Source organism: Lactuca sativa, chromosome 7 (genome assembly GCF_002870075.4).
Source record: "Lactuca sativa cultivar Salinas chromosome 7, Lsat_Salinas_v11, whole genome shotgun sequence".
Classification (NCBI taxonomy): domain Eukaryota; kingdom Viridiplantae; phylum Streptophyta; class Magnoliopsida; order Asterales; family Asteraceae; genus Lactuca; species Lactuca sativa.
Genome location: NC_056629.2, coordinates 18,871,078 through 19,015,256, shown reverse-complemented (window position 1 = coordinate 19,015,256; position 144,179 = coordinate 18,871,078). Strand labels below are relative to the sequence as shown.

Genomic DNA, 144,179 nt, shown 5'->3' with positions numbered 1-144,179 from the left:
GTCTTCCTCTTTAATTGATTGTTTGGATTCGATTTATAAATCGATTTCATGAAATTGTGATAAAGCACAGGGCTTCCAACCAGGTGACTAGACATGCACACAAAAACCGGTTTGGGCTATAGGATCCGATCCGATCCGAAAACCGGTTTTGACCGAACCGGATCGGATTGAACCGGCCACCGGATTGAAACCGGATCGAGACTTCGGATAGCGAATCGGATTAGACCCCCGGATCGAGAACCGGATTTTGACCGAACCGGATCCAAAATCGGTTTGAAACCAGATTTTTTTGTTACCGTTAAAAAACGGGAAAATTTGAATTTTTTTTTTAAACTAGCCGTTAGAACTTAAAAAAAAACGGCTACTTTGACTTTTTTGACTTTTTGGCACTTCTAAACACCTATATATACCTTTCATTTGCTACATTTCAATTTTACACAAAAAATTTACTACTTATTTTCATAATACTCAAAAAAATGAGCTCGAGAAATTCAACCGCGGGTCAAGATTCGGATGCAACGGTGGTTAAAATCATACCAACCACTCGGAGTAAAGAAGTGTGGGAACATTACGATTTGTGTTTGTTGTCGAACGGGAAGGAAAAAGCGAGATGCAAGAAGTGCGGAATGTTTTTGGGAAAAGATGGCAATAGCACGTTAAGGAGTCATACAACAAAAACTTGTCCAACTGTAAAAGGTCAAAGCGATCCAAGTCAACCAAATATTACTCCCGACGGGTCGATCTTCATTTACAACAATGATGACCTTCGTGAAAGCTTTTGCAAGTTCGTGATTCAAGAGGGCTATCCTTTTAACCACTTCGACAACCCACGATTAACAAGGATTTTGTGGGAAAAAATGCAACCGCAATACCGGCAAGTAAGTCGCACTTCTCTTAGACGTGATGCTTTAAAGTATTGGGATATAGCCAAAAAAGATATGCACTTGGGATTTTTAAATATAAAAACCGGTGTTTCTTTAACCTGTGACGTTTGGTCCTCCGCCGGTAGTTGTCCCAAAAGCTATCTTTGTGTCACGGCACATTGGATAGATCCCTCTACTTGGGTAATGAACAAACGAGTTATTGTTTTTGAACTTTTTGCGCATCCTTACACGGGGGCAAGATTATTTGCAATTTTAGTAAGCGTTATAGAGACTTATAATTTACGCGACAAAATCTTCTCTATTTCGTTTGACAATGCAAGTAACAATACCACCGCGGCAAAAAGATTAATTGCAAAATATAAACCTATTTTGGATGGCTCGTTTTTTCGTACTAGATGTGTTTGTCACATTATCAATCTTGCGGTACAAGATGGTTTAAAAATTATAGATTCGACGATTGAAAAATTCAAAACTGTGTTAACTAGAGTTTTTGGAAAAAAATAAAGCTACAATGGAAAAATATTGAAAGTTTGCCATTTCCATTAACGTAACTCCATATAGTCCTCATTGGGATTGTGACACTAGATGGAGTTCAACATGCATGATGTTTGAAAGTTTGACACGTCAAAGAATCGCTTTGCAATTATTTTACGACACAATTTCAAAAGGAAAAAACCCGGTTTTGGATTATGATTGGGATTTGATGGAAGAGTTTGTGGAAATGTTAAAAGTTTTTAAACAATCAACCACTTTTCTATCGGGTGTGTATTACCCTACAAGTCCGTTGTTACTAAATGAATTATGGTTGATGTCCGCACAATTGGAACGTTTTGAACAAAGAAGTGAAATATTTGTTTTGGTTACGAGACCAATGAGACAAAAACTAGTCAAATATTTCAAAGAAATGTCACCACTTTTTACTTGCGCCGCGGCATTAAACCCATGTATCAATGTTACGGGTGTAGAGGCTTTGATTACCAAAATTGCTATGTCTTTAAATTTGCACAAAGATAACTCAAACTACATCCGTAACCAAATAAACATTTTTAATGATACTTTTACTAATTTGTTTGACATTTACGCTACAAAATATGGCAATATGTCAAACACTTTTGCAAGTGTAACCGACTCTACTAGCGGTGCATCGGGTAGTGGTGGGGGTCGAACGGATTTTCATATCGACCTCTATAACTACCTTTTGGAGGAGCAAAACAAAAGAGCACGCACATTAACGCCTAGTAGCGAACTTGAAATTTATATGGGTTCAAACTTTTTAAAATTCATGAGTGCACGACAATTTAAAATTTTGGATCTTTTGGCTTGGTGGAGAGAAAAGGAAGCACAATTTCCTATTCTCTCCGTCATGGCCCGTGATTTATTAACCGTCCAAGCTTTCACGGTAGCTTCGGAATCCGCTTTTTCTTTTAGTGGAAGAGTTTTATCAAAGTTGAGGACGAATCTTACCCCGGTTGCGGTAGAGGTTTGCGTTTGCTTGAAGGATTACTTGGATTCTGTGGAGCGTATACAACACTTGGCATCACTAGAAGGCCCATTATCATAAAATGTTGAACCGGAGATCATGGATGAAGAATATGCACAAGGCTTATCAACACCTCCGGAAGACGAAGACGATGACGATGAAGTCGAAGATGAAGACGGGGATGAAGAATATGGCATTGATGAGACCCCTAGTTACTTGCGTGGCGGTTGAAGAATAATTAAATGAAGGCGACACGAAGTGGAAGACCACAAAAACTATTTCCATTTGGCTAAATGTTATAACGCCACTTTATTATTATTATTATTTAACTAGTTTAAAAACTCTTTCTAATTCGACGTTTGATGTATGTTTTAACTATTTTAATGTACCCATGTTGCATTTTGTGTTATATTTGAGGTCCAAAAAATGTGTATTTAAAAAAAAATAGAGAAAATCGGATCGGATCCGGATCGGATTAAACCGAATCGGATGCGGGGCTCGGAAAACCGGTCAAATCCGGTTTGAAACCGGTTCGGATTAATGGTTGAATCGGATTGGGCGTGACATAATCAAACCGGATCGGATCCGGATCGGATCGGATCGGATCGGATCGGGTCTTTGTGCATGTCTACAAGTGACTATCTTTTCCTGTTTGCTCTATTTTTTATGAGATTGCAACTTCTTGTTCCTTTTTTGGTTTTGCTGGGAATTGTGTTGTTCCTTTTCGATTTTGCTATAAATTGTTGTTCCTTTTGGATTTTGCTGTGAGTTTTTCGATTTTGTATTTGGCTAAGATTTTTTTGGTTGTTGTTGTTGTGCTCGTTGCTAATGATGTTATGTAGTTTTTTTTACCTAACTGAATGGTCCAAATGGTGCTGCTGTTCTTTTTAAAACAAGTTGGATGGCAAGATAGTTGTCAAGAACTGAAAGGAAAGTCTTTGAAATTATGTTTTATGAATCTGCTACATGTTTTTTAATCAATATGTGAAGCCATTAAGAAGAATTTTACTGTGTTCTTTTCCCGTGTTGGAGTTTAAACTTGGAGCAATCACTATGCACTTATTATATGTTTCTGTGTGTTTTATGCACTTATTATATGTTTCTGTGTGTTTTCCTTTTTGGGGTTTGAACTTGGTGTAATTATTGCTAATATGTTTCAACACTATTAGATTATTTAGAATAAAAAGTTGTGCATAATTGATTATATTTTTTAAATTTTGAACAAGTTTCTATCTCTTTTTTGCAGAAATCTTGAATTTTGTTATGGGTTTGTCATTGTCACCATTTTCATCCATCTGGGAAGAAATCTTGCATCATAGTTTCATAATCTTGCCTTGAACTTGATATTGGATTACAAACTGATGGCTTCTAAAAATGTGAATCCAATTTGAAATATCTACATCAAGAGAAAATTGTTCAATCAATGGTCTTGGATTGCTAATCGGTGTATTGTTGATTTGTTTTGCTTTTTATGGCATTTAATGAGCAGGGGTATTTTGGGTACAAAAATATTATATGTATGTTTGTTCTAATTGTTGAATCAATTTTGTGCTTAAACATGTATGTTTTTATAGTTCTTCAACAACTTTATCCATCACTGTATAAAGACCAATAGGGTAAAATGGTCATTTTTCATCGGTCATGGTATTCAGTCAGATGGACAATCAAACAACATGATTTCTTACTCAATCAGGATTACTAACCCAGACAGATCTTTCCCAGTCAACACTTTCTGAGTCAGAAACTATCAAACGGCCCTAAGTTTTTTTTTTTTTTTTACCAATAAGCTATGTCATCTTCTCCATGCTCCACACTCCATGGGCAATGGCTTAAGATATCATTTCAAGTAAATATCATATATTATACAAAATTGTTATATCAGTCTTTGATTAGAAATTAATTAGAAGAAGGGCAAAAGAAAAAGATGCGTTTTTATTTGTTATTCCTGTACTTAATCAAATATTTTTTTTAAAATGCAATTGTAGAAAGCATACGACATTATGCGAAACTAAAAAGAAAAGGCTACACAATTGAAGGAAAGGTATATCTATTTTGCAAGAAAACTTTCACAAAATTTGGTACCATTCAAACCTCAAAATGCAAACCATCTTCGGACAAATGTTCGCATATTTATTCAACAAGATCGAGTCTTTGAATTGCAATTCAACAAAGTGTTTCGAACTCAATCTTGACATCCTAAAGCTAATCGAAGATGGAAGCCAAGGGAATAACTACACCTGCAGCTCGAGTTTATCAAGATTTCGAACCTTCAATGGAGTGGGTGCCCGAAGATGATTCCGATACTCTTCTCGTATATCTCCCTGGTACGTTTTCTTTATATTTCCTTTGGGTTTTTTTTTTTTTTTTTTTTTTTTTTTTTTTTGATGTTTTGTTTCAAATTTTTGGAAATATTTGCAGGTTTTGCTAAGGAACAATTGAGGGTTCAACTCCGATCAAGGAATTTGATCATTAGCGGTGAACGAAAGCTCCAGCAAGACACATGGAGCCGATTTCGTGTAGAGTTTCCAGTTTCTGCAAACTGCGATCTCAACAAAATCAGTGCAAAATTCGAAGGAAACATTCTGTTCGTTAGGCAACCCAAATTGATCACTCCAGAACCAAAACCAGTTGAAGAAACCCCGCCGGTAGTTGCAGCGGCGCCGTTGCCGACGCCTCAAAAGCCTGTTGCTGTACCAAATGTGGGTCAGAAAATTACCGACGAAAAACCCACCCCAGCAACACAAACAAATACGGAGAACAGTTTGAGGAAAGATCAAGAGGTTCCTAAGATGGGAGTAGAGGAATCGAGCAAAAAACCCGATGAGAAATCTTCTGAACCAAAGAAAGCGAAAGGTGTTCGTGAGAATGCCTCGGAGAAGAAACCAAGTGATTCAGACAGGAAGAAGAAGACGAAGGTGGCGTTGGGTGAACTCGATAAAACGACTAAAACTGCAATAGAAAACTATAAACGGGCTGTTGGTGTGTTTGCTACGAAGCTAAAAACGTCAAGGAATGCTGTGAATACGATTGTGATTCTACTTGTTGGTCTTGTGATTGGTGTCTATGTCTCGGGTTCAATCAAATCTTGGACAAAACCTTGAATACTACGGGTAAAGATTGGTCCCATGTAATAAACTAATGAAATCTTATTTGTTGTGTATTTACAAGTGATCTGTAATTAATAAATTATAATACATGTCTAGTAACACATTAATTTGTTACCATAACGGGTCTTTAATGTTTTCAATGCTAATTATTATGGCTAGTACAATAAAAAAGAAATTTATGTAGGGTTAGGTGTATATGACTTAACAACTATTATAAAACAAATATAGTTTAGTTCAATCTAGTCAAATACTATGTAACAAACAATATTTTAAACTACATTTACACATTAGGTTTTATGTGAATTTATTTGAATGAAAATATATAGTGATCAGTATATATGTAATCAAGAATAAACATTTGTAGGGATTAGGCATGTAAACTGCTTTGGAACTGGGCCGAATCGGACCGCAACCAAAAAACCGTAAACCGGATTAGCCATAAACTAAGAACCAAAAAGCGGACCGAATACCACTAATCCGCTAATCGGTTCCGGTTCGGTTCTACTAAGAAGTATGCTTTTTAAGAAGATGTTCGGAATCGTGACAAATCTGAGACAGACTGGAATCGAAAAACTAAAAACCAAACGAACTATAAACTAAGAATAAAAAACATGACCAAATACCAATAATCACTTCTAACCGATTTCAATTCCGTTTAAAAATCTCACATCCAATTGGAGTGAAACATTAAACACATAAATAACCATTTGTTTATTAAAATAAATAAATAAACCTTTTCTTTCTTTCTTTATTTTTCTTTTCTTTTGACTTTGGTAAACTTTGGTTATGTAACAAGACCAAGCGCGCCATATGGCAAAAAGAACTTCGTTTTCCGTTCTCCACTTAGTTATGGGAGGCAACTAACTTTTGTACAATTGTACATTTGTACTCTCACTCCACCACTAAATTATATACGAGTCCCTAATTTACAAGATTAATACTAATTGACCCCCTTTAACACTTTTAAGCAACATATTAACCCTTAATTACTGCTTTTAATCATGATTTACAAAAAAGAAAAAAAAAGATGCATTTGTACACGCATCCTCGTTTCTCTGAGGTGTTGTTCTCATATTGGGCTCAAAAGATAATGAGAAGAAGATTTTAAATGTCAAAGGGCCTTTATGGATGAATGAAAACTCAAGGGCTATAATGTATTTACCTAAAATTTTACACAGAAACCCATACACTTTACACAAATTCTTCTTTTATCATCCGTTTTGTAGTTGGTCTTGATTCATCTCCCATAACTTTTCATTGTGAAATCGTTTAAAATGCAATCAATGGAGCTGTCAATGATCTCACAATCGGCCCCACTTCTTTCCTTTTCTCCTTACCTTCTTTTGACTTCCTTCTTCCCCCATTTATAATCCCTCTTTACATTTGAATCACACCGGTGACTACCTGCCGGCGATGATGGTGGCTTGCTAGTCCCGTTGTCAATTGGCTTTGCAGTTGCTGATGAAATTCAAGTGATTTCACTTTGTTGTACAGGTATCTAGTTTAACTTCTAATTCGTCGTTCTCTTTGTGTTTGTTTTTGAATTTTTTAGCTGAATTTATACGATTTCAAGAATTCGATTGCGTTTTTTTGTGGGTAATGAATCAACTTGCGTTTGATTTTATGGGTAATGGAGAAACGAACTAACTACTGTGTTTTTACAGAAAAAAAGGGGGAAAAAGAATGGATGGCGTTGATCGGTTCCGGCGACGGAGGACACTCCAAGAGCGGCTAGGAGTAGGACTAGTTTGTTGTGGGTCCACTTGGGACATCGAACCCTCCACCATGGGCGTCAGAGACGGCGACGACGATGACGAAGACGACGAGGCCAGCGTCGGCGATGATCCAGTTGACCTACCAAATCAGCTAACAGATGAAATTCAAACCCCACTGGAGTCGAATTCAAATCCTGACTGCGTTCTACCGTCGCCACGTATGAGTCTCGCCGACGTGTTGGAAGCCGAACGGCAGTCTCGACCTACCACCGTGGCAGCTGATGGTGGCGACTCGTTGACTTCTGGCAACGATAACGACGTTAGGCTGACAACAACCATACCGGTGACGCCGGCGAGGGTGTCGTTGATGAGATTACTTGAGGAAACGGACGATCACGATGAAAAGGAAGGAGGGGGGATGGATCCTGTGTGTTGCGTGTGTATGAGAAGGAAGAAGGGTGCAGCATTCATACCGTGTGGACACACATTCTGTAGGGTGTGTTCGAGGGAGTTATGGTTGAATCGAGGTTCGTGTCCACTTTGTAACCGTTCGATTCTCGAAATCCTTGACATATATTAAACTCAAATTTCAATATTATGCTCGGATATTATCGATGGTTTGTATCATATTCATGGTTTATTACAAAATTGGTGGATATAACACTAATACGAATTTCTAAAGGTCCTCTACGAAATAATCAAAATGATACAAAATGTATCGTTTTGTCATTTTGCAGTGGTCCTACGAAATAAGAAATTTCAGGTTAATGTTATTGGCCAAAAATGTTGTTAGAATGTTAGAATGGTAATTGTTTTCATTGACTAACGTCTAACTAAACACCAATCGAGTATTTATAGAATAACTTAACAATATAACTATAAGAAGACACAACGGTAACAAAAATAATTGAATCATATAACTTTATGTATCTTGAATGTATATCCACCCTCCCTTTAAGTTGGATACTTAGGTCACGTCTACCCAATTTATCATATGTAGAAATTGAAAAAAAAATTGAAAATGTTCAACCTAAGAGCTTTGGTAAAAATATTTGATGGTTGATACTCGGAACAAAAGCACACGGTTTACTTCTCCACTACTATCACATTCACGAACAAAATAACAATATATTTTCACATGTTTGGTATACTTGTGGTGTACCCGGTTAACCCAGATATGTCGTACAGCTTTGTTGTCGCACATTAACAACTTTGCTTTCACTTGTATGGCATCTAAATCCTAGTGAAGTCATCACAACCACAATATTTCACATACAATACTTGTCATCACCCTATACTTTAGTTCTGTCGGGGAACAAGACATAATGTTTTGTTTCTTCATCGATCTTCCAACAAATTTGTTACCCACCGAAGTTGATTATGTATCATATATAAGAGCATTTAGTGGACAACAGGGGTGGAACACAACCCTTACTATAAGGTGGGCCGAAACCAAAACCCCCAAAACAAAATTATATACGTAAGTCTGAAATAAAGTTATAACATATAAAAACTTTATACTTTTTGTACATAAATCGGTCTCTTAATGTTATCAACTAGGTTTGATCTAATTCTTTTAGCCCATTTTCTTTTTGAAAATCATCCTTATTTTTTGTGATTTTCTTTTACCCAAAAATATGTTATTAATAATTATTTATTTATGTCTCATAAAACTTATAGCTAGAAAACAAAACATTAAAACAAAGTACATATACAAATATAAAGAATAATAAAAACATTGCATTATGTAAAAAGTAAAAATCTATAGTTAGTATCTAAAGAAAAGTCCAAAGCAATATAGAAAAGAAATCTAGCATAGAAAGACTCAAGAGACCACAATTATTACAGGATACCCTAATTCCCTAAAGGTCTTTAACAAGAAAAGAAACGAGACCAAGAAAAAAGGGAAAACCTGGTGTGGAGGTGAACCGGATCCCGTAGGTTCTCAGGCAAACAGAGTGGCTGAGATCATAAGCAGGACATGATTCAACGATTAATGAAGATGTTGAGACTGGAGAAAACCCACAGGAAAGGATATGAAGTGAGAAGCTTGGCGCCAACATATGATGTCGAGGATTAAGGTTTTCAGTTTTTATTAAAGTTATTAAATAGCTAATAATTGAAACTTTTTATTTTTGGTAGTTGCGTTTTCCTACAAATTAGGAATTATACGTATTTTGAAAAATTCTAGTTTTTTTTTTTAATGTTTGTGGTGGCTTGTTCTTTCTGGTTTCTCCATAGATTTCTTTCTTTTTAGTAACTTATGAACAATTCCAGCATATAAATAGATATTAACAACTTAAAAAACCAGGGGGGCCATGGCTTCCCCTGGCACCTAAAGGCATCCGCCACTGGTGGACAGGCAACTCAAACAACTTGAACCAAAATAGGATTGAAGTTCCAATCCTCCATTTATGAGTAAGAACAAACATTGTCTTGGGGTGATTTTCAAATATTTAAGGGCACAGAAAGTTGCATCTATTTGTGTTCACATCGGATTACTTAAAATTGATTAAGTTAGCTCACTAAGGTCTTATTTGATATTTATTGACTGAGAAAGTACTAAATGGGAAGTGTCTGTTTGAGTAATAAATTTTACTAAGTAAGAAATCATGTTATTTGATTGTAAATGTGACCGAATATGTTGACTGATGCAAAATGATCAGTTTACCATGATGCTTTATACAGTGATGGATGAATTTGTTGAATAATTATAAAAACATACAGATTGACATAGTAGTATTTTTTATAAAAATAATTATAAAAGCATACAGATTCTCACACTTAAGATATTTTTTTATTAAATATACTATTAATCAAAAATTTATGAAACTGGAGATGTTGCATGAAAATTTATTGGAATGCAATGATAGAATATAAATTTCAGAGAAAATTACAGATTTTGCCAATTACCTTAATGACTTTACAGAAAATAGCCAAAAAAATCCAAATTACAAAATTGCCCACCAAAATCGCAGATGGATTAAGCTAATCTGCAGTCTTTTCGTTGACCTGGGAACGTACAACATACTAAGGCACGACCATGCTTAAAGGTCTTGTACGTTCGCAAATGGACTAACTCCATTTGCGAGCACCTTCAATTTTGCCTTTTTAAGGGTATAAATACCTTTTTTAGCTTTCATTTTGCAAGGTTTTGTTGGGAGAACTCTTTCTGGAGGCGAAAATCGGTAGTCATAGACAATTTCATGTATAATCCCGACAATATGGTAAGATCTTTACTCATTTTGTGTTTTAATCATCATTTATAAAATTTAGGCTTTGTTTATTTACGATTTATCCGGAAAAAGATTGAAAACAATGAAAATCAAAGGTGTTGCCCCTCTGCTTTCTTAGATCTATGTGTTATATTTGATATTTAGAGAATTTCATAAGTAGTCTTGAGGTTTTGATAACATTGCATACTTGGATCTATGATTGTACAAGTGCATGATGTGTAAATCGTGCATTATAAGGTTGTGCATTTTGGTATTTTTGTGTTAATATGTTATATAAATGTGTTAATATGTTGTAATAATATGATTTTTTGATATAAAAATGATTTTTGTTGTTTCTTGATGTTGTACATTTGTATTTGTGAAGTTGTACATTTGTATTTGTGAGGTTGTACATTTGTGTTTTTCAAATATTATATAAAAAGTATTATGAAATTTTGACAAATATAGTTTATATAGATATAGTTTATGTTGTAAATACGCATTTTTATGCTATTATTATGTCGTAATAAATATTTAGTTTTTGATGTTGTTATAAATATGCATATATTTGTATTATAGAAATAAGGTTTATATACATGTTGTTATAAATATTCACTTTGGTATTGGCTTTGTGCCTTTAGCCATGTAGAGAATGACTCGTATCACTTTGGTATTGGCAGTGGGCGAGGTAGGGCTGAAAGTCTGTATATGCTTGCAAAATGACAATCAAAAATTGTTTATTTTCTATGTCTCTTGGGTTGGAGTTTTTATGATGTATATCATGTTGAAATCATTGTGTCTCATTGATTGTAAATCTTTGAATTAAATCATTGGTTGATATTGAAAGCCTGTCATATGATATACTTATGCCTTTTCTGTTCTTTGTTCCTCTTTGCTTCTGTCATATTGTTATATATAAGGGATAGCGTATATTGTAACTGTTGTTGAACTCAATAAGTGTCACCGCTTATCCCTCTCAGTGTTTAACTATTGCAGGTGATAAGCATCCAATATAGACATGTACTGTTGGAAGATTTAGAATAGTTAATACTATTACTTTTGTACTTATTGCTTATGTATTTTTACGAGTTATAAAATTCTGGGTAGTTATGTAATATATATATATATATATATATATATATATATATATATATATATATATATATATATATATATATATATATATATATACATAACTTTGTAAAAACCTCGTTTTTCGGTTTGTATCCAGTCTATTGTAACAAGACCATATATGTTTATGAATATGCATGTAGCTTGTTTGGAGTAATAATGTTAAGTATGAAAGGGGTCTTTCATTTTTTCTAGAGTTTTCTTCTAAGCAGGCTCAGATGACACGTTATCTAAGCATGCTCAAGACTAAAATCCGTCAGTTTGTTGCTACCCAGCGATGTAATACACTGCTGGAGTTAAAGGAGGCCGCTAGGTGGTGTGAGCTAGAGATTAAGTTATATTTACGGGAGCAGAGGCAGGCCCCGATGCAGTCACAAGGTCTGGAGGTCAGCCAGGCCGTACTTGTGGGAAGTGCACGAAGGCTCATTCGGGGTTTTACCGATCAGGGAGCAGGTGCCACAAGTGTGGCAAGTAGGGCCACCTTGCCCGGGATTACAGGCAGCGGATTCCAGCCTCTTGAGTCAGACTTTGTTACCATTTTGAGAAGGTGGGCCGTATGAAATCCCAGTGTCCCCTACTAGCCACCAAGCCGGTGTAGGCTCCCGCGCCGACTACACTAAGGATTAATGACGGGAGTCAGGTAGAGCAATGCCCCTAGGGCTCAGGGATGCGCCTTCTAGCTTACGACAGAGGAGGCCAGGGCAGCACCAGACATGGTTGCTGGTATGTTTCTATCCCTTATCTTACTGATTATATTTGTTTCATGCTTATGTGTGTTTTACCGTGTTAGGTACATTCTTAGTGAACTCATTACCTGCTTTGGAATTATTCTACTTGGGGGCAAGTTGATGGTTGTCTCTTAGTCATTCAGTAGGGAGTTCGGTTTGCCAATTGGAGAGCTAGAGTGTCCGTTGTGAGTCTCTATCGCCAACGAACACGGGGTTTCCGCTTCTTCAGTCTATTGGGGTTGCGTGTTGGAGAGCTTCGGGGTGTCTTTCCTAATAGAATTGATTTTGATTCCTATGATAGATGTGTGTGTGTGTGTGTGTGATCGTGGGTATGGACCGACTTAGCCGCTTTGGTGCCATGATTGACTGCGAGGGTCAGCGGGTGGTAGTTCGAACCCCAAGTGGGGGAGAGCTGATTATCTTCAGCGAGGGTACCAGATTGGGATCAGGATTTTGTTCAGCTGCCAGAGCTCGGCAGTACATTCAGCACGGGTGTGCGAGTTATCTAGCGTATGTGGTGGATACACAGGTTAGGGATCAGGTCTCGGTTTCAGAGGTTTCGGTGCTCAGGGGGTTCGCTGACGTGTTTCCGTAGTTACCCGGAGAGGCAGGTCGAGTTTAGGGAACTACCCCAACACCCGAATCAAGCCCCGGCACACCGAAGACCCTGAAAAAATAATATTTTCAGTCGAAACTCTGCCCACAAAGCTCGGTTTTCAACTAAAATCCCCGGTTTCGTTAAAGAAAGTCATTTTTTTAAACGAAGTGCTGCCCAAATTATCATTTTATCATTCAGTTATTTCACGGTGAGTTCAATATAGGGACAATTGTATGTTATGTGTTATATGTGCAATGTGCTTTTCTGTGTTATTATAGTAATAGTTTTAATACCTTTGGCCATGTAGAGCATGTCTTGTATCACTTTAGTATTGGCTTGGTGCCTTTGGCCATGTAGAGAATGACTCGTATCACTTTGGTATTAGTATTATGACTTTAGCCATGTAGAACATGTCTTGTATCACTTTGGTATTGGCTTTGTGCCTTTGGCCATGTAGAGAATGACTCGTATCACTTTGGTATTGGCAGTGAGCTAGGTAGGGCTGAAAGCCTGTATATGCTAGCAAAATGACAATCAGAAATCGATTATTTTCTGTGTCTCTTGGGTTGGAGTTTTTATGATGTATATCATGTTGAAATCATTGTGTCTCGTTGATCGTAAATATTTGAATCAAATCATTGGTTGACATGGAAAGTCCGTCATATGATACACTTATGCATTTGTTTTTTATTGTTCCTCTTTTCTATAATATTGTTATATATAAGGCATAGAGTATATTGTTACTAATGTTGAACTCACTAAGCGTCACCACTTATCCCTCTCAGTGTTTAACTATTGTTGGTGATAAGCATCCAGTATAGACATATACTGTTGGAAGATTTAGAATAGTTAATATTATTACTTTTTTACTTATTGCTTATGTATGTTTACGAGTTATAAGTTTCTGGATAGTTATGTAATATATATATATATATATATATATATATATATATATATATATATGTGTGTGTGTGTGTGTATATATATATATATATATATATATATATATATATATAACTTTGTAAAAACCTCGTTAGTCGGTGTGTATCCAGTCTTTTGTAATAAGACCATATATGTAAAATATGTTTATGAATATGCATGTAGCATGTTTGGAGTAATAATGTGAAGTATGAAAGGGGTCTTTCAATCATGGTATCAGAGCAGTGGTTTAAGTGAACTAAATACCACAGACTGGTATTTAAACTTAAACCGTCGGAAGTTCAATATATGAACGGATTCATTGTGAGTATATGGATACAAACCATCGGAAAGACTTAAGTAGGGTATATGCCTTAATTAATATTGTGTTCCAATTGAATTGTTTATAGCATGCCTTAGATTGAATACCTCACTTGCTATAGTGTGCGTTAGCATACTTTAAGGGAAATGCCTTATATGCTAATATGTGCTAAAAGATAAATAATATGCCCGAAAGCGCGAGCACAATTTGGAGATACGTGGTGCCACTCTATCTCTTCTAAAGCATCCATGTGTTGATAGAGCTATTTCTGTTTCTTCTATTCCATCGGCTCGATTTGATCCTAGCACACAAGTACAATCTCATAATACCTTTCGTGGCCGTGGTAGGTCACAATCTTTTTCTCTTCAGTCACAATCGTTTCGAAAATGTGGAAAGAATCACCATGGTCAATGTAGAACAGAAAAGGACCGGTGATTTGCTATGGATGCAGAGAAAAGGGTCACACAAAGCCCTTTTGCCCGATGAAAAATGTTACATGCTATGATTGTGGTGTTACTGTCCACAAAAAGTGTTTCTGCCCTACTCTTATTAGCCAAATGATGGGAATTCAAGCTTGTGTTCAACAACTGGTGGGTACTTCAACTAAAAAGGTGGAGGTGCCAAAAGCTAAAGACCGGGCATTCCAGATTACCTCAGAGGAGGCACACGAGGACCCAAATATTGTGACTGGTACATTTCTCGTTAATTCTAGACCTGATCACATCTTATTTGATATTTATGCCTCAGATTCTTTTGTGTCTCATGAATATGCACATTCTATTCAAATTGCTTACTTTGCACTCACCCAACCGTTTCATATAAATACCATGGAACATGTGTCATTACTTGTTGGTAAAGTCTATAGAGATTGTGACATAGAGATAGAAGGATATAATTTTCTTCTTAACCTGATTCCTATATCCTTCTCCAATTTTGATATTATTTTCGGCATGAAACTTTTCGAGGTGATAAGGAGACTTACGATAGTTGACATCGATAACTTCATAAATAAACAGTTAAGGGATATCGTAAAATAAAATCTATCAAGTGATACCGTAAATAGTTTATTAATACATATAGAGTGGTGTTGTACATTCAAACTACCTTTGATGAAATAATAACACCTTTGGAGGAATGTTGAGTGTTGAAAGTACATTCAGACGAGATGAATGTTTTGGCGTAATCCATGAAGTTGTTCCACCGCTGACCAGGTTGAAGCAGTGATGCTTACAGAGTTAGAATAGCTAAAGATGGTGACAAATACTTCGACAATAGAAATTGATGTTGTGCAAGATTTAGAATAATTCAATGAAGATCAAAGGAAAGGCTAACAAAGTTTTCAGACTCAATAGGCCAAGACCTTGCCTAACATTGTGATGTAGTATGCAGTTTGAGTGGTATGGTAAGAGCTGATATGTAAGCCTATACAAGATGCTCAGACTTAGTATTTACTGGAGATACCTTAGTCAGATGAGTACGCTGATAGAGGAGAGTATCATTGGAGAGCGATCATGTGTGATGGTATTGGTGATCGAGAAGGTTGAGAAGCTACTTAGGAAATCTGGGACGATCCGTGTGGAAAGTATAAGTAGATGTGGCAGGTAGCATGGGCCCGTACTACTAAAAGTAGAGGACCCATACTCGAAAAGGGGAGGATTCCAGAGGTTCTATATAGCGGGTAGTAGGGAGATAACATGGTTCGTATGCGGAAGTTACGAATTTTTGAAGTTTGAAAAATTGGAGTACGCCCAACATACTCGTGTACATGGTCCAACATTAGCCACGTCGCCTACTCCCTCGCATGCAACATGTATCTCGCACACTTGACATGTCCGAAGCCACGTATCACGGTACGCCCCACGTACATGAAGTTACGCCCAACGTAATCAGGTGCTTCGGATACTATAAATAGAAGTGTGAGGTTGCCATACTTATGGTTAGAAATTTCACACTTTTACACTCTCTACTTCCTTTCAAGCTACCCTAACACCCCTGAAGCCTAGGGAACTACCTCAACACCCGAAGGAATACCCGACGCACCAAAGACCCTGAGAAAATAATATTTTCAGTCGAAACTCTGCCCACACAAAGCCCGGTTTTCAACTAAAATCCCTGGTTTTGTCAAAGAAAGTCATTTTTTAAACGAAGTGCTGCCCAAATTATCATTTTATCATTCAGTTATTTCACCGTGAGTTCAATATATGGACAATTGTATGTTATGTGTTATATGTGCAATGTGTTTTCCTATGTTATTTAAGTAATAGTTTTAATACCTTTCGCCATGTAGAGTATGTCTCGTATCACTTTGGTATTGGCTTGGTGCCTTTGGCCATGTAGAGAATGACTCGTATCACTTTGGTATTGGTATTATGCCTTTGGCCATGTAGAGCATGTCTCGTATCACTTTGGTATTGGCTTTGTGCCTTTGGCCATGTAGAGAATGACTCGTATCACTTTGGTATTGGTAGTGGGCTAGGTAGGGCTGAAAGCCTGTATATGCTAGCAAAATGACAATCAGAAATCGTTATGTGCCTCTTGGATTGCAGTTTTTATGATGTATATCATGTTGAAATCATTGTGTCTTATTGATTGTAAATCTTTGAATCAAATCATTGGTTGATAAGGAAAGTATGTCATATGATACACTTATGCATTTGTTGTTCTTTGTTCATCTTTGCTTCTTTCATATTGTTATATATAAGGCATAGCGTATATTGTAACTATTGTTGAACTCACTAAGCGTCACCGCTTATCCCTCTCGGTGTTTAACTATTGCAGGTGATAAGCATCCAGTATAGATATGTACTGTTGGAAGATTTAGAATAATTAATACTATTAGTTTTGTACTTATTGCTTATGTATGTTTACGAGTTATAAATTCCAGGGTAGTTATGTATTATATATATATACATATATATATATATATATATATATATATATATATATATATATATATATATAACTTTATAAAAACCTCGTTAGTCGGTGTGTATCCAGTCTTTTGTAATAAGACCATATATGTAAAATATGTTTATGAATATGCATGTAGCATGTTTGGAGTAATAATTTTAAGTATGAAAGAGGTCTTTCATTTTTCCTGGAGTTTGCTTATGAGCAAGCTTAGATGACACGTTATCTGAGCATGCTCAAGACTGATATACGTCAGTTTGTTGCTACCCAGCGATGTGATACATTGTTGGAGTTACAGGAGGCCGCTAGGCGGCATGAGCTAAAGATTGAGTTATAGTTACGGAAGCAGAGGCATGCCCCGATGCAGTCATAACCGGCGTCAAAGTGGTCCAAGACTGCTGATACTAGTTCTGGAGGTAAGTCCGGCCGCACTTGTGGGAAGTGCGGGAAGGCTCATTTGGGGCTTTGCCGATCCGGGAGCAGGTGCCACAAGTGTAGGCGGCAGACTCCAGCTTCAGGAGTCAAAATTTGTTACCATTGTGAGGAGGTGGGCCATATGAAGGCCTAGTGTCCTCTACTAGCCACCAAGCCGACGCAGGCTCCCATGCCGGCTACACTAAGGATTAACGACAAGAGTCGGGTTAGAGTAGCTCCCCCGAGGGCTCAGGGATGCGCCTTCCATCTTACGGCAGAGGAGGCCAAGGCAGCACCTGACGTGGTTGCTGTTATGTTTATGTCCCTTATCTTACTGATTATATTTATTTCATGCTTATGTATGTTGTACCATGTTAGGTATATTCTTAGTGAACTCCTTACTTGCTTTGGTATTACTCAACTCGGGGGCGAGTTGTTCATTGTCTCACAGTCATTCAGTGGGGAGTTCGGTTTTCTAGTTGTAGAGCTATAGTGTCTGTTGCGAGTCTCTATCGCCAACGAACATGGGGTTTCCGCTTCTTCAGTCTATCGGGGTTGCGTGTTGGAGATCTTCGGGGTGTCTTTCCTGATACACTTGATTCTGATTCCATTGGTAGATGTGTGTGTGATCGTGTGTATGGACTGGCTTATTCACTTCGGTGCCATGATTGACTGCGAGGGTCAGCGAGTGGTGGTTTGAACCCCAAGTGGGCGAGAGCTGATTATTTTCGGCGAGGGTACCAGATTGGGATCAGGATTTTGTTCAGCTGCCAGGGCTTGGCAGTACATACAGAACGGGTGTGCAGGTTATCTAGTGCATGTGGTGGATACTCAGGTTAGGGATCAAGTCTCGGTTTCAGAGGTTCCATTGGTCAGGGGGTTTGCTAGCGTGTTTTTGGTGGAGTTACCCAGAGTGCCTCCGGAGAGGCAAGTCGACTTTAGGATCGACCTAGTGTCAGGTGTGGTCCCTATCTCCAAGGCGTCATACCGGTTGGCACCACCTAAGATGCAGGAGCTGTCATCACTACTGCGGGAACTATTGGGCAAGCAGTTCATTCGTCCGAGCAGTTCTCCATGGCGAGCACTGATTCTATTCATCAGAAGAAGAACGGTTCACATCGGATGTGCATCGACTACCAGGAGTTGAACCAGCTGACAGTGAAGAATCGTTATACACTCCCTAGGATAGATGATCTTTTCGATTAGTTGCAGGGGGCATCTTGGTTCTCCAAGATAGACCTGAGGTCCAGGTACCATCAGGTCAGGGTTAGGGAGGAGGATGTTGAGAAGACCGTGTTTTGGACTCGTTATGGACAATAAGAGTTCGTGGTAAAGTAGTTTGGGCTCACCAATGCGCCGATGGTATTTATGGACCTAATGAATCGGGTGTATAGACCAATGCTCGATCGCTCGGTCGTCGTATTCATAGATGATATCTTGGTGTACTCCAAGTCCCGAGAGCAGCATGAGGAGCATCTTTGGGAGCCATTGGGAGTCTTGAGGTGAGAACAGTTGTATGCCAAGTTCTAAAAGTGCGAGTTTTGGTTACAGGAGGTTCAGTTCCTTGGACATCTTGTTAACCAGGAGGGTATTTTGGTCGATCCGGCCAAAATCGAGGGGGTTATGCAGTGGGAGGTTCCGAAATCTCCCTCGGATATCAGGAGCTTTTTGGGATTGGCAGGGTACTACCGTAGATTCATACAAAATTTCTCCAAGATTGTAGTAGCCCTCACTTGTCTGACGAGGAAGGGGGTGGATTTATGGTGGGGCCCTGAGCAGTAGAGGGCATTTGAGACCCTCAGACAATGACTTTGCGAGGCTCCATTCTTGACTCTCCCGGAGGGAGTTGAGGATTTTTTAGTGTTCTATGATGAATCCATCACGGAACCGGGAACGGTCCTCATGCAGAGAGGACGGGTGATAGCCTACGCGTCGTGGTAGTTGAAGTCGCATGAGACGAGATACCCTACTCATGATCTGGAGTTGGGAGCGGTAGTATTCGCTCTCAAGATTTGGAGACATTACCTCAATGGGGTCCGTTGTACCGTATACACGGACCACAAGAGCTTGAGACACATCATGGATAAGCCGAACATGAACATGAGGTAGCGCAGGTGGCTTGACGTGGTCAAGGATTATGATTGCGAGATCCTTTACCATCCTGGTAAAGTGAACGTGGTTGCGGATGCTCTGAGCTGCAAGTCAGCTGGATCTTCTACTCCAGTGACATGTATGAGGATATCAGTGGATTCTCCACTTGTGAGCTTGATCAGGGAAGCTCAGGCTGAGGGTATGCGAGAACAAAATTGGAAGATTAAGAGGATTAAGGGTGAGAACACTCGGTTTGTGCAGGATAGTCGGGGATTATTGACCCGTTGCGGTCGGGTTTGGGTTCCGATGTTTGGTGGAGTCAGACAGATTGTCCTGGAAGAGGCTCATATGTCTCGTTTCTGTATTCACCTAGGGGCCACCAAGATGTACCGGGATTTGGGATTTAGTTATTGGTGGCCATGCATGAAGAGGGAGATTGTGTGGTATGTGGAGAGGTGCTTGACCTGTCGGATGGTCAAGGCTGAGCATCAGTGGCTGCATGGTCAGCTGTAGCCTCTGGAGATTCCCCTATGGAAATGGGAGCATATCATAATGGATTTTATCACCAAGTTTTCGAGGACAGCGAAAGGATATGGTGTTATATGGGTCATCATGTATCGATTGACCAAGAGCGCCCACTTCTTAGCGATACATGAGAGTTCATCGGCCGAGAAGTTGGCCGGCTTGTATATCCACAAGATCATTGCTCGCCATGGGGTGCCAGTCTCTATTGTCTCAGACCGCGATTTTTGGTTCACATCCCGTTTCTGGCGGAAGTTCCATGAGGAACTAGGCACGCGGCTGCACTTCAGTACAACCTATCATCCGCAGAGAGACGGCCAGAGTGAGCGGACCATACAAACTCTTGAGGATATGCTAAGAGCCTGTGTTATTGACTTCAGTGGGAGATGGGACTCCTACCTACCCCTTGCAGAGTTCTCCTACAACAATAGCTTTCATTCCAGTATTGGTGCTCCACCATATGAGTTGTTGTATGGACAGAGATGTCGCACCCCAGTCTGTTGGGGTGAGATTATGTGACATCCCCATTTTTCACGTCCAGAAAAGACCGATTTTGTTTATGCTTTATAAAAATCAGAGTATCTCTTTTAATAAAAAAATGTTGCGGAATTTGTTCCCAGAAAAACACGATAAATACGTTATCAAAACATTTTCGAAGAAACGTATTTTATTTATGTTAAAACGTTTGGGATGTCATCGTCAATACAGAAACATAAGCATAAATAGAACTTACAATTATTTACACTAGTGATCTACTTCTCTTTAAATCTCTCAGTGTAATGTCACTTCATATCGACACCTGTGATATAAATAAACTGAGTGGGTCAGGTTAGGAAACCTGGTGAGCACATAGGGTTTTCAACCCACAATAATATAATTATTATTTTTAAACATCAAACAATCAACCCAATTACCCATTCCCGTTATCCTCACATTACGTCCCTAAAACATCTAACACAAGGGACCTAGTCTAAGGACTATCATTGGGATGGACACTACTGCTAAGGGGATTCCTTGGCAATGAAAGTCCTAAAGGCAACCATGTGGAGGATGGATTACATCTGGTGAGCACACAGTTCACACAGTTTGAATAAACACACAGTTCGAATAAACACACAATTCGAATAAACACCTACAGGTTGCGAGCCTGCTAGTGTTCCACTGGACTGTCTAGAATAGTCCGTGGTCGTCATCTATACTCCGCTAGATGACTAGATCATCAAGAACAGCTATAACGAGGCCTCTCATTATTTTATTTTGTTACACAACAACTATTACATCTACCCATGTTTTACCCAACACATTTTGTAGATATAAAATATATATACAGTCTAAATCATTGAAAACATGTATAAAATGTTCATCCAGCATAGATAGCAAGTATACAGATAATATACACACACAGCACGTAATTTAATAAAATACTTCATATATATGTGTAAGCTGAAAGTAACTATGCACTCACTTGAAAGGTGATGACTCAGCACTCGGACAATGCTTCGATACTCTCAAAATGATCTTCCTTCGATAAAACAGCGAATTTTATCAAAAACCGGAACTTAATTGGAGCAGCGTTTCGAAACCGAAAGACTCCTTTTTCTCAGGACTCCGGGAGCCTCGGGGCTTCCTTAGGGTGCTAGGGGATCACCTAGGCTTAGGGGAGGGTTAAAAACCTTAGAGAGAGAAAGAATTTTTGTGAGAGAAATAAGTTGGTGTGAAAAACTCGGAATTGCTCGCATGCTATTTATAGCCCCAGCAGCCTCGGACTACGTTGCGCGTCCAGCAGCTACGTTGGGCGTAGTCTCGGATAAGAAGGCCAGCCTCGGTTCAGCTGTCTCACATCTTCGTCGGATGGATAAGGCACGAGGGTACGCGGGGCGTACTCACCTCGGACGTTGGGCATAAAGCGAAGGCTACGTGGCATGATCCGAAGCGCGTTTCTTCATCAGCGATGGGTGGCCCAGATGTTTCCACGTCACCAGCTCCTCACCAGGCTTCGCAAATTCGACTAAAATCTTTAAAAATTTGTAACTTTCTCATATGAACTCCATTTTTGAGGTTCTTTATATCCACGCGAAGGTGGAAACGTACTCTACAACTTTCGTTTAGACTCCGTCGGCTAATTTTGACTCGATTTTAAATTTTATATTATTAACAGGCCGGGACAGGATTGGTCCGTTAAATCCTCATAACTTCTTCATCCGACGTCTGTTTTCGTCCATCTTTTTCTCTTTACGCTACTCTTAATGAGATCTTCAATTCCCATTTAGGCCGTGTCGGCCAAAAACCGCTCGATCTAATATTCGAATTTCGGGTTGTATACCGCTAGTCCGAAACTTCGAAATATCATAACTTCTTCATACGATGTCAGATTTGGGCATTCTTTTTATCGATGTTCCTATCTTAACATATTCTACGACTTTCGTTTAGATCGCTAAGGCTAAATCTCTCCATATCGTAAATTTACTTTTACGCTTCCCGGTGCCGTGCCGGTTCCGACGCGAAACTTCGACGGGTCATAACTTCTTCATTATAACTAGGATTTCGGCGTTCTTTATATGTACGAAAACCTTGTGACATATTCTAAAACTTGGTTAAGATTATTTATTCTAAATAATCTTTTGTCGAAAAGTCGTTTTCGACCCCTATTGCCTCTAAATTGACGAGCCCGGATCTACGGGCGTTACAATTATCTCCCCCTTAGGATGATTACGTCCCGGAATCATCAACGAAACAGGGCTCGTATAATGACTCAATACGTCATCTTTTCATCCTCGGTTTTAATTATAACTTTTATATTCCTTTAAGTCTATCTCTTAGACTTATTGACTGTAAGCAGTGCTTAATCGTGCACCTGCTCTTTACCTCAGGTTAGACTCCAAATTATGACCTACCATCATGCGATGCACGTTTAGACTCAGGTCTCTTAGTGTCAAATTCTAAAACAAGCTATGCATTCCTTCATGTTCTAATGTGATATAATCACACTACCAACTTCTTTAACAACGAGCGCGATACTTCTATTGATCGCTTTGATTTTAATCGTTTGGTTTAAATCGGACGCTACATTAAACTTGGTTCTCTGAACCACGTAACCTACTCATCGTAGTCGGACTCAATGTGATATGACTACTAGGGTCGGGATAACAACAATTTTCTTAGTCATTACCGAAACAATGGTAACGACATACTAGAATAAAACGAAATCAATCACTAGCTTCTTGGTAACCTTGTGACTTTCCCTGATCCAAGTGTGAGTCCTATGCTTCCGGTAGTATAGGCCTCTACTACCATTGACACCTACTCATACTCGTCCCAAGTATTGTCCCGTAGTTTTTCCAAGTCACCATACAAGAAAATCACATAACAACTTAACACATCAAATATCAAAACGAAGGTTTTTATTATTCCTTGAAACTATTACATAGGTGTTCAAGTTCACCCTAGACTATGCCTATAATAGGCTACATCATATGATTCTATGGCTACTTCATAACTCGACCTTCGGATGTCAAGCCCTCACTCCTGAATCCTCGCATTGTCATCTGCTTCGTCAAGGATCATTTGAAATGCTCTTGTCTTTGGTTTCGGCAACACATTTGGCTTTGTAGCCCCTTCTCTCTTTGGGCAATCTTGCTTGAAGTACCCTTCCTCGTTACATTCGTAACACACCCTTTTGTTGAATTTACACTCGTTGGCATAATGCCCATGCTTCCCACACTTGAAACAAGTCACCTCCTCACCGCATTTTCCAGAGTGTTTCTTTTTGCACTTCTCGCACCACCTTTCTTCACTCCCTCCTCTAAACTTCCTGGTACTGGTCTTGCTTCTCTCATCGGGCTTTGCAGACCCCTCAAACTTCCTCTTTTTGCCAACCTCGGTCTTGTTGGCGGCTCTTCCCTTGATCATATCCTCAACCGACTTGGCAGCCCAGATAGCTGCCTCCAAGGTAGGTGCCTGACGCACTGGCACCGTGTACTCCTATGGAAGTCCTTTTGCATACTTGTCAACTTTCGTCAGCTCATCCGGAACAAGACATAAGGCGAACTCCATCTTCTCTGTGAAGTTGTTGGTGTATTCATCCACAGACATGCTTCCTTTCTTCAAGGTAAGGAATTGGTTTTCTAGCTCGAGCAGATTTTGGGCTGAGCAGTACCTACGTTTGAATTGCACCAGAAATTCTGCCCATGTCAGTTGCAGGGGCTCATTGGGGCTCAGAGTCTTCCCCAAGGTATTCCACCAACGTACAGCGCCTCCTCAAAACTGACGTACTGCAAATGTGGTCTATTGTTTTCCCTTGCAACCGCACGTCATGAAAGCTAATTCCATCTCCGAGATCCAATCCATGACCCAGATCGGATCCTCCTTTCCAGTGAAAGTCGATGGCTTGCAAGTCAGAAAATCCTTGTACTTGCATCCATTCCTCTCGACTTCGTCATCTTGGTTGTTTTGTCGAATTATTGGTGGGTTGACTTGACTAACAGTCCCACTGTAGTTTCCTTCCTCAGTCTGCCCTTCGTTCAACTCGGGCTGTTCAATATGAATGGTCGCTTCCTCTCGATTTTGCTGGAGCAAACGCCTGGTTTCCTCCATTTGACGATCCAACATTGCCTGGATCATCGCTTGCACTCCGACCATTGTTATTGGCTCAGCAGCGGCTACCACAACCTGTATTTGCTCAATCACTGGGGGTTGATCTCGGTTCCCATTTGCATTCGCGTTTCCACTACGGGTCCTTACCATCTTGATCTATACACCGAAATAGGTGAATCTAGATCTTTACTTAGGATTGACGGTTAAATCATCCTTATCACTCCGAAACGTTTATATGCTAGTTCTAATATCGTAGTTAAACGCTTAGAATCCTAAACACATAAGGTTTCCAGATCCGGTCAGCAACAGACCATAGATCCGAACAACTAACAACATATCAGGCACAAGTATTTAGCAAATAAAAGCATTTTAGGCATAATTCCTAAAATAATCTAGTGCTCACACCTCACAATCATCACTTAGCATTCTAAGTTTAAGTCTAGAAATAAATTCATATTCCTAGTTCGCTTAAACTAATGCTCTGATACCAACTGTGACATCCCCATTTTTCACGGCCAGAAAAGACCGATTTTGTTATGCTTTATAAAAATCAGAGTATCTCTAATTAAAAATATTGCGGAATTTGTTCCCAGAAAAACACGATAAATACGTTATCAAAACATTTTCGAAGAAACGTATTTTATTTATGTTAAAACGTTGGGGATGTCATCGTCAATACAGAAACATAAGCATAAACAGAACTTACAATTATTTACACTAGTGATCTACATCTCTTTAAATCTCTCAGTGTAATGTCACTTCATATCGACACCTGTGATATAAATAAACTGAGTGGGTCAGGTTAGGAAACCTGGTGAGCACATAGGGTTTTCAACCCACAATAATATAATTATTATTTTTAAACATCAAACAATCAACCCAATTACCCATTCCCGTTATCCTCACATTACGTCCCTAAAACATCTAACACAAGGGACCTAGTCTAAGGACTATCATTGGGATGGACACTACTGCTAAGGGGATTCCTTGGCAATGAAAGTCCTAAAGGCAACCATGTGGAGGATGGAGTACATCTGGTGAGCACACAGTTTACACAGTTTGAATAAACACACATTTCGAATAAACACACAGTTCGAATAAACACCTACAGGTTGCGAGCCTGCTAGTGTTCCACTGGACTGTCTAGAATAGTCCGTGGTCATCATCTATAGTCCGCTAGATGACTAGATCATCAAGAACAGCTATAACGAGGCCTCTCATTATTTTATTTTGTCACACAGCAACTATTACATCTACCCATGTTTTACCCAACACATTTTGTAGATATAAAATACATATACAATCTAAATCATTGAAAACATGTATAAAACGTTCATCTAGCATAGATAGCAAGTATACAGATAATATACACACACAACACGTAATTTATATAAAATACTTCATATCTATGTGTAAGCTGAAAGTAACTATGCATTCACTTGAAAGGTGATGACTCAGCACTCGGACAATGCTTCGATGCTCTCAAAATGATCTTCCTTCGATAAAACAGCGAATTTTCTCAAAAACCGGAACTTAATTGGAGCAGCGTTTCGAAACCGAAAGTCTCCTTTTTCTCGGGACTCCGGGAGCCTCGGGGCTTTCTTAGGGTGCTAGGGGATCACCTAGGCTTAGGGGAGGGTTAAAACCCTTAGAGAGAGAAATAATTTTAGTGAGAGAAAGAAATTGGTGTGAAAAACTCGGAATGGCTCGCATGCTATTTATAGAATCAGCAGCCTCGGACTACGCTGCATGTTCAGCAGCTACGCTGGGCGTAGTCTCGGATAAGAAGGCCAGCCTCGGTCTAGCTGTCTCGCATCTTCGTCGGATGGATAAGGCACGAGGGTACGCAGGGCGTACTCACCTCGGACGTTGGGCGTAAACCGAAGGCTACGTGGCATGATCCGAAGCGCGTTTTTTCATTAGCGATGGGCGGCCCAGATGTTTCCACGTCACCAGCTCCTCACCAGGCTTCGCAAATTCGACTAAAATCTTTAAAAATTTGTAACTTTCTCATACGAACTCCGTTTTTGACGTTCTTTATATCCACGTGAAGGTGGGAACGTACTCTACAACTTTTTTTTAGACTCCGTCGGCTAATTTTGACTCGATTTTTAAAGTTTATATTATTAACAGGCCAGGACAGGATTGGTCCGTTAAATCCCCATAACTTCTTCATCCGACGTCCGTTTTCGTCCATCTTTTTCTCGTTATGCTACTCTTAACGAGATCTTCGATTCCCATTTAGGTCGTGTCGGCTAAAAACCGCTCGATCTAATATTCGAATTTTGGGCTGTACACTGCTAGTCCGAAACTTCGAAAAATCATAACTTCTTCATACGAAGTCAGATTTGGGCGTTCTTTTTATCGATGTTCCTACTTTAACATATTCTACGACTTTCGTTTAGATCGCTAAAGCTAAATCTCGCCCTATCGTAAATTTACTATTTACGCTTCTCGGTGCCGTGCCGGTTCCGACGCGAAACTTCGACGGGTCATAACTTCTTCGTTATAACTCGGATTTCGGCGTTCTTTATATGTACAAAAACCTTGTGACATATTCTACAAATTGGTTAAGATTATGTATTCTAAATAATCTTTTGTCGAAAAGTCGTTTTCGACCCCTATTGCCTCTAAATTGACGAGCCCGGATCTACGGGCATTAAAGATTAGTCACTGGGTGATGGGATGGATAGAGGTTGTTCTACAGACTACCGAGAGGATTCATTAGATTAGACAACGGCTGAAGACCACTCAGAGTCAGCAAAAGAGTTACGCTGACAGACGCCGATCTGAGCTAGAGTTCCAAGTGGGTGACATGGTACTCCTTAAGGTCTCACCCTTAAAGGGTGTGATTCTCTTCAGGAAGAGGGGGAAATTGGCATGGTGGCATATAGACTGGACCTCCCAGAGGAGCACAGTTAGATTTACAACACTTTTCACATTTCGCAGTTGCAAAAGGGCATACTGGATGAGGAGGCGACAGTGTCGTTAGATGATATTCAGCTCGATGAGCACCTGAATTACGTGGAGAGGCCAGTGGCCATTCTTGAGAGGAAGGTAAAGGTTCTATGGAAAAAGGAAGTACCTTTGGTAAAGGTACAATGGCAGCATCGGAGGGGATCTGAGTGGATATGGGAGCCAGAGGCAAAGATGCAGGAGCATTACCCCAAGTTGTTTATCGCAGCAGACTTCGAGGACGAAGTCTAGTTCAAGTGGGAGAGAGTTGTAACACCCCAAATCTCAAGTATAAAAATTTAAATCTTATAGTCATATTCTTAGACATACTCGACGAGTTGGATACCCCCAACTCGTCGTGTAGAAACGATTCAAGCCTCGTGAATTTAAGGGGTCTACTCGAAGAGTTGGAGGACCCCAACACGACGAGTAGGAGCTGGAAAATGAAACCCTAAATTCTAGGGTTTTGCACCCTATTTAAAGGGTCATTAGCCTCCCTCAGTCTCCCTTACCATCCCTCTTCAGCTCAGAAAACCCTAATCTCGCCTACTCTCCATTTATGTGTGTTAAGAAGCTTGATTGGTGGATTTTGTGAAGAAGGATTGAAGTCTAAGGAGCTTCGAACAAAGAGAATCTTGTGGATCTGACTCTACTTCCTCTTGGCATCATCTTGAAGGTAACAAGTTGTTACCTTGACTTATCTTTAGCTAGATCTCTTCATGCAAAGGTTTAGTGCCATTTTCTAGTTGGTTGTGGGTTATTTCGGGTATTAGGCATGATCTGAAGTTGTAACTTCAGATTTGGACATCTCTAAGCTCTTATAGTCATAAAGTTTCAGTATTTTACAAGTTATGGCCTTCACCTTACCTAAAACTTCTCATTTTGCTTGGTTTTGGCATTTAGAACCTTTCATGTATGTAAAGTTTGCAACTTTACGTGGAAACCATGCCCTAGGAGGTTATATGTACAATTTGGAGCTTTGGGGTAGCTAAAAAACGTCTGAATGAGAAATGAACTGAAGGGACTCGACGAGTTTCATGGTCAACTCGACGATTCAGATTAAGATTGGTCGTTGTTGGTTTATGGATGGACTCAGCGAGTCAGTGAGACGACTCGACGAGTCAGTTAGGGTTTTCCTGACATTTGGACACGCATGGACTCGACGAGTTGTTTGGAAACTCGTCGAGTCAACTAGGGTTTTCATGATTTCTCGAGTTTTGGAAGGACTCGACGAGTCGGTAAGCTACACTCGACAATTTGGGTCAACATAGATTGTTGACCTTGACCGTTGACTTTGACTTTGACCAAGGGTTGACCAGTTTAACTTCTGGGGGTATTTTAGTAAATTGGAAACTTATGGAAGTGGCCCTATGGTGGATATAGGTGGTGGATTTTGTCGCTATGATTCAGGATTTTGATCTTATCACTACAGTTCGACATTATGAGGTAGGCATGAGATATAGAACCGGAAAACCGGACCGGAACCAGAATCGGAACCGGAACCAGAACCATTAGAACCGGAATACATAGAACCGGTTCTGGATCCAGGTTTAAAAATTGGATTTATCCGGGTTCTGAGTAATCTGGGTTTAGGTCCATCGGGTCCGGGTAAAACGGGTCTAAAGACCGGAACCAATGTTAGGAACCGGAACCACTTTTAGGGTTGGAACCGATTTTTGTGAAACGTTTAAAAGATGCATATCTCGTTCGTTATAACTCCTATTGACATGTGTTTTTTTCTAACATGTAGTTTAGAGTTTTTACATGATTTTAGACTATAAATTTGTCATTTTTAGTTTTATATTCATTGACTTACAGTCCCCCAAAGTCGAGATATCAAAGCTGAAACTTCTTAGTTTTTCAGTTTTTTTTGTATTCTGTTAAAGTTTTAAAACATGCATAACTAATTCGTTTGAAGTCGGATTGACATGTGGTTTTTTCCAAATTGTAGTTAAGAGTTTGTACATGAGTTTAGACTATAATATGTCATTTTTGGTTTTATATTCAGTGATTTACAGTCCCCCAACTCGGGATATCAAAACTAAAAAATTTCAACTTTTCAGCTATTTGTTTTTGTACTTTGTATTCAGTAAAAATGTTAACACATGCATATCTCATTTGTTTAAAGTTAGAGTGACATGCGGTTTTTTCCAGAGTGTAGTTTAGAGTTTGTACATGATTTTAGACTATTATTGTGCCAATTTTGGTTTCATATTCAATGGGTTACAGTCCCCCAAAGTCGGGATATCAATATGAAAATTTTCAAAGTTCAACCCACTAAGTAGTAAGTAATTACCAAAAAAATTCGGTTTTTCCGGGTGTTCCGGTTCTAAACCCACTTTATCTGGTTCCAACCTACCCATTTTTATGTTTCTGGGTTTTCCGATTCTAGACCCACTTTACCCGGTACTGTACCCGTAATCGAACCGGAACCGCTTCCTATATACCGGTCCAGTTTCCGGTTCTATAAAATCCCGTTAACCGGTTCCGAGTTTTTCGGGTGCGGGTCCATCCCGTCAGGGTTTAGACCCACTTTCATCCTTAGGTGAGTTTTTCTCACTATACTCAAGGGTCTAAGGCACCAAGGCTGACCCTTTTTGGATTTTTATCCTGATATGTTATATGCTCAAGCAACATATGATATGTTAGATCGGTATCCTGGTAGATAGGATGTTGTTATACTATTATGGTCTGTTAGATCGGTATCCTGGTAGATAGGATGTTGTTATGCTATTATGATCTGTTAGATCGGTATCCTGGTAGATAGGATGTTGTTATGCTATTATGATATGTTATATCGGTATCCTAATACATAGTATGTATTATGCTGTTATGATCTGTTAGATCGGTTTTTCTGTCTGTAGATTATTATGTGATTATCTTATATATGTGCACATGTTTGATTGATGGTTGAGGCTTATCTTCTTTGTGCGAGAGCCAACATACCTATGCATTGCAACCCGATGGTTGTAGGTCGTGAGTTTTCCATCCCGAGGATGATTAGACTCCTAGTATGTGGGCATTCCAACCCGATGGTTGTGGGCCGAGGGTATACCATCTCGAGGACAACTGGACCCATAGTATGTTGGCATTCCAACCCGATGGTTGAGGGTCTGGGGCATTATAACCCGATGGTTGATTGGGCCCGTAGTATGTTGTTATTATATGTGTGTTACTTGTTGCGCATGTATTTTGGGGGGGAACTCACTAAGCTTCGGGCTTACATTTTTGGATTTTGTTTTAGGTACTTCAGATGATCATGGGAAGGCGAAGGCATGATTGTGCACCTTCTCACATTTTTATTATCTTGATTTCTGGGATACTCTGATGTCAAAACTATTTGGAAAACACTGTGTAATAACTTAATGGTTTTGAATAGTTAAAAAAGTTTTAAATTTGATTGATTTTTATGAATGTTATAGCTCAAATCCTAAAAATTAGGGTTTTTTCATTTGCTATGTATGCCTTGGGTACTCGTGAGTACACCCAACGTGCTCACATGAAGGTGCGACATTTATTTACGAGCCATAGGGACCAATTTGCAACAAATTTTCACTTTGGGTCGAAAATAGAAATTTACCTCAACAATGAGTGTTACAATTATCCCCCACTTAGATTAGATTCATCATTGAAATCACTCCTTACTACTCCCTAGACATAGCCGACAACTTGGACAATACTTCTACAACCCCGAACCGAACTAAGAAGTCGATTCATACAGGCGACAACCTTGCCATACTACAATCAAGACTCAATCTTAGTGAGACTTGCGTACTCTGAATAATAATGATACCTTAACTCACTAAATTTAACCAATGAAGAATAACCATCACTACTTTGCCTAAATTGCAAAAATACAATACCTTGTCTAACTCCCAAATAGGCAAAACCATCATGGAACATAGTTAATATGACTTTTTTCGCAACCTGAACCATACGGAACTCATTTGAACCTGAATTATTCACTTCTGTTGACTTCTGTTGAACCCTGCACTCAAAAACAAGGTGACTCCCAACACGAGCCTCAGCTAAATAATTATTGTAGTGAAACACAAACAATGTCAACATATCGCACAAACTCCCTTTAACCACTTCAAAATCAAGGAATCTTATAAAGAAAAATTGAGAGACCACATAGAACCCACAACTGCCAACAAACAATCTAATAACTTGAGAATACTCAATCACAACGACTATCTTTCCTTCCCTATCTGTAAGACCCAACTTCCAATGAGAACCACACAGTCGGGGACTCTCTCAAAACTACAACCACAAAACAAATCCATCAATATACTTACCCATCAGTTCTACACTTCAGTCCATACTTTAAGACTGACGATCATCCATTCATCGAACCTACCCCTAGTCCCTGACTATGAACACTACTAAAACATGCGTAAAGAATACATAAAACATACCGATCAAGGATTTGCCAAATCCAAAATCCGAAAATTGTGCCCAAAAACCTTAAATACACACGTGACTTCTTAACAAGTCATCACCAACCTACTGCTCCCAAGAGCATAATGATGGTCCATCCAAGAACTTCATGTTGCATCCAAAACCCTAATCAACTCAAGTGTATCTCCACATAACGAATCAATTGAGTCATTCACAACGAACTTCATGATTTGATATTCCATAAACGATACCCAACATTGGTAACCAAACTCCTAATAAACAACCCGCAAGCAACAGGGTTCATAATACGAACATTCCTCAAAAAGACTTCTAATGCATAAATATTACTCTCAATAACCTTTAACTGCCCACATGATCTAAGCCAGCTGGTCACTGAGTCTCCCGACTCCTACGATGCACTAAGACCCAAACATGCCAAGAAATCTAATGATCCGGGACCTAAGAGTCTCAATCAAAAGACTATTGAGTCCCACCCATATGAATCATATAGCCATTGGTTCACAATACATCGTGACACCTACTAACCACTAAACGATAAGCTCATGGTACTATACCGATCTTTTTGCCATCCTATCAATGGCCTGAATACTCATGACCAGAACTAAAGGGCCTAAAGATACCCAACCATCAATCCACCAGATTTTAGGAACCCAATCAACATCCCTCTCAATGCTAACTGAACACAAATACTACCATAACCTTCTATCAAACACAATTCCTTTCACAGCACGGGCAACTAACAATGCAAAACCAAGCGAAAACATGGTCACACACAACCAAAGAATGAGATATGCGGTTGCACTACTGTTCCAATTTAAGGGCTACAACCAATTAAGAACCATGCCAACAACTTGAGCTAAGGGTTCTCATGCTATCTTATTTAAACCGCACAAATCCCTAAGGGAAAACACATAACCAACCCTAGATTTATTGCACTCCTTTTTCCTCACAACCCTTACTCATCAGGTGTGGTACCAGTAGATCTATTCGAAATGACAAACCTCAACCGCTAAAAAAACTTCCTCATGGCCTAAACTAAGATCCCACACCTTGATTGAAACCTAACAGATCATATCAATACGCAACTAGCTCGATAAAACTTCCAAAGAACCTCTACTATTGGCGATGAATGAAAGGACCAAAGATCGAGAGTGCATTGACAACTAATATATCAATCCAATACACTACTAAACAAATCCCATGAGGAACTTAATATACCAAACTCTGAAAATAATCGACCGATCATCAACTGCCCATCCTAGACTATAAATATCAATCTATACAACAAGCTGACAAATCCCCCAACAATCAATACTCAACCTGAGCGAACTAAAATGCCTGTTAACCTATTCCTCAATGCTTCCAAAAGGAACTACTGGCTACAATGATCTCCTTGCCCAATAACTTCTTCCCACGAAGACAACTCTTAGATTCCTTAACACATGCATCATATGGCAACTTGCTCTGTACCCCCGTCTTAACCAAATCCTGAACCATAGTTTCGCATACTCGAACCGCAAATCCCTATGACCCAGTCTTCTAAAACCATAAATCAAATGGATTGATGATTCTTCAATCAGAATATCCAACTCTCCCCCACTTAGGGTTCGAACTACCACCAACTGACATTGCAAAAAGACCAAAACCCAAACCGAATCACCCAGATACATAGCATCTCTGACCCTTGGGATGTATAACACAATGCAAGATGGACTTCCAAATAAAGACTAAGAAAACTCAAAGAGATTCCAAATCTCAGATGGAAACCTCGGGAACTGCCCAATCATGGTCGTCTCTAACATTGAGAATTCCATGTAGATGCACCAGAAAAAACACCAACTTCCTATCTAGAAACAAATGGACTACTACACTCCTCTCCTGCAAATCCCAACTATCAATTCATTGTGAGAATCATTCATAAATACAAAAGGCTCTCATATTCAGGACACATCAGAGACAACAAAAGTTGTTGCTCCCGATTCACTTCCCTGATCGCTTAAAATCATCAGCTAGCACCTGACCTGCCTATATCCCAACAAAGCAGACCCTTGATCTCATATAAAGGAAACCATACCTCAAGAATCCTCTTGTGCATTCCCTCACTGTCATACTGACCCCAAAAACTGTAGTCATATAGCCCTATGATAAGTCTTCATCCCACTCTGAAATCACATGTCTTCTCTTTCTATCCTCTGAACACGTAAATTTGGAAGAACATAGCCTCTGCCAAAGTTAGTGACATTCAAATCCATCTGCCAATCACTCAACCTCCGGCATCAATTCTCTAGCCGATCATAACAATTTCTTCTTTCTTGAGTCTCACGAATCAAATGCCACTACCATCGAGCAAGGCCCTCAAGACCTCAAAATCTACTAACTCACCTAGGTTTGCACCATTCAAACCCAAACTGACATATTCACTATGCCTAAGCAATCACCAAACTCATCCTCAGCCTGAACAACCATAACCAAAAGATCGACAAATACAAAAACACTGTCATGAAACATGGTATCAACCATGCCATCTACCCTAAACCAACTCCTTAGAATCCTAGTGACTTCTCTCGATTCGATTATGGATCATGTGCTTCCAGTGGTACGGGTCCAATACTACCTACCATATCTTTCCATACTTTCCACAATAATCATCCTGAATGTTATAAGTTACCCCCTTTTAATGATACTACTAAAATCCGCTAAACAACGTACTATGTGTACAACAACACTTCCTAGGCTATCCTGGGATCCCCACCTCACCCTTCCATCAGCTGATGAAAAACCCTACTAACGTAAGCTAACTACTTCATGAATATAGTTACATGAAACAAAACTTAAATAATCCTTCGACTAAAATATCCAACCTACAACGGTTAGACTCAAACAGGAGCTGCACATTAGGGCCGAATCAATCATTCAAAAATTATTTAACTTTTGCACATGTAACTTAACATATTCATTTTACAGTTAACTCACATTAATAAGAGTCCTACAAAGCACAAAGCCATCAACATTCGAGCACTAAAACCGACTGGCACTAAGACACCATAAAAATTAGGCAGATTCTTACCTACAAATTCCGAGCCACTAGGCTCAAGCATCAAGGATATATATATATATATATATATATATATATATATATATATATATATATATATATATATATATATATATATATATATATATATATATATATATATATATATATATATATATATATATATATATATATATATATATATATATATATCCTATATCTACTCTCTCAAGAGTGGCTTCTTATTCCTTATGCTGACCTACAATAAACTGTACTCACATGAAACTTCCACCAACCATGCATCTGCTCGTGCATGCTAATCATACATAACGTTGGGTTCCATAAACAGTCAAATACTTGATTCTACCCTAACACCACAACCAGACAAGGAACAGGAAATAAGGCTTAACCAAATATTATCAGGCTATAGAATCTTAGTTATGTACAACTATGGTGCACACACTAAGCAATTACAGTAATGATTTCAATTTCATCTAACATACAAGAAGTTCTCCTAGGCTATCATGCGTCATACATCAGACAATTCTATCATGCAATTCCTGAAGATCCCTAGGCTACCACTAGCATGTAGTTCTATCATAAAAATCATAAAAAAATAATAGTGTGGGTATCTCGAGGTTTACTTTATTGCTTCGGCTGATCGTACACATCTCATCCGTCTCTGGTTGCTTTTGAAAACAATTTGGAAATCAATTTTTGAAAACCTTGCAGATCCATAATATGAGTCTGGATTCACACGAAGCTTATCCAATTTGCTCAAACTAGGGCTCTAGAACCAACTTGTAACATCCCAAAAATCAAGGTAAATTTTTTCCTTATTTAAACATGTTTAATAACTCATAAGTCTTACAAAACTGAGTTTCCAAAAGTCAAAAACAGGAATCCTAGTATCCCAAAATTATAATCCCATAAAATCCAGGATGATGTGCACGATCAAGCCTTTGCCTTACCCCGATCATCTGAACTACTCGAAACATTAAACTTCAACTGTAAGCCAAAGCTTAGAGAGTTCCCCCAAAATACCCACACAATAAAACATATACAATCAAGCATGTTGGGTCCAATCAGTCATCAGACTGAAATACCCTCGGGTCCATATCCATCAGGCTGGATTACTCCTGGCCTAATCAGTCATTAGACTAGAATGCCAATATGCAACGGGTCCAATCAGTTATCAGACTAAAATACCCTCAGGTCCATTGCCATCCGGTTAGATTACTCCTTAGCCCAATCAGTCATCAGACTAGAATGCCCCAGTTTGTTTGCTTACACACATAGAAGTAAAGCCTCAAACCAAAACCACATAATGTTGAAATATATAATAGATAAACATATAACATTAATTAGATAATCATGTAGATCTTAACAGATCACTACATCATAGAAACATCCTAAACCAGGATAACAATCTACTAGGTTGGCATTGGTGCCTTCGACCCACAAGTACAGTGAGGAAAACTCACCTCACAGTCTGAAAATATAGCAGAAATAAATATTTCTCTAAATGCCAACTCTACAGGTTACCTATACGACAACCGTTGACCTAAACTCAAACTACAAGACAAAATACCCAAAATGCTTCTAGGTCGAAGTCAAAAAGTCATGGAAGGTCAATTTGGCTGAGTACATCCTGTATACTCAGTTACTACGCTAAGTGTAGTAGATATCTAAGAAAATATCTAGACTTCAACTAGGTACACGTAATGTACCACTTGGTACGCCCATCGTACTCGCTTGTTTTCCTCTTTTTCAATGAATGCTTATTCCATTAAGGTACCACGTCTAAAGCTCAGATCTAGTCCCAAATAACATCCTAAGCCATAAAGTTTCCAATTTTATGACTTTCCAAGTCTAGAATGAGTCCAACAACCAAACCCTAACCTAATATACAACCCAACTCCTCAAATCTCATGCATGAAGAAAGGAAAGGGACCAAGATCACATTTTATGGTTCTAAGCACCAAAAAACTTCTAAAATGATAGCTCTTCTGGTTAGAGTAATCCATACTCATGAACACCAAGCTTATGGGACCAAAAATGAACACAAACTCAATGATAAAAAGATCTAAGAAAATAACTGATCAAATTTTAAACTTTATACCTCCAAAGGATACTTAAGGGATAAACACTTCTAGATCCATGATGCCTTGAGCTTCCAAAATGATTTCCCTTCCTTCTTCTTCCTTCAAGAACACCAAAAATGCACTATTAAGATCAAAAAAGCTCACACAAAGGATTAGGGTTTGATAGGGAAGATTTGGGAGCTTGAGGTTGATGAGGTAAAAGGTCTTGAGGTGATAAGGATGTTTAAATAGGGCTTATGTAACACCCCAACTCCCAGGTATAAAAATTTAAAGCTTATAGTCATATTCTTAGACCTACTCGATGAGTTAGATACCCCCAATTCGTCTTGTAGAAAAGATTCATGCCGCATGAATTTAAGGGATCTACTCAACAAGTTGGAGGACCCCAACTCGACGAGTAGGAGTTGGAAAATGAAGTAAACTGAAACATTAAAAATACCCAAATCCAATGACAATGGTCATCGACTATAGACAAACAATGGTGAGTACCATTAAGTGAATCATGTTGATAATTACCCCAAATATAGACATGAAGTAAATTGAAACATTCATAGGTCTTTAAGAATGGAAATAAAGTTTTGGATTATATTTAATGGAACATTATGTTTGAAGGGAAAATTTAAGAATGGAAATAAAGTTTTGGATTATATTTTGTGTGATTAGGACATTATTGAGATGGAGAGTGTCGAATGGGTTTTAAATATGAAAGGTTGTATGTTTGTTCATACTTATAGGCCTTTTAGACTCGTTACCAACATAAACAAAATGAAGATGATGATTATTTAAAATGGTTTCGAATATACCTTCATTAGAATATACATGATCAGCAGCACTGGTATCCATTATCCAACCCACATTTACAGGATCGTGTAACGAGAAGGTAGTGGAGATTTGAGGAAGAGATGTGGGTTAGTCATCAAGATTTTTTTTGTCGTTTTGTTATGTAGGGGAATACGAGAGCTGGACATTTTGGTGACTACTCATTTGCAAGAAAATGGGCATGATTTGGAGCAGAACTGGGCCAAAAATGGTGTTGGTTTGGCTATTGTTGTTGACAACCAGGAGAAATGCCTAGGAGACCTAGCGAGGTGGCCCAATATGGTGGGCTTGTCCACTGGTGTGGACTAAAAGTTGGCTACCACTATGAAGATTGAGAATGAGGCCCACTATATGAAAAAACATCCCTCTATGAAGATTGAAGACCCGGTGGTGGAGGGATGCACACCCAACCATACAGCTGATGAGATTGTTGTTTGTCCGACTTGTAGCGGTGCTGCTTGTTGGACTCTCGTCACTCATTTTGATGGTGTAGGTTGTGGTTGTCCCCCCCCCCCACCACTATGCATGTTTCCGACAACTTGAAGAATGGTATGAGAAGACGCATGGTCTTGACGAGATGCATGGGAGATGACACAATTTTTAAGAAGTGTTTATTCTTCAAAAGTAATCATATCATGAATATCCATAAATGAGGTAAACGGAGACCAGTAACGACCTGCAACAACTACGTGGAAACAACCGTCTTATAGATGTAACATCCCAAAAATCAAGGTATATTTTTGTACTTTTTAAAACCATTTAATAACCCATAAGTATTACAAAAATTAGTTTCCAAAAGTTACAAACATGAATCAGAGTATTCCAAAATTATAATCCCATAAAATCCAGGATGATGTGCATGATCAAGACTACGTCTTGCTCTGATCATCTAAAGTACATGAAACAAAACACTTAAATTGTAAGCCAAAGCATAGTGAGTTCCACCAAAATACCCCACACAATAGAAATATACAATCATGTATGTTAGGTCCAATCAGTCTTCGGACTGGGATACCCTCGGGTCGACAGCCATCAGGCTAGATTACCCCCGACCCAATCAGCCATCAAACTAGAATGCCAATATGCAACAGGTCCAATCAATCATCAGAATGGAATACTCTCAAGTCCACAACCATCGAGCCAGATTACCCCCGGCCCAATCGGTCATCGTACTAGAATTCCCTGGTTTGTTGGATTACAGACATATCAGTAAAGCGTCAACCCAAAACCGTACTATGTATACTTATGCAACAGATAAACATATAATAGTAAATAGATAATCATGCCAATCTTAATAGATCAATACAACATAGAAACATCCTAAACCAGGATAATAATCTACTGGGCCAGCATTGTTCCTTCGAACCACAACTATAGTAAGGAAAACTCATCTCACAGTCTGAAAAGATAGCAGAAAAGAACATTGCTCCAAATGCCAACTCTATAGGTCACTTATACAACAACCAGTGAAAAATGCCCCTAGGTCAAACTTGGTAAAAGTCAGAAAGTCAAAAAAGTCAAGGAAGGTTAAGATGACTGAGTACACCTCTCGTAATCAGTTACTAAGTTGGGCATAGATGAGTTCTAAGGAAATATTGAGGCTTCAACAAGGTACACGCAACGTACCACTTGGTACGCCCTGCATACTCGACTGTTTTCCTTTTTTTCAATTAGGTGCTTATTCCATTAAGGTAGCACGTCCAAAGCTTCAATCTAGTTCCAAATAACATCCTAATTCATAAAGTTTCCAGCTTTATTACTTTCCAAGTCTAGAATGAGTCCAACAACCAAACTCTAACCTAATATACAAACCACCACCTTAAATCTCATGCATGAAGAAAGGAAAGGGACCAATATCACATTTTTATGGTTCTATGCACCTAAAATTTTCTGAAGGGACAATTATTCGGGTTAGATTAATCTCTACTCGTGAACACCAAGCTTATGGGACCAAAAATGAAAACAAACTCAAGGCTAACAAGATCTAAGCAAATAACTCATCAAGTTTAAAACTTTATACCTCTAAAGGATGATTAAGGGTGAAACACTTCTATATCCAAGATAACTTGAGCTTCCAAAATGATCTCCATTCCTTCTTCTTCCTTCAAGAAAACCAAAAATGCACTATTAAGCTCAGAAAGGCTCACACAAAGGATTAGGGTTTGAAAGGGAAGATTTAGGAGATTTAGATAGATGAGGGAAAAGGTCTTGAGGAGATAAGGATGTTTAAATAGGGATCAAACCCTAAAAATTAAGGTATGTTCATTTGCTACGTATGCCCTGTGTACTCGTGAGTTGCAACGCCCGTGTTTCCAGGCTAAGCATTATTATAACAATGTAATAGTTAGGGTCAAAAGTTGTAACACATTTTGAAGTAATGAAGAGGAATTATTTGAGTATTATGTGAATTATGTGATTTTACGTGCATTATACTTGCTATTAACGATGTAATAAAATAATAAAAAAAATAGGCGTGAAAAATAAAATAATAGATAGACCCAATATCTATGAAGAAATTTGAAGTAGTCGTAATAAGGATTTCAGGGATATAAGGAAAGCTGAAATCTGACTTATAATGAAAAAGTTATGGCATGTCGAAGTTTTGCGGCAAAACCGGTACGACACCGGAATCATAAAAAATGAGTTTGCGATAAAATACTTTTTATCCTTAGCATTCTAAATGAAGGTTGTAGTATACGTTAAACCAAGAGCGTGCAAAAAAAGAACATCCAAATCTAACTTCGTATGAGGAAGTCACGATTTTTTATAAGATTTAGCATAGCAGTGCACAACCCGGAATTCGAATTTTAGATCGACCGACTTTTAGCTGACACAATCTAAACGAGAATATAAGATCTTGTTAATAAGAGCTTGACAATAAAAATACAGACCAAAACGGATGTCGGATGACAAAGTTATGAATTATTAACGGACTTTACCTATCCACGCTTGTTAGAATATATCTTTAAAAAAGTGAAAATTAGCCAACAGAGTCTAAAAAAAGTTGTAGAGTACGTCGCCACCTACACGTGGATATAAAGAACGTCAAAAATGGAGCTCGTATGCCAAAGTTATGAAATTTAGAAGTCGGGAGTGTGCTGATGCGAAGAGGGTGACATTGCTGAATCTCAGCCCTTGCTTGCTCCCTACGGTCTTCGCTTTGGATCGCAACACATGGTCCTCGTACGTGTAGTGTACGCTTTTACACCCTGCATATCGAAGTACGCCCAACATAACCCAAGATCAGACCGTATATATACCATACGAGGCTCACTCTAATTCCTTACACCTTAACCCTTCTTACTCTTTAACATATCTCTAAACCTCTCCGAAACCTTAGTACTTCCCAAGTACTAAGAGGCGAGTCCCGGTGCGCCATAAGGCTCTAAGAAGAAGAGCTTTTCAACATGGAAGTTCTGCCCCCGTAGAGCTCGGTTCCTAGCGAAACCCTCTTATAAGTAAGTTATGCTTACCCAACTTTAAGTATAGCTTATGTTTAAGTTTATTATCGTTACTATGAACTTATAAACAATGTATATATTATAAAATATAATAAATAAAGTGTTATTATAATATCTTTTAACTACTCGCGGTATAGGGAATCTGGTTTGAATGGCCGCATAGGGTTGTTGGATTTCAGAAGTGTTATAATGTCAAAATGGTCGTGCCCTCCGGTGTTTCATGTCTGGCCCCTGTTTGTACATAGTGGTTGAAAATTATTTTTTAACACTTATAAAACAATATCACTAGTAAATAGTCACAATCAATATTAGACTAAAATCCAGCGGTAATGATACTAGGTTTCGTCCAACGAAAATAGAATTATTAGAAGCGAAACATTGCTCGAGTTTGGAATCAACACTTTAACAAGTGAGTGCATAGTTACTTTCATCTTACACATAGATATGAAGTATTTAATATAAATTATGTGTTATGTGTGCATATTATCTGTGTACTTGATATGTACGCTGGATGAACAAAATATACATGTTTTACTTGATTTAAACTGTATATGTGTTTTATAGCTATGATTATGATGTGTAAAGCTGGGTAGATGAAATAGATGATGAAAGAGGAAATAAAATTGATAAGAGTCCTCGATGTTTAAGATGATTCAGTCATCTAGCAAAGTATAGATGACGACCATAGACTATTCTAGACAATCTAGTAAAACGCTAGCAAGCTCGCAACCTATAGGTGTTTTTGAACTAAGTGTTCACCAGGTGTAATCCATCCCCTTCATGGTTGCCTTATTTGACATGTATTGCTGAGGAATCCCCTAAGCAGTGTTGTCATCCCAATAAAAATCCTTAGGTTAGGTCCCTTACTTTAGATGCTTTAGGGACAGAAAGTGAGGATATCATGAATGGGTAATCAGGTTGTTTGATGTGATGAAATTAATAAACTTCATTATTGTGGGTTGAAAACCCTATGTGCTCACCAGGCTCCCAAGCCTGACCCACTTAGTTTCTTGTATACAGGTAGTGGCAAGAGAGCACATGAGTGATGATTTGATGAGAGATCAATGGATATAGGCCACTAGAATAAATAGATGTTGTAAGGCCTATGTTGAGTCTATTTATGCTTTTGATCTGTATTGACAATGACATCCCAAGGTTTTAACATAATGAAAATACATTTCTTCATAAATTCTTTGATAAATTCTTTATCATATTTTTTGGAACAAATTCCGCAACATATTTCTTCAAAAGTATACTCTGATTTTCAAATGAAACATACACAAATCAGTCTTTTCTGGCCGTAAAAGTGGGGATGTCACAGTTGGTATTAGAGCATTAGTTTAAGCGAACTAGGAATTTGTAGGATTTCTAGACTTAAACTTAGAATGCTAAGTAATGATTGTGAGATGAGTGTCTACTATATGTTAGACATAAGTACTAGCTTATTTTAGGAAAGATGCCTAAATTGCTATTATGTGGTAAATGATTTATGTTATAGCTATAAAGATGCCTTATTTGATCGGATCTATGATCTCTTGCCGACCGGATCTTGAAACTTTATGTGTTCAGGATTCTAAACGTATAAATTACAATATTATAACTAGCATGTAACTTTTCGGAGTGACAAGGAGGATTAAACGTCTATCATAAATAAAGATCTAAATTCACCTAATTTGGTGGATTAATAAACATGGAAAGAACCCGAAGCGGATTCGGAAACGCTAATGGAAATGCTAATCAATGGCCTATGTTTAAGCGTGCACCCAGGTAGCGGTTGCACCCGAACTAATCACAATGGCAGGAGTCCAAGCAATGATTCAAATTTTGTTGGACCGTCAGATGATAGAGAAAAGGTGTTTGCTTCCACATAATTAGGATGAACCTACTGTGCCTGTTGAACAACCTGAACTGAATGAAGGTCAGTCAGAAGAAGGGAACTATAGTAGAACTGTTGGCCAAGATGAACCACCAGTGGTTAAAGGAAATAACCAAGATGAAGGGATCGAAAGGGACAGATGCAAGTACGAAGACTTTACGACTTGCAAGCCATCAACTTTTATTGGGAAAGAAGATCCAATTGGAGTTATGGACTGTATCTCTGAAATGTAGCCAGTTTTCATAACATGTGATTGCACAGGTATGCTACAAACCCCTTTTGCAGTACATCAATTTAGGGGTGGCGTTGTTCGCTGGTGGAACACCTTGGGGAAGACCATAAGCCCCAATGAGCCATTACAACTGACATGGGTAGAGTTATTGGTCCATTTTAAATGCAAGTTTTGCTCAGCCCAAAACATGATGGAACTAGTAAACCAGTTTCTGAAACTGATGAAGGGCATCATGTCCATTGACGAGTATACCAATGCCTTCACAGACAAAATGGAGTTTTCTTTATGCATTGTTCCTGACATGCTAACGAAAATCGATAAGTATACGAAGGGACTGCCATGGGAGTACGCCATGCCAGTATGCAAGACAACTACTCTTGAGGCAGCTATTTGGGCTGCCAAGTCTGTTGACGATATTATCGAGGGAAGAGCTGCCAATAAGGTTGAAGTGGGCGAGAAAAGGAAGTTTGAAGGATCTTCAAGGTCCAACAAGAAGTTTAGAAACTCTGACGGGGATGTGACCTGTTACAAATGTGGAAAGACTGGGCATTGCGCCAATTAGTACACATCCAACAAGAGGGTGTGTTATGGATGTAACGAAGAAGTGCATATTGCAAAGGACTACCCCAAGAAGAAAGAGGCAGCAAGGCCCAATGTTCTATCGAGGCCAAGTACAAGAGCATTCTAGATGACACTGGAAGCCACAAAGGATGAAGCTAATGTCGCTTCAGGTACCTTTCTTGTAAATGGATTTCCCACCAATAAATTGTTTGATTCGGGAGTGAATTACTCCTCTATATCACATAAATTTTGTGAAAGACTGGCATTACATGTAGACAAACTTGATAGTGTTCTAGTTGTAGAAGTTGCCAGTGGAAAATTCATAACTATTAGCGATTGCATTAAAAACATCGTCATCGACTTGAACGGGAATAATTTCCATGAGGAGTTGTCGCCCATTGAGTTGAATGGTTTCGACATCGTGTTCAGAATGGATTGGCTTAGTGCAAATGATGTTGAGATACTATGCAATAGGAAGATGGTGAGAGTAAACCCACCTGGAAGTGAGTCATTTATGGTGTACGGGGACAAACATAGAGTGAATTCTGGAATCATTTCCTTAATGAAAGCCATAAACTCATTGTCCAAAGGATGCTCATCATACTTGGCATTTTTGATCGATGCAAAGAAGGAGATACAAAGAATACCAGTGGTGTGTAACTATCAGAAGTCTTTCGTGAAGATCTTCCTGGATTACCCCCTGATAGACAAGTAGACTTTCGAATAGATTTGTTGCCAGGATCAACACTGTGACATCCCCATTTTCGAGGCCAGAAAAGACCGATTTTTTTATGCTTTGTTATAAAATCAGAGTAATCGTTTACAGAAAACAATTTTGGAATTTGTTCCCAAAACAAAATGTGATAAGAATTTATCAAAGCATTTCATTAAAGAAATGTATTTTCATTAAATAACAAAATCTCGGGATGTCATGTTCCGATACAGACCAAAAGCATAAACAATATAAAATAGACCTTACAACAGTTATTTATAACTACTGATCTATAATCCAAAATCTCTCGTGAAGTCCACCAACTTATACTCTTGTGTCATTACCTGTAATGAAAAGAAAACTGAGTAGGTCAGGCTTGGGAGCCTGGTGAACATATAGGGTTTTCGACCCACAATAATATAATTATTACATTTAATCATCAAACAATCAGCCCAACTACCCATCCCCATTATCTTCCTTACTCTTGAGGGTCTACCCTAAGAGTCATCTATTCGTTCACTCCATATTAGGCACTAAGACAATAGCCGTCAGGATTCTTTATTTGGCACTAAGACAATAGCTTCCAGGATTCTTTATTTGGTACTAAGACAATAGCTGCCAAGGTTCTTTCGTAAAGCACTAATTCCATAACTGCTATGGTTCTTTCATGGGGTACTAAATCCATAGCTACCACTGTAGGTACTAAGTCCATAACTATCATCATCTATCTAACAGTACTAAATCCATAGCTACCAGCATTCGTCTATACGGTACTAAATCCATAGCTACCAAGGTTTATCTATACAGTACTAAATCCATAGCTACCGAGGTTTATCTTTACAGTACTAAATCCATAACTACCGAGGTTTATCTTTCGTCTCATCCTCAAACTCACCCTTCATCACACACCAACTATTTCGTCTACCCATGTTCTACCCAACATATTTGTAGATATAAAATACATATACAGTTTAACTCATTTAAAACCTATATAAAACATCCATTCCACACCCATCTCAAATAATCAACAATATATAAACACAAAGCACGTATTTCATAGCAAATACTTCATATTTATGTGTTAGAAGAAAGTGACTACACACTCATCCAAAACATATACTTAATACATTCAAACAATACTTGTATTAAAATCGTGTTTATGAAAGTGACTATACACTCACTTGATCAGAAGATGATCGGACATCACTACGGCATGTAGAAGTAGTATTCTTCGGTGAAACCGGGGTCACTTCGCACACCGGGCTACTCGTAAGCAGAGCTTCGGCTCGGAAACTCATTTCTTCTCGGGATCTTTGGTGCTTCGGGACTCGCTTCGGGTCTCGGGATGATACTGGGGCTTCGAGGGGTTAAAATAAGGCTTAGAGAGACTATCGAGAGTGAGAGAGAAGAGACGGAGCAACCAAAATCAGTTGACCCTTGATTTCTATTTATAGGGTGAAATTTCTGCACTCACGCCGTGAGTTTTAAGTGTTCACGTCGTGAGCACAGTAGGTCACTGCGTTCGTCACTCGTCCACTTGCTCACGAGGCTCCAGAAGGCGTCAGAAGTTAGTTCACGTCGTGAACCCTGACAGTTTTGGGGTTTCGCGCCCGAACTTCAGAAATTCATAACTTTCGCATATGAACTCTGTTTTCGACGTTCTTTATATCGACACGAAGGTGAGATTATGATCTACAACTCTCGTTTAGACTCCATTTGCTAATTTTGACTTTAATTTTAATATATTATTTTTAGTAGGCCTGGACAGGAAAGCTCCGTTCGAAATTCATAACTCCTTCACCTGAACTCCGTTTCATCGCTCTTTTAATCGTTGGACTACTATTGATGAGATCTTCAATTCTCATTTAGAAAGTTTTGGCTAAATATCACTCGACCTCAATCTTGAGTTTCGGGTTGCATATTGCTAATGCTGAAACTTCGAAAAATCATAACTTCCTCATACGAAGTCAGATTTAGACGTTTTTTTATGCATGCTCTCGGTTTAACGTATTCAACGAATTTCATTTAGATCGCTAAGGCCAAATAGCGCTCTAACGTAAATTCACTATTTACGTCGCGCTGTGTCATGTCGGTTCTGTTGCGAAACTTCGACAAGTCATAACTTCTTCGTTATAACTCGGATTTCGGCGTTCTTTATATGTACGGAATCCTTGTAACATATACTACAACTTAGTTAAGATTACTCATTCTGAATAATATTCCATCAAAAAGTCATTTTTGATGCTTATCATCTGTAAATTGACTAGCCCGGATCTACGGGCGTTACAAACACCAATAGCGAAAACACCATATCGATTAGCACCGACAGAGATGAAGGAGCTTATGATGCAGCTTTAGGAGTTGTTGGACAACGGTTTCATTAGACCTACTTCAATACCCTGGGGAGCTCTAGTGTTATTTGTAAGGAAGAATGATGGAAGCATAAGGATGTGTATAGACTATAGAGAGCGGAACAAGGAAACTGTAAAGAATATATATCCATTGATGACCTGTTCGATAAACTGCAATGTTCGAGCTACTTCTCAAAGATTGATCTCAGGTTAGGATATCATCAGCTAAAGTTGAGAGAACAAGATATTGAGAAGACCGCATTTAGAATGAGGTACAGACACTATGAGTTCTTGGTTATGTCATTTAGACTAACCAATGCTCCAACAACATTTATGGATTTGATGAACAAGGCTTGTTGTTGGGTCGTGTTTTGTATAATATGTTGAATCTATTGGGCTCGTTAGCTAGTCCATTTTTGTATCTCCGGTATGGGCCTGTCCATCCGTGAGTTTAGTAGGGTTGAATATAAATATAGGTGCTTGCATGCATCTTAGAAAAACGATAGAATAGAACGATCAGAGCATTATTCAGAAGTTTATTATTATCGTTCTTATAACCCTAAATCCTCTACAGCGGAAGTTCTTAGTCGAGCTCTGCTGAGGATTGTTTGATCTAATCATTCGACATATTTTGATCCACTCTTGTCTTATTTATTGTTTTGTGTTCATCACAATACCTGTTACAAAGATCTAATCGATCTTCATGTTTGTTATTATAACTTATCAATTGGTATCAGAGCAGGAGGCTGTGTAATTCATACACATCTTTTCTGTGAAAAAGGTTGCGATTAGGGTTATTCCGCATTAACTAATATTTATTGAGCCGTCATCCCATAATTGACGTAACTCAGCATTTATTCGTTTTGCCCTAATTTAATATATTACAAGTCTGATCTTTTAAACAGGTTATTCAATCTAGCATGGACGAGTCACAATCAAATCCCATTAACATCTCAAACAGCATTGGATCAACGACGAAGATTCCCATCCTTTACACCCAGGATTACGAAGTCTGGGCACATCACTTTGAAGATTATGTCATTGGATCTGAGGACAACGGATATCTTATTTGGGAAGCAATCGTGTCTGGACCATTCGCTCATTCAGCAACATCAAGAATCATTAAAACTCAGAAAGAGTATAATGATCTGTTGAAAGATGTAAAAGATATTGCCCAAGACGAAAAAGATAAATTTCAGTGCAATATTAAAGCATTGAGACTAATCAGATTCGCTCTTCAATCTGATACTTTCAGGCTAGTGAGTTCGTGCAACATTGCTAAAGAAATATGGGATAGGCTGCGAGAGTTATATTCCACAGACGAAGATCTCGAGCATTCCATTCAAACCTTACTTTTTTCCGAGTTTGGTGAATTCAAGCAGAGTCCTGAAGAAACTGTAACTCAGACGTTCGATCGCTTCAATCATCTTCTTAGTAAGATGATTAAACATGATATTGAAAGGAAGTTGATTGAACAAAAGGTTACGTTTTTAAACGGTCTTAGATCTGAGTGGAGAGCGGTTGTGTCCACTGTTAAAGCACATGAGCAATTCAAATCTTACTCATTGGCAAAGCTGGTAGGGATTTTGAAATCCCAAGAAAAGATTGTCTTGCAGGAGAAAAATGTAGTTTCAAGCTTGGGTTCCTTGGCTCTTCTTTCAAAAAGCAAAACTGTGATGGAAGATGAAGACCTTAACTTAGGAGACTATGACCTTACCTCTGAAGACTATGCAATGATGGTGTCAAATCCAAAGAGGTTTATTAAGAAAAGGTTTCCTACCAATAAGAACCAAAATTGGCAAGGAAGCTATAGTTCTGAAAAGGTGAGGGAGGAACCGAAGGCAGAAGAAGCAAAGACAGAGCCGAAAGCTGAAGGGGATTCTGGGGTGAACTGCTATTACTGTGGAGGAAAGAACCACTATGCCAAAGACTGTGTCCTAAAGAAAATGGCAGAAAAGGATGAAGAAAAAGATGAAGAAGCTGTGTTGATGAAAAAGCTGGAAGAGATCAAGAGAAAGAAAACTGCTGCTAACCCTTCTATGAATGCTTTAATTGTGCAGGGTTCGGTAGCAGATGATGAGTTCGGTGGCGTGGAGTTCTGGTCAACCGACTCTGAGGATGATGAAGTCAGAAAGCCATCTCATGGAAAGGCTTATGTTGTGAAAGGTGAAGGAAGCGGTGGAAGGTGTTTGATGGTGACGGATGTATCTCAAATGAGGGGATACAACACAGATGGTGGGAATGAAGACATGAAGGAGCAAAAGCACTTGTGCTTCACAGCAAAACCTCTCAGCGTGCAGTTGAATGAACTTGATGAATTAATCAAGAAGGTACAATCCATTTATGTTTCATTCAAAGTCCCACAAAGTTCATATGAAAAAGAATTAAAAAATGTAAATTCAAGAATCTCACATCTAGACAACAGTTTAACTCAAACACGGGTCACCAATTCTAACCTAACTGACGAATTAAGCAGGGTGTCTTCAAAGAGTGAGGAACGGAGGATGTGGATCAAGCTGAAGGAGTCCGAGTTAATCAAATCCAAGGACGAAAACATTTATTTACAAAGAGACAATTTGAAACTTTTAAAACAGAGAAATGTCTTTTGTTTAATTGCTAAGCGTCTTTACACTAATATCACTCAACTTCATTTGAACTGTGAAATAGGGCAGGAAATTCATCGCATGATTTTGCCCTTCCTTGAGTTTAAGGAGGATGAAATCGACGCTGAAGCATATAATTGTGAAAGTGTAGTTTCGTCTGAGAATGTAAATCCGACTTATATGTATGGTCTAGACAAAATCGAATCTTTCATAAAGTCCAAGGACCATAAGGACATGCTGAAAAATCTTTTGGATGAAAATGATAAACTAAAACTAAGGACCAAAGCCATACAAAAGTTTGACTCCTTGAGTGCCAACTTGAGCTCAGAAAATAAAATTGATGTTGAAAATGCATCTGAGCTTAATGAGGACGATGATATGAGTGAAATTTCTGTAGAGGATGAAGTTGATTGTTCTGAGTTTGTCAAGAGCGAACCCGAAAACCACAAAAATCTTATTTCAGAAAATTCTGTAGAGTTTGCTCGTCTGTCCCAACAAAAGTCCCCGATCCTTGAAGAAAAGGCTGTTGTATACCAAAAGGTAAGAACGACTCCAAATCAGGTGTATAAGGTCACAGGTGTAACCGAACATCAGACAGCCGAACTCACAGCCATTGTAAATGAAGATAATGCTAATGGGTGTGATGAGTTCTTCTGGTCCGCCCCTATCGACAATGCTGACGAAACCGTTGGTCTTTCTGAACGGACGTCCTAGAAAACCAAAGGCATATATGTACCAGAGCCTCTGAACAAGCCCGATAACTTTGACATGCCAAGTACTAGTGGTACAAAAGATGTTCCTGAAGAAAAAGGAGATCCTGCAAAAGAAGTCACTCCTTCAAGCGAAACTTCATCAGTTCAGAGTGAACCGGCTGACAAAAAGCAAAAGCAAAAAGCAAATATCCATCGACAGCCGAATTAAGTGAAGAATCAGAAGCAGCAAAGAAATATGAGATACAAGAAGAATCTATCAGAACGAAAACAGTTTTGGCAATCTCAAAACGCCCATTTCTCTTATCATGACAGAAATTCAAAGTCAGAGAAAAGTACTGTTAGATCGCAAGAAAGTCATAACAACCGAAAGTATACGTTCGGTTCTGAAAATTATGATAACCGAAGGCAAAGGTTCGGTTCAGAAAACACAAGCTACCGAAAGCATAGGTTCGGTTCTGAGGATCACAATAACCGAAAGGAAAGGTTCGGTTCAGAGAACACAAGCTACCGAAAGCATAAGTTCGATTCTGAAAGCAAAAGCAACCAAAGTTCTAGGTTCGGTCCCACTAATGATCAAAAACAAAAGGGTCACTTAGAACCTCAAGTCAAGAAACTATCTCAGTCTAAATTCTCTCGTTCTACTTCTTCTAATTCTTCTAATTCTTCTCAACCCCTCTATAAATCCAATTCTGTTAATACTCAAAATCCAAAATCTTCAACAGATTTGAAAGGAAAATCGAAGGTTTCCTCAGTCAAAACCGATCAAAAGCATTCCAATGTCCCAGTGCCTAAACCTGAATCCAAACCGACTGTAACAAATCCCAATAAAATTAAGGTTTTCATCATTAAAAAGAAAGATGAAACAACGTTAATAAAAAGAACATATCTTGTTGACATCTCTCTTACTATTCATGTTCCTGTGAAAGGCTCACGTGGACCCAAGAAACTTTGGGTTCCTAAATCTGCTTAATTTTTGCAGGTTATCCGTGACGAGCAGTTTGACGAAGAATGGTATATTGACAGTGGCTGCTCGCGTCACATGACAGGAAGGAAGGAAGAGCTGAGGGAATTTCGGTCTCTTTCAAACGGTGGAAATGTCAAGTTCGGGAACAACTCATTCGGCACAATAAAAGGCTATGGAATGATAACAAATGGTGATTTTACGATTAGGAAGGTCGCATATGTTGAAGGACTACAGCACAACCTCATCAATGTATCTCAGCTTGTTGGAGGTACCGGTCTCAAGGTCTCATTCGATGATGAGGGTTCGGAAATAATTGAAAAGAAAACGAAAAGAGTAATTCTCAAATCGGAGTGCAAAGGCGAAATGTTTCCCCTGAACCTCAAACCCATCAAAGGGAATCCAACTATCTGCCTGTTATCCAAAGCACAATCTGACAAAAGCTGGCTGTGGCACCGAAGGCTCTCTCATCTCAACTTTAAGGATATCAACAAACTTGTCACTGGAGGTCACGTTCGAGGTCTTCCATTGCTCAAATACAATCGAGAACATTTATGTGTTGCATGTGAAATGGGGAAGCAGAGTCGTCAAAGTCACCCATCAATTGTACACACTAAAGTTGTTGAACCGCTAGAGTTAATTCACGTTGATTTGTGTGGTCCATCATCTATCGAAAGCATTGGCGGTAGCAAGTATATTCTTGTCATTGTTGATGACTTTTCGCGTTTTACATGGGTGTTCTTTCTTAAACACAAATCTGAAGCGACTCTCAAGCTAAAGATGTTTATCAAGCAGGTTGAAGTACAGCTGAAGAAAGTCGTTCGCAACATCAGGAGCGACAATGGTCTGGAGTTCAAAAATAAAGAATTCGAAGAATTCTTGGCCGAAAAAGGAACCAGTCACAACTTCTCAGCTCCCTACACCCCTCAACAAAACGGGATTATTGAAAGACGAAACCGATCTTTGTGTGAGGCGGCTAGAACCATGATAAGTTTTGCTTCTTTACCTTTATATTTTTGGGCTGATGGTATTGTTGCAGCATGTTTTACGCAGAACATATCATATCTCAATAAGCGATTCACTCTCACTCCTTATGAGATCATCAACAACAGGAAGCCAAATGTCAAAATTTTCCATGTATTCGGCTCACGATGTTTCATCTTCAATTCTAAAGAACATCGTAACAAGTTCGATGTCAAAGCTGATGAAGGGATATTTCTGGGCTATTCTCTCACTTCTAAAGCCTACAGGGTATTAAACAAGCGCTCGAGGAAAATAGAAGAAACTTATTATGTGACTTTTGATGATAGCTATGTCAAAAAGCTAAAGGCCAACGAAGACACAATTGGAGAAATCTTTTCTCAAACAGGCCAAGTCACAGCCTCGATCGCAAACCTATTTGAGAAGTTTGTCGAGTTATTCAATGAACCAGAGAGAGCTACTCTCTCGGAAGCCGGTGCAGCAGACAACAAAGTAGATCATCTGAAGCAACTCATCGAAGATGCTGCCAAGCAAATGAATGAAGGAGGATCAAGTTCTAACGAACCTCCACAGCACGATGCTTCAGTTGAGGGGGAGGACCAATCTTCTTCATCACAGCCGAGCTCACATGTTGAGGGGGAGAACAGTTCTCAAGCTGCTCCCGAACGCACAGCAGTACCCGAAAGTGCTACAACACCCGAAGGTGCGTCAACACCTGAAAGCTGGACACCACCCGAAACCCCTGTAGCTCCGGAAACTCAAGACACACCTGAAACCTTATCTGTCGAGGGGGAGAATGCCGATATGCTTTATGACGATGACAGTCAATCTGAACTAGAAGAGATGGTAAACGCTGAATTGGATCCATCTTATGATCCAAATTACCCTCCTCTTGTCAAATGGACCAGAGATCATCCTGTTTCCCAGGTTGTCGGTAATGTCTCTAAAAAGGTCCTGACCCGATCACAACTAAAGGCAAAACAAACTTCCTGATTTTCAAAAGTAGAATTCTGTATGTTTAACTCCTTCGTCTCAAAAGTTGAACCAAAGACAGTTAACACTGCTCTTGATCACTCCGATTGGGTTCAAGCTATGCAAGACGAACTGAATGAATTCGAAAGGAATAAAGTTTGGCGCCTCATTCGAACTCCTCAAGATGCCTCAGTTGTTGGTCTCAAATGGGTCTTCAGAAATAAGGTGGACAAGGAAGGCAACGTGATACGAAACAAAGCCCGTCTGGTGGTGAAAGGATACTGTCAGGAGGAAGGAATCGACTATGAAGAAACTTTTGCTCCTGTAGCTAGGCTAGAATCCATTAGAATATTTCTTTCCTATGCTGCACACAAAAACTTTGAGGTCTACCAAATGGATGTCAAGTGCGTATTTCTAAATGGAGAACTTGAAGAAACAGTGTACGTGGAGCAACCTCCTGGATTCGTCAATGAAAGGTACCACAATCACTGTTACATTTTGGACAAAGCCGTATATGGACTGAAACAAGCTCCGAGGGCCTGGTATGAAACGCTAACCAAGTTTTTAAAGATGTCCAAATTCAAACAAGGTTCAGTTGACCCTACCTTCTTTCGTAAGAAGGAAGGTAACCACCTTATGATTGTTCAAATTTATGTCGATGATATCATCTTTGGCTCAACGAATCCTAGCTTAACGGCTGAATTCAGAAAGCTGATGGAGACTAAATTTGAAATGAGCTCAATGGGTCCAATTAACTTTTTCCTTGGTTTAAATATTAGACAGGGACCCGAAGGCATCTTTATTAATCAGGAAGCTTACACGAAGACTCTCCTTGCAAAATTTGGCATGATGGGAGATTCAAAGGTTAAAGTTCTAATGGCGTTCGGCACCAAGCTCACTCCATCATTGGATAAGCCAGCAGTTGATATTACGCTATATCGCCAGATGATCGGTTCTCTGATGTATCTTACTGCTAGTAGGCCTGATATAATGTTCTCTGTTTGTTACTGTGCTAGTGTTGGGGTTGCAAAGTTATTCATTCATGACTTTGTAAATGTTTGACTTTTGTAAAACCCACTTGCATGTGGTGCTTTAGCCTTTAGACCCATTTACATGTTAGAGTGAGAGAGAGACATGTAAACACCTCTATAAATAGTGGGTTCATACCACTTGTAGAGGTGTGCTTGAGAGATGTAGAAGTGAGTGTGTAAGTGTGTGTTAATTATGTAGTCTAGATCTAGATCCTTTTTTTTGTAACACCATATACATTCAATATATCTCTTAAACACCCAAATCACCATGTTCAATTGTGCAAGCTTTAATTCCGCATGCTAAACCATGTTCTTTGTCACTACAATTGGTATCAGAGCTTGGTTTTCACGATCAACGTGACTTTTGAAGAACGATTCTCGGTTTGGCAATTTTTGTCGCAACTTGAACAATTTTTGGTGAGTCTCTCTCTATGATCTCTCGTAATATTTGATTCGTGCGCTACGTTTTTGATTTGTGATCATTTGACTCGTTGGATCTAAATTTTTGTTGAAAAACCCATTTGTTGTGATCCAATAAATTTTTGTTGATCAAGTACCGATCCAATTTTATATTCGTTTATTCGATTCGATTTTCAAATTGCATGTATTCGTTTGAATCAAGAACTTGTCCAAAATTCATTGTGAATCATTTCAGATTTTGAGATCCCGACACTGTTCATCTAGTAGCCCAAATCATTAATCAATTCATGAAGAGCCCAATCTCACTGTTACTGTTCATAGATCCGATTCATTTGAGCCCAATCTTATAATCCAATTGATATATTCGTGGTATCTGATTCTTTTCAAATGTCCGATATCTATCTTCTCGTAATCTCGTTCTAAGCAAATCAATAACCAAGATCTTGTATGTTGAATCGAACGTCGGTAGCATCAAATCAGTTTCTTTAATGAATATTAATCATTGTTCTTCTATTGATTCATCTAGTCTTGAATCGATCAGCTTGCAATTGCGTTTTATCGATCTTTCAAAATCAATTGTTCTTCAGTTCTTAATCTCGATTTCTCATTATTTTTCCTTTTCTCGATCGATGTTGAATGAATATCTAAAAATGAGTGTCGATTGCTTCTGATTTGGAAGATGATAAATTCGATCTTAAACAAATTCCAGTGAAGAAGTCGGAGATTGATTTTTTTTGATTTTGATGAAATTCTTGACCAATAACATTTGATGGTGATGAAGAACAGTGAAATATTCATGTTTTGATCGGAAATTTGGTATTAGATTCATCAATTTCGTGTTTTTCTGCATTTGATTTCGAAAAAGTCAAAGAAAAGAAAAGTCAAACTCACTATGATATTGAAGATTCAATGAAATGACTGACGATTTTACTTGATACGAGTCATTTTTGGTTTGTGAATGTTGAAATCAAGGTTGATTTGATTTTCAAAATCGAGTTGGTCTGTGTTCTTGATGCCGAACACAGTTTATGTTTGGGTATCGATATCATAGATCTAAGTGGATATTGGAATCGATTGATTATTTTGAAACAAAAGTAGATGATTGAGGGACGATTCGTGAATGAAGAATGCGAAGTCAAGAAAGAACTGCAAAATCGAGTATTGAGGATCGATTGGGGTTCCTGTAATGAAATGGATGAAGAACGAACAGATGAAGAGAATTGATTGTTGAATTCAATCTTTGTCGATTTTGGAATACGTCTTGCTCATGAAAAACGAAGGGAAAAGGATTGATTTTGGAGTCGATTTTGAGACTTGATGAGTACTGTTCGCAAATTTGGTGTTGTTCTTGACTGAAACGCGAAGCTTGATCGATTTTGTGTGTGTTTATGTTCGCAAGGAGTAAGGAAGCTTGATTTTGGGTTGTTGATTGTAACAATTTTGGATTCGCATACAAAATTTTGGTTCGCATTTTGGTATCAAAGTCGCATTTGTGTAACTGCATACGCAAGGAAGGTTTAGTTTGCAGTTGGAGCAGATTACATATAAAAGAAAAATTATTCGCATTTGGTGTTTTGTTTTGCAGTCAAAATGCGAATTCATCTCATTATGATTCGCATTTTTGGTAATTGAAACATGCGAAGGGATGCGAAGTGTATAAGAATGAAAATGCGAAGTCAAAATGTGCGAAGTCTGTGATTTGGGAAAGCTCTTACAGTAAAATGCGAATTGGGGAAGAAACACACGTATTTCGCATTTGGTCCCTGCTCTTTTCAAGAAATAACAAAAGCTGACCAACTTCGCAAGTTTGAACATTATGCAGAAATTATCAAAACGAATGCCTGTGGTTTCGCATTTTTGACAGTTTGTACCCAACTTCGCAAATGGGGTCATAAAATGCTGAAATTGCAGAATTTTCAAATCTGGTCCCTGCAGTTTGTGCAAATTAACGCTTTTTACCCAGCTTTGGAAAAGGGGGAGAGTTTTGCATATTTGGTTGTTTTTGGCGCAACGGGTCACTGCAGAATTTTGAAATTGACGATTTCTACCCATTTTTGAGAAATTTTGTCAAAGGCAATCCGTGGACGAAGCTAAAAATTCAATATTTTTTGGATTTTTCGGATTGAAGCACAATGTTTATGCCACATGTTAAGGGGGAGTTTTGACATGAAAAATTCCGAATAGAGCACGTTCTTTTTCCTTGGAGTTTTATAATCAAATTTCGATTATAAAAAGGGGGAGAAGTTTTATATGGAAATTCGAACTTGAATTTTTCATATTACGCGGATTTGAAGACCGAACTGATCTTGAAGTTTTGAAGATTACGAGATGATGCAATTGGAAGTTCGGAAGTGATGTATTCGAAATGGGTTTGGTATTATTGAAGATTTTTGGGGTGTGTTTTTATGCGCAACTTTGGGGTGATTATTTGAAGTTAATCATTCGTTGCTGCTCGGATTATATGGTCTCACATCCTAGAGCCCAAATTGAAGAGTAATGGAAGAATTGAAGATTGAAGTTCGTTTCGACATGTGTCACCTTTGAGGCTCGAACCGCATAGTGCTTGATTTTGGAAGATTTGAAGTGGGTCATTCATTCCTAACTTTGAGGGGGAGAATGTTGGGGTTGCAAAGTTATTCATTCATGACTTTGTAATGTTTGACTTTTGTAAAACCCACTTGCATGTGGTGCTTTAGCCTTTAGACCCATTTACATGTTAGAGTGAGAGAGAGATATGTAAACACCTCTATAAATAGTGGGTTCATACCACTTGTAGAGCTGTGCTTGAGAGATGTAGAAGTGAGTGTGTAAGTGTGTGTTAATTATGTAGTCTAGATCTAGATCCTTTTTTTGTAACACCATATACATTCAATATATCTCTTAAACACCCAAATCACCATGTTCAATTGTGCAAGCTTTAATTCCGCATGCTAAACCATGTTCTTTGTCACTACAGCTATTTTTCAGGCGAATCCACGTGAACCTCATATGCTTGCAGTAAAGAACATACTCCGTTATCTCAAGCGAACTACCTTTTTAGGCCTATGGTATCCATCCAACTCAGGCTTCTTCGTTCAAGCCTACTCAGATGCAGACCTTGGAGGTTGTGGACTAGACAGGAAAAGCACCACGGGAGGCTGCCAATTCCTTGACGGGAAGTTAGTTAGCTGGCAATCAAAGAAACAAACTTGTGTGTCTTTGTCTACAGCTGAAGCAGGATACATTGCAGCTGCCTCCTGCACTTCTCAAGTGATTTGGATCCAAAGTCAACTCCGGGACTATGGACTCAATATGAAAAAGATCCCACTATATTGTGACTCTGAGAGTGCAATTAGGATCTGTCATAACCCAGTACAACACTCCAAGACTAAGCACATAGCACTGAGGTATCACTTCATTAAGGATCATGTGGAAGATGGGAACGTCGAAATTCATTTTGTTCGAACCACTGATCAACTGGCTGACATCTTCACCAAAGCTCTTCCTGAAGCGTCGTTCAAAAAAATTCTACAAGGGCTAGGTATGATGGAATCGGAGTCAGTACCAAACATTACCTCTCAAACTCAAAAGTAAGAAGCAAAATAGACCAAACGTTCGGGTTCGGGTCTTGTACTAATGTACCGAAATGAACCGAACGCTCGGGTTCGGTTGAATAATCTGTTTTTCGCTCATCAATCAAAGGTAGTTTTCTTGGTTGTAGATCTTATGTATAATTGTTCCAAATGCATTTATCTTATTGTCAAAGTTATTCTCTTTTTAAAACCTATTTTCTTTGGCAACCGAAATATACCAAACGTTCGGGTTCGGTTCCAAAAATTTTCTCACCCGAAATAGACCGAACGCTCGGGTTCGGTTCCAAAGTTTTTCACAACCGAATTAAACCGAACGCTCGGGTTCTGTTTTTTTTCTTTTGTCTTATTTTTTATTTCATTTTATTTTTATTATTATCAAAAATTCCAAAAAATATTTTTTTGTGTGTTCGTTTGTGGGGAAATTGTTGAATTAGCTAAGTGTCCCTAGAAGCATGCTGCTGTATGTGTCCAAAGCCTCACCTGATTCTGAATAATAGCCTTAATGACTTGGTATACACAAACCTTGTCTTCCTAATTAGGCTATCATATTTATTCTAATCATGAGCTACCTAACTCTCTTCTCACATGCGATAAGAGTTTTCTGTTTGGTCCTATTTTTCACAGCAGAGGTACTTTGATTTCTTACACCATCTATGTTGCATTTCTCCATCACATTCGCTTCACAAACGTAACCCCTGAGACTCTCAGAAATTACCACTGAGGTTTATGGTTACACAATTATTGTGTTCATGATCTTAGTTTTGTGCCACTACGATCTAAGTGAAACCCAAAATTCAATACCCAATACGAATTGACGGTGAACAATTAATTTGCTCTAGTTTTCACTAATGCATTGTCGGACGTACTTCCATGAAATCTCACATTTTTCTTTTGTGTGATTCCTATGAAATTGTTAACACCAATAACATTTCTTCCCTTGGGATCCAGTTTTAAATTTTTGTTGAGATTTTATATACATATTTCCTAGCCAAATTAAATTATCTCCAACCTACTTGTTCAATAGACTACACCGGTCTCACAAGTACTTCGTTCGCTATCTATCTTATATCAAGATTAGGAAGTTTGAATCGAAGCGAAAGCCACCCTAATAAGCCTAGTTAAAAGAAGCCTTTCAACACTTCTTAATAAGTGTTTGATCGTTACTCAACGGGAAACCACACAAACACTTTAAGGTCTCTCTTGACTTTGAAGGAAGAGATTCGTGCCCGGGATCATTTGTTTCGCGTCTTTATTGACATCACATATTTTCCCAAAAATATTGCTTTATTTCTTTTCTTTTACACCCTAAGCACGAAAATCTTTGATTTTCCTAAATTCAGGTTCTATTAATTACAAGGAATTTTACTTGGATTGGCGGTTGATTAAAGGCTGTGGTTGATTTTAATCCACGTGGGAGCATTTTTCAAAAGATGCCGTTACAATTTAAAGGGATAAGATTATGACATGCTGACTCAGGCGGGAGTCTAATCAATTTGATTTCAAACGGAGCTAAAAGGGAAAGCGTGTGAATTGGAACTGTTTCATCTCCAAACGGCGCAAGAGGGGCGCGTGTGAATCTGAACCGTCTCGTCTCCAAACGGCGCCTGATGGGAAGGCGTGTTATTAGGGACCTGACATTCTCTCTCATGCATGATAATCGGCAACCCCAACTTTCACGCATCAGTCAACTCCGAAAAACCCTTCGTTTTTCAATAGAAGATTTGGGAAGATCTTTCTCTCTCCTTAAACCACAGTATAAAAGGCAACATCCTCCACCGTTTACCTCTTTACTGCAATTATAATTCCCAGAGCGCAAGAAATCCCTAAACCTTCACTGTTCATCATCTCCTTCACTTTCTTCAAGCAATGGCAGATTCATCTTCCGTTCATGCAACATCCCACATTTTGCCCATTCGCCCACAACAAAGCCTAATCATCAATTTAACCCCTCATGCTTACGACGCCTTCATGTTCCCCATCATCGAATGTATGAAGTTTTCTCCGATCGCTCCTGCACTTACCAGAGCTGAGACTGTTCTGATGGAGTTCCTCTCGCAGATCTTTGCAACTGCTCACTACGACAAAGTCGTTGACAGAATCTTCTTTGATGTCTTTGAGCACAAGGCGTCAATTTCAAAGCAAAGGTTTTGCTCGCTGTTAGGGTTTGAACCTGATTCTTCGAGGGTTAACCCTGAAACGATTCCAATGGGTCACTTGTTCAACATGTTCTATAACATGGGTTACACGGAGGTGCTTACTACGGTGACGAAATTCAAGAAGTCGTGCCTACCTCCACAATGGAATGGGCTATTTACTGTTTTGTTCAAGGGCTTATCTGAACGAAGCGCCGGGTCTGATGGTGCCAACCGTTTATTTATCTCCATAATGTATGGTATCTACAATGGTATCAACATGGATTATGGGTCTGTTCTATGGCAACAACTCATCCAGAGTCTCTCCTCTACCTCCAGACATTCAGAGATTTCGTATGCTAGGTTCTGGACTCTTATCACGAAATGGGTGATGGACAAGTACCACGTCCCCATTGTCGCTGGTGCTCCAATGTCTTCAATTGGTACCTTCCATACCACGAAGATCATTGTGTCGGGCGCTTCAAAGTTTCCATTCAACGGGTCTATTCCGGAAACCATGTATGGGGATGTTCCTGCTGACAGTCGGATTATCCAGACGTACAAAGGGTTCAAGTGTTCTGGTCCGAGGGATCTTACTCCAGAGATGTTGAAGTCAATACATGACGCCGACAAGCCTGCTCCAAGAGGCAAAAAGGCTGATAAGGGGAAACAGGTGGCAAAAGGAGCGAAAGGCCCGTCTCCAAAGAAGAGGAAACCCACCAGAGTTGCTCAGTCTCCATAGCAAAAGAGGAGAAAAACCCAACCGCGACGAAAGCTGATTATCGCTTCCTCCTCAAGCGAGTCTGAGGGTGAGAGTTCAGATTCTGATGACTCTCCACGTGGCAACACTCCACCCAGATCTCCTACCCCAGAAGTTCATACATCTACTTCTCCAATTTCCTCTCCACCTAAAACCATTCCTATTTCTATTCCCCCCATAACTTCCACTACTTCAATACCACCCACTTCCATCCCAATACCAACACCAATATTCACCGACGCAACCACAACATCCACTGCAGATGTTAGATCCAACGTATCTGATACGGGGGTTCATACTGATGCACCCGAAACCACTCCAGCACCCGAAACCACAAAAGCACCCGAACCTACACCAACACCCGAAACAACCCAACCCGAACCTACCCATACTACTACACCACCAGCTTCACCACCACCACCTTCTCCTGGTCATGCCTCAGAGGGAGAAGAACCATTCCTTGGCGGGGAAGATATGACGTTTGACTCGGTCTACTATAGTCCGTTTCAAGTACAGAGTGATGACAATGACGATGCTCCTGCCACAAAAAGACATCTCAAGGAGCTCCATGACAAGATTGACTTGCTCATCGCCTCCTCTTCCACTTCTCAATCATCCCTTTCTGAAGATGCAGTTCAGAAGATTGTTGACGCCTTCTCTAAAGCTCAGCAAGATTCCATTGCTTCTGCAACCTCCGCCATAGATGCCTCCACAAAAGCCTGTCAGGCTGCGACCAAAAAAGTCGATAAACTATTTTCTGATGCCTCTTCCCTGTTAAAGTCTTTACAGGAGAGTGCAAATGCCGCCAAGACTACGCTGGAACCAATTGTCCACCAGCTGGCAACGTCAGTCTCCACTGAGTTGAAGTCCTTCGCTTCTTTTCGTCAAATACTTTCAGACGACAACTCAGCCTTTCGCACAACCATTGACGAGCGTCTCTCGAAGCTACAAGAAGATTTGGCTGCCGAGAACTCTCTTATGGATGTTCTTGCCAATAAGACCACTGCTCTGAAGGTCAAGAGCATTCAACTCTCCAATTCTCAATAGGAGATTGACTCTCCTCGGTCCGAAAGGGAGGTGATAAATTCGTGTGTTTCGGATGTCCACTCTGCCATCTCCAACATCCTCGAAGCACATGATCCTATTCTTAACTATACTGTGAGGCGTGACCTTGCAGAAAAGCTCGCTCCTGCCCTTGCTCTGCTCAACAAACTCGAAAGGGCTCCTTGATTTCGTGTCCATTCTGAAACAAGGGGGAGAGAAGGAAACAATGTCTCAACCATATCCTACCTCAAAGGCAACTCACACAACCGAACCTCCTCTAGTAGGCCAAGCCTCCGGTTCTGGTGTGAAAGACAAAGGCAAAAAGATTGCTGAGGAAGAGGAAGAAGAAGAAGACAAAGAAACAATCGCCGACTTGTTGAAGCGTAGAAGTCGACGCAATGAGGCTGATATCAGTGCTCGTGTGGCAAGAGAGGCTGAAGAAGCCGAACGTAAACAGAAGGAAGCCCACGACCTTCTTAAGAGTAGGAAATCTCTTTTTCCTGCCTGGACTCTCGAGAGGATGATAAAAGAAGCCATTGACACACAGAGTATCTTGTGGCTGGAACCTGTAATCTCTCTAGATTGTTCCAACACTGTCGACTCATAGTTCGACATGTCATTGACCCGAAAGGCTTTCATCTTTCATGCCTTTTCCAACGTTGTAGAATTCCCTCATCCTCATCCACAGGTTGATCGGGACTTAATCAATTTTTATCTGAAGGCTGCTCAACCTCAATATCAGACTTGGAGCGCTCAGAAAATTGTCAACGTTCGGGTCTTGAAGTCGTATAGTGAAGGGAACTTCATCAACATTCGGTTCAAGGTACTTCGGGGATCTGCCAAAACCGAACATGCTATTTCCCTTGCAGATCTTCCCAACCTTAATCCCCATGATTGGATTATCTTGCACAACATCCTACTCACCAACGAAGCTGAATACGGTCCGATCATCGACCATTTCAAGAGGATGCTCGTGTGCTACATCATGGAAGTTGCACTGATGGATCAGGGGATTGCAAGCGTATTTAAGAAGAAACCAACAATATTTCCTATTGGCTCTGCCAGTGATCTCAACCAAATGCAGATGGGTAAAATTGACTCAAGAAGGAATTCGGTCATGTTCACCAGGAACGAAGGACAGAAATGTCTTTTCGCCTTGGCTGACAAACACCTCTACACCACTGCTTGTTTAGAGCACGTTTTGGGGATCATCCACATATGCAAGCAGAACACAGCGGATGATGTCAAGTACTTCGATGACATGATTCAATGGTACATTCGGTTCAGACAGACTATTCGCGCTCTTATCACACGTCTATTTGATACTGTAAAGAAGGCTCCCGCTGCTGGCCCGAAGAAGAAGTAGTCTCGCTCCAATTTGACGCAAAGGGGGAGATTGTTGGGTCGTGTTTTGTATAATATGTTGCGTCTATTGGGCTCGTTAGCTAGTCCATTTTTGTATCTCCGGTATGGGCCTATCCATCCGTGAGTTTAGTAGGGTTGAATATAAATATAGGTGCTTGCATGCATCTTAGAAAAACGATAGAATAGAACGATCAGAGCATTATTCAGAAGTTTATTATTATCGTTCTTGTAACCCTAAATCCTCTACAGCGGAAGTTATTAGTTGAGCTCTGCTGAGGATTGTTTGATCTAATCATTCGACATATTTTGGTCCACTATTGTCTTATTTATTGTTTTGTGTTCATCGCAATACCTATTACAAAGATCTAATCGATCTTCACGTTTGTTATTATAATTTATCACTTGTTAACCATTCCTCGATAAATCCATGATAGTGTTCATAGATGACATTTTGATTTACTAAAAGAACCAACAGGAGCATTGCAAGCACCTGCGAGAAGTATTAGAAGTTCTGAAGAAGGAGAAGTTATATGCAAAGTTCTCGAAATGTGATTTTTGGATTCGAGAAGTCCAATTCTTGGGTCATGTGGTTAAACAAGAAGGAATAATGGTTGACCCAATAAAGATTGAAGCTGTGAAGAAATGGGAACAAACAAAAAGTCCCACGGAGATTCAAAACTTTCTAGGATTAGCTGGATATTACCAAAGATTTATCCAAGGCTTTTCTTCGGTAGCTGATCCATTGACAGCTTTGACCCATAAAGGAACTACATATACATGGAGTGAGAAGCATGAAGAAGCATTCGAGAAATTAAAGAAGAAGTTGTGTGAAGCACCAATTCTTTCTTTACCTCACGGAGTTGAAGACTTCGTAGTCTATAGAGATGTATGGAGTTGGGTTAGGTTGTGTTCTGACCCAAAGAGATAAAGTGACAGCATATGCATCTCTACAATTGAAAGAGAATGAGAAGAACTATCCCACTCACGATCTAGAATTAGCAGCGGTAGTCTTTTCATTAAAGATATGGAGGCATTATCTTTATGGAACAAAGTACAAGCTCTTCACTGATCATAAAATTCTCCAATATATCTTTGATCAAAAGGAATTGAATATGAGGCAACGACGCTGGCTAGAGTTACTCAAGGATTATGACTGCGAGATACTTTACCACCCAGGAAAAGCAAATGTCGTAGTTGATGCTCTAAGTTGAAAGGTAAACCTGGAAAGAAAGAGGAAAAGATCATTAAGAATAGAAGTTGTCTCAACAATTGTGGAAAGCATTAAGAAAGCTTAAGAAGAATCTTTGGAGAAAAATGATCGAAAGGAAGAACGTTTAGGCAAAACATTGGTGTTAGGTACAAATAATCAAGGATTGAAGGTATTCCAAGATCGGATTAGGGTACCTAATATGGGAGGAATGCGAGATCTTCTGATGGAAGAAGCTCACAAGACCATGTAATCGATTCATCCCGGCAACAATAAGATGTATAGGGATCTGAAAACCTACTACTGGTGGCTGATGATGAAGCTCGATGTTGCAAAGTATGTGGCTGAGTGTGTAACATGTGCGAGAGTTGAGGCGCAACCTCAAAAACCGTATGCGAGTTTAGAACTGTTACATGTACCCATGGGTAAATGGGAAAACATCACCATGGATTTTGTGAATAAACTACCTAGGATGAAGAACGGTCACGACATGATTTGGGTAGTCGTGGATCATTTCACAAAGAATGGACACTTCATAGCAGCCAATGAGTGATGGTCTATGGACAAGCTTGCAAATGCTTACGTGAAGGAGGTAGTAAGACTTCATGGTGTACCGTTAATGATTGTATCATATTATAATAGTCATTTCACATCAAGGTTTTGGAGGAGTCTATAAGAGGAAATGGGTACGAAGTTGTGTCTAAGTACATCCTACCATCCGCAGACTAATGGTCAAAGCGAAAGAACCATTCAACACTGGAAGATATGCTAAGAGCATGTATCCTAGAATTACAAGGTAACTGAGATGAGCATTTACCCCTGGTAGAGTTTTCCTACAACAATAGTTACCATTCGAGTATTAAGATGGCACCTTATCAAGATTTGTATGTTCAGAAGTTTCGTATGCCGTCTTGTTGGCTTGAGGCTGGAGAAAAGCAGTTTATGGGCCCCTAAATACTCCATCAGACTGCTGAAAAGTTAAAAGTGATTAGAGAAAGGATATTGGCAGCACAAGATTGCCAAAAGAGCTATGCTGACAAGAAGAAACGACCGATGACATTCGAAGTTGGAGATTTGGTATTGCTCAAAGTCTCATCGTGGAAAGGACTTATAAGGTTTGGAAAGAGAGGAAAGCACGACACCGGGAATCGTAAAAAGTGAGTTAGTGATCAAATACTTTTTAGCCTTAGTGATCTAAACGAAAGCCGTAATATACGTTACACCGAGAGCGTGCATAAAAAGAACGTCCAAATCTGACTTCGTGTGATGAAGTCATGATTTTTCTAAGAATTAGCATAGCAGTGCATAACCTGTAATTCGAATTTTAGATTGACCGACTTTTAGCTGACACAATCTAAACAAGAATCGAAGATCTCATTAATAAGAGCTTGATGATAAAAAGACAGACGAAAACAACGTCGGATGACAAAGTTATGAATTGTTAACGGACTTTACTTGTCCAGACCTATTAAAATATAACTTTATAAATAAAGTCAAAATTATCCGACGGAGTCTAAACAAAATTTGTAGAGTACATCGCCACCTATGTATGGATATAAATAACGTCAAAAATGGAGCTCGTATGCAAAAGTTATGGAATTTAGTAGTTGGGAGGGTGTTGATGCGAAGAGGGTGACGTGGCCGAATATCGGCCCTTGCTTCCTCCCTACGGTCTTCGATTCGGATCACAACATGTGGTCCTCATACGCGCAACGTATGCTCATACACCGTGCATACCAAAGTACGCCCAGTGTAACTGAAGATCAAGCCTTATAAATACCATGCGAGGCTCACTTCAATTCCCCACACCTTAATCCTTCTCTCTCTATCTCTATCTCTCTCTAACTTCTTTCTAAACCTCTCCCAACCCTTGGTACTTCTCAAGTGCTAAGAGGCGAGTCCCGGAGCACCAGAAGGCTCCGAGAAGAAGAACTTTTTGGCTTGGAAGTTTTGCCTCCGCAGAGCCCGGTTCCTAACCAAACCCTCTTATAACTAAATTATGCTTACCCTACTTTAAGTATAGTTTATGTTTAAGTTTATTATCGTTACTACGAACTTATAAACAATATATATATATATATATATATATATATATATATATATATAAAGTGTTATTATAATATCATTTAACTACTCGCGGTACAGGGAATCTGGTTTGAAGGGACACATAGGGTTGTTGGATTTCAGAAGTGTTATAATGCCAAAATGGTCTTGCACTTCGGTGTTTCATGTCTCGCACCTGTCTGTACATAGTGGTTGAAGAGTATTGTGTAACACTTATAAAACAATATCACTCATAAATAGTCGAAATAAATATTAGACTAAAATCTAGAGGTAATGATACTAGGTTTCGTCGAAGGAAAATAGAATTATTTGAAGCGAAACGTTGCCCGAGTTTGGAATCATTACTTTAACAAGTGAGTGTGTAGTTACTTTCATCTTACACATAAATATGATGTATTTTATATAATTTATGCGCTATGTGTGCATATTATCTGTGTAGTTGATATTTATGTTGGATGAAAAAAATATACTTGTTTTACATGATTTAAACTGTGTATGTGTTTTATAGAATGATTATGATGGGTAAAGATGGGTAGGTGAAATAGATGATGAAAGAGGAAATAAAATTGATGAGAGGCCTCAATGTTTAAGATTATCCAGTCATCTAGCGGAGTATAGATGAAGACACGGACTATTCTACACAGTCTAGTAGAACGCAAGCAGGCTCTTAGCCTATAGGTGTTTTTAAACTAAGTGTTCATCCCCCTCATGGTTGCCTTATTTGACATGTATTGCTGAGGAATCCCCTAAGCAGTGTTGTCATCCCAATAAAAATCCTTAGGTTAGGTCCCTTACTTTAGATGCTTTAGGGACAGAAAGTGAGGATATCATGAAGGGGTAATCAGGTTGTTTGATGTGATGAAATTAATGAGATTAATTATTGTGGGTTGAAAACCATATGTGCTCACTAGGCTCTCAAGCCTGACCCACTTACTTTCTTGTATACAGTTAGTGGCAAGAGATCACAAGAGTGATGATTTGATGAGAGAACAATGGATTATAGGCCACTAGAATAAATAGATGTTGTAAGGCCTATGTTGTTTATGTGTATGCTTTTGATCTGTATTGAAAATGACATCCCGAGGTTTTAATATAATGAAAATACATTTCTTCGGAAATACTTTGATAAATTCTTTATCATATTTTTTGGAACAAATTCTACAACATATTTCTTCAAAAGTATACTCTGATTTTCAAATGAAGCATAAACAAATCGGTCTTTTCTGAACGTAAAAATGGGTATGTCACATGAGTACACCCGACGTACTCACATGAAGGCGCGACATTCATTAACGAGCCATGGGGACCAATTTGCAAAATTTTTTGACTTCAGGTCAAAAATAGAAATTTACCTGAAAAATGAGTGTTACAATTCTCCTCCACTTAGATTAGATTCATCCTTGATATCACTCCTTACTACTCCCCAAACATACTTGACAACTTGGACAATACTTCTAGAACCCTGACCCAAACTAAGAAGTCGACTAATACAGGCGACAGCCTTCCCATACTACAATCAAGACTCGATATTAGTGAGACTTGCGTACTTTGACTAATAATGAATCCTAAAATCACTAACTTTAACCAATGAAAAATAACCATCACTACTTTGCCTAAAATCCGAAAATCCAATACCTTGTTAGACTCCCAAACAAGCAAGACCATCATGGAACATAGTCAATATTATTTCACTTCGCAACCCGAACCAAACGGAACTCATCTGACTCCGAATTATCTAAGAAAATAACTCATCAAGTTTCAAACTTTATACCTCCAAAGGATGATTGAGGGTGAAACACTTGTTGATCCAAGATTACTTGAGCTACCAAGATGATTTCCATTCCTTCTTCTTCCTTCAATAACACCAAAAATGCACTCTCAAGCTCAAAAAGGCTCACACAAAGGACTGGGGTTTGCTGGGGATGATTTAGGAGATGGAGGATGGTAAGGGAAAAGGTCTTGAGTAGATATAGATGTTTAAATAGGGCTCAAACCCTAAAAATTAGGTTCTGTTAATTTTCTACGTATGCCCAACGTACTCACATGAAGGCGCAACATTCATTAACGAGCCATGGGACCAATTTGCTATAAATTTTCACTTTGGGTCAAAAATAGAAATATACCTGAGCATTGAGTGTTACAATAGACATCATGACAAAACTATTCAAAACTTTAAGTTAAACTGAGCACTCAAAATCCCAACAAGGAAAATGATAGAAGTCAGAATAGTAAAATAGATGACAATTAGCATACCTATTATTTCCAAATGGATTATACTATCGTGGGGTGTTAAGGGTACGAACATCGAAAGATAGCCATCAAAATCAAATCCCCATCTATGTGTGATCGTTGTCAACGAAGGAAACTACACATCTATATTCACCAAATAAGAGTATGATATATCATGCATAGTAACGAGTGGTTAAAACCAACTAGAGATTGCAAAGATAGTCCCTTTATGACAATACACAATGCACATTCGGCTATGGGTAAGGATGTGGGAAACATCCATTTACTGGATGGGTTCAATTTGAAAAATGTGTTGAATGTCCTAAAATTTAAATGGAATTTATTATATGCTAGAAAATTAACTCATGAATTCAAATTTTCACTACCTTTCTTCCTAGACACATGTTTCAAACAATATTTATATTTGAGGAACTTTATTTTGATTGCTAAATAGTGAAATGGTCTATACTATTTGGAGTCTTTCAAGCATAGAAGAGTGTCAATGTCAGTATGAGTAAGAATGAATTTTAACATAAATACTTGAGTAAACGGCTGCACAAACACCAAGGCGCGTGTAATAACAATCATATGTTTCATGGAACAATGGATTTAATGGCACATTTAATCCAAAGTATTAAAAGTTTCTTGTCAACCGCCTTTAACAACTAGGTTGGGGACTTAATAGTGTATGGGGGAACGACCCACACACTAGGATGGACCAACACAACAAGAAATAAACTAAACAACGTTAGTAAGACCAAACATATATACAGGCCGACATGACAAGCGATGAAAGCATAAAGCCCAAATGGGCTAGTAGTCAGTTCAACAAATCACGTTGAACAACGATAAATCTACAAACCAAATCTTCCATATATAATATCTAGAGCAACATCCCAGGAAACACGGAAAAGGTGGTATTATTTTATTAAAGTGTTATACCCTTGCAACTCTTGGACAAAAGCAAGGCCCGGGTAGAAAAACCAGAAACCAGATTGAACCTCACCTATAAAAGAGGTAGCTCCATCTTTCTATGTTAATCAACCTTAAGCAATTTGTTCTTGAAATCTCAATCAACATCCAATTTATGCATTAAAAAGCAATACCATGGTCTAACCATCGATATAGCTTTCTAACCTAGCTCTTGTCTATCTTATGCAGCGTGATTTCCCGATTGCTCATTAGAAGTGGTCCTCGAGGACTAGCTAACAAAGCATCAGGAATTCCACGTAGCAACATTGGCGCCATCCATATAAAAAATGTAAGATAAGCAAAATACCTCGCATCCTCAATCGAACTTACTTCTTAGTCCTATAAATTTGATTCCAACATTCACACCAATAACTGTAACAACACCACCCACTGGCCTAGTGATAGCCTCGTCATCGCATCCACCAGTACTCCTTCCTACCCAACCAATTGTCTAGTCAAAAGAAAATAGTCAATAAACTTCCTTACCATCTCTTGATCAATATTTAGGTCCCTCTAGGGCCAGGAGATTGTCTCGTATGCCTATTAAATTCAATGATTATGTTGTTGAAGGGAAGCATATGTATGGTATACAAAACACTATTAATACTCCTTTTTAAACCTTGAGAGTAAGTTTTTTGTTGCAAATCTGAATACAACTATTGAACCAAAAAATTTTAAATAAACTTTTCTTTATCCTAATTAGGTGAATGCCATGAATGATGATATTTAAGCACTCTATCGAAATAATACATGGATTATCACATAGTTACCTAAGAATAGGAAGTTTATAGGATACAAATGGGTCTATACGATTAAGTATACTTCTAACGGAGAAGTTGAGAGCTATAAAGCTAGATTAGAGGCAAAGGTTTACAATCAAAGGGAAGGCATAAATTACCAAGAAACTTTTTCTCCAGTTACAAAGATTGTAACTATTTATATTATTATCGTTATTTCTGTTAATAATTCTTGGCCTATTTTTTAATTGGGTATTAATAATGCTTTCTTATATGATGATCTTTATGAAGATGTTTATATGACCCTCCGTCAGGTTTATCAAACTAAAGGTGATTCTAGGGTTTAAATCTTTATATGGTTTAAAACAAACTCCAAGAAAATGGAATGGAAAGCCTTTAGTGTCTTGGAAGAGTAAGAAACAACCAGCTGTTTCTCATTCTTCTACGGAATCAGAATACAGAGCTTTAGGTTCAATTTCTTGTGAAATTTTGTGGATTTTAAAAGTATTGTTTGATCTTGGAGTTAAAGATTTAACTCCAAGTAATGTCTATTTGTATAATAACTACCGTATTCCATGAAAAAGCCAAACATTCCGAAATTGATCTCTATTTTATTAAAGAAAAGGTTATGAATGGAATTTTAAAAATTATCAAGATTGGTTCTTCCAATGAAAATGCTGACATTTTAACTAAGTCATTGTTGAGCTTTCAACATGATTATCTTTCAAAAAGAATCGTGTTGACTGAACCTTTAAAAAAGGATTAGTTTTTTTTTTTGTTAAAAGTTAAGTTTGAGTGGGGGTGTTAAAAGAATTAAAGTGTTTATTATTTTAAAACATAACTTTGGGGTTATTTTTGTATTGTTTTAAACCTGTTTTGTCAAGGGTTATTGTTACAGGGGTATTTTGTGTATCTTCTTTAAACTTGTGGGTTGCGACTCACTATTTGCAAAGATTTCCGGGTTTGTGGGCGAATCTTACAACTCGTTTCCTCGGGATATTTACGTGCTAATGTTGGTTTGCGGTTGATTCATTCTCTAATTTTCCTTCATTGCTTCACACTCTCAAACTCTCTATAATATTCACAGTTTTTTTAATAGGGTTTCTTACCAGAACCTATCTAGGGTTTCTAGATTTGTTTCAGTTGTTCTAGTTTATAATTCAACATAGATTTAGATTAGGTTGAGTGTATTGGTCTGAAAATAGTGTATGTATTTTGTAATGATGTTTCATTTTGTAAGTACATGAAAAACCTTCTGATTCTTTGTACCAAATTGATATAAGAATCATTGATGTTGGGAATATCTGGTTTATTTATGTTTTTACAGTAACCAACACAATTCAAAATTCAAAATAATAATTTGGCTTTGTTAATATCAATCCAAAAATTTGAATATCCATATTATATAATACAATTCAAATTGTACAATTTGACAATTCAATTTTATTTGAATAATCAATGACCATATTTGCCCATTTTTACATCAACATAATGTATATCTTGAGAATATGGATGGTTACTTAACGGGATAATGCTCTAAAATGGTAACATAGTTAAAATTGTGTATATATTTAATCATTTATATTTATTTTTATACATATTTCGTCATTTATGTTTTTTTTGTACAAGTTTTGTCACTTATGTTTTTTACTTTGTTCACATGTGATTATTAAACGTAATGGTCATATGTATACAAAATAAAAAACATAAGTTAATAAATATGTAAAAAAACATAAGTGATTAAATATATACAACAATAAACATAAATGACTAAATATATATACAATCTAAGCTATATTACATTTTTAAGTCATTATTCCTTACTTAATTGAAAAAATAAATGATTATAGGAACTTGTTTTTTAATTTTTAATGATGAAAAGCTATTAGTAGTTAAATATACCCAATGAAGCCCAGCCCAGCCCAACTGGAAAAGAGGTGTTGGGTTTATAACCATTGAGGGGCAACGTAGGCTTGCACAAAAAAACCGATTCAGGATCCAAATTGGTCACTGAACCGGTAAACCGGTCCACTATGAACCGAACCGCTGGTTTGAACCCTTTCGAGATTTTAGACATTGAAACCGGTTTAGAACCGATTCAATAATCGTGAACCGGTAGTCAAACCGATCAAACCGGTTTAGAACCGGTGTAACCGGTTTAGATAGGTTCGAGTTTAATAATAAACGAAACCGGTTTGAACTGAACCGGTTTAAGGTTGAACCGGTTTTACTATTCACGAATCGGAACCGAACCGGTTTTCTGAAACGGTTCGGGTTGAAAAAAAATCCGGTTTGCTCACCCCTAGGGCAAGGTGGGGAGTTCGACTCCCATTGGTGGCCACTCATGGAGAATTTTCCTTAGGAATCCCATTAAAAATGGTGAGGGTTTGCCCTGTAAAGGAGCTCGAACCCGGGCTTCCACTGTAAAAGGTGGAAGAGGTATTTGTCGTTCCAAATATATATATATATATATATATATATATATATATATATATATATATATATATATATATATATATATATATATATATATATATATAAGGAGTGGTTCAAATGAGAACCAAAAACGGTTAAGAACCTCTAACTTTAGATGTTTATAAAGGGTTTAGGGTAACCCTACACCCTAAACCTTAAACCTTTTATAAACATTTAAAATTTAAGGTTCTTACGGTTCTTAACCTTTTTTGGTTCTCATTTGAACATTTACCTATATATATATATATATATATATATATATATATATATATATATATATATATATATATATATATATATATATATATATATATATATATATATATATATATATATATATATAAAATAGGAAAAAACCATGCAAAATAAAATAAAGATTTCATTAAAAAATCATACACCTTCATATAAAATGTAAAAAGGCAACACTTTATAGTTTATAGTATGTTGTCTTATAGATCTGTAGCACTTTCTTGGAAATATATCTTACACTTATCTATTTGCTTATGAACACTTGTCAATTATTGCCAAGCAATTTTGTATTTTGGTATCAAGATCTTAAATTTCTTAATCAACAATATCTAGAGAACCAAAACAATGAACACGAAGGTTTTGAATTTAAAGTCAAATCAGATATTGAAATTATTCGGAGCAATGAAACACATATAATCGTCTCTGGGTCGTAAAAAGAGATGATGGTTCGTTTAACCCATTAATTGATAATTATTTGAGTAGCCCAATATGTGGTCCAACACTCAACCCATACCATAAATCCCATATATCTTTTAAACAACTTCGAATAAATTTGTTCCAACGTAAATAACAAATTGATGAGAAAAGACAACATTTGATCACACACACAAACAAATATATATATATATATATATATATATATATATATATATATATATATATATATATATATATATATATATATATATATATATATATATATATATATATATATATATATACACACACACACACAGAGGAATATCAATTGATAAATCATAGTTTCCCGAGAACCTGAAAACTAAAAGTGCAACGTTAAATCAAAAGTTTTAATAGCCTCGATCAAAGATGGCATATTTGTAATTATCAACAATCTTAATAATATTTGAGACTTTTTAAAAATAATCAAAGGGGTATATTGAGAATAAAATTTATCATTTCCTAACGATTAATAATTATTTTAATTAATATAAGAAACACACACACTTTCTCTCTCTCTCTCTCTCTCTCTCTCTCTCTCTCTCTCTCGTCCGTTTTCCTGAACACCATCATTGTTGACCTCATCTTGGCCTTCTATGTTAATTGAAGATGTAGCATCCGAATCCTTGAGGTACTTAATTTATTAAATTATTGCATTTTAGGAGGATGTCTCACGATGTGAGCCATGGTGATCACGACGTGAGCGACCAATGACCATTTGACCCACATTCTTGAACCTCACGGCATGAGCTTGAGGCCTCACAACATTAGCAAGGCCTGATGATCCAAAACCCTAATTTTCGAGTATTTAATGGAATGAAAGAGCTAGGGTTTCCCATCCTCAGCCTCTTTCACTCTCTAGCCTCCTAAAAACCCTAGATTCGACCTCCTTGAGACTTTTGGCCATTGTTGGTGACCTTGAAGAGCTTATTTGGTGGTTTTTGGTCCATTGAAGCGGAAGAGGACTCTTGTGGTACCTTATTATGGCAATCTAGCTTCTACCTCTTGGTCTTGTTGAGCTTTTGGACCTCTATAAGTCATAAAGATCTTACCTTTTTGACTCTTGCATGCTAGATCTAGGTTTCAAGATCTTTCTTTGAATTGTTGGGTTGTGTAACATGCATGGGATCCATAAAGTTGGCAACTTATGGACGATTGAGACATCTTTTGTATATGAGGCTTTGGATCTGAGTTTTGGTGTTGGTTTTAGACTCCAAGCATGAGTCTTGATCATATTACCTTTCTTGTAACCTAATTAGTATCTAAATCATGCATTGGACATGCATGAATGAAAAACTACGATCTTTATAGTCCTTAGGGTCAAGGAAGGTCCTCTGGAAGGTCCCAATGAATGTCTTAAAGGATTAAAGCTTAATTCTCATAGTTGGTCAGAACAGATCTCACGACGTGAGAAATAGGAATCTCATGACATGAGAAATGTGAATTTCATGACGTGAGAAGTGAGGTTGTCCCAATCTGATGAATCGGGTTAGAGGAGTTGTGACTGAGTCGACTCGTTGAGCGGGGTCGGGTCGAGTCCATTCTCACGACATGACCAGAGAACAGGTTACGATGTGAGGGTGAACTTATGGGAATATGGACCGTTGACCTTAGGCGTTGACTTTTGATCAGAGTTGACTTTTGGTCAACACTTGGTTTTGAAGGGTAGACTGAAGGTTTTCCTTGTATGATTATCTAGGTGTGGTGTAGCACTGGTGTAGCTGACTGTAAGAGTAATAATAGTTGATTATTGATCAAGAGGTGAGTTCCCTTCAATGTACTCGCGGATTGAAGGTATCAATGTCGTCCTACTTGATTATGTTTGTAGGATGATGATTGTCTTCGTGTAAATTACCTGTTATGCATGTATAGCCTTTATGTCTCTGTGGATCTTACTGTTATGATTATATGTTAGTTGTAGGGGTGAAATAGACCTGATACCAGTTGAAAGGGACCAAAGGGGTTGAAATATACCCCTTACCGGTTGAAAGAGACCGAATGGGTTGAAATATACCCTGTACCGGTTGAAAGAGGCGGAAGGGGTTGAAATATACCTAGTACCGGTTGAAAGAGACTGAAAGGGTTGAAATAGACCCAGTACCGGTTGAAAGAGGCCGATGGGGTTGAAATAACCCAGTTATGCTTGACTGTTAAATATATGTATGGTATGCGGTATTTTGGGGGAGCTCACTAAGCTTTGTGCTTATAGTTTTCAGTTTATGTTTCAGGTACTTCCTACTCGAAATGGAAGGATCCGGCTTGATTGCACTGCATCTACCCATGTTTTCCGTATTATGTGATCTTTGGATTTGTACTCTGATATTATTCCTCTATGACATATTTTTGGTTGTTTTGACATCAGGGGCGGAACACAAGCAATAGTAGAGGAGGGGCCGAATCGTTATATATATATATATATATATATATATATATATATATATATATATATATATATATATATATATATATATATATATATATATATATATATATATATATATATATATATATATATATATATATACCTATTTGTTTTAAAACAAATATTCTAAATACAAAACTAAACATATATCTATATATCTAGTATCTAATAACAAACCTGGTTATATAATAATAGGAATTAATACATATAACTTTAGTAATATAAATTATAAAAAGAAGACAACTAAATTACAATTAAATAAAGTATTACATTTATAACAAAAGTTTTTATTAAAAACTAATTAAATGAAAGACAAATAACATACAAAATAATTCTGAGTGAAAATGTATAACAAGAAACAAATGAAATCAATTTACTTTAGTTGTACGCTCCAAAAGAGCCGAACTATTTTACTATTATTACAAAAACCATTATGATATATATATATATATATATATATATATATATATATATATATATATATATATATATATATATATATATATATATATATATATATATGTGGGTATAAGACAAGACAAGTCATAATAGGTCCTAATGCCTAAGCTCACACACTCACAGTAACTCTAATCTAGTCACTTTAATCTCATATTGGGTATTCTAAAATGAAAATAAATATAAATAACACAAAAGTCTAATCCTCAAAAGCAATAGAAATATTATAGCAAATGAAGAAGAGCAAGAATACATGCCTGTCACAGCGGCGATGGATGGTTGAGTCAAGGCGACAAGAAGGGTGAGATAGACAAGCATCGTTGCTCTCTCGCTGCTATCATTGTTTCACCGGTGGAAAGGATCCTTTCTTATTGTATCTCATTTAGTTTTGTTTTAACTTTTGAAGATTATCTCTTTACTTTGTGAGCTTTTGGAAATATAATATTTTCTCTTTTCTATAACTTCTCTTCTCCTACTTTTCTTCCTATTTTATCTCGTTAACTATAACCGGTTGTAGTTTACTATTATATTTTATTTTTCAAATTTATGAGGGCAAATATATCTAATTCTTAGTTTAATAATTTTAATTTTTGATAAACGTACTGTTATAAAATACTTGATCTTTTCTACTTATCATTTTCAAAATGATAAGGGGGCCAACATTAGTATTTACCTAAATTAATAAGTTAATTTGTATTTTTTTAGTATTAAAAGGCAAAAAAAAAAAAACAAGGAGGCCATGGCCCCTCCTGGCTCCTAAAGGGATCCGCCTCTGTTTGACATGATTGCTAAACGATCTGAAATGAATTAAAAATGAAAATTTTGTCTGGAATTTTTCGAATGTTACAAGTTGGTATCAGAGCCTTGGTTTGAGGGATTTGGGAATACTCTCGGGTGTTCCTGAACTTAAATCGAGGGTTTGGTAGATTTTTCCATAAAAAATAAATATTTTTATTAAGGGATGCAATGTGTGAAATCACCCGAGCTAAAGTAAGTCTTCCCAAAATACCCATACATGTTATATGTTTTACGCTATGATATGAGAATTACATGCTAAATTAGGGCCAAGGATCTGCTCAGAATTACATGATAGAATGTTAGGAGAAATGCCCTTATGTGCCTATTGTATAAGATTAAATATTTGCATGCTAGTATGAGATCAGTTATCTAGTAGGATGACTTGTTTAGGTTGTGTTCTGATTTGAATTGCTTGTTTCTCGAATGTTGCGTGCTTTGTGATTTTAGGAATTTTATTAGTACCAGCTGACTAGTGGACGAATGTGTTTGGTTACATATTATTTGATGGGTTTTAGCCATAAGAATTTTCCTATGTGCGCATGCAAAACCCTAACGCTTGGATCTAGGCTTTCTAATTAAACATGCTTTGAATCCAAGACTTCTAATGACTAATTAGGTATAAGAACAATACAAAATCAGATCTAGAAGTTTACCTTTGAATCTCTTGTTTGATCTTGTTGTCTTGGAGCTCTAGAGTCACAATTGTCACTCCTCTAATGGCTTACAAACAGCAACTAGCAAGGAGGATGATTTGAGAGAGAGGTTGGGAGGAAATCGGCCAGGGGTACTCTACTTTAGATGAGATGTTGATTTCCCTTGCTCAAGGGATCTATTTATACTTGTAGACTCCTTAGGGTTTCACCTTTAAACCCTAGTTGGATAATCTTTCCTTAAAGCAATCCAAATCCTTACCTTAGATAAGCCTTGGACGATTTTGAGCTATCCTAAGCCCTAGAATCCGTCCATCCCTTATGCCTTAAGGATTTACAGTCTAAAGTGTAACTATCAAACAATTGACAGTTTATACCCTCTTATTTAATTAATCTCTTTAAGTCACCAAATTAATACTAATTAATTTATGACTTATATTAATCAAATAACAATATTATTATTCTTTATATTATTCTCATAATATATTAATAATATTTATTCTCTCATAATAAATCATCCTATCAAGTTGCTATGGTGAAGGCAACCCAAAAGGACCATGCACAATTGGGTCAAATACTTGCCTAATATAGTTGTAGCCTTAGACACTATTCCAACAGTCTCCCACTTGGATAAGTCTAGTAACTATATGCACAAGTACAATTCGATTTGCAATCGTAGCTCTCAAAGACGCTGTCAAACTCTGATCTAATCAATCTTGTCCTTTAGATAAGGGATCGTACAGTCCTCTGTTAGATATCATGCTGACAATTCTATGGAATGATTAGTCAAGCATTTAGGTTTCTCGATCTCTGATTTATTTGACATAGAACTTAATCGAACACATCAATTCAGTTCTGACCGGGCCCGACACATAAGTCAAATCAAATCATCGAGCAGCCGAGATATCGCTTTTTCCTTCTTAGGATAAAAGTCACAAATAAACTTTGACTTATATGCATTTACTTATTCATTAACCAACTATACACAACAATGCGTTTTATAACACCGAGTTACTGATGCGTTTTCGTATTATCAATGTACAATCAATTAACAAATAACAAACCATATATCTAGGTTTTAAGACTATATGATATTATCGTCTTGCGATCACCCTTTTATATCATATTCCATAAGGTGATTCCAGCAGGCACGGGTTTGTTCCAATGCTCAAAACCAGTTCATAAGCACTAATGAACGTTGTAGCAACCTTTGCTATGTCTAATACCATTTAGACAATCTACGCACCAATTCATGACAAACTTCATTCATATCTACTTCCAACATATGAACGATTGTGGACAATTTGAATAATTCGATTATTCTTAATAAACTCAATTATTCTGGAAGTCAAAACATGCAAAATGAAACAATAGTTAAACAATTAACATAAGACAGTAACATTACTCATAAATAAAACTCCTTTATTTAATCATCAAATGTTAATTACATTTATCTATTACATGTTTCTAATACTATCTAATCTATGCTAATATCATCCTTCAGCCCAATACTCCTAGCATGCTGCAAGTGCTTAACCCTACTCAGTCCCTTCGTAAGCGGATCTGCTGGGTTGTCTTCTGATGATATCTTCTTCACTACGAGTTGTCCTTCTTCTACACGATGTCTAATAAAGTGATATTTTCTGTCGATATGTCTAGATCTACCATGATCCCTCGGTTCCTTGGTCAAGGCAACCGCTCCTTCATTATCACAGAAAATCTCCATGGGCTCCTTCATGGAAGGTACAACTCCAAGATCACCGATGAAGTTCTTCAGCCATATTGCCTCCTTCGACGCTTCGATCGCTGCAATGTACTCTGATTCGCACGTTGAATCAGATACGGTTTCTTGTTTGGAACTTTTCCAAGTCACTGCTGCGAACGGTAGTTGTCCCTGTCGGTCTGAAAGCTGGCGTCACTATACCCTCTCACCTTCAATTCATCACTCCCTCCAAGGACTATGAACCATTCCTTCGTCCTCCGAAGGTACTTAAGGATATTCTTCACCGCAATCCAATGGGCTCTGCCAGGATTCCCTTGATATCTGCTAACCATGCTCAAAGCAAAGGCTACATCAGGGCGAGTACAAGTCATAGCGTACAAGATTGAGCCAACTGCGGAAGCGTATGGTACTCGGCTCATTTCTGCTATTTCAGCTTTGGTACTCGGACATTGAGTCTTACTCAACTTGGCATTACTTTGTATCGGTAATTCTCCCTTCTTCGAGTTTTCCATACTAAAACATTTTAGTACCTTCTCTAAGTAAGTATTCTGACTATGTCCTATTAGTCTCTTACTTCTTTCTCTCACTATCCTTATTCCCAAAATATAGGAAGCCTCTCCTAGGTCCTTCATAGCGAAGCACTTCCCGAGCCAGGACTTAACTTCATGCAGAGTCGGGATGTCGTTTCCTATGAGTAATATGTCATCGACATATAAAATGAGAAAGCTAACTATGCTCCCACTTGCTTTGACATATACACACGATTCATCTTCGCTTCGTACAAATCCAAACTCTTTGACTTTCTCATCGAAGCTAAGATTCCATCTGCGAGACGCTTGCTTAAGTCCATAAATGGACTTCTCAAGCTTACACACTCTATTCGGATGCTTCGGATCCACAAACCCCTCTGGCTGAGCCATGTAAACATCCTCAGCCAACTTCCCGTTAAGGAAAGCGGTCTTGACATCCATTTGCCAAATCTCATAATCATGAAATGCGGCAATCGCTAGCATCACTCTAATAGATTTTATCTTCGCAACTGGTGAGAAGGTCTCATCATAGTCAACTCCGGGAGTTTGAGTATAGCCCTTCGCCACCAATCGCGCTTTATATGTGTGTACATTTCCATGCACGTCGGTCTTCTTCTTGAAGATCCATTTGCACCCAACGGTCTTACGTCCGGGCACATTATCAACCAAATTCCAAACTTGGTTATCATACATGGATTGGATCTCGCTATCCATTGCCTCTTTCCATTTCGCAGACTCCGGGCCTGCCATGGCTTCCTTATAGCTATTAGGTTCATCAAGGTTTATTAGTGTACCATCACTAATATACGTGTCCCCTTCGGTAGTAATATGAAAACTATAAAACTGGGGTTGAACTCTAACTCTATCGGAACGTCTAAGAGGTAAGGACTCGTCAATCGGTTCAACCGGAGTTTCCTCCTCGGGTTGAGTGCCAGCGGTAGAGGTTCCTTCATTTATCGACTCTTGATTCTCTTCAACTTCGATTTGCCTCCCACTGTCTCCTTGGCCTATGAGTTCTCGCTCTCGGAAAACCCCTCTCCTCGCAACAAAGACAACATTGTCCTTCGGTCTATAGAAGAGGTATCCAAAGGATTTCTGCGGGTAGCCGATGAAAATACATCGCTCACTACGAGGTTCGAGCTTGTCGTGACTATCTCGTCTTACGAAAGCCTCGCAACCTCAAACCTTGATATGTGCCAACGAGGGAGCTTTCCCTGTCCATATCTCGTGAGGTGTTTTGGCAACCTTCTTAGTAGGGACTCGGTTAAGGATATAGGCGGCAGTCTCTAAGGCATACCCCCAAAAAGAGATAGGTAGTGAAGCACGACTCATCATAGAGCGAACCATATCCAATAAGTTTCGATTACGCCTTTCTGCCACACCATTCAATTGTGGTGTCCTAGGTGGCGTCAATTGTGAAACTATTCCACACTCCTTGAGATAATCGTGGAATTCAAGACTTAGGTACTCTCCTCCTCGATCGGATCGAAGCATCTTGATTTTCCTGCCCAATTGATTCTCCACTTCATTCTTGAACTCTCTGAACTTTTCAAAAGTTTCTGACTTTTGCTTGATCAAATAGATATACCCATATCTACTATAGTCATCGGTAAAAGTCACGTAGAAGTGGTTCCCATCCTTCGTGATTGATCTAAACGGTCCACATACATCGGTATGTATTAGGTCCAATAGACCCTCACCCCTTTCACACGTACTCGTGAAGGGTGACTTAGTCATCTTTCCAAGTAAACAAGACTCGCACGTGTCATCTTCCCTAAGGTCGAATGACTCCAACACTCCATCCTTTTGGAGTTGGGCTATACGTTTCTTGTTGACATGTCCAAGACGACAATGCCACAAGGATGCTCTATCCATACTATTGGAAGAATCTATGTTCAAAACATCATTTCCTAAGTTATCAACAATCATAACAGTTTCATATATTCCATTACATGGTATAGCTTCAAAATAAAAGACACCATTTAGATAAGCTAAAATAGAACCATTCTCATTATTAAAAGAAAATCTAAAACCTTGTCTAAACAAACCATGAAATGAAATGATGTTTATAACCATTTCTAGCGAATAGCAACAATTGTTCAAATCTAAACTTAAACCATTCCTAAGCACTAAAGAATACACTCCAATCTTGGTCACAGGCGACGATCTTCTGTTCCCCATGATTAGATTTATTCTTCCATCCTCCACATCCCTATTTCTTCTTAGTCCCTGCACATTAGAACAAATGTGGTAACCACAACCGGTATCAAGAACCCAAGAAATAGCATGAGATGAATCGTTAGATTTGATTGTGTATATACCTACGAAAGATGGCTTGATCTTTCCTTCCTTGATGACTTGCAGGTACTCTGGGCAGCTTCTCTTCCAATGTCCTATCTTGTGGCAGTGGTGGCACTCTGCCTCCTTTGGGTTAGGGCAGGGTTTAGCAGGATCAACTTTGGTCCCACTAGGAGAGGCACCATCTCGGGCTTTAACCTTGCGATAGTTCTTATACGAAGCCTTCCTCTTCTTTCCCTTTCCTTGTCCAATAGCCAAGACAGGAGCAGCGGGTGGATTGGGAGTTGGTGCAACAGACTTGTCCTTGAAGTTGCTCTCAGCGACCCTCAAGAGACCTTGGAGTTTGCTTAGGGTGACCTCCTCTTTGTTCATTTGGTAGGTCATCCTAAATTGATTGTAGCTTGGAGGCAAAGAGTGAAGCACCATGTCGATCACCAAGTCTTCCCCAAAGTCAACATTTAACTTGCGAAGGCGGTCGACATACCTTTGCATCTTTTGCAGGTGCACGGTAAGAGACTCTCCATGACCCATCTTAGCAAAAATCATGTTAGTGAAAATCTCATAACGCTCTTGTCTCGCGTTTTGGTGGTATCTCTCCAATAAGTCTTGATGCATATCGTACGGGTACATGTCCTCATAGGACTTTTGGAATTCGGAGTTCATGGTGGCTATCATGATGCAATGTACCTTCGTTGCATCGCGCTCATTAGTTTCAAAAGCGGTCATTTCAGCCGGAGTAGCGATTTCAGGGTTTATTTTCTCGAGCTTCTCATCGAGGACATACTCCTTATCCTCATAGCGAGCAATGGTGCGAATGTATCTTATCCATTCGCTAAAGTTCGTCCCATCGAAAGTGACCTTTTGACAAAGGCTCATCAATGTGAAAGAACTAGCAGCAGCGTTGTTTGCGTTCGACATCTACAAATAGAAAGGACAAAGATAGATTAGAATATGAATCCCTAATTATCACCCAATAAGAAAATTTAGGGCTAGGATCCAACAACAATATTTACATATTAGAAAAGGGATGTCGTAATCCAACATGAAAATAATATGAAGGTAAGTGAATGACGATTCACTAATTCTCCACCATAAAACATAACTTTAAGTCCTCAATGTATTGAGAATTCCTAGGTTCGGATGAGATTCATTGAAACTATTCAATGGCATGTTTAAATCTCGATGTGCTCTTCTTGTTTGTGACTGGGATACCGAGGATCACAAAGCGGGTGTTAATTACCATGCAAATTCACATGGTGCCTTCATTGTAACGATCACCTATTCGATGTGACGGTAAACCACACATGCTCCATCGAACTATGATAAACAACGAATCACCCTTTGCCACCTCTGCTTAGAACCAATTAGTGTGCCGGTAAACCACACACGCTCCACTAACTTCTTAGCAAGGGTGCAAAGTGTAATTTCATGGGATTGCACCAATTCACTTTTCCTAAAGTAACTAAGATTGGGAAATTTTAAAAAATGTGTAGTTACTTTGTATTTCATATTATACTTTTAATGAGAGGATGAGGTTGCCCTATCCTACCCGTTCGGCTAACGACCCTCCACCGATCAAGCAAGCGGTGGGTGTGAGTGTACACCCATTAAGCACCATTTTATAGGCCGCAACCTTATACCCACCTTATAGATTGGCTTCGTGAATGAGGCCTACTAACGGTAAGACTAGCATTTTAGTTATACATATATATTAATCTTGTAATATTATATTAGTATAGGGTTGTATTTTAAACTTTTAAAAAATCTAGGGTTTGAAATTTAAATTGTCTAAATTAAAACTTTTCATCACAAAACATAAATTTCAAAACTTGAGGACAAGTTTTAAACATTTAAAACATAGAGGATCAAATAACAAATAATTTTAATTAACAATAATTCCATAATTATCCATATTTGATTTATTCAAGATTTCTAGTAAGATAATTACCAATTTAATCAAAATAATTAATTAATTATCATATAAGGAAATTAAATATTTTATTAGTTGATAAATATCTTCAATTAGATCAATATCATAGTCATATATATCAAAAAATCGGATTAGGGTTGATCTAATATGATTAAGGTACGTTTCCATAAGATAATCATCAAAAATCCCGAATCTGGCCTTTCCTGACGCTTGGACTCGCCGAGTGCACCAAGGGACTCGCCGAGGGGGCCAACATTAGTATTTTATTTTTCAAATTTATGAGGGCAAATACATCTAATTCTTAGTTTAATAATTTTAATTTTTGATAAACGTACTGTTATAAAATACTTGATCTTTTCTACTTATCCTTTTCAAAATGATGAGGGGGCCAACATTAGTATTTACCTAAATTAATAAGTTAATTTGTATTTTTTTAGTATTAAAAGGCAAAAAAAACAGGGGGGCCATGGCCCCTCCTAGCCGCTAAAGGGATCCGCCTCTGTTTGACATGATTGCTAAACGATCTTAAATGAATTAAAAATGAAAATTTTGTCTGGAATTTTTCGAATGTTACAAGTTGGTATCAGAGCCTTGGTTTGAGGGATTTGGGAATACTCTCGGGTGTTCCTGAACTTAAATCGAGGGTTTGGTAGATTTTTCCATAAAAAATAAATATTTTTATTAAGGGATTTTCATAAAAGAAAGGGATGAAATGTGTGAAATCACCCGAGCTAAAGTAAGTCTTCCCAAAATACCCATACATGTTATATGTTTTACGCTATGATATGAGAATTACATGCTAAATTAGGGCCAAGGATCTGCTCAGAATTACATGATAGAATGTTAGGAGAAATGCCCTTATGTGCCTATTGTATAAGATTAAATATTTGCATGCTAGTATGAGATCAGTTATCTAGTAGGATGACTTGTTTAGGTTGTGTTCTGATTTGAATTGCTTGTTTCTCGAATGTTGCGTGCTTTGTGATTTTAGGAATTTTATTAGTACCAGCTGACTAGTGGACGAATGTGTTTGGTTACATATTATTTGATGGGTTTTAGCCATAAGAATTTTCCTATGTGCGCATGCAAAACCCTAACGCTTGGATCTAGGCTTTCTAATTAAACATGCTTTGAATCCAAGACTTCTAATGACTAATTAGGTATAAGAACAATACAAAATCAGATCTAGAAGTTTACCTTTGAATCTCTTGTTTGATCTTGTTGTCTTGGAGCTCTAGAGTCACAATTGTCACTCCTCTAATGGCTTACAAACAGCAACTAGCAAGGAGGATGATTTGAGAGAGAGGTTGGGAGGAAATCGGCCAGGGGTACTCTACTTTAGATGAGATGCCGATTTCCCTTGCTCAAGGGATCTATTTATACTTGTAGACTCCTTAACGTTTCACCTTTAAACCCTAGTTGGATAATCTTTCCTTAAAGCAATCCAAATCCTTACCTTAGATAAGCCTTGGATGATTTTGAGCTATCCTAAGCCCTAGAATCCGCCCATCCCTTATCCCTTAAGGATTTACAGTCTAAAGTGTAACTATCAAACAATTGACAGTTTATACCCTCTTATTTAATTAATCTCTTTAAGTCACCAAGTTAATATTAATTAATTTATGACTTATATTAATCAAATAACAATATTATTATTCTGTATATTATTCTCATAATATATTAATAATATTTATTCTCTCATAATAAATCATCCTATCAAGTTGCTATGGTGAAGGCAACCCAAAAGGACCATGCACAATCGGGTCAAATACTTGCCTAATATAGTTGTAGCCTTAGACACTATTCCAACATTATTGGGATTAGATAACTTTAGAAGGATATGTTTAACTCTATTGTGCAGCTCTTGTCTGAGTCCAACCGTTGTAGTGTGGGACCTTTCATTCAAATCATTATCTAGTATCGATAGTATATAATTGTATTTGTATGGTGGTTAGATGGTATTAGTGGAAGTTCATTCTGTAGCTGATAGTAGAGAGTGGTGAGGAAAGGAACCCCGGGAAGTTCCTGGAGTATGTAATGGCGCGTAGGATGCCTTATAGTATGAGCAGTGTATTAGATAGGTATTAGTGACTTGGAGGAGTCGGGTTAGTCCTTGAGGAGGGTATAGATAGGTATGGAAGGTAGTATTGGGCTCGTAGTAATGGAAGAACAATATTTATACCCGAGACCAGGAAGACCATGATGAATCTAGGAAGCTTGAGAGTGTGAACCTCTCTATGTGTTTACTGATTGTTTATGTGGTTATGTTTCAGCATAGTGGTGACACGTAATGGAGCACGGGGTTCAAGATTTAGATCTGGTTCGGGCATGGGCATCTAACCAATGGATGAGGGATTACATGAGTTCATTGCATCAGAGGCTACTAGAGGCATCCTTTATGCGACCCCAGTGATGTTTGGGTCGGTCAAGGAGGGTATCATGGAGCTGATGGAGGATCACCTTCAGATCTTCATGGCCAATCTGGCCGCTAGCCAGTCTGGGGCCCACATTCTCTCCTTTTGGGATTTCTGCGGATGTGGGACACTAGAATCATTTGGGGTGAATGACCTTATTGCTGCCAGGTGTTGTCTAGTAGATACTAAGTGTGCCCAAATGATAAGCTTCTACCTCGAAGGGTCGAAGGTGAGGTTCGCTGCAGGATGTTTGATGGAGCGAGCTCAAGATTAGTGGGAGGAGGTTGGCTATACTCTAGGATCCCCATCCATTGAGGCCTTTACCTGGATAGATTTTGTTACCCGATTTCGAGTGGAGTTTACACCAATTGTTAAGGGGCAACAACTAGCGATAGAGTTTTTAGATATGCGGCAGACGACTGAGACCGTGGCGGAGATCACCACCAAGTTTAGAGAGAGAGAGACCTATTGGTACCTCATTATGCTACAAATGAGGATAGCGAAAGACTCGGTACCATGAAATGTTGAGATAAGATATTTGGGAGTTTGTCAGTTTTTCCGCCTACCCGAAACTGGATGACATGATATCCAAGTCTCAGGAACGGGAGATTGATTAGGGCATATAGCGAAGAGGAAGGCAGAGCATGGGCAGACTATCGGGGTTTCAGTGAAGGAAACCATGGGTTTCGATTCTAGATTGAAGGGCCAGCAGGGACGGGGCAACTGTGGAAAGTGCAACAAGACACATGATGGGCTCTGTAGGGCGGGTGGTTCGGGCTGTTATAAGTGTAGCAAGACATGGCATTTTCACAAGGATCGTACTGCTACCACCACCACCAACGAGATACCAGATCTGATTTGTTTCCATTGCAATCAGAGTGGGCATAAGAAGGCCAACTGCCTGGGTTTAGTATCAGGAGGACCAATTTCAGCACCTGCTCCGACGATTCTAAGGATCCCTGATAGTGGCCTGGGGAAGGCAGAGGCACCAGTTATTCAGAGCAAGGAATTTCAGGTGACAGTCGAGGAGGCTCATGCAGCACCCGATGTGGTCACTGGTATGTATTTTCTCCTTATCTACTTAGTTATGTTATTTTTCATGCTTATATGTTTATATTTTTTATTTGGGTCGTTCCTTGTGATCGGTATTCTTGCATTGGTCTTGTTCGATTCGGGGGCTACCCGATCTTTTGTATCCCTTGCGCTTAGCAGGAGGTTCGACAATGTCCCTGGAGAGTTGGATTATCCACTAGAGTTTGAAATAATGGATGATCTTCCGGTGCGAGTGTGGAGGGTTCACCGGGGATGCACTTTGGAGTTATTTAGTGACCAATATCTGACTGACTTGGTTTTCATTCTCCTGCACGAGAGCACGGTCATTGTGGGGATGGATTGGTTGAGCCCTAATGGGGCGATGATTGATTGCAGGATTCAGTTGGTATGTGATTGGACCCCAAGTGGGGGAGAGTTGGTGATCCACGGTGAGGGTGCTTAGCGTGGGCCGACTTTATGTTCAGCATCCAGAGCAGAGCGTTATCTACAGCAAAGATGTTTCGGGTTTTGGCCTATGTGACGGATATCCGGGAGAAGGGTGATATGACCATAGGTGATGTACTGATTGTTTGGGAGTACCCAGATGTGTTCCTGGAGGACGTGCCATGAGTGCCTTCAGAGAGGCAAGTGGAATTTCTGATTGATTTGGTTCCAGGTGTGGCTTCGATAGCCAAGGCACCTTATCGTTTAGCACATCCAGAGATGCAGGAGTTATCTACGTAGCTGTAGGAGCTGCTATAAAAGGGATTTATTTGACCAAGTAGTTCACCATGGGGAGCGCCGATCTTATTTGTGAAGAAAAAGGATGTGATGCATCGGATGTGTATTGACTACCAGGAGCTGAATAAGCTAACGGTAAAGAACCGTTACCCGCTCCCGAGGATCGACGATTTATTTGATCCACTTTAGGGCGCATCTTGGTTCTCCAATATTAATTTACATTCGAGTTATCACCAGATGACAGTCAGACAGGAGGACATGCAGAAGACGGCCATCCGGACTCGTTGTGGTCAATAGGAGTTCGTGGTGATGCCTTTCGGGATCACCAATGATCCGACCACCTTAATGGATTTCATGAATCGTGTGTGCAGGACCATGTTTGATCGGTATGTGATTGTATTTATTGATGACATCCTGGTCTATTCCAAGACTCAAGAGCAACATGAGGAGCATCTGAGGGAGGTATTGGAGACTCTGAGGAGGGAGAGACTATATGTAATGTTCTCCAAGTGTGAGTTCTGGTTGCATAAGGTGTAGTTTCTAGGAAACATTGTCAACCAGAGCGACATTCTGGTCGATCCGGCCAAGGTTGAGGCAGTGATGACGTGGGAGGTTTCGAGGTCTCAATCTGAGATTCGAAGTTTCCTTGGATTGGTAGGTTACTATTGAAGATTCATTCATGATTTCTCCAAGATAGCGGTTCCTTTGACTCGATTGATGAAGAAGACCATCACTTTTCTTTGGGGGCCTGAGCAGCATGCATCTTTTAATACCCTGAGACAGAGATTATGTGAAGCATCGATTTTGTCCCTGCTAGAGGATGTTGAGGACTTTATGGTATATTGTGATGCGTCAAACATGGGATTGGGTGCAGTTCGGATGCAGTAGGGTGAAGTGATGGTGTACGCCTCGAGGCAGTTGAAGCCACTTGAAACAAACTGTAACATCTCGATGATAAGGTACTTGTAATTTTTACCTTATAACTGAATGATATTGCATTTTTGTCCCTAAGTATATGAATGGGTTTAAGGAAGGCCCAAGTGGAATTTTGTAATTTGGGAGTTTGGGGAGAACACCATGTGTATGTATGTATGCTAAGCGTACTAGGGCATACATATGTATATAGGGCATAGGTGCCAGACATGTAAACCCTAATTTTTAGGGTTTGGTTCATATTTAAACCCCATTATAGCCACATTTCCCCTCACTTCCTCAACCTCCATCCTCTTGAAACGTTTTTACAATGCCAATCTATCTTGTGAAGCATTTCTAAGCATGGGAGTGTGTGTTTTGTGCTCTTAAATAAAAGGAAGGAATGAGAGACCACCTTGGAGGAGTGAAGCTCTTTGGATCCAGGATCACACCACCTTTCGGCACCATTTTGAGGCATCATGTTCTGAACTTGGTGAAGTTTCATTTAGATCTTGTGTTGGAATGGTTTTTGGTCCTTTTTGTCCCAAATGTGGAGATTCATGAACATAGCTTGTTCTTGACCCCTTAAGTTGTCCTTTCAGACCCTTGGAAGGGTCTTAAGTCGTTAAAATGGGTTCCAAATGGTCGGTTTTGCTCCATGCATCATTTAGAAGGTCTTGATGGATTAAGAAGTTGAGTTAAGCACTTAATGGACATGCAAATTCATAAAGTTGGAAAATTTATGACTCTTGAGGGTATTTTAACCAAGGATCTGAAAGATGGACATGAGAGCTTAAGAATTAAGGTCTTAATGAATGGTTTGGGAATCTGGGAGTATGCCCCGTATACCTTGAGTACGCACCGCGCACATGGTCAACCACCCCGACGGTGGTCAACATTCGAGTATGCCCAACATATATTTGGAGAACGCCCCGCGTACTCACTCTGTGGTGTCTTGGCTGGGTTGACTCAGTTGACTCATTTGATTTGACCAATTTGATTGTGACTTTGACCAAGTATGACCCAAGGATGTTTTGGGATTTTGATTGTGGTTAGTCATTTGGTTGGATAGGTGACGGTTAGAGAGCTGAGATTCGGAGTCGAGACCTCATCAACTTTCGTCCAATCTGTGAGGTGAGTTTTCCTCACTGTACTTATGGGTTCAAGGCACCAAGGGCAGCCCACTGGATTAGATATCTTGTTTTGTGATAGTATGTTATCGTGCTGTAGTGATCTGTTAGATCGGTATCCTGGTGTATAGGATGATGTTATGCTTAATGATCTGTGGATCTGCCTGATTGTCTGTTGACTAGTTATATGTATGTTTATTTGTTATGGTTGGGTTGAGGCGGACTACTGTAGACTGAAGGCCAAGAGACCCAGGGCGGCCCGGAAAGACTAAGGTCTAAGAGGCGTACCATTCATGTCGAAGGCCCAAAGAACGGTCCATATAGGCTGAAGGACCGGTGAGGTGTTCCAGTCATGCTGAAGGTTCTATGAGCGGTCTGGATAGTCTGTAGGTCGGTGCGACATTCCAGTCAAGAGGAAGGCTCTATATGCATGTTGTTTGTTATTATGTGTATGTGGTGGTGCTTTGGGGGAACTCACTAGGCAATTGACTTATACTTTTGGGTTATGTTTTCATGTACTTCAGATGATCACAGGAAGGCGAAGGCATGACCGTACACATTCTCTTATTTATGACATATGATTTTGGTAGACTCTGATGTTTGGAAAATGTTTTGAAAACTATGATTTATAAACAATTTATGAATTTGGGTTGATTTTAAACGTTTAAATTTATTGTGATTTTATGGATGTTACAAGTTGGTATCAGAGCCTTGGTTTGAGTGAACTGGAGGAACACTCATGTAAATCTAGTCTCAAACTAAGGAAAAGTTTTTATAAATGAATTTCAAAGCGTTTTCAAAATAATCAAAAGAGGATGTGATGCGTACGATCGGCCATAGCCAATAAGTAGACCTCAAATTACCACACTGTTATTTGATATTGTGATATTTTAGAACAACATGCTAGTGATAGGCTAGGGATATTTAGGAATTACATGATAGAATTGCCTGATTATATGATGTCTGATAGCCAAGGGTTCTTCCTTATATAAAATTGACATCATTAACGTAGTTGCTTAGTGTATGAATCAAAATTGTACATAACTAAGATTTTATAGCCTGAGAATGTTTGATTTAGCCTTATTTCCTGTTCTTGTTTGATGAAGAGTTTAGGGTAGAATCATGTATTTAACTTTCTATCGGATCCAATGTTATGTTTGATTAATTGTGTAGGGTATGTCGATCAGTTGTGTAATGTTTAGCCTTCCTCTAGGAAGTGAGGATAGAGTGTATGCGTATGCAAGTGTGTATTGTTAGGGTTGTTGTGATGTTCCTCTGAGATAAATACGCGTACGTGCGAAGGCAGTATGGGCTCGTACTACTGGAAGCAAGGGACCCATACGCGTAGCAGGGAAGTCACAACCCTGAGGGTTTTATTTGGTATTAGTCCCTATGGTCTTATATGTGTTTTATCTGATATCTGAAGGGTTTTGAGAATTCTAACACTCCTATGGTGTACATGTAACCCTCGATGCCTTGGATCTATGTTTTCTCTATTATACATGCAAACTTTCAATTTTCCAATGCATCATCCTAACTAGCATACTGTGGAGTATATAAACTACAAAAATCTAGTTAGATGACTTACCTTGGGTGTATCTTTGAAACCTTAAGATTTTAAGAGCCTAGCACCCCAAGTGTGATGCCTCAAATGCTTCACACATCACCACCCACAATGGAGGGCTTGAGAAGAGATTGTCTTGCACAAACAAAATCGGCTAGCCCTCTTGTATCTCACTTAAGTACCGATTTTGGTTGCCATGAGGTTGATTATATAGTGTGACACAACTAGGGTTACAGCTTGCAAACCCTAATGTGCATGTCTTTCCACATTCCTTAGGCTCCATGGGTTTTAACCTCCATGGAGTATCCATGGGTCACCACATGGGTTTAGCCCAACATAAAGAACTATGCATCATAAGCCCACTTTATAAGAATGAATGATTTACACAATCAATCCCCATATATTTAATTAGTCTCTTTTGTTTGTAAAATTAATTCCAAATTAATTCTTGATCAGTACTAACTAAATAATATGATTTCATATTAATATATTATAACTTATAATATATTAATAAATCATAAATATCCTCTTCTTAAAAGTCCATCCTTACAAATTGTTTCGATGCCATGCAACCCAAATGGAGCATGCTACTCTTGCGTCAAGTACATACCAATTATAGTTATGGGCTTAGACACTAAATCCAACGGTCTTCCACTTGGATAAGTCTAATAACTATAACTGCAAGTACGACTTAAAACACCGACTAGCAATCGTAGCTCTTAAAAGCCTATGTCAAACTGAGACGCTCCATTTTAGATAAGTGATCATATAATCCTCTGTTCTCAAGATATCATCCGGACAAATACATGGAACAACGTCATACTTATTGTCTAGCAGTTTGTTTCTCAATCTCCGATTTGATTGACACAGAACTTAATCGAACACATCAATTCAGTTCTGACCGGGCCTGACACATAGGTCAAATCAAAATCATAGAGGGGCCCAAGATATCACTTTTAAGCCCCCAAGGCCCAAAAGGAACGGATAAACTGCGAATCATATGCTTGTACTAACTACTTATCAAATTATACACAACAACACGTTTTATAGCATCAAGTTACTGAAGTGGTTTCGTACTATCAATGCACAACCAACTCATAGTCAACAACTCATATATCTTGGTTTGAAGACTTATATGATATTATCGTCTCACGGTCACTTGAGATAAATTCCATGAAGTGATACAAGTGAGCTCAGGTTAAATCCAATACTCAGACCTTATGAGCACTCATGAATGTTGCAGTAAACTTTGCTATGTATAACACAATTCAGAAAAATCTACAAGCCAATATTCATGACAGTCTTGTTTCAATACCTACTTCCAACATATGATCGACTGTGGATAGTTTGAATAATATAATTATTCTAGAAGTCAAAACATGCAAAGTGAAACAATAGTAAATGATTGACATAAGACAATACCATACTAGTAAATAAAAAGAACCATTTATTTAAGCATCAAATGTCAATTACATTTCAACTATTACAAGTTTCGAAAGCTATCTAATCATTAAACCAATATCGTCCTTCAGCTCGATGCGTCTCGCATGCTACAGATGCTTAACCCTACTCAGTCTCTTCGTGTTGGATCTGCTGGGTTCTCATCACACGATACCCTCTTTGCCATGAGGAGTCCTTCTATGCGATGTCTAATGAAGTAGTATTTTTTGTCGATGTGCCTGGATCTGTCATGATCCCTTGGTTCCTTAGCTAAGGCAACTGCACTCTCGTTGTCACATAAAATCTCCATAGGCTCCTTTATAGCTGGTACAACTCTAAGGTCTCCAATGAAGTTCTTCATCCATATTGCTTCTTTCTCCGCCTCGCTTGCTGCTATGTACTCTGATTCACAAGTTGAATCAACTACTGTCTCTTACTTGGAACTTTTCCATGTTATTGCTCCTCCATTTAGGGCAAAGACCCAGCCCGACTGAGAGCAGAAATTATCCCTGTCGGTCTGAAAGTTGGTGTCGCTATACCCCACCACTCTTAAGTCATCACTCCCACTGAGGATAAGGACCCAGTCCTTAGTCCTTCGTAGGTACTTGAGAATGTTCTTTACTACAGTCCAGTGAGCCTTGCAAGGATTCCCATGATATCTGCTGACCATGCTCAAAGCAAAGGCCACATCAGGGCGAGTACAAGTCATAACATACATGATCGAGCCAACAGCTGACGCATATGGTATTCGACTCATCTCAGCTATCTCAGCCTATGTACTCGGACTCTGAGCTTTACTCAGTGTGGCATTACTCAGCATCGGTAAGTCACCTTTCTTGGAATCCTGCATGCTGAATCTTTTCAACACCTTATCCAAGTAGGTACTTTGACTAAGTCCAATTAGTCTCTTACTCCTGTCTCTCAATATCCTTATCCCAAGAATATAGGTAGCTTCTCCGAGGTCCTTCATGGCGAAACACTTCCCACGCCAGGACTTAACCTCTTATAAGGTTGGGATGTCGTTTCCTATGAGTAGTATGTCATCCACATACAATAGCAGAAAGCTAACTATGCTCCCACTAGCTTTGACATATACACAGGACTCATCCTCACTTCTCGAAAATCCAAAATATTTGACTTTCTCATCGAAACAAATATTCCATCTATGAGATGCTTGTTTCAATCCATAAATGGATTTCTCAAACTTACACACTCTATTAAGGTACTTTGCATCGACAAAACCCTCTGGCTGATTCATGTAAACATCCTCAGCCAACTTTCCATTAAGAAAAGCGGTTTTGACATCCATTTGCCAGATTTTATAATCATGAAATGCAGCAATGGCTAGCATAACCCAAATAGAATTAATTTTCGCTACTGGTGAGAAAGTCTCATCATAATCAACTCTCGGAGTTTGAGTAAAGCCCTTCGTAACCAGTCGCGCCTTATAAGTATGTACCTTCCCATCCATGTCAGTCTTCTTCTTAAAGATCCATTTGCACCCGACTGTCTTACGACCCGGTACATTGTCAACCAAGTTCCAAACTTGATTGTCATACATGGAATGAATCTTGCTGTCCATAGCCTCTTTCCATTTAGCAGACTCGGGGCCTGTCATGGCTTCCTTCTAGTTGTTAGGTTAATCCAAATTTACCAGTGTGTTATCAATGATAAATGTATCTCCTTTTACAGTAATATGGAAACCATAAAACTCAGGTGGAACTCTAACTCTACCGGAACGCCTCAGAGGTACAGACTCGTCATTCGGCTCAACAGGAGTTTCCTCCTCAGGTTGATTGCTAGTGTTTGAGGTTCCTTCACCGCTTGACACTTGAAGTACTTCAAGGTCAATCTGCCTCCCAATGTCTCCTTGGCCTATGAGCTCTCTCTCGCGAAAGATTCCTCTCCTCAAAACGAAGACAACATTGTCTCTCGGTCTATAGAAGAGATAACCAAAGGATTTCTGTGGATAGCCAATGAAAATACACCGCTCACTGTGAGGTTCGAGATTTTCATGAGTATCGTATCTCACGAAAGCCTCGCAACCCCAAACCTTTATGTGATCAAATATGGGATCCTTCCTACTCCACATCTCGTGATGTGTTTCTTTAACGCCTTCAGATTCGAGCTAGTCAATTTAGAGACAATGAGCGTCAAAAATGACTTTTTGATGGAAGATTATTTAGAAGTATTAATCTTAACCTGGTTATAGTATATGTCACAAGGGTTCCGTACATATAAAGAACGCCGAAATCCGAGTTATAACGAAGAAGTTATGACCCGTCGAAGTTTTACGGCAAAACCGGAACGACACCGAGAATCGTAAAAAGTGAATTTATGATAAAATACTTTCTAGCCTTAGCAATCTAAACAAAAGTCATATTATATGTTAAACCGGGAGTGTGCATAATAAGAACGTCCAAATCTGACTTCGTATGAGGAAGTTACGATTTTTCTAAGATTTAGCATAGGAGTGCACAACCCGAAATTCGAATTTTAGATCGGTCGATTTTTAACCAAAAACGTCTAAACGAGAAATGAAGATATCGTTAATAGGAGTTCAAAAATAAAAAGACAGTCGGAAACGGAGCTCGTATGCAAAAGATATGGACGAAAATTAGTCCCTACTCTTCGAGCGCGGCGAATTCGATACAGTTTTGTAAATCTGAGATTTAGTGAGAATTAGCCGACGGCATCTAAATAAAAGTTGTGTTACTTGTAAATAACAACGTGTGGATATAACGAACGTCGTTAATAGAGCTCGTATGAAAAAGATATGGATGAAACTTAGTCCCTACTCTTCGAGCGTGATAAATTCGATACAGGTTTGCAAATCGGAGATATAATGAGAATTAGTCGGCGAGGTCTAAATGAAAGTTGTAGTAATCATAAATACCAACGCGTGGATACAAAGAACGTAGAAAACGGAGCTCGTAAGCGGAAGATGCGGACAAAATTTAGGGCCTACTCTACGATAAAACCCCTATAAATAAGAGATGAACTCTTCATATTTTCTTCACACCATAAGCCTTTCTTTTTCTATCTAACTTCTCTCTATACTCCCTAACCCCCCCCCCCCTAAAGCCTACAAAACTTCCCTAGCGCTAGAAGAAAGCCTTGGAGTGCACGAAGGCTCCGAGAAAAAGAGCTTTTCGGCTTAGAAGCTTTGCTCCAGCGGAGCCCGGTTTTTAATAAAACCCGCCGTAAGTCAAATAAGCCTACCATACTTTAAATATATCTTATATTTAAATATAATATCATTATTATGAACCTAGAAATAAGATTTATCAGTGATTCAAAGTTGTTATACTGATTGATCTACTTACGGGAATGATGTCTAGGTTGTGATTTAGTGAGGTGTTTAAAGTGGGATTTCCAAACAATATATTTCGTATACCAAACGGACCTTACCTCTGATATGATCCTACGTGGTTGTTCCTTACTTGATAGATCATGAAGTAGACTTTGAGTTAATGAGTCACAATAAAGATTATACTATAAAAACTTAGCGATAATAATGCTAGGTTTCGTCGAAGGAAAAATAGAATCGTTAGAAGCGAAGCGCTGTTGTAACGCCCGGGTTTCAGGGCTAAGCATATTTGTCGATGTAATAGTCTAGGTCAACAATTGTAACTCTTTTTGAAGTAATAAAGATGAAATATTTGAGTATTATGTGAATTATGTGTGTTTATGTGTTTATATATTTAATTATAAATGTATACTTAATACAGAATAAAAATAAGCATCAAAATTAAAGTGTGAGATAAGCCCGACAGAACCGAAATCCGAGTTATAATGAAGAAGTTATGACCCGTCGAAGTTTCGCGACAGAACCGACACGATACCGGGAAGCGTAAATAGTTAATTTACGATAGAGCGAGATTTAGCCTTAGCGATCTAAACGAAATTCGTAGAATATGTTAAACTAAGAACATCGATAAAAAGAACGCCCAAATCTGACTTCGTATGAAGAAGTTATGATTTTTCGAAGTTTCGGATTAGTAGTGTACAGCCCGAAATTCGAATATTAGATCGAGTGATTTTTAACCAACACGACCTAAACGAGAATCGAAGATCTCGTTAAGAGTAGCGTAACGAGAAAAGGATGGGCGAAAACGGACGTCGGATGAAGAAGTTATGAGGATTTAACGGACCAATCATGTCCCGGCCTGTTAATAAAATAAAATTTAAAATCGAGTCAAAATTAGCCGACGGAGTCTAAACGAAAGTTGTAGAGTACGTTCCCACCTTCGTGTGGATATAAAGAACGTTGAAAACGGAGGTCGTACACAAAAGTTACGAATTTTTGAAGTTGTAACTCGAATTTGCGAAGCTAGTGCAATGGGTGATGACGTGGCTCGATCAGGGCCGTAGCTTGCGGATCACGGTCTGGTCTTCGGATTTGGACACCTGGCCTCGCTATGCCTCGCGTACGACAGGAACGCCCTGCGTCCGAGTACGCCCCGCGTCGGAAGAAGGCTACGCCCAGCTGACTTCGGATTGAGCGGTTCGGAGGAGTGCCACGATGACCCAGCAGCGAAGCGACGCGTGTAGTACGACCGAGCCACTACGCCCAGCGTAGGTCCGAGGTACGCCCAGCGTACCGAGGCCTCGCAGCCTATAAAAGGGGACCGAGGGCAACTTCATTTCTTGCACCTTTCCACCTTCTTTCTCTCACTACTTTCTCTCTCTATGTGCTCTAAACCCCCCTAAGCCCTAGATAAAACCCCTAGCACCCTAAGGAAGCCCCGACGCTCCCGGAGTCCTAAGAAAAAGAGCCTTTCGGTTTCAAAACGCTGCTTCAAATAAAGTTCCAGTTTTCGTTAAAATACGCTGTAAGTGAGCTACGCTTACGTAATTTTTAATATAGCTTTCAAATAATTATAGGAATGATATTAGGTCCTTAAAATAATTATTTGGGCTATTATTATGAGTTATATTGAGTGTTATTAACGCTTATATAATTATAATAATAGTCAGACTAATTAAATTGTCGCAGTTATCGTTAGACTAAACCCTAGTGGTATTGGTACTAGGTTTTATCGAAGGAAAATCGTTTTGAGAGTATCGAAGCGCTGTCCGAGTGCTGAGTCACCACCTTTCAGGTGAGTGTGTAGTTACTTTCAGCTTACACATAGATATGAAGTATTTTATATAAATTACATGCTATGTGTTCATATTATCTGAATACTTGCTATCTATGCTGGATGAACGTTTTTATACATGTTTTCAATGATTTAAACTGTATATGTATTTTATATCTACGAAAATGTTGGGGTAAAACATGGGTAGATGTAATAGGTGATGTGTGATAAAACGATGAGAGGCCTCAATGTTGATGTTGTTGATTCTGTCATGTAGCGGAGTATGGATGACGACCACGGACTCTTCTAGACAGTCCAGTGGAACACTAGCAGGCTCGCAACCTGTAGGTGTTTGTGAACGATGTGTTCATCGGTGTACTCCATCCCCCACATGGTTGCCTTTAGGACATTTATTGCTAAGGAATCCCCTTAGCAGTAGTGTCCATCCCGATGATGATCCTTAGGTTAGGTCCCTTATGATAGGTGTTTAGGGACGTAAAGTGAGGATAACGGGAACGGGTAATCGGGTTATTGTTGATTGATGAAATTAATAAACTTATTTATTGTGGATTGAAAACCCTATGTGCTCACCAGGCTCCCCAGCCTGAACCACTCAGTTTCTTGTATTACAGGTAGTGGCGCATGAGCATAGATGTGATGTTTTGGGATGAGGGATTACGGATATAGGCCTGTAGATACGAAATAATGTAGTAAGGCTTATATTGTACTGTTTATGCTTTTGATCTGTATCAAACATGACATCCCAAGTCTTTTAATGAAATACATTTCCTCGGAAATGCTTTTGATAAATCTTTATCATATTTTGTTTTTGGACAAATTCCGCAACACTTTTATTTAAAATGTTACTCTGATTTTCAAACAAAGCATAAACAAAGTCGGTCTTTTCTGGCCGTGAAAATGGGGATGTCATAGCTGTCCGAGTTTGGAATCATCAATTTAACAAGTGAGTGCATAGTTACTTCCATATTACATATAGATATGAAGTATTTTATATAAACTACGTGCTATGTGTGCATATTATCTGTATACTTGCTATCTATGTTGGATGAACGATTTTATACAAGTTTTAAATGATTTAAAATGTATATGTATTTTATATCCATGAATATTTTGGGTAAAACATGGGTAGATGAAAGATGAGAGATGAAGGATGATATGAGTGAACATAGGCAACTATAGACTTAGTGCCTAATAAATAACATCGGCAAATATGGACTTAGTGGCATTTGAATAAACGTTGGTAGCTATGGACTTAGTACCTGTTAGATAAACATTGGTAGATATGGATTTAGTACCTATTAGATGAACACTTGTAGCTATGGATTTAGTACCAGATGAATGAACTTTAGTAGCTAAGGAATTAGTGCTTTACGAATAAACATTGGCAACTATGGACTTAGTGCCTATCATATAAACCCTGGAAGTAATGGGCTTCGAAATGAACAAATGCAGGATAAATGATTATTAGTGTAGATCCTTAAGAGTAAGGAAGATAATGGGGATGGGTAGTTTGGTTGATTGTTGATGTTTAAACATAATAATTATATTATTGTGGGTTGAAAACCCTATGTACTCACCGGGTTTCCCAACCTGACCCACTCAAGCTTATTTGTATCACAGGTGTCGATACGAAGCTACTTTACACTGAGAGATATAAAAGAGATGTAGATCACTAGTGTAAAGGAATGTAAGTTCTACTTATGCTTATGTTTCTATATTGACGATGACATCCCAAGGTTTTAAAAGGAATAAAAATATATTTCTTCGGAAATGCTTTGATAACACATTTATCATGTTTTTTTGGGAACAAATTCTGCAACATTTTTATTAAAAGAAGTACTTTGATCTTAATTAAGCATAAACAAAATCGGTCTTTTCTGGCCATGAAAATGGGGATGTCACAGTTTTGGCAACCTTTTTGGTAGGGACTAGATTAAGGATATGGGCGACAGTATCCAAGGAATACCCCTAGAATGAGATTTGTAACGAAGCTCGACTCATTATGGAACGAACCATGTCCAACAAGGTTCGATTCCGCCTCTCAACCACATATAGAAAAGTAGACTCACAATCTGGGATGAAAACCCGAAGATCCGTCAGAGAGAATATGGCTTTTCTCTATTTGGAATTGTGAATAATGAATTAATTTAATTCAGAAAACTATTTATAGTCCTGGAATATTTTGGCAGAAAATATTTTCATTCCTGATGTTGGACTGTAACAGTATGAAACTTGAAATGCCCAAGTTTCACAAAACCAGGAGTATCCACTCTCCTGATATCATCTAAAACATAAACCCTAATGTACACAAAGTTTGTTCGGACAAGCTTGAAATTCACAGAAACTGAACTAGCTTCTATTGAATCGATGAGGTTCGTACAATGGAAATTTCGGGTTGTCACATCGGTGAAGGTGCACTTACAGCATCAAAAGGGTTCAAAATGGACATGGAGGTCTGAGGATGAAATGAGTGAGCATTATCTAGAGTTATTTGCAGTGGCGACTTCAAGGGCGAAGTCTGATTCAAGTGAGGGGATTTGTAGCATCTGAATCTTTGGGGTACTTAATTTATTGAATTCTCGCATTTTGGGAGGAGGTCTTACGACGTGAGACATGGTGGTCACGACGTGAATGAACATTGACCATTTGACCCATATTCTTGAACCTCACGACGTAAGCTTGAGGCCTCACGACATGAGAAAGGTCTGACAATCCAAAACCCTAATTGTCGATTATTTAATGGAATAAGAGACCTAAGGTTGCCCATCCTTAGCCTCTCTTACTCTCAAGCCTCCTAAAAACCCTAGATTCGACCTCCTTGAGACTTTTGGCCATTGTTGGTGACCTTGAAGAGCTTATTTGGTGGTTTTTGGCCTATTGAAGGGAAGAGGACTCTTGTGGTGCTTCATTTTGGCAATCTAGCTTCTACCTCTTGGTCTTGTTGAGCTTTTGGACCTCTATAGGTCATAAAACTCTTACCTTTTAGTCTCTTGCATGTTAGATCTTGGTTGTGAGAGCTTTCTTTGCATGGTTGGGTTGTGTAGTATGCATGGGATCCATAAACTTGGCAACTTTATGGATCCTTAAGACATCTTTTGTATATGAGGCTTTGGGTATGAGTTTTGGTGATGGTTTTAGACTCCAAGTATGAGTCTTGATCTTATTACCTTTCTTTTGACCTAGTTAGTATCTATGTCATGCATTGGACATGCATGACCAAAAAGCTACAATTTTTATAGTCCTTATGATCGAGGAAGGTCTTCTAGAAAGTCCCAATGAATGTCTTAAAGGATTAAGAGCTTAATGCTCCAAGTTGGTCAAAACATATCTCACGACGCGAGAAATAGGAATCTCATGATGTGAGAAGTGAGGTTGTATCGATCTGAGGAATCTGGTTGGATGAGTTGTGACTGAGTCGACTCACTGAATGGGTCCGGGTCAAGTCCATTCTCACGACGTGACCAGAGAACAAGTCACGATGTAAGGGTGAACTGATAGGATTGTAGACCATTGACCTTAGGCGTTGACTTTTTATAAGAGTTGACTTTTGGTCAACTCTTGGTTTTGAAGGGTAGACTGAAGGTTTTCCTTGTATGATTATCTAGGTGTGGTGAAGCACTAGTGTAGCTGACCGTGAGAGCAGTAGTAGTTGATTATCGATCGAAAGTTGAGTTCCCTTCACTGTACTAGTGGGTCGAAGGCACCAATGCCGAACCACTAGATTATGTTTGTAGGATGATGATTGTCTTCATGAAAATTACTTGTGATGTCTTTGTAACTCTTACTATTATGATTATATGCTAGCTTTAGGGGTGAAATAGACCCGATACTAGTTGAAAGAGACCGAAAGGGTTGAAATATACCCAATACCAGTTGAAAGAGACCGAAGAGGTTGAAATATACCCAGTAACAGTTGAAAGAGACCGAAGAGGTTGAAATATACCCAGTACCAGTTGAAAGAGACCGAAGGGGTTAAAAATAGACTCAGTGCCGGTTGAAAGAGACTGAAGGGGTTGAAATAGACCCAATTATGCTTGAATGTTAAATATATGTATGGTGTGGGGTATTTTGGAGGAGCTCACTAAGCTTTGTGCTTACAATTTTCAGTTTATGTTTCAGGTACTGCCAACTCGAAAAGGAAGGGCCCGGATTGATCGAACTGCATCCACCCATGTTTTTTCTCATTATGTGAATTTGGGATTTATACAGAGGATCTGATCGGAGAAGTTGATCAGAAATGTGTTGTATGACAATGTTGTAGATGAGGCTGGTGATTTGTACCTCACCATTGGGGATTTTGTTAAAGAGTGGCTACCTACGGTTTGCATAGGGTTGAAATCTTTGCTTTCCTCTGGTATTCCACCTTCCTCCATGTGAGAGAGCTTTTGCAACGTTGCTTCAATTTCCTGCCACAAAAATGCTCTCTCAATTTCACTTTCTCTCTCTAGATCCTAGCTCTCATGCTTATCTCTCTACAAAACAGGACCTGATGTTCATCATCATTGTCTTTATCGCCATTGTCAACCCTAGCCTTGACAAAATCTCATCGAATCCTCTCGATGACTACAACGAGGTCGACACTCTCAGACGGATTTGATGCGGTTACGAGCGTAAAACATAGTGGTTATGAGACATCTTCTAGTTTTACGCAGGTTATTTATATATGAGAATTCAAGTTTTTTGTTGTTACTTTTATCAATTTTTTTGCTTTCTAATTGATGTATCTCCATTTCATCGTTGTGCTTTGTCATTTTGATCGTAATCTATTTGACATTAGCGATTGCACGCCAACTGTTCAACAAATCGTCTAATGTACTCTGTGAGTCGGTGATGTTAGGGTATCCAATCTACTAATGGAATATCAAGCTATGGTTCTTGGTAATTGACAACTTTTTCATATATGGTACAGGTTAATAATCGATTTTTTTGATATGAATTAGGATGATTGATTGTTTTACATGCATATTGATATCGAGTGTACATATGCTTTCCTTCGTGTGTAGTTTTACATTCAAATTGATATTGGTCTGTAGTTTTGAGTTTTTAATTTTGTTGATTATATTAAAATTTATTTTAGGTACTAAATATGTCACATCGAAGCTACCCTTCTTGTCATATGACATTTGCCTTCAATGTTGATGGGACATGCGAGATGGAAATCTTCAAGGAAACAAAGAAGAAGTTTTCATTAAAGTCAAAGATCCAGGTCCTTGTTATTTATATGGAGGTAAGCCCCTTGAAGTCGTTACTTAACAGCTAAAGGCATTGTAGAGGGCTCTCCTAATCTTAACCTTGCATTTGTGGCTCATATTTTCCTACACAGGTGAGTTTTTTATTTCATAAAACAAAAAACAGAATTAGAATTTGTTATTGATTTAACATTGCAATAATTGTAATTTGTAGGAATGGTCTATCAACCCTAGAAAAACTAGTATCTTTCCGTGAAATTTCACCATATGAAGCCCAAATCACTAGAGAAGAAAGTGTTTTTTGTTTTTGCATAAATAGTCTTGGAGTTGCATCTTATATAAACAATGTCTTTGAAGATATCATAAATGGGTGAGTATCAAATCTATAACTATTATTTATTACCATATACTTAATAATAACAGTGTAATTTGACTAATTTCATTGATTGTTTCCTTTATGTGAGTATTACTAGAGGCACTTGACAAAGTATCACTAGAAATTGTTAATTTGAAAGTTGCAAATAATCCTCTGATTGAAATGCCCTTCAAAAAACTAGAAAACTGTAACCAAGTTGTTAAAATTGGGAAACAGATGAAGTTATCATTAGTCAGTATTGTTGGAAATGATATTGGTCAGTGGAATAAAAAACTAATACTTGGTAAGTTTACTTTGAACCGATGTTTTATTTGTTAGACCATCAACATCGGGTCTTTCAAGTATAATTACAATGTTATTGCGCAATAATTTAAGGCCACCTAGGACTTCATCTTCCTATATATGAAAGGCTTGCAAATACTTTTATAGTGGCCCACTAGTTTCTCTTTCTAAAAATGGATGAATAATGATGAGTTGTCCACCATTAACATGACCTTAATATGGCACCAGTGTGGGTGCTCTTAGCTTTCGGTGATGAAAATGGTAAAATGGTAACTCTACTTTCTTTTCAAGCTTATTTATGGCAATTGATGCGATTCAACATCCTACAACTTCTCAAGTACTTAAGATCTTATTCACTTGGTAAGGAATTCAATAATGTTGATATTTTAAATTGGGCTAATACCAAAGTCAGAAGCACTGGAAGCCAGAGCTGTATGAAGAGCTTCAAGGTATTATAAAAATAAACTCTATATTATAAATTTATAATTAAATATATTTATATAATATATAAATTATATTAATTTTCATTGTTCGAGACAAGGGTTTATCAGATGGCATATTATTCAATGAGATACTTAGTGTTGTGTGGCCTTGTGTTATTAATTGGCGCCTCGTTACAAAAGGCCATACTGGTATATATTGTTTTCATCATTTTTTTAATTTTATAATTTAAATTACATGTGATTCATATATAAATCAAAATTGAATCACATATAAATTACATTTGTAAATCACAAGTGAATCTCATATAAATTACATATGATTCACATGTAAATCACATATAATTCATAAATGAATTACATGTGATTCATATGTAAATCACAAGTGAATCACATATAAATTACATGTAACTCACATGTAAACCACATATGAATCATATATAATTCACATGTAAATCAGAAGTGAATCACATATAAATTACATGTGATTCATATAAATCACAAGTGAATCACTAGGGTGAGCAAACCCGAACCAAGAAACCGAGAAACCGACGAAACCGAAACCGAAAAAACCGAAACCGAATCAAAACCGACGGTGTGGGTTTTAAATTTGTAAAAACAGACTTTCTGGGTTCGGTTTCGGTTTTGCCCCCAGAAACCGACCCAACAACTCAAGAAACCGACCCCTCTTTAAAACCGAGAAACCGACCCAGCAAACCCGCAAACCCGATGCTTTTTACTAATTATTTTATGTTTATATATATATATATATATATATATATATATATATATATATATATATATATATATATATATATATACATATTAAAAAATAAAAATAAATAAAAGAAGCTTAGGTGTTTTTTTAATTATTTACGTAATTGTTACATTTCTGTAAAATGGGTTCAAACCCAAAACCCATGGGTTTAAACCCAGAAACCGATGCTTTTTACTAATTATTTTATATATATATATATATATATATATATATATATATATATATATATATATATATATATATATATATATATATAATAAAAATAAATAAAAGAAGCTTTAGGTGTTTTTTAATTATTTGACTAATTGTTACATTTCTGGAAAATGGGTTCAAACCCAAAACCCATGGGTTTAAACCCAGAAACCGTAAGTGTATGGGTTGAACCCAAGAAACAGAGAAACCGTCCAAACCGATATCAGAAACCGAGAAACCGAACCGACCAGAAACCAACCCTATTGGGTTCAGAAAACCAGAAACCGATTATTTACGGGTTGGGTTGGGTTGGGTTGGGGTCCAAAACCGACCCAAACCGACTCATGCACAGCCCTATGAATCCCATATGAATTACATGTGACTCACACGTAAATCACATGTAATTCACATATAAATATTATAAGATATAATCACATGTGAATATCATATTATATAATCACATATAGTATATAATCACATGTGAATCTTACATTATATAATCACATGTGATTCATATAAATCACAAGTGAATCACATATGAATTACATGTGACTCACATGTAATTCACATATGAATCACATGTAATTTACATATAAATCACAAGTGAATCACATATGAACTATATATGATTCACATGTAATTCATATAAAAATATTAGAAGATATAATCACATGTGAATATAATATTATATAATCACATATAGTATATAATCACATGTAAATCTTACATTATATAATCACATGCGAATCTTACATGATATATACATATGTATTTTTGTAACATTTTTTTTATATTATATTATTTTATCGAATATAATGCGTGTACTATTGTCTTTATTGATTACATAGAAATACTCACTAGAAAAAAAATATTCATATATGCACCTAAAACGTAGATTTTTTTGGATAAAAAAATTATAGTGTTTTTTTTAATATTCTAGTTTATATATATATATATATATATATATATATATATATATATATATACAGACTTTTAAAAATTTATAATTTTTTAAAAAAATGCAGTTTTTTAATTAAATATCAATTTTTTGTAATAAAATCCTTGTTTTCTAAAAAAATTTAAAAAATCAGAATTTTTTTAAGAATCGAAACTTATTATATTTTTAAAAAATCTGAAAATTTGATTATGATGTTACTTTTTAGACATTTTTATTAATATTTCCAATAATACAAAAATGAAACGAGAATGGTAACATGACGATCATGCCCCTAATGAGTTAATTTTGATCTAACGCTTCGCCGTTAGTTCTCAAGTTTTTCGGAAACTATGAGTTCTCAATAGATCTCACCCATATAATCTGGTGTATGTGTGTCCAATGTACAAGTGTACATCTATTTCTTTGGTCGTTGATCATTATGATTTTTGACGCTCACAATTGGTTCATTGGTTCCTTGTTAATTATAGTTCTGTATTGAACCTCACTATATATATATATATATATATATATATATATATATATATATATATATATATATATATATATATATATATAACTTAACGTATACATTTGGATTTTTGAATAAAAAAAGGATTAAAAGAGATCGTTTTTAGAATAAAGGAGACTAAAAATAAATAGTGGGTTTTAGGTATAGTAAAAATTTAAATAGATGAATTAGGAGGATTATATTGTAATAACTTAATGTATACATTTGGATTCATTATCATACATCATACATACTTATAAAGCTAGCATTTTTTCTTGAATCTCATGCATTTGAAACTCCCATGCATTTTTCCTTTCACCACATTCATTTGAAACTGCCATGACTTTTCAATTTCTTTCTAATAATGATTATAAATTGGTTAATAAGGTTAAATAAATATCAAACCTAAAGTGTAATCATATATAAACTAAATTTTAATATTAAAAAATATCTTTACTTCTACATATAAAGTTATGTTTTTTTAACTTTTAACATATTATACTTAATTTATTAATTTTAATATATTGTTGGATGTAAACCATTATCATTTTAAAGCTATAAATTTTAAACAGTTTGTATAAAATACTTAAATTATTAGTTTAAATATCATATTATATGGTCAACTTAAATATAAATTTTAGATTAATTTAAACAACCCAAAAATATTCTATAAATAATTAAAAGTGATAAATTGTAATGTCTTTCTAATAATGATTATAATTTGGTTAATAAGGTTAAATAAATATCAAACCTAAAGTGTAACCTTAAATAAACTAAATTTCAATATTAAAATAATATCTTTACTTTTACTTATAAAGTTATGACTTTAACTTTTAACATATTATACTTAATTTATTAAATTTAATTTGTTATTGTATGTAAACCATTATTATTTTAAAGCTAAAACTTTTGAACAGTTTGGACAAAATACTTAAATAGTTAATTTAAATATAACATTACAGTGTCAACTTAAATATAAATTTCAGTTCGACTTAAAAAATCCAATTAATATTTTGTGAATAATTAAAAGTGATAAATTATAGTGCTAAATGCAAAAACTAAATTGTAATCTCAATTTAACTAAAATATTTCCTAAAAATATTTTTATAACCGTTAAAAGTTTTCAAATAAGTAGCTTAAAATAACTTATAATAACAATAGTTAAAAATAACACTATATAAATGATTATATTGTTACCTTTAAAATCAAAAAAAAATTGTTTGCTGTTTTAAATAATTATAATGATAGAAATTAAAACGTTAAACAAATAAATTTTAAAAAAATTAATTAACAATAACAACAACTATAAATAACATTAAACCATATATTATATTTAATTTTATTCATGAGTAACTCGCAGGTAGAAGTCATTCAAATGATTGAGATTATGCAGTTATAATAGATGTATATGTTATCATATAATTCAAAATAGTCAATATATTATATGAATTTAGTATACAAATTATTATATCAAATTTAACAACAATGTTATTGTTATATTTAAAAAAAATATATATTTGTAAAGATTTCAACTACATATGTCTTTCTGCGCAACGCGTGGGCATTCGCCTAGTATACTTATAAAGCTTGCATTTTTTCTTGAACCACATTCATTTGAAACTCCCATGACTTTTCAATTTCTTTTTAATAATTATTATAAGTTGGTTAATAAGGTTAATTAAATATCAAACCTAAAGTGTAATCATATATAAACTAACTTTCAATATTAAAAAAATATATTTTCTTCCACTTATAAAGTTTTTTTTTTAACTTTTAACATATTATATTTAATTTATTAGGTCTAATATGATGTATGTAAACCATTATCATTTTAAAGCTACAACTTTTAATCAATTTGTATAAAATACTTAAATTGTTAATTTAAATAGAACCTTACATGATCAACTTAAATATAAAATTTAGTTTAACTTAAACAACTCAAAGAATATTTTGTAAATATTTAAAAATAATAAAGTGTAGTGTCTTTCTAATAATGATTATAAATTGGTTAATAAGGATAAATAAGTATCAAACCTAAAGTGTAATAAAAAATAAACTAAATTTCAATATTAAAATAATATTTTTATTTCTACTTATATAGTTACGTCTTTAACATTTAACATATTATACTTAATTTATTAGATTTAACAAGTTGTTGTATATAAACCATTATCAGTTTAAAACTACAACTTTTGAATTGGATGGACAAAATACTTAAATTGTTAATTTAAATATAACATTACAGGATTAATTTCAATATAAATTTTAGTTCCACTTAAAAAAACTCATAGAATATTTTGTGAATTGTGAAAAGTGATAAATTGTAGTGCTAAATGCAAAAACTAAATTGTAATATCAATTCACTAAAATATTTCCTAAAGATATTTTTATAATCGTTAAAAGTTTTGAAATAAATAGCTTAAAATAACATACAATAACAATAGTTAAAAATAACTCTATATAAATAATTATATTGTTACCTTTAAAATAAAAAAAAATGTGATGTTTTAAATAATTACACTGATAAAAATTAAAAACGTTAAACAAATAAATTTTAAAAATGAATTAACAATAACAACAACTATAAATAATATTAAACCATATATTATATTTAATTTTATTCATAAGTAACCGTAGGTAGAGGTCATTCAAAAGATTGAGATTATACAGTTTTAATATATGTATATATTATCATATAATTCAAAATAATCAATATACTATATCAACTTAGCATACAAGTTATTATATCAAATTTAACAACGACATTATTGCTAGATTTAAAAAAACATATATTTGTGAAGATTTCAGGCTTATAGATGTTTCTGCGCAACGCGCGAGCATTCGCCTAGTTTTGAATAAAAACGGATTAAAAGAGATCGTTTTTAGAATAAAGGAGACTAAAAATAAATAGTGGGTTTTAGGTATAGTAAAAATTAAAATAGATGAATTTGGAGCCTTGAGCATCTCCAATGGTTTTTTTTTTATTTTTTTTTTTTATTATTTTTTTTTTGTAGATAATTACTATTGATTTTTTATAAATGCGCACTTATTCCTATTGGAGTATACCATTTTGTTGCTTATTTTTATTGACCATTCAATATATATTGAGTGGTCAATATAGTTTAACATCTTGTATATTTTACCCCTTCATCTTCTATTAATATTTTAATTTACTCATTTATTATATTTTAGTTTTCAATTTATTTATTTATTTAGTAGTTAATTTGAATTGTCACTTTATATAATTTATCTGTGAAATATTTTGTGACATTTTACGAATTTTTAGAGGTATTATAAGAATACGTTTAATACTATGTGTGTTTAAAAATAACTAACTAAATGGAGAGGTTATATAGAACATTTTAAATAGATAAGGATAGACTAGTTAAATTTAAAGAAAAAATTAGTGGAAAAAGTTAACCATTGAAAAAATAATTTATTTAGAGATTAAAGTTAATAGAATAATAAGGTAACGATAATTTAAGCTATATGATAACTCAACTATCGAAGATACTCTCAGTTAGCATTAACACCCACCTGTCATTCTAATAGCTCCACCACTAAATGAAACCACATTGAATTGAAACCCTACATCATTTAGTTTTTAACTTATTTTTATGTTTCTTTTTTCAAGATACTTGTTACGTGTAGTCTTTTACGAAAAGATTGATTCAAGCAAATCTAATAAAATTGGTATTCATCAATTTGAGATTTTTATGTTTTAAACCAGTCAAAATCATACCGTTTTAACCCCTTTACGCGTTATATTTACACGATAGTGTTAGTGTGGGGAAAGGTACAACTCATAGTAGCGTAAAATGGCAAAGGAGCCAGCTCATAGCATTGACTAGTAAACGAGCAAACCAAACTCTCAAGGACCAAATAATCACAAAAATACAAACATATCTCTATCAATATTCAAAGCCATGCTAGTTTGCCACACCTCTACTTTTATTTCTCTCAATTTTGGTATGTAGGTCCTGTTGTATCTTATGCATAAGAACTTGTAACATTGGTATAGAAGTTTCAATATTTTATCATCAAACATAAATAACAACTTGTTTAATTATCCGAACAATATAACATTTCATGTGTTAATGGCATGTTATTCTGTGTTTGACGTGTATTGAACTGAACTATAAATAAAAAAAATTTGTAGTTTTTTTTATCCAGAAGGTGGGATAAAGATTCGCTATCTTGAATGTGTAAAATATATAAAATAGAAAATTACCTCAAAACTTATTCAATTTTTCTACAGTCATACAAAAAAAAAATGTAACCTTAAAGTATTTGTAGCTTAATTATGAAACTCTGTAAAAGATTCATCAATCATTTCATGTTTGATGATATCATTAACGTATAATTTCATTCTTTTTCAGACACACACTCCACCATATTTAAAGGTTTTTAAACGGTCCTACTTTTTTTATATTCAAACATGAGGTGTCATTCGAGTACAACTTGTTTGTCTTTAAAAGGAAAGTTCTTGAACAATTGCGTTTGTATAAAAGTGTGAGCATGTGATATTAGGGTTGTGCATTTGCTTGAAACTTGACTTAACGTAAAATCAATATATATATATATATATATATATATATATATATATATATATATATATATATATATATATATATATATAACATAATCGAAACTAAGTCGATGTAATCTACTTTGGTTCTGGTTTATAACAAACTAGGTGTAAGACCCATGTATTACATGGGTTCATTTTAAAGAAAAAATTATTAAATTATAAATATTTGATAAATTTGAATTTATAATAAAAAAAATAGAAAAATATTGAATTATTAAAATTAATTTGTCTATTTTTTTAATTAGAAGGAAATCAATTAATGAAATTGATATGCATTTATTATTATATTTATTGTAATTATTACATTTAAACATTATGTGGAAATTAATAAAAAAAAAACCACAAAATGTCATGTGGAAAAAAATTAATTGAAAATAACCACAAAATTACATGTGGCCAAATCAATAAGAGTATAAGTATAACATGTGACAAAAAGTTCTTTATTTATTAGGGAGGATTCGATACTAAACCACCCTTGAAGCAAATACAATTCCAAATGTAAATACATTAATATAATTTCATTGTAATTATTGTTTCCTTTAATAATAAACGTGAGCCGTTTTCTCTATAAATTGTTACTCCCTCCGTCCCAATATTATTGTCCACAGACAAAAAATACACAGATTAAGAAAAACATTAATTGCCACTAACTTTATATAATAAAATGACAGTTTTGTCCTTACTTTGCATTTAATGTTCCATGAAATGCTTAGTTGGTTAACTAATAATAAGGGGTATTTTGGTAAAAATGTTATTTATTTTTAGAAGTGGACTATTATTTTGGGACAAACCAAAAAGAAAAGATGGACTATAATTTTGGGACGGAGAGAGTATTAGTTTACAAGTTTCAGTATAGTTCAGACTGAATTTTGCACACCCTTTTATTTCCTGTCATCTGTATTTGATACATTTTAAAGGATCGATTATAAAACCATTAACCAGTCTACTAAGGGGAAATATCCAAATTTTTCCATACAGTTTTTAGCTAAAATTTTATATACCTTAATATTATACATAATTCAAAATAACCCAGGATAACATTTTTTTTATTTTTTTTATTTTTTAAAAAAATTTTTAGTTAATTCAAGCTCCGAAAGTAATATTTAAAAAAAGAATTTTTGGATTTTCCATTTATTTTTCATTTTAAAATTATTTTTTAAAATATGTACAGCGTAATATTCTATAAGAATATTTCACGTATTTTTCAAAAAAAATGGAATTTATTTTTATTTATTTTTTAGTTAATTCAAGTTCCGAAAATAATATTTAAAAAAAGAATTTTTAGATTTTTCCATTTATTCTGCATTTTAAAATTAGTTTTAAGAATATGTCAGTGTAATATTCTATTAGAATATTTCACGTATTTTTCAAAGAAAATAGAATTTATTTTTATTTATTTTTATTTTTTAGTTAATTCAAGTTCCGAAAATAATATTTAAAAAAAGAATTTTTAGATTTTTCCATTTATTCTGCATTTTAAAATTATTTTTTAGAATATGTCAGTGTAATATTCTATTAGAATATTTCACGTATTTTTCAAAAAAACAGAATTTTTTTTTATTTTTTTATTTATTTTTTATTTTTTTATTTATTTTTTATTTTTTTAGTTAATTCAAGTTCCGAAATAATATTTAAAAGAAGAATTTTTGGATTTTTCCATTTATTTTGCATTTTAAAATTATTTTTAGATTTGGTCTCACGGTCTCACAAAATTAGAATGGTCTCAAATGAATATATATATATATATATATATATATATATATATATATATATATATATATATATATATATATATATATATATATATATGGGTAATGATCAAATAAGAACACCTAAAAGATTGAGAACGCGAGAACAATTCTTGACCAATCAATATATACGGGCATATTAGTAATTGTATATTTTAATGACAAAACTGCAAAAATAGTCCCTGTGGTATGCATTTTTTTGGGGGTTTTAGTCCAAACAGTGACTTTTTTGGTTTCATAGTCCTTTTGGAGTGGTTTGTATGCAAAAATGGTCCCTCTGAAAACTGAAATGACTATAATACCCTTGAGGTATTTATTTTTCATTTTTCTTTCATTATTCTTAAAATTTAATATTTATTTATTTATTTTAACAATTAAAAAAATAAAAAAGGGCCCACCTCTCTCTCTCTCTCTCTCTCTCTCTCTCCTGTGTAAACCTACAGTAGAACCAACCCTCGTTCATAATCCATTTGAACATCAAATTCCAACATCAAACATCAGAGATTCCAATTTTTTCTTGCAAACAATCGATTTCTCCGATTCCTCAATTCTCAAACAATTGATTCTCACTTTTTTCCTGCAACTTAGATTAACCCACAAACTTATAGATCTTCATCCAGTTTCACTATGAACACACACACAAGATCAAGGTATATATTCGACATCGATTCAGCAGCAAAGTGCAGGTCCAGTGATAGTGGGCTGAGGTCCACTGATTTCCTACGGATGTTGAGAAGACTCAGTTTAGTGGCTATCAAAATCGACGATGAAAAGAAACATTAGTGATGTTAGAGGAGACGATAAACAAGAATCAATTCGAATGCTCAGGGTTATACCCATTATATCACCTGATTTAAACGACAATAAATCTAGAAACATCGTCTACATACAGGTTATACACAAACACGTATTTCATTGATAATACACATAAATGAGAGACAGAGGAATCGTAAGAGAAGGAAAAAAAGAGAAAGGGGTGAGTCGATAAAGGGGAGAAATCGAGAGGGGCTATTGTAGGGAGCTGCTCCGGTGGCCGGTAAAGGGGAAGAAATCGATGCGTAAGATACGAGGGGAGGAAAGAGTAAGATACGCAATGGCTCCCTCCTGCACCGATTTCCTTCTTCTCTACCTAATGGTGCTCGAACCAGAGAAGGTTCTCGATCTGCCCAATCCTAGTGGTAGCACATCAGCTCTGTTGCTTCCATCTTCCCAATACAGCGATGATTGAAAAGAAAAGAAGGAGCAAGGATTGGGGTTTGTTTGGGGTTGCTCAGATCAACAGAAAAGAAAAAAGATGGGGTGAGGCTAGAATGGTGCTATGGTGGGCGGAGATGTAGCGGTTCACGGTGGAGTTTGGTAGTCGAATGGAGGCTAGCAGGTGGTGCGGTGGCTATCTCCAGATTGCCGGAGGTAGCACAGCCCCTTCTTGTTCGTTGAAATTGGGAACGAGAGAAAGAAATGGGTATATGACCTGGAGAGAGAGAGAGAGAGAGAGAGAGAGAGAAGTGGGCCATTTTTTATTATTAAAATAATTATTAAAATAAATAAATAGATATTATATTTAAAAAAATCAAAGAAAAATGAAAAATAAATACCCCAAGGGTATTACAGTCATTTCAGTTTACTGAGGGACCAAATTCACAATGAAACTAGCTCAAAAGGACTACGAAACCAAAAAAGTCACTGTTTGGACTAAAACCCCAAAATTTTGCATACCACAAGGACCATTTTTGCAATTTTGTCTATTTTAATTAAATTAAAATTCAATCAAATTCCCTAAAATTTAGGGTGAGTTACCAAAAAATAAATAAATATTCGATTTTTTATTTTTTTTTATTAATGGAATATAAAAAACAATTTTACCATTTTTTTTTTAAAACTGAAAAAAAAAATTCTTAAAAAATTAAATATTTTTCTCCTATTTCACGTTTTTTTTTTCAAAAAAATTAATAGAAATCGAACCCAAATTAATACATTTGTATTGACAATTGATTTTTTTTTCAAAAAACTTGATACTACTCCAATCACAATTTAATACACATCAATTTACAAGTAATCTAATTCCTTTTTTTAATCAATCGAAAATAAAAAGAGTATAAAAATTATCATTTGTTCATAAAAAATACATCTAATCATAAATAAATACACTCGTTAACAAATGATTACAATGTTATTCACAAATGAATACACTACTATTAACAAATGAGTAACTTGTTATTCACAAATGAATAAATGAATACATCTAATCATAAATAAATACACTCATTCACACATGAATGCACTGCTATTCACAAATGAATATAGTGTTATTCATAAATAAATACACATTCTAACATAAATGAATTCATTAAAAATAATATAACTTACATCTAAAAAATAAAGAACATAATACAATTTTTCATTCTCCTCTAGCTCCAATTTTTCACATTTCATCTTCTCAAACAACTCTAAAGGAGCTCCAAGAAGTACTCTCAGAACCTTAATAGTCAACCAACCAACATATTTTTGGGTCAAACTAACATAAAATTGATAAAATCACACACCAGAATAACAACTCGATGTTTAAAACTACAGAAATCAATGAACACAAACAAATGAGAACTTTCATAAATAAATACATTCATTCACACATGAATGCACTGCTATTCACAACTGAATACACTGCTATTCACAATAACATAATATTATGTTTGAAGATCATGGAAAAAAAACAAAACCTTTCGTGGAGTTGTAGAGTGAATAGATCCATCTGCTTCCTTTCCTTGCCAAAGCTTAAGTTTGTGTTTCCCTGTCTTGAGTTCTTTTTCAAATTAAAGAGATGAATGGTAGCCCCACCAATTAATCCCTCATTTTTCCCACAGGAAACATCCCAAACCTAACAATAAATGAAACTAAACAATAAAAAATTCGGGAATTCTTTGTTTTACTAATATGAAAGTCATATAAATCTTGAAAATTGGTGAAACTAGTAGCTTACGGTGCATAAATATCATAAATATTTGGTCCCTTCAATTCGTACAAAATTGATTGAATAATGAACTCTAATAGATACCAAAAATCGTATTAGGGATTCGTAAACAGTAACTCTAAGTAAATGATTGGAATTGCAAGGAAACTAACCTGGGTTAGTGGAATTAGTCGAAGGTAGACGCCCTTATAAATTTTCGATTTTGAAAGTAACCGGAAGATTGATATCGCACGATAAAAGAATCGAAACACATTCCAATAATACGTCTTTGTATTTCGCTTTCTCTCAATTGATCTCTACCCATCTGTTGTTTCTCTCGATCGATCTACATCCTTTTTATGCATATCTGCCATGGATTCTCATTAAACATGAGATGGGTAAAAGAATAAAATGAACTAAGAGGATGGCGAGGTTCGATGATGAGAAAAGTAGAGTGGTGGCGTAGGGATTAGGCGGTGAAAGGATGAATATGTTGATTGTTCGTTCTATAAGATTATGTCAACAAAATAGAGGGACATAGAGTAATTATAGGAGTTTACAAAATTAGGGTAATGCTTATTTACCTTAATTGCCTTTATAATTTTCTTTAATTTAAAATTTAAAAATTAAATGTATTAATAATAAGAAAAATAACAATTAATTATAGTCACACATCTTAAAAATTAGATGGTCCAGATCTGTTCTCGCGTTCTCAACCTTTTAGGTGTTCTCATTTGATCATACTCCTATATATATATATATATATATATATATATATATATATATATATATATATATATATATATATATATATATATATATATATATATATATATAAAGAGTATCCAGGACATTTCATTCCCCCCCCCCCCCCCCCCCAAAAAAAAAAAGATTGATCTTAATCTTTTGGCTCTGCTCCTAGAAATAAAAAATTTACAATTTGACATGCAAATGAGTAATTATGAGATTTTAAATAACTAAAAGAAACCAGTCTTATAAACACGAACTTTTAATAATAACACATCTTTATGATGTTCTTCATTTCTAAAATTACACTCTTCATAATCTCGTTTTTCTTTAATGTATCCAATCCGAGACATTCCAATAATATCACATACTTTCTACATGTTAACTCCAATCTGAGTTTAACATAATTCATTCATATTTCCTTTGACATAATCAACACCAATACATCCAGTGGCGGCAAAAAAAATGGTAACCGTTGTCCATTATATAATCATATTAGTGAAAAGATAAAAATAAAAATAACTGGAAATTTGTATTTATAAAAAACTATATGCAAAATCACAGATAAAGCATTGTGATGCCTTTGTTTATTATAATAGCATCATGTACATGCATTTAATTTGGTTTTTCATATATGTAAACCTTGAATAAGATCATATGAATGATAAGGTGGATTTTTTTGAAATGTAATTGCTCCTTCTTGGGGTTTTTTTCATAGAAAATAGATAATAGGCAGTTTTGTTTAGTTTTAGAATTGAAGAAACAAAGAAACAAAGTTTTATATGTTTAAAGGGTGCCAACAAAAAACAAGTGGGGACTAGCTGCAAAAAGATATAAACAAATGACTTTTATAGAAAATATATAAGGTGGAAATTACAATCAATTAGGTCCATGCACGCCACTTCCAATGCTCTACATCCGCCACTGAATACATCACACTATTTACGTAAAATATAACAAGAAATTCAGTAATTTAACTTATAAGTAAAACTTAGTTTACTTACCTTGCTTTAAGTTTTGTTTGGATTGTATCTCAAGCTTACTTCCATCGTGCTTGTACCTTCTCTTGCTTCCCTAATAATAGTTATCCCATAAACATTTCTATCATGATAGATTTCATAGTTTAACTCATATGCATCATTTCTCATTTAATAAACCACATCCTCGTTTCATTTTGGATGAATTCCATATATATTTTTTAATCATTAATTACTCATAACAAGTTTATTCTACTTGTTGGATCATTACAAACATCATAATTTACTATTTAAGGACTTAATTCATTAAGTCACTTTTCTTTCACATATATATCTTAATCCTCATAGATCAAGAGTAACATACAAGGTTCATAAACATTGAATTAGACTAAAATGAAGTTATAATATATAAATTAAGATCCTAATTTCATCAATTAGACTCAAACCCTTCGTCTAGGGTTTCAACCAAAAACCCTCATATTTCACCCAAAATTCAAAGAAAATGGTGTTAGAAGTGTTTATCCATACCTTGATTCAACAAATTGAAGCTTAGACCCGTTTATTCCTTCAAAATCGAACTTGAAATGGATAAGTGTGTGTAAATCGCACCTTAAAGTATATTTTAGAAGTGTAAAGATCAAGAATGCCTTGCTTATGGACATAATTTAATTTATGCTATGATTCGTCCTCACGACGTGACACTTTTGTTGTCACGTTATGAGCTCTCTCTTTAGTGACATATTCCTTACACAACAAAATAAGACCCGTCGCGTAAAATATTAGGCGGTATATTTTCTCATGTGGTGAGGTGTCCTCCTTCACGTGATCACATTGCCAAAGTACAATGTCGTCACTATTCATTTATGTAACTCAATCACCGTTCTCACTCACGTCGTGAGACCCAAATTTTGATATAAACTCTTCTCATTCACTAATTTATGCCATGTAATTTCGTAATTTTTAATAGCTGTTTCAAATTGACATTACACAACATAATTACTCCATAACTATAGATAAAACCTTAATTTATAAAATATACTTATACATTATGTCGCGTCCTTTACCTACTCGATCAAATTAGTTCATTATAGGTTCATCCACCCTTCAAAGATTTTGTCCCCGAAATCAATTAAAACAAGTGTGGGTATTTATCTTTTATATTTGATTCCGTTTCCTATGTAACATCCAATCCTTTATGATGTCGCCATTGGAATTTTACAAGTCTAATTTTCTTATTCTAGAGCATTTTCTCTTTATAGTACAAAATATTCTCACCTTGTTCTTGATATCTCAACTTTTCGTCAATTTGAATTTATGATCACAATATTCTTCACTTTTCATCAAATAATGTTTTTCGTAGTTGAGATACATGAAACTTATTATGTATACCTTGCATTTTAATGGGAAGATCTAAATAGTAAATGACGACTCCAATACGTTGAAAATGCGAAATGGTCCAATAAATTGAGGACTTAATTTTCCCTACTTTCCAAATTGAATTAAACATTTCCATGGTGAGACCTTTAAAATTACCATATCATCAATTTGAAATTCTATCGGTTTCTGACGCTTGTATGCGCATTGCTTTTGTCAGACTTGAGTTATCTTCATATTTTCTCTAATTTCTTTAATTTTTGCTTCTGTTTCTTCTCCAACATCCAATTTAGCAAGTGACTTCTCTCCTGCCTCAGTCCAACACGTGGGGTCCTATACGGAGCCCCATACAAAGCTTAGTAGGGTGCCATTTGGATGCTATCGTGGTAAGTGTTATTATATTTGAATTCTATTAAAGGTAGATAATCGTCCCAATTACCTCCAAAATCAATAATACACGCATGTAGCATATCTTCCATGGTATGAATACTGCCCTCACTTTGTCCGTTCGTCTGTGGGTGATATGATGTACTCATCGATATCTTAGAACCCATTTGATCTTGAAAACTTTGCCAAAATCTTAAAGTAAACAAGCTATCACGATCTGAGATTATCGAAATCGTTACACCTTGTATTTTAACTACTTCATCACTATATATACTGTTGGAACCTGAAAGTGAACCTCTAGCAATCACTAACATTTTTGGAGTTCCGAAGTCAGTCTTAGTTCCGAAACAGAAGTTGGTGCGAAGTAAATGTGCAGTCCGGAATAACAACTTGTGTCCGGATGAGAAGAGAAGAGTGTGTGTTAGTGTTCCAAAGCAAATGAAGGCATTCCGGAATAGATGTTATGTTCGAATGTTAACCTATCTGAATCAATGTTTTTTCTAGTTGTATTAATGATATTTGTCACTTAGCTTGATTTAACTTGTCATAGGACTTAGTCTCTTTTGTCAAACGGATAATCAGAGTGTCAGAAGTAACTCTATTATCCAGTCCTATGTATGTAATCAGTTAGTACGATGTATCATGTTCTCTTATTTATAAGAGCATTCAATGTTAAATCAAGTGACAGATTATTCAAATATATCTAGCAATATTTTAGTTAACTTCACTTTCTAAATTATTATCTCAAACATTCTTCTTGTTCTTCATTTATTGTCTTTACCTTGATCATTATCTTCACTCTTCATTAATATCTTGAATACTTTGTTGATTGCATTAACTCAGACTTGACTAGTCTTGCCAGACTTGACTGGAACATTCCTTAGCAAGAAGACATTGATCTTAAACATTAACTCAAGGTTTGAGTTTTCAAACCTTGTCCCTACGCATCAAATTGTTTGTTCTCTGAATTGGTATCAGAGCTTAAGTGGTTGTCCTTTGAATCGTGAAGATCAGATTATAGTTGGTTTGAAATTAGCTTGGTATTTTAACCATTTTTGTGTTCAGGATAAAATTTCTTCTTTATACCACTTTTTCTTGAAGAAATCTTAACTTCAATGGCTGCTTCTAATCCTCAACAAATGTATTCAATGCAAATCGAAAATAGCGTGGGCTGCCCTACTCGTTCCCCACTGCTAGTTGTTGAAGAATATGATCATTGGAAAGTCATAATGGAAAGATTTTTACTAGATAAAGAGAAAGGTGAAGCTATCTGGAGATCCGTCAAAGAAGGTCTTCATGTTCCAGTTAGAACTGATGGGTTTTAGCCATAAGAACTTTCCTATGTGCGCATGCAAAACCCTAATGCTTGGATCTAGGCTTTCTAATTAAACATGCTTTGAATCCAAGACTTCTAATGGCTAATTAGGTTAAATAACAACATTGAAATAGATCTAGAACCATACCTTTGAATTCCTTGTTGATCTTGTTGTCTTGGAGCTTCTAGAGTCACAATTGTCACTCCTCTAATGGCTTACAAACACCAATAGCAAGAAAGATGACTTAGGAGAGAGGAGAGGGGAGGAAATCGGCTAGGGTTCTCTTAATTTAGGTGAGGTGCCGATTTCCCTTGCCTATGGGATCTATTTATACTTGTAGACTCCTTAAGGGTTACAATCTAAACCCTAATTGGATAATCTTCTCTTAAGGATATCCAAATCCATTCCATAGATAACCCCTTGGACGATTTTTGAAGCTATCCTAGCTTCTAGAATCCGTCCCTTGTATATCTATATGGATCTACAGTCTAAATCTTAACTATCAAACAATTGACAGTTTATACCCCTTTATTTAATTAATCTCTTTAAGTCACCAAATTAATTCCAATTAATTCTATGACTTATATTAATCAAATAACAATATATTATTCTTTATATTATTCCCATAATATATTAATAATATTTACTCTCTCTTGATAAATCATCCTGTCAAGTTGCTATGGTGAAGGCAACCCAAAAGGACCATGCACAACCGGGTCAAGTACTTGCCTAATATAGTTGCAGCCTTAGACACTATTCCAACAGTCTCCCACTTGGATAAGCCTAGTAACTATATGCACAAGTACAATTTGGTTTGCAATCGTAGCTCTCGAAGACGCTGTCAAACTCTGATCTAATCAATCTTGTCCTTCAGATAAGGGATCGTACAGTCCTCTGTTAGATATCATGCTGACAATCCTATGGAATGGTTAGTCAAGCATTTAGGTTTCTCGATCTCTGATCTATTCGACATAGAAGTTAAATGAACACATCAATTCAGTTCTGACCGGGCCCGGCACATAAGTCAAATCAAATCATCGAGCGGCCGAGATATCACTTTTACCTTCTTAGATAAAAGTTACAGATAAACTTCGACTTATATGCATTTACTTATTCAATAATCAACTATACACAACAATGCGTTTTATAACACCGAGTTACTGATGCGTTTTCGCATTATCAATGTACAATCAATTAACAAATAACAAACCATATATCTAGGTTTTAAGACTATATGATATTATCGTCTTGCGATCACCTTTTATATCATATTCCATAAGGTGATTCCAACAAGCGCGGGTTTGTTCCAATGCTCAAAACTAGCTCATAAGCACTCATGAACGTTGCAGCAACCCTTTGCTATGTCTAAAACCATTTAGACAATCTACACACCAATTCATGACAATCTTCATTCATATCTACTTCGAACATATGAACAATTGTGGATATTTTGAACAATTCGATTATTCTTAATAAACTCAATTATTCTGGAAGTCAAAACATGCAAAATGAAACAATAGTTAAACAATTAACATAAGACAGTAACATTACTCATAAATAAAACTCCTTTATTTAATCATCAAATGTTAATTACATTTATCTATTACATGTTTCTAATACTATCTAATCTATGCTAATATCATCCTTCAGCCCAATACTCCTAGCATGCTGCAAGTGCTTAATCCTACTCAGTCCCTTCGTAAGCGGATCTGCTGGGTTATCTTCTGATGATATCCTCTTCACTACGAGTTGTCCTTCTTCTACACGATGTCTAATGAAATGGTATTTTCTGTCGATATGTCTTGATGTATCATGACCCCTCGGTTCCTTGGTCAAGGCAACCGCTCCTTCGTTATCACAGAAAATCTCCATCGGCTCCTTTATGGAAGGTACAACTCCAAGATCACCAATGAAGTTCTTTAGCCATATTGCCTCCTTCGACGCTTCTCTCGCTGCAATGTACTCTGATTCGCACGTTGAATCAGCTACGGTCTCCTGTTTGGAACTCTTCCATGTCACTGCTCCTCCATTTAGGGTAAAGACCCAACCCGACTGCGAACGGTAGTTGACCCCGTCGGTCTGAAAACTGGCGTCACTATACCCTCGCACCTTTAAGTCATCACTCCCTCCGAGGACTAAGAACCATTCCTTCATTCTCCAAAGGTACTTAAGGATATTCTTCACCGCAATCCAATGTGCTCTGCCAGGATTCCCCTGATATCTGCTAACCATGCTCAAAGCGAAGGCTACATCAGGGCGAGTACAAGTCATAGCGTACATGATTGAGCCAACTGCGGAAGCGTATGGTACTCAGCTCATTTCTGCTATCTCAGCTTCGGTACTCGGACTTTGAGTCTTACTCAACTTGGCATTACTCTGTATCGGTAATTCTCCCTTCTTCGAGTTTTCCATACTAAAACGTTTTAGTACCTTCTCCAACTAAGTGTTCTGACTAAGTCCAATTAGTCTCTTACTTCTTTCTCTTACTATCCTTATTCCCCAAATGTAAGAAGCCTCTCCGAGGTCCTTCATAGCGAAGCACTTCCCGAGCCAGGACTTAACCTCCTGCAGAGTCGGGATGTCGTTTCCTATGAGTAATATGTCATCGACATATAGAATGAGGAAGCTTACTACACTCCCACTGGCTTTGACATATACACATGATTCGTCTTCGCTTCGTACAAACCCAAACTCTTTGACTTTCTCATTGAAGCAAAGATTCCATCTGCGAGACGCTTGCTTAAGTCCATAAATGGACTTCTCAAGCTTACACACTCTATTTGGATGCTTCGGATCTACAAACCCCTCTGGCTGGGCCATGTAAACATCCTCAGCCAACTTTCCGTTAAGAAAAGCGGTCTTGACATCCATTTGCCAAATCTCATAATCATGAAATGCGGCAATCGCTAGCATCACTCTAATAGATTTTATCTTCGCACCTGGTGAGAAGGTCTCATCATAGTCAACTCCGGGAGTTTGAGTAAAGCCCTTCGCAACCAACCGTGCTTTATATGTGTGTACTTTTCCATCCACGTCGGTCTTCTTCTTGAAGATCCATTTGCACCCAACGGTCTTACGTCCGGGCACATAATCAACCAAATTCCAAACTTGGTTATGATACATGGATTGGATCTCGCTATCCATTGCCTCTTTCCACTTTGTAGACTCCGGGCCTGCCATGGCTTCCTTATAGCTATTAGGTTCATCAAGATTTATTAGTGTACCATCACTAATATACATGTCCCCTTCGGTAGTAATATGAAAACCATAAAACTGGGGATGAACTCTAAATCTATCGGAACGTCTAAGAGGTAAGGATTCGTCAATCGGTTCAACCGGAGTTTCCTCCTCGGGTTGAGTGCCAGCGGTAGAGGTTCCTTCATCTATCGACTCTTGAATCTCTTCAAGCTCGATTTGCCTCCCACTGTCTCCTTGGCTTATGAGTTCTCGCTCTCGGAAAACTCCTCTCCTCGCAACGAAGACAACATTGTCCTTCGGTCTATAGAAGAGATATCCAAAGGATGTCTACGGGTAGCCGATGAAAATACATCGCTCACTTCGAGGTTCAAGCTTGTCGTGAGTATCTCGTCTTACGAAAGCCTCACAACCCCAAACCTTGATATGTGCCAACGAGGGAGCTTTCCCTGTCCATATCTCGTGAGGTGTTTTGGCAACCTTCTTAGTAGGGACTCGGTTAAGGATATGGGCGGCAGTCTCTAAGGCATACCCCCAAAAAGAGATAGGTAGTGAAGCACGACTCATCATAGAGAGAACCATATCCAATAAGGTTCGATTACGCCTTTCTGCCACACCATTCAACTGCGGTGTCCTAGGAGGCGTCAATTGCGAAACTATTCCACACTCCTTGAGATAATCGTGGAATTCAAGACTTAGGTACTCTCCTCCTCGATCGGATCGAAGCATCTTGATTTTCCTGCCTAATTGATTATCCACTTCATTCTTGAACTCTTTGAACTTTTCAAAGGTTTCTAACTTTTGCTTGATTAAATAGATATACCCATATCTATTATAATCATCGGTAAAGGTCACGTAGAAGCGGTTTCCATCCTTCGTGGTTGATCTAAACGGTCCACATACATCGGTATGTATTAGGTCCAATAGACCTTCAGCCCTTTCACATGTACTCGTGAAGGGTGATTTAGTCATCTTTCCAAGTAAACAAGACTCGCATGTGTCATCTTCCCTAAGGTTGAATGACTCCAACACTCCATCCTTTTGGAGTTGGGCTATGCATTTCTTGTTGACATGTCCAAGACGACAATGCCACAAGGATGCTTTATCCATACTAGTGGAAGAATCTATATTCAAAACATCATTTCCTAAGTTATCAACAATCATAACAGTTTCATATATTCCATTACACGGTATAGCTTCAAAGTAAAAGACACCATTTTAATAAGCCAAAATAGAACCATTCTCATTATTAAAAGAAAATCTAAATCCTTGTCTATATAAACCATGAAATGAAATGATGTTTCTAGCCATTTCTGGTGAATAGCAACAATTGTTCAAATCTAAACATAAATTACTCCTAAGCACTAAAGAATACACTCCAATCTTGGTCACAGGCGACGATCTTCTGTTCATGTTGTAGGTCATCCTAAATTGGTTGTACATCGGAGGCAAAGAGTGAAGCACCATGTCAATCGCCAAGTCTTCCCCAAAGTCAACATTTAACTTGCGAAGGCGGTCGACATACCTTTGCATCTTTTGCAAGTGCACGGTTAGAGATTCTCCATGACCCATCTTAGCGGAAATCATGTTGGTGAAAATCTCATAACGCTCTTGTCTCGCGTTTTGGTGGTATCTCTCCAATAAGTCTTGGTGCATCTCGTACGGGTACATGTCCTCGTAGGACTTTTGGAATTCGGAGTTCATGGTAGCAATCATGATGCAATGTACCTTCGTTGCATCTCGCTCATGAGTCTCAAAAGCGGTGATTTCGGCTGGAGTAGCGATTTCGGGGTTGATTTTCTCGAGCTTCTCATCAAGGACATACTCCTTATCCTCATAGCGAGCAATGGTGCGAATGTATCTTATCCATTCGCTAAAGTTCGTTCCATCGAAGGTGACCTTTTGGCAAAGGCTCATCAACGTGAAAGAACTAGCAGCAGCGTTGTTTGCGTTCGACATCTACAAAAGAAAAGGACAAAGATAGATTAGAATAAGAATCCCTAATTATCACCCATTAAGAAAATTAGGGCTAGGATCCAACAATAACATTTACATACTAGAAAAGGGATGTCGTAATCTAACATGCAAATAAATTGAAGGTAAGTGAATGACGATTCACTAATTCTCCATCACATAACTTAACTATTAGTCCTAAGTGTATTGAGAATTGCTAGGTTCGAATGAGATTCATTGAAACTATTCAATGGCATGTTTAAATCTCGATATGCCCTTCTTGTTTGTGACTGGGATACCGAGGATCACAAAGCGGGTATGAATTACCATGCAAATTCACATGGTGCCTTCATTGTAACGATCACCTATTCGATGTGCCGGTAAACCACACACACTCCATCAAACTATGATAAACAATGAATCACCCTTTGCCACATTTGCTTAGAACCAATTAGTGTGCTGGTAAACCACACACGCTCCACTAACTTCTTAGCAAGGGTGCAAAGTGTAATTTCATGGGATTGCATCAATTCACTTTTCCTAAAGTAACTAAGATTGAGAAATTTTAAAAAAAATGTGTAGTTACTTTGTATCACTTATTATACTTTTAATGAGAGGATGAGGTTGCCCTATCCTACCCGTTCGGCTAACGACCCTCCACCAATCAAGCAAGCGGTGGGTGTGAGTGTACACCCATTAAGCGCCATTTTATAGGCCGCAACCTTATACCCACCTTATAGATCGGCTTCGTGAATGAGGCCTACTAACGGTAAGACTAGCATTTAGTTATACATATATATATATATATATATATATATATATATATATATATATATATATATATATATATATTATTCTAGTAATATCATATTAGTATAGGGTTGTATTTTAAACCTTTTAAAATGTAGGGTTTGAAACTTAAGTTGTCTAAATTAAAACTTTTAATCACAAATATAAATTTCAAAACTTGAGGGCAAGTTTTAAACATTTAAAACATAGAGGATCAAATAACAAATAATTCCAATTAACAATTAATATCCTAATTATCTATATTTGATTTTATTTAAGATTTCTTTGAAAGATAATTACCAAAATAATTAAAATAATTAATTAATTATCATATAAGGAAATCAAATATTTTATTAGTTGATAAATACCTTTAACTAGATCAAGATAATAGCCATATATATCAAAAAATCGGATTTAGATTGATCTATTATGATTAAGGTAAGTTTCCATAAGATAACTATGAAAAAAATCCCGAATCTGGCCATTCCTGACGCCTGGACTCGCCGAGTGCACAAAGGGACTCGCCGAGTCCACTTTGGAACTCGCCGAGTCCATGACTCTGAAACCAAAAAATCGAATTTTGCAGGTTTGTTTCAGTTAATTAAGCAACAATTTAAAGAAAACCAAGCAAGGCTCTGATACCACTGATGGGTTTTAGCCATAAGAACTTTCCTATGTGCGCATGCAAAACCCTAATGCTTGGATCTAGGCTTTCTAATTAAACATGCTTTGAATCCAAGACTTCTAATAGCTAATTAGGTTAAATAACAACATTGAAAAAGATCTAGAACCATACCTTTGAATTCCTTGTTGATCTTGTTGTCTTGGAGCTTCTAGAGTCACAATTGTCACTCCTCTAATGGCTTACAAACACCAATAGCAAGAAAGATGACTTAGGAGAGAGGAGAGGGGAGGAAATCGGCCAGGGTTCTCTTACTTTAGGTGAGGTGCTGATTTCCCTTGCCTATGGGATCTATTTATACTTGTAGACTCCTTAAGGGTTACAATCTAAACCCTAATTGGATAATCTTCTCTTAAGGCTATCCAAATCCATTCCATAGATAACCCCTTGGACGATTTTTGAAGTTATCCTAGCTTCTAGAATCCGTCCCTTGTATATCTATATGGATTTACAGTCTAAATCTTAACTATCAAACAATTGACAGTTTATACCCCTTTATTTAATTAATCTCTTTAAGTCACCAAATTAATTCCAATTAATTCTATGACTTATATTAATCAAATAACAATATATTATTCTTTATATTATTCCCATAATATATTAATAATATTTACTCTCTCTTGATAAATCATCCTGTCAAGTTGCTATGGTGAAGGCAACCCAAAAGGACCATGCACAACCGGGTCAAGTACTTGCCTAATATAGTTGCAGCCTTAGACACTATTCCAACAAGAACAACAGTTAGAGATGCTGCTGCTCAACTCATGGGTCAAGATGAACAACGCCCAGCTCCTCTCAATGCTGATGATGTTGAGAAGTTGCATGCTAATCAAGTAGCATTCTCTAAAATGGTGTTTGGCGTTCCACCATCTCTCTTTGAACACATTAAGTTGTGTAAATCTGCTAAAGAGATTTGGGACACTCTTCAAGATTTGATCAAAGGTTCTGAAAATATGAAAGACAAGCATCTGAAATCTGTTGTAAACGAGTTTGACACCTTTACAATAACTCATGGTGAGTCAGTTGCCTTAGCATCTAACTGATACCGAATCATAGTCAACAATATGACTGCTCATGGGATTGTCCAAACTCCTTTGGAGTACAATCTAAAGTTCATAAATAGTCTTGGTAAAGGATGGGGAAACGTGAAGTCTTGTCTTCAAGCAATGGATCTCTGAAAAAGTTGAAGCTTTATCAACTATTTGATGAATTGTAAGGTCATGAATCAAACGTTGCTCATACATTAAGAGAACTCTCCGGAGGTCCTTTTGCTCTTGTCAGTTCCTTTGAACCATCTGTTTCAAACCCATCCATCTCGGACCCTATCAAATCTGTTGTTCCACATGTTTAACCCTCCTTACCTGTCCTATCCTCTCAAAGCTATCCTATTGATGGTACTCTTGATTCCGAAGCCATGGACTCTGATCTCCGTTTTCCGCAGGAGTTCGCACTGATCTCCATGAAATACAAATGTCCATTCAATCTATATCATAAACCTTATCACAATCGTTTTCATGATCCTCATCAAAACAATCCTCAACCTTACTCTCCTCATCACAACAATCCTCAGCCTTACTCTGCTCCACAACAACAACAAACCACTCTCGAAAACCCACCAGCCTACAAACCAAACATCTCTAAACTCAACTCCACTTCGGAACCTTAGCAGATTCCGAAATCAGACAAACCAAAAATTATGTGTCATAAGTGTGGACATGCAAACCATTTTACAAAAGATTGTCTATCTGATATTCCACAAAAACCAAAAATCAAGGATTTTGCTTACTGTGCCCGAAAAGCACAAGAGATGGATGAAAGTGAAAAGGCATTTATCACAACTGTCTCTAGAGATGTGGAAGGATATTGGTCATCCAGAGATGATGATGATATGACTACTGGAAGAAACATGTGTTTGATGGTGATACAAACCATTAAGTGTGATGAAGTCTAGTGGTCTGTAGGGTTAGAAGATGAAGATGAAGAAAATGTTGCTAAACCAAACTACTGCTACATGGCCACCAACGATCCACCAGGTCGAAGCATCGTTCAGCAGGTAACATCTATGATTACTGATAATAATTTTGATATGACTCTTTGTGAATCTTATCTGACCCATATCCAAATAGATATGAACTCCATCTATAGAGCCTATAAGTCAGCCATATAATCCAGTGAGAAGAAGGACTGTGAATTGAGTCGTCTTAGGTTACGTTTCATGGATAAGAAATTAAAAATAGAGTCTTTAGAGTGAGAACTTGTAATTTCATAATATGAATGTATCATTCTTAAAGATAAATGTGAAAATAACTTATTTTGAAAGAAATGTTTTGTTTTCGAATAAAAAATGTCTTAATGCCAAAATTGATGCTTTACATAATTCCATTGACTTTCTCGAAGCAAATTAAAGGATGACACATAACTTTCTTCATCCTTGGTCTAAAGCTCCTAGTCTCGGAAGTGAGTTTCCGAAACCCATAGTTAGTCCCTTGAAGGAGTTATAAAACCTGACTTTTATGGGATATGTTTAGAACCGCAAACATTCAGATACTCTTGTTTCTCCTTTATCGCCCCTTCCTGAGATATCTGACCATTTTGCATCTTTGATTCCTGAGTTTAAGCCTATAGTTGTCCAGTGTCCTGATTCCATGCTATTTCCGCCTCTGACAAACCTAGACCTGAATCAGACCACAAAATTCCACCATAGTGTTTCAAATTGTGTAGATAATGTTCCAAAACACAATCCTCCTAACAACTGTGTTGTTAAGGAAATTCCTCTAGTGAAAACTAAACCTTTCACCTATGAGTTTGCATGTATATCTTTAGATGATAACTTTGAAACTACAAGCCATGTCTCCTATGATTCTTGTGAATCAAATTCCTTGGTAACCTGTAAAACAACCTTAGTGCCCATCCAGACCAAGTTTGGCAATCCTTCAAATGGTCAGACTTCCAAGTCAACATTTGACCAAAGAAAGAAACCCTCCTTGAACCGAAAAGATGTCATTAGTCCTAAACATGAAGCCAAAAATGTTCTAAAAAGGATATTAAGTCAAGAAAAAACTCTAGATTCATATAGAACTCCAAAAAGAGTGTATCTCAGAATTGTCAATCTTCAACTCCCAGTCAAAACTCCTTCACACTTACTAAGATACTCAAGAGGCCTTCCAATCCTCTCAGTCCTGTAGAAAAAAAAAAGTGGTCAGTCCCATTCCAAAAAGGTCTAGTGCGACCACCAAATCTGCCCAAAACAACTCACTTCGGACTGTTTCACCCGTTTTCATTGCTAAAGCTGATGACATAATTTTTAAACCTAAATCTACAAACCCAAACATGCCATCAATCAAAGCTAAAAGTGTTATGAAAACAATTTTTCCAAAATCTTCAAAACAAAACTTTTTTTGGAAAGTTAAAACACACAAATAGGTGACAACTCCGAAAGATACAGTAGTTACCACTACTCCGGAAGTTCAAAGTTTGAAGAAAGTTGTTTCGAACTCTCATGTCATTGAGTATGACTACTGGATAGATGAAAGGACCATGACCTTCTATTTTTTTCCTAAGGAATCTAGGAACAAATCTTCCAAACCATCTGTTACTCAAAATTCACTACCAAAACCTAGGACCCATGCCTTTGTTCCAAAACCTAACTTGGAGCCTAAAAACTCCACGTCTCACTAATTTTTGCAGACACTTTGTGCTTCAGAGAAAGAGACAATATGGTATATTGATAGTGCTTGCTCCATGCACATGAAGGGGCAGAAAGAATTTCTGTGAGATCTCAAACTTTCTCCTAATGTTGGTTACGTGACATATGGAAACAACTCCAACTCACAAATTTGTGGTTATGGAATCCTCACCAATGAAAACTTCTCTCTTTCAAATGTAGCCTACATAGCTGACCTGAAGCACAACCTAATAAGTGTAGCTCAACTCACTGACTCAAATCGGCATGTTGAATTTTCCAAGAAACATAGCTACGTAATGACCGAAGACAGAAAAGAATGTTTGATTAAGTCAAATTGCAACAAGAACATGTACCCGCTCGACATCAACATGATCATTGGCAAACCTCAACTGTGCCTTCTTTCCAAAGATATTCCTGATGTCAACTGGTTATGGCATCGAAGGCTTGCTCATTTGAACTTTCGCTACATGAATGATATTGTGTTTGGTGAAATGGTTAGAGGACTACCGCTCCTCAAGTTTGAAAATGATCACTTGTGTGCTACATGTGAGTGTGGTAAGAAGTCAAAGAAGGTTCATCATGTCATCATTGAAAAATCAATCTCAGAACCATTGGAACTTCTTCACATCGACTTATGTGGACCCTCAACTATAGAGAGTCTTCATCACAAGAAATATATCCTTGTGATTGTTGATGACTTTACAAGGTTCACTTGGGTGTTCTTTCTTAGGATAAAGTCTAAAAAAGCCTCTGAACTCATCAATTTCATCAAAGGAATAGAAGTTCTCATCAAGCTTCTGTTTAGAAGAATCTTAAGTGATAATGATTCGGAATTCACCAATGGAACCATTGAGAAATTCCTCCCTGAGAAATGAATTGAACACAACTTCTCTACTCCTTACACTCCACAATAGAATGGTGTCGTCAAAAGACGCAACAGAGCGGTTGTTGAAGCTGCTCGATCTATGCTCAATTTTGCAAATCGTCCACTCTATATTTGGGCTGAACTGTCTCTACGACATGTTTTACTCAGAATAGGAGCATCATCAATCGACGCCTTAACATGACACCGTATGAAGCCATGAATGGTCGAAAGCCTAGCATCTATTTTCTTCACATCTTTGGATGTCGATGCTTCATAAAAAACAATCGTGATCATCTTACAAAGTTTCAACCCAAAACTAATGAAGCAATTTTTCTTGGTTATTCTACATAATCAAATGCATATCATGTACTTAATCGCTGTACTCGAGTTATAGAAGAAAGCTTTCATGTGACCTTTGATAACAATTTCGTTCGGAATTCTGGCCCAATTCATGTTACAACCCACATCATGGAGTCTGATGCTCCAACGCCAAAATGTCTGAGCCAACAAATAATCTTTGAAGTTGACTTTGAAACACTCTTCAGACCATCAGAAACAACTCTTGATTCATAATTTTAATCAATACCAACAACATCCAAAGCTCCGGTCTCCTAAAACATCTCCGGTCATACTCCTAGTCTTCTTCCATTTGATTATGAACCATTTCAACCTTCTCAGGTTGAGGGGGAGAATAGTCACTCTTCCCTTGAATCAAATATGGATGGATTTCAAGATGCAACTGCTGATTTCGATGATTCCAATCCTATCAACACTGTTGATGATGCAAACTTCTTTGAATTCCCACCTGAAGATGATATTAACCTATCCGGTTCAGAAGTTCTGGGGGAGCATCATCTAAATGTTCAAACTATTCAGCGGGAGAAACACAACCCCATTGTTGATATTGGATCGTCTGCTGCATAAGAACTTCCAAGGTTACATGTTTAGACCAAGGATCATCCTCCAAACCAAGTTATTGAAAACCCAAAAGCTGGTGTACAAACTCGCTCTGCCACAAGTATTCAAAATGAATGTCATTTCTCGGTATTTATCTCAATGGTTGAACCTAAATCCATCAAAGAAGCACTTGAACATGCTGATTGGATTACAGCCATGCAAGAAGAATTAGCAAAATTTGATAGAAATGAAGTCTGGACTCTCGTCCCTCCTCCTCGGAATCATCCCATTGTTGGTACTAAATGGGTGTTTCGAAATAAGTTAGATGATGTAGAAGTTATCATTCGAAACAAAGCAAGATTGGTAGCTAAAGGATTCACACAGATTGAAGGACTTGACTATGATGAGACCTTTGATCCTGTTGCACGTCTTGAAGCTATCATAATCTTTCTTGCTTATGTTGCTCATAAAGGCTTCAAGGTTTAGCAAATGGATGTCAAAAGCACTTTTCTAAATGGTGAACTTGATACTGAAGTATATTTTCAACAACCTCCCGCTTTTGTTAATCTATCATATCCTAGCCACTGCTACAACCTCCAGAAAGCTATTTATGGCCTTAAGCAAGCTCCTCGCGCATGGTACGAGACCATCACTAACGTTCTCAAGCGTTCAGGCTTTCAAAAAGGAATTCTAGATCCCATTATGTTCTACAGATCAAATGGAAAACATGTCATGCTGGTCCAAATTTATGTCAACGATATCATTTTCGGATCCACCGACTCTTCAATGGTTGCTGACTTTGGTAAGTTAATGGTCAGTAGGTTTCAAATGAGTATGAATCAGGAATTAAGCTTCTTTCTTGGTCCCCAAGTCAAACAGACCAACAGAGGAATTTTCATCTACCAAGAGAAGTACATTTCGTAACTCCTCAAAAAGTACTCAATGGACACTTATGCCTCAGCCAAGGTACCACTGGATTTTAGACACAAAATCTTTTCGGACCCTTCAGGTATAGCAGTTGATGAAAAAAAGTACAGAGGAATGATTGGATCTCTACTCTATCTCACAGCAAGTCGTCCGGACATCATGTTTTCAACATGTTTGTGTGCCAGATTTCAAGTCAATCCAAAGATGTCTCGTCTTTTGGTTGTTAAGCAAATATTCAGATGCCTAAAAGGCACAAAAGAATCTCCGAATCTGGTACCCAGCAAATGAGAGTTTTCTTCTTCAAGCATATTCCGATTCAAACTATGGCGGTCTTCAATTGGACAAAAAAGCACATTTGGTGGCTGTCAATTTTTAGGTGGTCAATTGGTTAGTTGGTCATCCAAGAAGCAGAACTACATTGCTCTCTCTACAGTCGAAGTAGAATACATTGTTGCTGCTAGCTGTACCTCTCAAGTTCTCTTGATGAAATCTCAACTTCTGGATTATGGTTACCGCTTTCAACGCATTCCAATCTATTGTGATTCTCAAAGTGCAATTAAAATCTCGCACAATCCAATTCAACACTCCATGACGAAGCACATCGATATACGGTACCATTTTATAAAAGATCATGTTTTGAATGGCAATATTGAACTTATTTTTGTTCCATCTGCTGGTGAAATTACTGATGTCTTTACTAAGGCATTAGAAGAAACCAAGTTCAATGGTTTTCTAAACAAAATGGGTATGATGATGCCTGATCCTCAGTTCTTTCAAGAAACCTACTCTCTTTGATGGAAACATCAGATAGAAAATTTGTTCCAAATTCAAAATTATTTTTCATCTCGGAACTATTGTCTCTTGGAATATATAGGATCATTTTACTTGTCTCTATCTCTAACCACCACTTGAATTTTAGTTGTATAGCTCCCAAGTCTTTTGAAGTTCAAAGACCAATATAGTCACATTGGTCACAATCTTGTCTCGGAACTTACTTCATAAAGTGTCTCCGGAATTCAATTCTGGAACGGTAAGGAATTCTCTATGTCGTTTGCTCCGAAATTTTATTTTTTGAAAGACTTTGACTCCGGAATTTTTCGAAATCTTTGCTTCGAAATGTTTCTTCATTTTGTTACGAAACTCTTTTCTTTGAATTTTTCATTCTTGAATGTTGTCTCAAAACTTTCTCCGGAATTTTTAAAAAGTATTTTGCTCCGGAAATCTTAAGTTTTTGGCTCTGGAACCTCAAATCCTTTGACAGAATCTCAAAGTTTCACTTTGGATTTTTTTTATTTCAAAAGCATTCCGGACATTTTTTTAACTCACCATGTTCCGGAATACACTTCATTACCTTCCGGTATTCAAACTGTCCGAAATCAATCATCCGGAAGTCCAAATGTTTTTAAGGTGATATTCTTTCACACGGTTACTTCTAAAATATGCTCATCGTGTTCCTTGAAATCTATTCCATGTTTTCACGTCCTTTAAAGCAAACATCCCATCGTCGTTTGACGGTTTCTATTCCTCACTTCATTCCATAGAAACCTTTCATCATCATTAGTCAACTCACCCCCAAAACGGAAACATATTAAATGCGACCAATTTCCATTTCGGATCCTCATCATTACCCTTTCTGAACTGACCCGTTTCCATCACCTATATAAACCCCTTTAACCCTACTTTATCCCTTTATGGGCTAAAAACTCTCTAAAACCCCAAAACTTCTTCTGTATTCTTGTGTTCTTCAAGCAATCATCTTCCATGCAACAATGGCGTCTCATTCAACTGTCCAAACTGCTCTTGCAACCAAGAAATCTGTTGCTAAGAAGAAATCCTCTAAGGAATCATCATCCTCACATTCCTCGAAACCATTCCTCCGAGACACAACACAACTTTTATCCTTAAACCCCATGGATTTCGATGAACCCATACGCCGCACCTCTTCCACTCACTCTTCTACATATGACGTTTACAAGAATTATGATCCATGATGGGGTTCTCGAAACCAAAATCACTGGTGACAGGATTCACAAATCAACTTTTCTCATGGCAATAGGCATCAAAGAAAACCCTAAAGGTTTCAAGGTTCAAGAACCAACAAACAAAGAATTCCAACAATTTCTGAATCATATTAGGTATAATCAAGACTACAAAGGCAAGGAGTTCAAAAAAATCAGTGGTTTCAGGTCTTTGGACCATGCTCATGCACTTCATCATCATAGGGCTGTCCGGAAAGCATGGTGGTACGGACACCTTGAGCAAGGATTGGCTGCATGTGGTATACAACATCTATTCAGGACACGACAATGCAATTGATCTTCCGGGAGTGCTGTGGCAAGATTTCTAAAAATTCGCCATCAAACGGAAGAGCGATGATGTACTTCTCAATTTCTACAATTCTGAAAGAGGTATATGCTTCTTTTAAAATTGTTAAACATTACCGCATTCTGGACCAATCTTCCTTTGGACCTGTAAGACGTCTACCAGAACATATGTTGGCCTTAATACCTTCCGGATCAATTTATTTGAAACACCACCTGGAGACTTCAGTTGTTTTCGACCCAACACAACCTACACCTGTCTCCATTGAGCCTATTCCAAAAGAGGCCAATCCCACTGTGTCCGGAGGAAAAATAAAAAAGTCTGCCAGAAGGAAGACTTCTCCATCTAAGTCAAAGCCTAAAAAGAGAACCAAATTCAGCTCTTCCTCTCAAAAGGAAGGAGCTCATGACATTAAAGTTGACTCTGGCCACCCGAACACCCCTCCAACCTACTTATCCGAGGTACCCCTTGATGTTTCAAAACCACTTGCACACACTCACGGGGAGTCTGCTCATAATCCACCATCACCTTCCCCACAAGGTGATGTTGGTGTTGAAAAAAGTTCCTTGCACCCCCTGGAACTTACCCACGAGTCACATTTGATATCCCATCTCCTTCTACACACACATACACACACACACACACTCTAGAACCCTTTTTCCGAACCCCAAGCATTCCGAAGCGGGAACTATCCCTTCTGCTTCTGGTGCCCCAACTAATTTGATACCCGGTAAGGGTATAGGACGACCAGTACCAATGACCCACAATGGGAAGATTATGTTGACAGGGCCCATACAAGGCATCCGGAGCTCACTCGATCTCAAGTTGAAGCTACACTGATCCCAATGAGGAACATGGCCATTCAGAGCAGTCAACCCTATGTTTCTCCTTCAGCCGATGTTATCGATCTAGAAATCACTTCCGGAGAAACTCCCAAGACTCAACCCCATACGTCCATTCATTCCACTTCAGATGACGAACTTTCTGAGGAAATATTGCTAACCGACGATGGTGAAAATGTTGCTGATACTCATGTGCTTCCTTTTGTTCATTTTCACTCCAAGCCATCCTTATCCAAGTCTGCTTTTGATTTAAGATCCTCCTTATCTACTCTTGACAATGACTCTGAATCCACTCAGAAACTTCACGATGATGCTGCTACCAACAAGCCTGGTCCATCTGTTACTCCAATCAATCTGAAATCTCACAAGAACAAACCTCAACATTCCAACTCAGACACCAGATCTTCCATAGGAGACTACATTGATCCGTTTGCTCTTCTTGACATCCAAACCAATGTATCAGACACCATGAAGAAGGTCAATACCCTTGAAGCATCCATAGCAGGGCTTAACTCCAAGATTGATGATAAAGTCTCCAGAATGGATTCAAAGCTAGATGTCATCCATCAATCATTTTCCGAATCAAATAAGTCCGGACCTACCGTTGCTGAACATGAAGCTCAACTCGACCAGCTCATCTATTTCCGGCTCAAACACACCATAGAAGAGGTTGAACACAAGTATGATGCCTCAGTTGATCATTACTTGGATACCATTACACAGATGCCGAAGGTTCACGATGACCTGGTTGCTGCCACCAATGATCTGATCAAGAAAACTCTTGTCCATCATGAGAAGCAAAGTCAAAGACTGAGAAAGAGATCTGGAAAAAGAATGAAATGAACCTAATTATACAGCAAGTTCTCCTTAAACTTCTCTGAGCCTGTTGGAACATTGTGCATGTTCCGAACAATAAGTTCAATGAAATGTTGTCAATCTTGCAGGACCTCTTCAATCATCTCAAAGCTCAAGCCCCCACTGTTGAAGCTTATGATACCCTCACCCTTCAACTCAACACCAACTTTCAGAAGGTGTTTGAAAAAATTTCAGATTTGAAAGGGTCACTTATGCTTGCTCTGGTTTCCAGGTCCACCGCTGCAAGAGGGGAAGAAGGTCCAAGTCAACCTTGGAAAACTGCCTCGGAATATCGCCTCCAAGATGAAGATGGAAATTCCAATGATGAAGTTCAAGTTCTTTCTAGACTTCTAGGAAATGATGACGATGGAAATGATGAAGAGGAAGTGGATTATATCACCAATGCTATAGTTGGACTCCCAGCTCCAAAGAAATTTTCTGCCAAGGTGCTTACGGAGGAAGAGTAGAGAATCTGGTCTGCAGTCTCATAGTCATCCACTCTGTCGGATGTGTTTCAAAGAAGTATTCAAATGGCCAAAGACAAAAATAAGTTACCGGTTGATGCTTTCCGGGCCACTCCATCCATGTTGCCTCCAATTCATGCTCCAAGGATTGCTTCGATTGATGGAGGTTCTCCCTTCTGGACTCCAGATGACATTCCAGAAGAATCTCTTCAATCTTCTCCTCCAAAATTCACCATTGACGAGAACATGATGCACGTTATCTCGGTTCTCAACAAAGGTAAGGGTAAGAAGCCCATCACGGAAAGTCATCAAGCTCACCACTCTGGACCTCCACCAAAGAAAAATTTTGGATGGTCTTAGGAGGAGGTCAACAAAGCCCTAGAGGATAGCATCCAGATCCAACCGCTTAAAGATAATCCTGATACGATGCGTGGTATCTCTCCTCTATGTCGAGATAGAATCCTTCATGATTCAGACATAGTAGCCTTCATGTACTATGACATTCCTACAAATGATTCGGAACAACTCGATCTGCCTCTCTCTCCATACAACAAGTTCTACATCAAGTTTGCTCCTCTCCACCCCAATGACAATCCGGAACTAATCATCCGGACTGAGCGTGAAAGACTTAAAACATTCTACTCCAAGATTGCACAACCTCAAAAGGAAGTAAGGACAAGGAAGAGGATAACAAAGATCTATGGGTTCGAAAGGAAGATCATGGCGAAATTTGACCTTAACTGTACAATGTCCCGTTATCACCTCATCCGGAACAAACCAACGTACCGCACCATTACTGATGCTTATTTCCCTGAACAATCCGAACGAAGTTCTGACCATTGCTGCTCATCTCCAGAGTCTCCAAAAAGATGATATCAGCATGGGTGCTTATCATGAAGCCTTAAGTTTTCTTAAGGATTATGTTGTTTAATTTTGTCGATGCGACTATGAGCTGGCACACCTGTTCGGAACTGAAAGCTTCCTTGCCAAAATTGACTACGTTCTACCAGAATTCGAGCTGCTAGCAGAAGTACCCATCGATGATCCGGTTCTAGTGTTTGTTTACAAACCAAAGAAGACAAACAAGGACTTCTTTCGAGTCCTTGACAAACACCTAGTTCCTACTAGGGCTCTTCAAAAGTTCATCAGTCCCGCATCCAGATCTGATGCTCCTGAACATGTGAAAGCAAAGTTTGTGAGTCAGTTGCAGTGGTATATCGAAGTCAGAGGTTGGTTTTTCAGAGCCTACACATTTATCAAGGAAGAAGAAAACTAAGCTGACCTGGTTGCTAAGTTCACTTAGGGGGAGATTGTTGGAACCTAAAAGTGAACCTCTAGCAATCACTAACATCTTTGGAGTTCTGAAGTCAATCTTAGTTCCAAAACAGAAGATGGTGTGAAGTAAATGTGCAGTTTGGAATAACAACTTGTGTCCGGATGAGAAGATAAAATTGTGTGTTAGTGTTCAAAAGCAAATGAAGACATTCCGGAATGGATGTTATGTCCGGAATGTTAACTTGTTTGAATCAATGTTTTGTCCAGTTGTATTAATGATATTTGTCACTTAGCTTGATTTAACTTGTCATAGGACTTAGTCTATTTTGTCAAACACGGATAATCAGAGTGTCAGAAGTAACTCTATTATCCAATCCTATGTGTGTAATCAGTTAATACGATGTATCATGTTCTCCGATTTATAGGAGCATTCAATGTTGAATCAGGTGACGGATTACTTAAATATATCTATCAATATTCCAGTTAACTTCACTTTCTAAATTATCCTCTCAAACATTCTTCTTGTTCTTCATTTATTGCCTTTACCTTGATCATTATCTTTAATCTTCATTAATATCTTGATTACTTTGTTGATTACATTAACTCAGACTTGACTGGTCTTGCCAGACTTTGTTGGAACATTCCTTAGCAAGCATACACTGATCTTAAGCATTAACTCAAGGTTTGAGTTTTCAAACCTTGTCCTTGCGCATCAGATCGTTTGTTCTCTCATATACTTGCCAATTTTTCTACTTAACAATTCTCACATATAGGGATTGAATTGGGCTGAATTTCTTAGTTGATCAACAACCACCCAAATAGAATCATAACCACGAGATGTCTGTGGCAGTTTAGTCACAAAACCCATTGTTATTTCATCCTATTTCTTCATCGAAATCAGTAGTAGCTGTACTTCTCCATACACTTTTTGTTAATTCTATTTAACTTGTAAACAAGTCAAGCTTTTTTGTACGTATCTCCGACATCTCTTTTCATTCCAGGCCACCAATAAAATGGTTTCAGCGTACGATACAAGATTGTACTACTTGGATGCATTGAATATCGGGAACAATGAGCATCTTCCAATAGAAAATTTTGGGCCTCTCCATATTTTGGAACCCATAATTGGCCTCGAAAGGTTCACACACCTTGATCGTTTATTTGTAATTTGTTAATATAAGAATCCATTTTCTCGCTTTTTATTTGCTCTAGTTTTATAGCTTCTACCTATGCTTTTCAAATCATATCCGACAACCGGCTTAAAATTCGCATAGGTGCTGAGATCACACAGATTGTCGGATCCTTTCGACTCAAAGCATCCACTACATCATTAGCCTTATCGGGGTGATTTAAAATTTCACAATCATAATCTTTTAGCAATTCCATCCACCTCCTCTATCTCATATTAAACTCATTTTGGTCAAAAAAAATATTTTAAACTTTTATAATCCGTGAAAATTTGGAATTTCACTCCGTATAAGTGATGTCTCCATATTTTTAATGCAAACACAATTGCCGCTAGCTCCAAATCATGAACCAGGTACAACTACTCTGTTGGTTTTAACTGACGAGAAGCATAAGTAATCACTTTTCCCCGTTTCATAAGAATGCAACCTAATCCCACTCGAGAAGCATCGCTATAAATAGCAAAATCTTCTTCACCTTCAGGTAAAGTCAATAATGGAGCTTTACACAAGTCTTCTTTTAATTGTTGAAAAGCTATTCGTTGCTCTTTAGTCCACTGAAATCGCTCTATCTTTCATATCAATTTGGTTAACGAGGCTATTATACCTAAAAATATTTCACAGAGCGTTGATAGTACCCTGCTAATCCCAAAAAGCTACAAATTTCTGAGGGATTCATTGGCGGTTCCCATTTCATCACGGTTTCGATTTTTGATGGGTCAAATTTTATGCCATCCTTTCCAATTATATGACCAAGAAATTGAACTTCTGTCAGCCAGAACTTGCATTTTGAAAATTTCACATATAACTTTTCGTTTTGTAAAAACTCTATCACCTACCGTAAATATACTTTTTGCTCTTCCCAATTCTTTGAATAGACAAGAATATCATCTATAAACTTAATAATAAACTTGTCCAAAAATGGTCAGCACACTCGATTCATCAAGTCCATAAAAGCAACAGAGAATTTGTTAATCCGAACGACATCACAAGGAATTCATAATGCCCATATATTGTTCGAAATGTTGTTTTCCTAATATCTGATTGTCTTACCTTCAATAGGTGATACCCCCACCTAAAATTTATTTTTGACAAATATGAAGCTCCTTGAATCTGATCGAATAGATCATTGATTCGTTGCAATGGGTATCAGTTTTTTATGGTAACTTTATTAAATTTTCGATAATCTCACACATACACATCGTTCCATCTTTCTTTTAGATGAATAGAATGGGAGCACCCTACGGGGAAATACTAGGTCAAATGAGGACACGATCTAACAATTCTTGTAACTAAACAATTAATTCTTTCATTTCTGATGGTGCTAACTGATATGGCGAACGAGCAATAGGTTCCACACCAGGTACAAAATCGATGGTAAACTCAATTTGACGGTCAGGAGGTAAGCCTAGTAATTGTTCTGGAAATACATCTTGAAATTTCATTAATATATCCACATCACCAATCATTCTTCATAACCTAACATCATTCACATGTGCCACATATAAAACTCCACCTTTACTGAAACTTTTTCAAGCTTTTTCCATTGAAATTATAGAAACTTCTTTACCCTTTCTTTCACCTCGAATCACGAGTAAAGATCTATCGGGGGCTTCTACAATAACAACTTGTTGACTACACATAATTTTAGCATTATTTGGAGACAAGCAATCCATTCCTATAATAACATCAAACTCTCTGGTAGTGATTGGTTTGAGATTTATAAGGAATTCGTTCTCATAAATCCCAAGCCGACGCTCACAATATTCCTCTTTGACCAACACATATCTCCCATCTACGACTTCTACTAAAATATGTTCACTTGTCGGGGTTAATTTTGTTTTTAATTGAGAAGCAAATTTAACCAACACAAATGAATATATAGCGGCATATTCAATATCACATAAACTAGAAATGAATTTAAGGTAAAAGTACCTGTCACGACATCTCGTTTCCTCTTTGCCTCTTTTGCGGTCATTTGAAAAGCTCGGCTTTTAACCACATTAACTTCTGGTTTTTGTTCCTCCTGGAAGTTAACTTGATTATTTTTATTAGCTACTTTTTGTACTCCTTTCAACATTTTTGGGCATTCGGAGTGGATATGACCGCTTTCTCCATAACCATAACATACAAGCTTAAAACTTCGGACTGGTTCCCGAAAATCACGTGTTATATGTCCCGTCTTCCTACAACTATAACAACTTAACG

The 144,179-nt window shown here is 37.3% G+C and overlaps 3 protein-coding genes across 3 annotated transcripts; all 3 read left to right on the top strand.

Moving 5' to 3' along the window:
- Window positions 1–4,490: 4,490 nt before the first annotated feature.
- LOC111891003 (protein RESTRICTED TEV MOVEMENT 2) lies at window positions 4,491–5,585 on the top strand. The gene is made up of 2 exons (XM_023887085.3): window positions 4,491–4,688; window positions 4,783–5,585. Exons 1-2 carry the CDS (start codon window positions 4,577–4,579, stop codon window positions 5,463–5,465), a joined length of 795 nt encoding a protein of 264 aa, XP_023742853.1. The 5' UTR covers window positions 4,491–4,576; the 3' UTR covers window positions 5,466–5,585.
- A 1,192-nt stretch (window positions 5,586–6,777) lies between these two features.
- Window positions 6,778–7,813, top strand: LOC111890992 (putative E3 ubiquitin-protein ligase XBAT35). The gene is made up of 2 exons (XM_023887076.3): window positions 6,778–6,965; window positions 7,136–7,813. The coding sequence occupies exon 2, from the start codon at window positions 7,155–7,157 to the stop codon at window positions 7,764–7,766; it is 612 nt and encodes a 203-aa protein (XP_023742844.1). The 5' UTR covers window positions 6,778–6,965; window positions 7,136–7,154; the 3' UTR covers window positions 7,767–7,813.
- A 36,407-nt stretch (window positions 7,814–44,220) lies between these two features.
- LOC128127202 (uncharacterized) lies at window positions 44,221–110,977 on the top strand. Its single transcript, XM_052765628.1, has 9 exons — window positions 44,221–44,263; window positions 44,369–44,596; window positions 103,509–103,567; window positions 104,325–104,474; window positions 104,651–104,678; window positions 104,910–105,095; window positions 105,323–105,543; window positions 105,636–105,726; window positions 110,964–110,977. The coding sequence occupies exons 1-9, from the start codon at window positions 44,221–44,223 to the stop codon at window positions 110,975–110,977; spliced, it is 1,020 nt and encodes a 339-aa protein (XP_052621588.1).
- The last annotated feature ends 33,202 nt before the right edge of the window (window positions 110,978–144,179 follow it).

Coding starts and splice junctions, on each gene's coding strand:
- LOC128127202 (XM_052765628.1), top strand. CDS start 44,221: ATGACACTGGAAGCCACAAAGGATGAAGCTAATGTCGCTTCAG. Junction 44,597..103,508: donor GAGAGTAAACCCACCTGGAA/GTGAGTCATTTA, acceptor ACAATGTTGTAG/ATGAGGCTGGTGATTTGTAC. Junction 104,475..104,650: donor TCCTTGTTATTTATATGGAG/GTAAGCCCCTTG, acceptor TGTAATTTGTAG/GAATGGTCTATCAACCCTAG.
- LOC111891003 (XM_023887085.3), top strand. CDS start 4,577: ATGGAAGCCAAGGGAATAACTACACCTGCAGCTCGAGTTTATCAAGAT. Junction 4,689..4,782: donor TCTTCTCGTATATCTCCCTG/GTACGTTTTCTT, acceptor AAATATTTGCAG/GTTTTGCTAAGGAACAATTG.
- LOC111890992 (XM_023887076.3), top strand. CDS start 7,155: ATGGATGGCGTTGATCGGTTCCGGCGACGGAGGACACTCCAAGAGCGG.